The sequence below is a fragment of the Lissotriton vulgaris genome, unplaced genomic scaffold (genome assembly GCF_964263255.1).
Source record: "Lissotriton vulgaris unplaced genomic scaffold, aLisVul1.2 SCAFFOLD_235, whole genome shotgun sequence".
Lineage (NCBI taxonomy): Eukaryota > Metazoa > Chordata > Amphibia > Caudata > Salamandridae > Lissotriton > Lissotriton vulgaris.
The window spans coordinates 1,694,339-1,838,517 of record NW_028253230.1 but is presented as its reverse complement, the minus strand read 5'-3'; the positions used below and the strand labels follow the sequence as shown (position 1 = coordinate 1,838,517).

The following is a 144,179-nucleotide window of genomic DNA, read 5'->3' as shown; positions in this document are numbered from 1 at the left end:
CCTTGCACTGGCTCCCTGTGCGCCAAAGGGTGGAATTCAAAGCCATGTGCACGACACACAAACTGATCAACGGATCTGGCCCTGCGATCCTTAGCAGCTTGGTCACCCCCTACAAAGCATCCAGATCCCTCCGTTCGGAGAATGAGCACTTAGCCAACATCCCCAAATTCAAAAGGACACGCACAGGAGGACGACGATTCTCGGTTCAAGCGGCCACGGGATGGAACTCCCTCCCACGCACCCTCAGCCTGGAATCCAGTTACCTGGTTTTTCGCAAAAAACTGAAAACGCACCTATTCCCGAAATAAATGTCCCTCCCCCTTCCCTTCCCTCAATGGATAACAACCTTCTTACAGCGCGGGGATGCCCTTGGGTCACCAGGCGCTATACAAATCACTAAATAAATAAAATAAATAAATAAAATAAATTACACAGACACAAAGTGTGAAGTGAGAGTTACATATGATCTGAGCATTATACACTAACAATGCGCTCCAACTCCTTTCGCTTTGTGATTACACTGTCGCGGCTCAGGAGGAAGAGCGGGGGGGGGCTATTTCCTGCCCTCTCCTTGATTTGAGTCTGCAGTCTGGCATTGCGTAATGTCATTGCTATCTTAGGCCTAATAAAAAACACTGTAGCTGTGGTAGGACCCTGGCTTCACCTCCTGGTACAGAGAGGCCTGTGCTTTAGGGCAGGCATGGACAGAGGGATGGTCTTGGCTGCAGCTCCGGTGTCGTACAGTGCCCCTGCTGTTACTACTGAGCAAGAGGCGCTGAGGTGGTGCTATTGGTGAAGGTGGTATTAGTGGTGGTGGTATTAGTGGTGGTGGTATTGAGGGGGTGGTGGTATTGGTCATGGGATTGGTGGTATTGGTGGTGGTGGAGGTATTTGTGGTGGTATTGCTGGTGGTGAATATATTGGTGGTGGCAGTGTTGGTGGTGGTATTAGTGGTGGTATTGGTGGTGGAGGTGGACATGGTGGTATTGATACTGATGGTGGTGGTATTAGTGGTGGTGGTATTCGTGGAGGTATTGGGGTGGCGGTATTGGTGGTGGTGGTGGTATTGGTGGTGGTGGTAGTGGTATTGGTGGTATTGGTGGTGTTGATGGTGGTGGTGGTATTGATGGTGGTGATATTGGCGGCGGTTGTATTGGCGGTGGTGGTATTGGTGGGGGTGGTATTGATGGTGGTGGTATCGGTGGAGATAATGGTGGTACTGGTAGTGTTGGTGGTGGTGGTGGTATTGGTGGTGATAGTGGTATTGAAGATGGTGGTGATAGTGGTATTGGTGGCGGTGGTATAGGTGTATTAGTGGTATAGGCGGTGGTAGTGACATTGGTGGGGGTATTGGCAGTTGTGGTGGTATTGATGGTGGTTTTGATAATGGTGGAATTGGTGGTGATGGTATTGGTGGTGGTGGTATTGGTGGGGGTGGTATTGGTGGAGGTGGTGGTAGTGTTGTTGGTGTTGGCATTGGTAGTGGTGGTGGCGGTATTGGTGGTGGTGGTGGTTTTGGTGGTATTGGTGCAATTAGTGGTGGTATTGTTGGTGGTGTTGGTATTGGTGGTCGGGGTTGTGGTATTGGTGGTGGTATTGGCGGTATTGGCTCTGGTATCGATGGTGGTTAAGGTGTTGGTATTGATGTTGGTGTTGGTGGTGGTATTGGTGGTGGTGGTGGTATTGGTGGTGGTGGTGGTATTGGTGGTAGTGGTGGTATTGGTGGTGGTGGTATTCTTGGTGGTATTGGTGTTGCTGGTATTGGTGGTGGTGTTATTGGTGCAGCTGGTGGTGGTTATGGTATCGGTGGGGGTATTGGCGGTGGTGGTGGTATTGTTGGTGGTGGTATTGGTTGTGGTATTGGTGGTGGTGGATGTGGTGTTAGTGGTGGTGGTGGTATTGGTGGCAGTGGTGGTACTAGGGGTGGTGGTGGTAGTGTTGGTGGTGGTATTGGTGGTGCTGGTAGTAGTATTGGTGGTGGTGATGGTACTGGTGGCGGTACCTGTGGTAGTATTGGTGGTTGTGGTATTGGTGGTGGTGGTGGTATTGGTGGTGGAGGTGGTATTAGTGGTGGTGGTGTTGGTAATTTTGGTGGTGGTGGAATTGGTGGTGGTGGTATTGGAAATGGTAACTATTTGGAGTCTCATCCCAATCCATCATTATTTTGCACACTATACCAGCTGAGTTTGGACCCAGACATGTGCAACTCCTTCTTCATCCTTTTCTAAAACTTAGGTAGTGTGGGCTCAGCAACGAGGCACGCTGGTTTATTATCGCAACAGTTCAATTGGCACACCACAACATTTGACCTTATGTGGACCCACAGCCTATGATCCACGTTAATGCAAAATCCCAATCTTAGAAGAAAAGGAGTGTCTAAAAGTCCATCTGTAATTTTTCTTTCCGCAAATCAAAGAATAGTGATGTTCATTCCAAAACTCTTCTGAGTCCCCATTTAAAATAATCCCTTGAGAGTCTTTTATTTCTAGTTGTGAGTCCGAAAAATGTTTTATTCAATCAATAATTTGCATCAGAATCAGTCAGCGCAGCCCAGCCAACGTGTTTCGTCCATAAGGACATCATTAGGGCTGTAAATTTAAAACACAAACTTCTCTCACCCGGAAAAGGCTTTGCAATATCTCAATCGATTCCTAGACAGAATTATGCTAATTGTTACAGTGATCCACCCAGTGTCCCCAGGCCTCCACAAGACTCCCTACTTATTTACAATCTATCATCGCCATTCCGTCAAATAACACCATCATTACAGAACTTAATGTTTCGCATCGCCAATTTTATAGCAACATCTGCATAAAACATTCAAATTCATTTCCATCATTATTATCCCACTGGTAATTATATCTTGCTGTCCCCATCATAATATTGCTTCATTTGCTACCACAACCACCTGTGTCTTCATACCATCCGTCAACCAATGAGTACTAGTGATCCTTGTTTTTAATAATCGTGTGCCACTTCCCCATCCACGTTCTAATATCCTATTTCCAAATAAAAGGAATTCAAATGATTATTAACTCCAAAATACAATTCAATCAGAAGATTTTAATATAGCTTTGCTATGTAAGTTAGGGTGTAGTGCAAATCCCATTGATGGATTGACTCTTGTTCACATTGCTCTCTATAAGGAAGACAAATTGGTTCAGTCCACAAATGCATTTCAAAGTTTATCATTCGATCATACCCCTGCCATATCAATCTCAGACGATTGAGTAAAAATACATTGTTAATCCATTCCCTCTCTAAACATAGTCAGTTGTTCCTCTAGCTAACTTTGTGAACTACATGGGTTCTAGAAAATCATCATATCACAGCTCATCCCCTTCCATTTGTTTTAATTTTCAAGAGTAATTAAATCCTACATCCTTCTCCTTACATTTCAATGCAACTATTCAGGTCCTGCACATCCTCACTTCTTCATTGCAACAGTCCTGTTTGTTAACATTATACAAGCCTCCCCTCTAGACCACGTCTAACAATTCTTCAGTATCTGCCACACAAGCCATAAACTCCTCCTGTCCCCATACCGTAATGCACATCTCAGCTAGTAGTCCGTCAAGACCTCCTGACCCTTTGTTATCCAGTCTTTATCTGTTTGATGATTGTCTATTGGCTCCGAATCATCACTTATTTATACTGTATTTCAACCAATCAAGAAGTTTAAGTACATTTGTAGGCCTTTGACAGTCTGGTCAAATGTTTTGCTTGAGTTGAGGAAAGCAGAATAATATATATGAAGGTACTTGGACCTATATGAGATATATGAACAGGTGGTTTAGAGCACGGGACAGGGAGATACGGATAGGTGTCCAAGAGGACATACTGATAGTGACATTTGTAGAATTAAACCGCTTCAGTGACTTTTTGGGAAGTTCTATGAGAAACATGTAAATTTGACTGAAGCAGAGGGAGTTTACCTCCATAGGATAAGCAGGTTCAACACAGAATCAGGACGACAGATTATAGATGCTATATGCAAATCAGTCTTGACCCAGCTGCAAGGAAATCAGTGCATCCCGTACTGCCAGGCTAAGCCCTCCCTGAAGTGGAATACAAGCAGCCAAGGACTTGTTTCACTGTTATTAAGGCTCATCAGTGGGGTATAGCTTGGTTCTAGTGGTTCCGATAGATTGAAATATGGCCACAATGGCTTGGCTGTGGCTGAGATTAAATCAAGTATTCCATGCATTACCTTGTTCTTATTGTAGTTTACCTCCCAAGTGTGAAGGGATACCCAAGGTGGGTCCGATGCTCACTGTCTCAAAGGACTTAAACTATACCTCACTGATTAGACCTAATTAGGTTGAAAATGTTCTGGGTTTGCTTGCGTTATCTTCTGGAAGGGACCTTGCTTGGTGCATAAGAACTGGGATGTGGCCCTAACTGCCATTGGCTAAGATCAATTCAATCATGCATCTGTCATTTTGTTGAGTTTTTACTAATCCCAGCTACAACACTTGCCAAGCTGTGTGATAATTTGATCCTATGCCTGCCTTTCATTAGTGGGAATATCAGGAGAGCTAAGAAAGAGGCTGAACACCAAAATGAAGCACTAACTAAAATAACGGGGACCACATTTTTAGAACTGGCATTCTTGGCATGGTTTTCCCCCTTACTCTTTGCCTTCAGCCCTGCTGCTTTTTCTGATTTCACTTTTTCTGGCCATTGTACTCTAGGCACTTTACCACTGCTAACGAGTCCTAAAGTGCATGTGCTCTCTGCTTAAAACATGGTAACATTGGCTTATGCCCAATTGCCATATTTAATTGTCTTATATGTCCCTAGTAAAGTGCACTACATGTGCCCAGGGCCTTATATTAAATGCTACTAGTGGGCCTATGGCACTGATTGTGCCACCCACTTAAGTAGCCCTTTAAATATGTCTCAGACCCGCCATTGCAGAGCCTGTGTGTCCAGCTTAAACCACAATTTCAACCTGGCAAGATAAACCTGTTGCCAGGCCCAAACCTTCCCTTTTTATACATATAAGTCACCCCACAGGGTTGACCCTGTACAACTCAGGTGGCAGGATGCAGTGTATTTAAATGGTGGAAAATGTGCTTTTAAGGTGTATATGTCCAGGTAGTAAAAAATTCCTAGATTTGTTTTTCACTTCTGCAAGGCCTTTCTCTCTCATAGGTTAACATTGGACTTGCTTTATTGCATTTTTTAGGTGTCATTTCCAAATGGGAAGAGATAAGTGGTAAATGTTTGTTGTCTCTGGAATACTAATTTAAAATCCTAAAGTTATTGTTAAGTGGATTTTAAATTACAATTCTGAAAATGCCACTTTTAGAAAGTTGGCCTTTTCTTACCTTAGCCATTTGGTGCCTGAAGCCTGTGAAAATGTTAATCATGATAGATGTAAAAGGGAAAGCCACCAAAGAAAAAGAAGAGTAGTACATTTGTTGGTGGGTGAGTTTGTTCGTGTTAAAGAGCCTTAGCTGTTCCAAAAAGGGAAATCTAAATTTAGGGAATTCATTTGTACCATTGACATGAGGGGCTTGATTAGGTTGTAGAGCGGATAGTCACCGCCCGCATGGTGTGGCAATTCGCCCTACTTCCTTCCCCGCCCGCCACCCACTTCCCCCACCATATTAGTATGGTGGGGGGACCCCGATGGATGGAAAGACCGTCCGCCGGTTTTCCGCCGGTCGACCGGGCAGAAAAGGGGCTATATATGGTGGCGGTGTCTGCTTGACACCGCCATCCATATTAGCATGGGCAGCGGAGCAAGGCTTTCCATGGCGGAGACACTGCCATGGAAAGCCATGTGGAGTCTGCTTTCGGGGGCCCACTGTGTGCCCCCAGGGTACTGGGGGTTGGGGGTGCACATGAGGGGTACCTGTGGTACCCCCCTGAACTGTCATCAACATGGTAGCAGGCACCTCGCAGTTCCTATCACTTAGTGCATGACAATGCACACAATGCATTCCCAGCATTGTGGTGGGCGGTGCTGTGAGCACCGCCTAACACAATGCTGGGAATGGAGGATGCCACTTCTCCGGTGGCGGTGGCATCCTAATTGCAGGTGCAGGACCACTGTACCACTGAAAGCCAGTCCCAGCACCTCTAGGGTGGCGGACGGACGAAAGTCCGCCCGCCATCCTAATTGGCCCCTAAGGGTCAAGCAGTGAAACTGAGTAATGGCCACTGGTGGGAAGTGTCTCAATTAGCTTAAGTCGAGTAGCGCAATACTGTTTTGGTAAAACAAAGAGAAAATTCAGGTACACAAGCTTTACAGAAAAGTACAAGAATAAGAAAATTTCTCAGGAAATTGTATGATTGAATTGTGTTTCCTGTACACTATATTACTTCTAAGTGTTTCTCAGCATATTGTTTTTTCGTTATCTTTTTTTTTACTTCCTCTATTTTTTTCGTAGTATTCAAAAGAGGGGAGAAATGCAGCCTTTTGTAGTGGTGTTAAGTAATATTTAGGGGCTTATTTATCATCCCTTGCGTCACTTTTGCACAGCCGATGCAACACTTTCTGTGACGGACCAGCGGCTTTAAATATGTGCCATGTTGAGTCATATTTACAAAGTGACGCATCTGGGTAGATGCGTCACTTTGTAAACCCCTGCGCCACATTATACCTGCGCCAAGTATAATGTATGCAGGGTGGGCATTCCGACACAAGCCTTGTAGAAGTGACGCAGTGAAATCTATGAGATTTCACTGCACCACTTCTAGGATGCAAAAGTGTCAATATCTTATGCCTGCCTCACAGCAGGCATAAGACGGAAGCAGACACATTTGAAATGGGACTGGCCCCATGAAATGACCCATTGCTCTATTTGCTTCACTTTTGTGACACACTCCAGCAATGCGTCATTTTTGCGCCTACAGATATGCCAGAAATAATACGTATTTGTTACTCCTTGCGACATGATGCATCGTACTGTAAATACGACGCATCCAGCATGTCACAAGGACGGCGCAATGAAGAGTGATGCAGCGATGCATCACTTTTCATAAATGGGGCCCTTAGTACGTAACTTATATTATATAATGCTGTATAGAATGTGAACTGTTCTAGTTACATAGAAGCTTGTATTATCTGTTATGTAGTGCTTGGAATATAGTGGACAGTGGATTAGAACACCAGAGATACTCTGGGCCCTCATTTCTTATAGGCTACTTTGTCTTTTCAATCACAATAAATCTACTGAGAATCTACAATGGCTTCTGGATATTACTTAACACTACATCATAATCATTCAAGTGAGAATGTTTCCAATTTATATTTTGGTGGACAGAGGTATTACAGTCAGGCTGATGGAGTGATTTACTCTGTCCCCTTGACTGCACCTCGGCCCGCCAGATTATAAATAAATAACACGCTGGTGTTCATTACTTAAAGCATTGCCCGGAACCCTCATCATGGAGGTTCCCGGCAATGTTTTTGGGAGTTGGGTTTTCAGCTCCATCAACATGACAGAGCCCTGCACCAAATTATTATCTTATTTATTTTCAAAAAGAAAAGCCTGAAGTGTGATTTTCTTATTAAATATTAAAAATATAGTGCCGTCCCTCAACACAGCATTCCTCAGCCTCCCCAGAACCACCACTGTGCATCGCATCATTGACACAGGCCTTCTATCACAAGCCCCATAATTTCTTCAGAACCAGTATCTTCGAGCTTTTAGGCCTAATCACTGGCAGAACATACCATTTCTATTGGCACACATGTTCCACTCTTAAATATTATGGATACTACCTTGCGGGCAGCAAGGTGTGCTTAGAGGAGACCTATTTAATATTTGAACTTTGATTTTCCAACCTGTCAAAAGGGTGATGTTGACAGGTATTTGTTGCAATGTTGAAACTGCTGCTTTCAGGCTACACTGGTAGTCCAGAATTCATGTTCTCCATGTCATACAAGTGGATGGCACGATAAGTGCTACATTCAACAGGTTATATTTGGCTTTCTATGCCATAGAAAGTGAAACAAGCTAATTAGGAGTTATGTCAGAGAAACTGCACTGAGACTTGAACAGAAGTGTTCCAGTGCCCATAGAAAAACAGCAACATCAGTCCACAAAATAATGTGGGAGACCTTGCAAAAACAGGCACTTTCTCACAAGTCTGAAGACCAGCCGCGAAAGCTAGTGGGAGTACCGGCCGGCCGGTGACATGGGGAGGGGGAGGGGTAGGGTGGGGGGTAGGAATGTATGGATTGCGGACTTTAACTGGTAAGTAAACATAAAAATAAATACAACGAATTTCGTTGCGCGCACTGCATCACATTTGGTGATGCAATCTATAAAATAACAAACGAAATTATAGCAGTGCACCATAAACAAAGTGATTCTGATAGACAAGGGACCAAATTTATGGCATTTTAGAGTTGAGCAGAGCAGGAAGGCACCTTGCTGTGCTGCCTATCACCAAAGTGGAAGGACAGCAATGCACCGTATGTGCGCAATATGATGCATTTGTGTCCTTTCTACCTGTGCTGGTGTAGTTTTGGCAGCCTAGTTCTAGCGTAGGCCCCCTTGCACCATGGAGAATGCACCGTTGTAGAATACAGCACACATGGAAAGAGCAAAAACTAGGAGAAATTAACATATTTTCCCTCATTACGCCTCACCTCGGAGGCGTTCAGATTTGATCCTTCTTCAGGTTTTCATCACTTTGTGAATCTGGGGCATCATCAAAGTCCATGGGTGTTTCATGCAAAACCCACAGCAACCCTCATGAAACACCCTTTGGGAGCAGAGTGAGGCGATGCAGCAATTTGCACTACGTCATCTTAGTCATGATTCGAGGCCACTCAAAACCACTCAGGGTGGGTTTGCACAGCTTCATACATTTTTTATGAGAGCCCTGAGTCATGCATTTACCAGTTTATGTGGTGCAAAAGTGAAGTATGGCTCTCATAAATAGGCAAAAAACTGCATCTACTTACCATGCTATTATGTATACACTAGGGACAGTATCATGACGTGCTTTGACGGCTTTGTGTAGAGCCCAGCACTTGCTTTTATGCTACTGCAGTGTGTAAAGTGAATTTATGTATTCCAATATTGTTCAGAGTGCATTATTTTAGAGACACAGAAAAAAGCTAATCGTGAGTATCTTTTAAGAGCAGTAATGTTTGAATACCAAACCTTAACTCAGGGAAATAATGGGTTATATGCATTGGAGCTTCCCCTGTGAAAGCACTGCGGCATTGTCCCACTATATTTCTGTCCCCCTTGGCCCCTATTTGCGGCCCCCCAATCCCCAGTATTAATTTTAATAAAAAAGCAAATATTTTGTTTTCTGACTGCACTGGTCAGCTTTTTTTTTTAGCCATGGGCCATTTCAGTTGTTTTTTTAGTTCGCACATGCTCAGTTAGTGAGCCTGGGATAGTCACAGCTTCATCACCCTGGTCTCCTAACTTCACCTGCTGAGGTCCTGGTACTTGTCTCATGATGTGACTGTAACATGCCAGCAAGAGAGCAGTGTCTGGATTGGCTCTGAGATGTAGTTGGCAGGCCTTGCTTAGCACGTAGGGATCTTCCATCGCCGTCAACATTGGCTCTCATGACCAATCTCTGTATGGCTTTTTTATAGAGCCATGCAGTGGTTGGCCCTTTCTGTCATTCCCATGCTGTCCGTCTCTTTTGTCTCTATGGCTCTACTGGCAGCAGTGAGGCAGCACAGGAGAGATTTCTGTGAGTGTGACACCTGTGACTCTGCATGAAGAGAGAAGTTAAGCGGGGGGGGGGGTGAGAAACGAGAGACCCAGAGGAGGTATTATTAATATATTCCTCTTTCTAATCTGGTCCCCACCTCATCCCCTCTCTCAGCCCTGTTCCAATCTGGCCAATGCCACAAGTCAGTCCACAACTCTGAAATCCAGCACTTGGAGTGAATTGGAGAGTTGGACTCGGTGGTGCTGCAATGTAAAAAAAAAAAAAGGTAACATATTTTGAATTGGAAAATAACATTTGTTTGGTCTCGGTCTGTGAGGTAAAAGTAACATTTTAGATGTGCAGGGCGGGCTGCAGAGGCCTGCTGCTACCCGCCATCACGCCCATCTCCAGAAGTCACAGCACCGAAAACTCAAAAAACTCTACTGCTTTGTGCTACGGCAAATCTTTAAATGCTTTGGCACATATTACCAAGAACGGCGTTAAACTTATCGCCATGTTCTGGTGTGAACATGGGCTTCTATGGGAATTCACAAGGGCATATTACAAAGCCCCTTATCACCGCTTTAGCGGCAGTTTCCTGCTGCTAAAGCGATGATGATTTTAACGCTGTTCTTGATAATATGCCCCTAAGTTGTTATTGAACCTTGTTCCAGCTAGACTTAATTGTGTGCAATATTCAGAGCAGACATTGTTAGAGAAGAGGCCTTCTGCTTTAAAGAGTCCTTGTGCTATTTATTATGACTCAGGTAACAGGTGTGGGGCAGGAAACTTGCAACCAAAAAGAGGCCGACAATAGAAATTATACAGAGAGCTAAAGAACCACTTAAGCGTGTGTATGCTTTTCGGTGTAGAGACATATAGGTTTATTGTCTCTGTGTCTCGCGCTGTTACCTTGTTTCCACCAAGCGCAGGCAAGCGCCTTCATTTTGTTTACCCTTCCAGTATCAGAGAGATGAACTCTGCTTCATCTGCACACTAATGCTCTGAGTGGTAGCAATTCTGATGAGCACATTGAGATCTTCAGGACTCTTTATCCTCTAACCCTGGCAATTGTATTAAATTATAATAACCTTCCGAAAATTATTAGCCTGATTATGAACAGTGCTAAATAATGTTCATTTGCAGTATTTTGCACGTGCTATATGCCAGTGTTTTACTGTTTGCAGAGTAAACAATCAAGCATTGGAAATGCAATAGGTCTCACTCACATTTGTTTGAGTTAAAGCTTTTGGTGTTGTAAATGGCAATGTATTTTGCACATGTGTAATGGAGTTTATGTATGTGATGTGTAGTGAAATTATGTGGTTTGGATTGTAATTGTTGGTTATGGAGCAGCATGAAGCATAAGTAAGGAGAGTGAGGAGAAGAGCAGCGTGAAGAAAAAGGAAGGAGGAAGGAGCTGAGCAGCGTGAAAAAGAACGAAGGAGTGAGGAGAAGAACAGCACGAGGCATGAGGATGGAGAGTGAGGAGAAGAGCAGCAGCACAAGGACGGATGGTGCGGAGGATAAGAGCGCCATAAAGATGGAGACTAAGAAGGAGAAGAGCAACGGGAAGCAAAAGAAAGAAGAGTGAGGAGAATAGGAGCATCATGAGGCACAAGGATGGAGAGTGAGGAGAAGAGGAGCTGCGTGAGGCACAAGGAAGGAGAGTCAGGAGGAGAGCAGCATGAGGCACAAGGACGGAGAGTGGGGAGAAGAGGAGAAGCGTGAGGCACAAGGACGGAGAGTGGGGAGAAGAAGAGCAGCGTGAGGCACAAGGAAGGAGAGTGAGGAGGAGAGCAGCATGAGGCACAAGGATGGAGAGTGAGGAGAAGAGCAGTATGAGGCACAAGGACGGAGAGTGGGGAGAAGAGGAGAAGCGTGAGGCACAAGGACGGAGAGTGAGGAGGAGAGGAGCAGCATGAGGCACAAGGATGGAGAGTGAGGAGAAGAGCAGTATGAGGCACAAGGACGGAGAGTGGGGAGAAGAAGAGCAGCATGAGGCACAAGGATGGAGAGTGAGGAGAAGAGGAGCTGCGTGAGGCACAAGGAAGGAGAGTAAGGAGGAGAGCAGCATGAGGCACAAGGACGGAGAGTGGGGAGAAGAGGAGAAGCGTGAGGTACAAGGACGGAGAGTGAGGAGGAGAGGAGCAGCGTGAGGCACAAGGAAGGAGAGTCAGGAGGAGAGCAGCATGAGGCACAAGGACGGAGAGTGGGGAGAGGAGGAGAAGCGTGAGGCACAAGGACGGAGAGTGGGGAGAAGAAGAGCAGCGTGAGGCACAAGGAAGGAGAGTGAGGAGGAGAGCAGCATGAGGCACAAGGATGGAGAGTGAGGAGAAGAGCAGTATGAGGCACAAGGACGGAGAGTGGGGAGAAGAGGAGAAGCGTGAGGCACAAGGACGGAGAGTGAGGAGGAGAGGAGCAGCATGAGGCACAAGGATGGAGAGTGAGGAGAAGAGCAGTATGAGGCACAAGGACGGAGAGTGGGGAGAAGAGGAGAAGCGTGAGGCACAAGGACGGAGAGTGGGGAGAAGAAGAGCAGCGTGAGGCACAAGGAAGGAGAGTGAGGAGGAGAGCAGCATGAGGCACAAGGATGGAGAGTGAGGAGAAGAGCAGTATGAGGCACAAGGACGGAGAGTGGGGAGAAGAGGAGAAGCGTGAGGCACAAGGACGGAGAGTGAGGAGGAGAGGAGCAGCATGAGGCACAAGGATGGAGAGTGAGGAGAAGAGCAGTATGAGGCACAAGGACGGAGAGTGGGGAGAAGAAGAGCAGCATGAGGCACAAGGATGGAGAGTGAGGAGAAGAGGAGCTGCGTGAGGCACAAGGAAGGAGAGTCGGGAGGAGAGCAGCATGAGGCACAAGGACGGAGAGTGGGGAGAAGAGGAGAAGCGTGAGGTACAAGGACGGAGAGTGAGGAGGAGAGGAGCAGCGTGAGGCACAAGGAAGGAGAGTCAGGAGGAGAGCAGCATGAGGCACAAGGACGGAGAGTGGGGAGAAGAGGAGAAGCGTGAGGCACAAGGACGGAGAGTGGGGAGAAGAAGAGCAGCGTGAGGCACAAGGAAGGAGAGTGAGGAGGAGAGCAGCATGAGGCACAAGGATGGAGAGTGAGGAGAAGAGCAGTATGAGGCACAAGGACGGAGAGTGGGGAGAAGAGGAGAAGCGTGATGCACAAGGACGGAGAGTGAGGAGGAGAGGAGCAGCATGAGGCACAAGGATGGAGAGTGAGGAGAAGAGCAGCATGAGGCACAAGGATGGAGAGTGAGGAGAAGAGCAGTATGAGGCACAAGGACGGAGAGTGGGGAGAAGAAGAGCAGCATGAGGCACAAGGATGGAGAGTGAGGAGAAGAGCAGCATGAGGCACAAGGATGGAGAGTGAGGAGAAGAGCAGTATGAGGCACAAGGACGGAGAGTGGGGAGAAGAGGAGAAGCGTGAGGCACAAGGACGGAGAGTGAGGAGGAGAGGAGCAGCATGAGGCACAAGGAAGGAGAGTCAGGAGGAGAGCAGCATGAGGCACAAGGACGGAGAGTGGGGAGAAGAGGAGAAGCGTGAGGCACAAGGACGGAGAGTGGGGAGAAGAAGAGCAGCGTGAGGCACAAGGAAGGAGAGTGAGGAGGAGAGCAGCATGAGGCACAAGGATGGAGAGTGAGGAGAAGAGCAGTATGAGGCACAAGGACGGAGAGTGGGGAGAAGAGGAGAAGCGTGATGCACAAGGACGGAGAGTGAGGAGGAGAGGAGCAGCATGAGGCACAAGGATGGAGAGTGAGGAGAAGAGCAGTATGAGGCACAAGGACGGAGAGTGGGGAGAAGAAGAGCAGCATGAGGCACAAGGATGGAGAGTGAGGAGAAGAGCAGTATGAGGCACAAGGACGGAGAGTGGGGAGAAGAGGAGAAGCGTGAGGCACAAGGACGGAGAGTGAGGAGGAGAGGAGCAGCATGAGGCACAAGGAAGGAGAGTCAGGAGGAGAGCAGCATGAGGCACAAGGACGGAGAGTGGGGAGAAGAGGAGAAGCGTGAGGCACAAGGACGGAGAGTGAGGAGGAGAGGAGCAGCATGAGGCACAAGGAAGGAGAGTGAGGAGAAGAGCAGTATGAGGCACAAGGACGGAGAGTGGGGAGAAGAGGAGAAGCGTGAGGCACAAGGACGGAGAGTGAGGAGGAGAGGAGCAGCATGAGGCACAAGGAAGGAGAGTCAGGAGGAGAGCAGCATGAGGCACAAGGACGGAGAGTGGGGAGAAGAGGAGAAGCGTGAGGCACAAGGACGGAGAGTGAGGAGAAGAGCAGTATGAGGCACAAGGACGGAGAGTGGGGAGAAGAGGAGCAGCGTTAGGCACAAGGAAGGAGAGTGAGGAGGAGAGCAGCATGAGGCACTAGGATGGAGAGTGGGGAGAAGAGGAGCAGCGTGAGGCACAAGGAAGGAGAGTGAGGAGGAGAGCAGCATGAGGCACAAGGACGGAGAGTGTAGAGAAGAGGAGCAGCGTGAGGCACAAGGATGGAGAGTGAGGAGGAGAGGAGCAGCATGAGGCACAAGGACGGAGAGTGGGGAGAAGAGGAGCAGCGTGAGGCACAAGGAAGGAGAGTGAGGAGGAGAGCAGCATGAGGCACAAGGACGGAGAGTGGGGAGAAGAGGAGAAGCGTGAGGCACAAGGACGGAGAGTGGGGAGAAGAGGAGCAGCTTGAGGCACAAGGAAGGAGAGTCAGGAGGAGAGCAGCATGAGGCACAAGGACGGAGAGTGGGGAGAAGAGGAGAAGCGTGAGGCACAAGGACGGAGAGTGAGGAGGAGAGGAGCAGCATGAGGCACAAGGACGGAGAGTGGGGAGAAGAGGAGCAGCGTGAGGCACAAGGAAGGAGAGTGAGGAGGAGAGCAGCATGAGGCACAAGGACGGAGAGTGGGGAGAAGAGGAGCAGCGTGAGGCACAAGGAAGGAGAGTGAGGAGGAGAGCAGCATGAGGCACAAGGACGGAGAGTGTAGAGAAGAGGAGCAGCGTGAGGCACAAGGATGGAGAGTGAGGAGAAGAGCAGCGTGAGGCACAAGGACAGAGAGTGAGGAGGAGAGCAGCGTGAGGCATAAGGACGGAGAGTGAGGAGAAGAGCAGCAGTGTGAGGCACAAGGTTAGAGAGTGAGGAGAAGAGCAGCAGCATGAGGCATAAGGACGAAGAGTGAGGAGAAGAGGAGCATGAGGCACAAGGAATGAGAGTGAGGAGAAGAGGAGCAGCGTGAGGCACAAGGATGGAGAGTGAGGAGAAGAGCAGTAGCGTGAGGTACAAGGATGGAGAGTGAGAAGGAGAGCAGCAGCGTGACGCACAAGGAAGGAGTGTGAGAAGGAGAGCAGCATAAGGCACAAGGATGGAGAGTGAGGAGAAGAGGAGCCACATTTTGAGATTACCATCCCCTATGTAAATACTTACCTTTGGCACTAATTGTGTATAAATATATCCTATGCGGCTAGCTTTATAATCTGGTATGGATCCAGGCCATGGGCGTATGAGGGAATGGAAGGCCCTAATATATGCAAGTCAATCTCGTTCTCTTGCCCACTCGGTTTGTATCAAAAAACACGATTGCAGTGCCGGTGCACGTTACAGCTACCAACCCTGGTGCAAATGTGACTGCTGCACTAATTATAGCTACGGCACCTATCTAGGCTCCCTGCAGCATGTTTTGGTGACCTGCCCTTTGTATTATTAATTTTAGCATTGGTACTTTGCAGACACAGTTAAGAAACCTGGCAGCGCTGAAACAAAAGCTGCTGGTGCCCGACCTGCCCTTATATCACAGATGATAAGAAATATGATGCAATGATCAATTGCTACTGTAAAGCCCTACCGCGTGCAAATGCATATCACAGCAAGAAACCACTGCAAGGTGATTTCCAACAAGCAGATAAATTGAGCAAGCACTTATGCTACAAGCACATAAGACACTACTCCTACATCATAGAACTTTGAGAGGACGTGCAAAGGACGAAATATTTAGATGGTTTAACAAATTAGTAGTTGAAAAACAACAAAATCTGAACACTGGTAAAAGTGTGTTTTGGGCAATGCTGGCAAGTTCCCTCGTGACGTGTATTACACGCCCTGCACTAATCCAGGTTGGGCAAACAGTGCTCTGCATTTTGGGAGTATTGCTCTTCCCCATGAGCTCTCAAGTTTCAGAATGCTAAGCAATATTAGCTAAAAAATACAGAGTATGAAGTGGTTATATGTTACGTTTCATCTAATCTTAAAGCGACCTATTAGCATGGCTTGATTGTGTTGGTCATTGTTATAGAATAGCCCTCAAACTCTGCTGGTGCAGCCTATGTGATAGAAACTCGGAGTTGTCTGACCATGGATTAATGTACTTTAATGCACTGAAGGCAAGAATTAGTTATTTATTCTTTATTTATATTGGTTAATAGGTGTGTTAAAATACCTATAATACCTAGATGCTACAGGTGTCTTTGTCAATGACAGGTCTCTGATTCAGAAATGAGTGCTCTTTGTGTAAATTCTTCTCCCAATTTCAATAATTCTTTTTTTTATTGAGTCATGAACGTGCAAATGTTTTGGTAATTGCAGAACGTATTGTCTCAATAACTATGATGAGGCTGCTAGGATTGTCATCAACAATTCGATTAGAATGTTGTGCATATCACCTATAGTGCACCATCATCACTATGTAGTATAATTTCTCCAATTTATGATGTAATTATTCATGTAAAATGATTGGGTTTCATTAAAATATTCACAGATCTGAAAATTGTAAGTGAGTGTTAGACTTGGCATCTTTGGCGTGGTTTCCCCTGACGTTTTGCCTCTATCTTCTGTATTTTTGATGCTGTGCTGGATTTCGTTTTTGCTGGCTTAGATGCTTTGGGCACTTTCCCACTGCTGGTCAGTGTCAAAGTGCAAGTTCTCCCTGTGTAAATTGTTATTGTGATTGCTTCTCCCCGATTGGCATGTTTGATGTACTGGTCAGTGCCTATTAAAGTGCACTGAGTGTCCCGGGCTGGTAAACAAATACTACTAGTGGGCCTGCAGCACTGATTGTGCCACACACATGAGTAGTTCTGAAACGGTATCTCAGATTTTCCACTGCAGTGTCTGTGCGCAGTTGTCAACTGCCATGTTAACTTAACAAGTGCACCCACTTGCCAGACCCTAACCTTCCCTTTTCTTACATGTCAGTTGCCTCTAAGGTAGGCCCAAGATACCCTTGTGGACAGGGTACAGTGTATGGTATAGTTAGGAATTGCCCTGATGTGTGTGGTATGTCCTGATAGTGACTTACTGTCAATGTATTTTTCACTAGTTCAAGACTACCTGCTCTCATAAGACTGGATGGGGAGTCTGTTTATAGCATCTTATAAACATAACTGCCCCTGGGAACAAGGTAGTAAAATAAAGTTTAGTATGCCTGAACTGAGAATGTTAAAATACATATTTTAGTTTGGGTGATTTTTACATTGTGTGTTTGAAAATACCACATTTAGAAAGTAGGTATTTTCTTATTTAGTCATCCAGTCTGCCTTTACTAGGATATGGATTGACTGTCTGGGTTTGAATTGTCAGGGGCTTGGGAGGAGCAGTGGCTACAGAGAGCCTGATGAGTCAAGGCTCAGCTGAATCGACCTGGGCTGCATTTAGGAGATTTCCTTTCACCTGAATGGCCTGGTCTGCTTTCCACAATGCTGTCTCCACCTCCTGCCAGGAGGCTGCACAAGAGTGGACAGTACTGGTTTTGACTGGGCACAGGGCTTCTCTGCACAAGGAGAACAAATAAAGTTTGAGGTATAGTTACTAGACCTAAAACCTCTAAACTTTAGAATACTTCTGGAATCAAGAGAAACCTTTGACAAGGAGAAGAGCTGGAAAAACTCAGTAGAACTACTGCCCTTGCTGTGTGTCTGGGGTTGCCCTGCAGTTGCTGTTTCTGCCAAGGAAAGGAGCTATGTGCTGTGTCCCCTTCTTGAGGAAAGTCTCCAAGCGCTTGCGTAGAGGTTTCCTCCTGTTTTGAAGTCTGAGGAACACAAATACTTCACCCGCAGCTCCCCTAAACTTCCTTGCTGGGAGTTCTGACTTGCCAGGAGTGCCTGTGACTGTGTGGGGACTTTGGAGGTTGTTTCTGCTGCTGGGAGCTGGAAAGCAACGCAACAACAAGAAAATCAACCCATCGCTTTTCTTGCATCAGTTTTTCTGACACAAGTTCGTGATGCGAGAAGAATCTCCCCGCACCTCTGCACCACTGCTGAAGCAGACGTAGCACTTGTCACCTCAGCAAGAATCAACACATCAAGGGATCGTGGCTGAAGTAACCAACGCAGCTCCACTCGACGCCGTCCCATCATTCGCTGATGGATCCCGGATTTCCATGTATCATCCCTGTCCAGCAAGTTTTCCCCGATACATCACCTGCGGATCGGAGTTGTATCAAAATTGACGCATTGCTTCCCCCTACAGACCGGACCCAACACACTGCTCCGCTGTGTCCAGCGGAACTGTCGCATCGCATCCACGAAGGTCTCAGGAATTGACGCATCTCTTTGTTTTTCGTCACTTCCTATTGCTGCAGCTGTTTGGCTTGGTGAATTTTGTCACAACGACAGGTACTTTGCAAGAAGTCACGCATCCATAGTTTTCTATGGACTCAGTTTCTTAAGTCTTTTGAAAGTCATTTTTCTTCATACTTGTATGTTGGATTTTTGTCGTTTTGGCCTTGCTAAGTTTAGCTAAAGATACTTTACTTTTCTAAACCCGTGTGGTGTCCATTTGTGGTGATATCACTGTGTTACTGTGAGTGTTGGTACAAATACTTTACACATTATTTTTGGGATAAGCCAGCATGCTTGTGCCAAGCTACTAAAGGGGTAAGCAGATGTTATCTAAAGTGTGTATCCCCCTTACCCTGACAAGAAGCAAGGGTCCCTATTTGGACCAATGTATCTACCTCTGCTAACTAGAGACCCTCATTTCTAACAGGAAGGAAGATGCAAAAGCCAGTTTTACTACTTCATTGGTTCGGCAGAGTGATAAGGTTTAGTGGGATGTAATATTTTGCATGTTTATTTTGCTCAGAAATAACATGAACAGGTGTGCAGAGGGACTCTCTAACTGAAGACTCAAATAAAAACAACCACATTACATGTGATTAAATAGAATATAAGGTTAATGCAATACGTCCTGTTTCCTTCATATTTGTGAAGAAAAACTGTATGATTTGAAAATCAATAAAAATATATAACAAAAAAGCAGGTTCTTTTTGAAAAACAACTTTCTTTTATTGACCTACTCATTATAGGATGAGCTTTAATTGAAGGAAGTTTACATAAAGGCACGGAAAAGCCACTGAGGGCATAATTGCATACTTTTACAGCTTCATGCTCATTAACGTATTTGTTAGCACTCTTTTTAACAGATAGAGTCATTGGCCGAGGATCACACAAGTCGGATGTCTGAGGAACAATGGAATAGAGCTCAAGTCCCTTGTTTCTACTCCTGATGAGTAAAGATGCGAGATCACATGTCCTCTACTTGGAACCACAAAGTAGCACAGAATTAAGTTGAGCTCTGAAGAAATGAATGCCTTGCGATGAAGGAAAAAAAAAAAGTTAAATGTTCATAAATGTTGGCAAATAAATGTAAAGAAAAAGCGCTTATCCTGTAGGCCACTATTGGAAGTGCAGCTCTCAGGTATGCCTGATGCACTTTTCAATATTCGCTCACTGCTTCGATTTTCCTCAGCCCCAACCATTGTTCCAGATTCTGGCTTGGCGGGTTCCGTGAATGTCAGCATTGATGTCACATTCAGATTTGTCGCATTCTTTTCACTTCTGCAGGAAAGAGGAGCAGGGAAGCTGGAGCAGAGTCCTGCAGCCCAGAACCCCAGAGACTCTGAGCGCTGTCTCTGGCGCTCAAGTTTCAGAGTCACCCCTACTGCGCAGTGCATTCACACTGCAACGCCGAAATCAAGCTGCCTAGCAAGGCTGCCATTATTCAAGGCGCTGTGGCGGCACACCGCAGTTGAAGGCCGACGCTATGCGTGTAAGGAGTGCTAACTTTCTTCAAGGTGAAAACTGAACACATTTTAAAAGACACGCAAGTAGAGACCAAAGAGCATGAGAATAATAAGTATTGGTATATCCAAAAAAATGTGCTACAGCAATAGAACTGGACGGAAAGTAAGTGGCCCGCACAGGAATCAATAAAAAGCCAAAAAGAGGGGGCTGGATGGAAACCCTTTGCAGGCCATACATAAAAAACAAGCCCAATTTCCCTTAAAAGGAAGCCCAAACAAAGCAAAAGTCCTACTAGAAAAAGCCCAAATGATGGTGGAGATCGAAAACTGCAAAATGATAAATCAAATAAATACAAGCAATGAAGTAGAAGCAATGGTGGGGAAGGCAGCAGTAACAAAACTGTGGCATTAAGAGGAGGTGGTAGGAAGAATGCAATATTTGAATGTAAGAAGCTAAGGTGCTGATGCTGAACACAAACAGTAACAGATCAGGAAACCGAGAAAAAATATAGTTCTCTATAGCAGTATGAGACAGTAATAAGTCCCTGCTCTATGGGAGGAACAGAAGAGAGAAAGGAAGGACAAAGAGGCAGGACTGACCACTAGCAAACAAGGATTTGTAAAGGACACTGACATAGACAAATGAAAAGCAATTGCAAAAAATGGGATGGATTTGAAGTCCACTGACTGATTACAGAAGGTCTCAAGGGGACAGTGCATGCACTGTCTAGCTCGACCTAAAAAGGTAAAGCTGAGCATTGCCAGAGGGGCCTTATGTTAATTTTTCCAGTGAGAAGAGGCTCCTGATTTAATAATGACTCGGTTAGTATGCATTATTTATTTTGCGTATTGAAAGGATAACGACGTGTGTACAAAATGGAGGTGGTGAAGAGGCCTGGGCTCCTAGTGTAAAGAGCCCTCGTGCTGCATGCCTCTTTATGACTCAAGTAATAGGCCTGCATTACCCTGGTATTCATGGCTATTGTCGGTCGTAGTCTTAAAGAATAAATGAGAGGTGGGTGAAGGACTGGGTTCTTTAAGACCCAGCGGTGCCAGGGGACAACACCTGAAACCTTCGTGGTTAACCTGCTCCGGCGTACGAATGACAGAGACACCGGACACTTCCTTCGGCGTCAAATATTCAAGGTTTATTTACTGCAGGGAAACACAGAAGTCACAGGAAGTACAACGAGTGTAGTTCGGGGAGACTGCTTCAAATTGGTTCTGTGGATCGCTCCTTTTATACAGAATTCTCCCATAGGTTTGCATAGCACACAAAAGTTTATGACCCGGTTCCCACAATTATCCCCCAGAGGGGTCGCTTTGGTCACTTTGATACACACAAGGTCCGGAACATAAGTGCGGAAACATTTGGCGGTTCCCAACTGTAAAAACCCATCTTCCCACCATTAGTACATTCCAATCAGCAGTAAAACAGATCGAAGAAGGAACAAGGACAGGTGCAGAGGAAGATGGAAACAGTGGGGAGATTGGAAAGGGTGTAAAAGGGGAGGTATCGGGAAACACGAGCTACAGGCATCAAAGGGACGTGCCTAATGAGATGCACGGCTGAGACAATAAACCGGCACGGCGAGATGAGCCTCGAGCGGGGCCATCTGCCTTACAGTATCATCCCCCTCATCATAAAGACACTTACAAAGGACATGTGTCTTCCGCAAATATCTTGGGAGCCCCAGGGTCGCGAAGCGGACAACGTCCGTTCGCTGGCTACTTGAGGGCAAGAGACAAAATGGATGCCGTATCTAAGATGGAACCCGTGGGTACAGATAAAAAGACCCACGTAACAAACAAACGGTTTAAGTTAGCACAGCGACACTGCGCACACATACTAAACTCGTCATTTGCGGTTCGTAGATACCAGACTCGACCATATTCGTGCGAGTCGAAAACACCACTTACAATTGTCACGGAACCTCAGACGCTCCTTTTGCCCTCATGTAGGCAAGCACTAGTCAGAATCATACTCTATATTCATCAGACCATCTAGATGTTGCTGTAGCATAGCTCTGTCCAACCGAGTTCCATTGGTAACAGGCGGCTGTCTCATACACGTTGTAGCACAGAGGCCACATAAGGCAGGACCGCACTGCACACAAAGGCAACACGTGAACAGGAACGCCACAACGACTCCGATAATCATCAGAATCTTCCAACCCCAAGTCGACATCAGGCCCCAAAACCACCCAAGTAGCGTCCAATCCCCTACATCCACGTGTATGGATTCAGAGATTTTATGCAACTTCGAGATGGCTTGATAGACAGTCGGAGCGTTATCAGGAATGAAAATACAGCAGCTCGAATGGATCACCTTACATACCCCACCTCGATCTGCTAAGATCACGTCTAAAACCATGCGGTTTTGTAACGTCATAAGTCTATCTGCCTGAAGTTCTGTGGTGATATTACCAAGGGCACTGGCGGTAATATTAGCTGTCGATTCTACCACTCGAGTCAACTGTCTCAGGTTCCTACTATTAACCATAGGTCCCCAAAACGGGAGGAAACCCTTGAAAAAGTCTCCTGCCTCTTGACCGGCAGTATCCTCTTCGCTAATTACGCCTCTCACAACTCTAGTCTTGTGATAATCTGCATCTACAGTGACTGTCGGAGGCAACAAGTTTGCGATAAAACATGAGCCCATGAAGTCAGAGGGCAACCATGCATACGCACGATCATGACAGACAAAGTAGGTGCCCTTGGCAGCCAGAAACACAGGGGACGAGATCATCGGCAGCATGTAATTTTCGGTGCAAGCACTCTCTCCAAGTCGGGCTTTCGATCTTCGGCCACGACCCATTAGACAAAAATTACCAATGTGGGGTACGACCCATATCGGAGGCGAGCTTTTAAGCTGTTTATCACTCGTGAGCGCACTATACTCAACCTTACTCAGGACCCTATAGGCTTGTACCTCTTCCACTGGAATGAGCGACGGCTCATAGACATCTTTATCTAAGTCTTCTATCGCTATAGACAAAGGCTTATAGTACGAGCCAGGGCCAAGGTAGGGAGAACGTGGCTCTCGATTGGGGTGAGAATCTAATGCACTTCGAAACATTGTTTGAAATGCTCGAGCGGACCTTTGGGAACTATACGGTAACACCAGATATGGAATTCCCTTATCCGTAGTATGTGGCATCAACCCACACACCCAACAATTAGTAGTATTAACCACTAACTGGTGCTGGTGAAGGAGCTGAATAAAGGAATTGTTGCGGAATTCTGCACGTCTAGCCTGCTCGTGTTCGGGTAAGATGTGAAAGGAATGGGGAGATGCAACGGTGGTAAGTTTAGGATCAGAGGTAGGAGTAGGTATGGCAGGAGATAAGAAACAAGACATCATGTAATACACCCCACCCGCCAATAATGCAGAAACAGTCAAAAGCAATACGAAAATTTGAAACATAAAACATTTGGTACGACTAAGTTGTTGCAACTTGAACCTTTGCGCCTGAGCTTCTTCCAAGTCCATCAGCTTCAAAAATGCCATCCCCTACGTTTCTTGACGCACTTTGTTCTGTGTAGCAGTAGTCAATCCCTAGGAGTTCCCAGGAGCCGACGGTCTTTAACCTAGTGTCAAGACCTACTAACCAGAAGGAAGTACATGCGCGGCCCTACGGCCTTTATTCACAATTATGTGTATGCAAAGTGTCTCTCAGCTGTGGAAGCAAAAATATGAGGAACGAAACTCAATGTATATAAACAAGAATAATTACAATGGTACGAGTGTTCAAACTGATCGTGGAAAACGGGATAATGCAATTGTCAAGGGACAAAACAGGATCTTTTATTAGTCTTTAGTGCTGGATCACAAAAAGTATCGGGTTTTCCCAGGACGTGTCTGTTCGTCAAACAAAGGATCCGTTGAAGAGACAGCGTTCTGTTGATCAGTGTCTTTCTGCTGCACTGAGGATTCTCCAACAGGTTGTGCGTCGCTGAAAGGTACAAACGCCGGCAATCCTTCGGTTTCAGTTGATGCAATGCCTCTCCTCACCCACGAGTCTGCCGGCAACGGAATAGGGACTTTCTTTGTATGGGTGGCGTGCACCCAGTTTTTCCGACCCTCTAGACGAACAGCAGTTCTCGTGGCAAGGAGGACCTGGAAGGGTCCAGTGAATCTGGGCTCCAAATTCTTCTTGCGCGTAAAATTGCGCGTCACCACCCAGTCTCCAGGCTGGAGCTGGTGGCCTGGACCCTCCGTCTGCGTCGGCAATGCTTCGTAAACCTGTTGGTGAATTAACCTCAGTTTAGCAGTCAAGTCATGAAGATAATCGATCAACATTGGATACTCAAGATCACAGAACACACCCGGTCTAGGGACCCCCCAAACATTTGCAGGACGACCGAACACTATTTCATAGGGACTAAGCCCTACTCGGGAGTGTACGGTTGCCCTTGTTGACAGTAATGCTAAGGGTAAAGCGTCAGGCCACGAGAGACCAGTCGTAGCCTGAATCTTTGCTAGCTTCAGTTTAAGGGTGCCATTGTACCCTTCAACCAAACCAGCTGACTGGGGATGATTGGCGCTGTGGAATTTTTGATTAATTCCAAGGCCCTTATACACACTCTTCATCACACTCCCCACAAACTCACTTCCGTTATCCGACCATACAATCCGAGGCATTCCATACCGAGGAAAGTATTCCTTCAGTAGGATTTTCGCAGTGGACAAAGCAGTGTTGTCCTTAAGAGGGTAGGCTTCAATCCATCGGGAGAATGCGCAAACCACAACTAAAACATACTTCAAGTTATTGCATCTCTCCATATGGATGAAGTCTAATTGGATCACCTCAAAGGGACATGAAGGGGGAGCAAAACTACCAGGAGGAGTTGGGGTTCCCTTACCAGGATTGTACAACATACATACCATACAGTTCTTAACCAAGCGCTCAGCACATTTCGCGATACCATCATTCTTCCACACAGGAGACAGCAACTTACAGATACCTTTCGCGCTAATATGTGCTAACCCATGTGCCATTGTCACAACAGCTAGCACATACGCATCCGGCAACATCCATCTTTTCTGTTCCGACAAATCAATCCAACAACCATTCGCATCCAACTTTCCCGTACTTTCTTTCCACTTCGTCTTTTCAGTCTCGGTGGCCTCATTCTGAATTGCTTTCACACTCTCGATAGTGTCCTCACACATACTCGATTCGGTAGGCCACCTAACCGAACTCGTCACATACATTCGAGTGCTGAGGTTCCGGGCAGTCTCCTTAGCAGTCTCATCCGCAAACGCATTACCACGACCAACATCATCCGTCACCTTACGATGCGCACTACATTTAACAATCGCTACCTGCTTAGGCAACGTAAGTGCATCCAAAAGATCATTCACAAGCTGGCCATGCTGAATCTTCGTACCATGCGATGTCAGAAAACCTCTCTCTCTCCACAACCGTCCAAAGCTATGGGCGACGCCAAAAGCGTATTGGCTGTCGGTAAACACATTCACACGTTTCCCTTTCGCTAACACACACGCTCTGGTGAGAGCGATCAGTTCTGCAGCTTGGGCAGAATTCTGATTTAATCTTGCAGTCTCAACAACAGTATTCAATGTTACAACAGCATATGCAGTAGTCACATCGCCATTCGGTAATTTAAAACATGAACCATCCACATACAACGTTCCATCTGGATCTTCCAAAGGAGTGTTTTTAAGGTCCACTCGACCTTTTGTTTCCTCTTCTGTCCTCAAATAACAGTCGTGTTCTGTTATTTCATCTGACTCTGAACTAATTGGTAACAAAGTCGCCGGATTCAGAACATTGCAACGTTTTATCTGAATATGACTTGCCAGCAGCGTCAGCTCGTACCCAGACAATCTCGCACTCGTCAAGTGCTGGGTTTTCGTACGATTCAAAAGAGTATCGACTGCATGCGGAACCATCACCGTAAGCATATTATCCATGACCAATCCTGCTGATTGTCGGATGGACACCGCAGCTGCCGCCGTTGCTCTCAAACAACTCGGCAATGCTCTAGCTACCGGGTCCAAGGTCGAGGAAAAATATGCACATGGACGTTGCTTACCACCAAAAGGTTGCGTTAAGACACTCAAAGCACAACCTTCCCTCTCGTGAACATATAACGTGAACGGCTTACTGTAGTCAGGAGTACCAAACACAGGAGCCGAACACAATGAATCACGCAATTCAGAAAAACTTCTCTGACATTCTTCCGTCCATGGTAAAGGAGTTGAAACATCCTTGCACGTAAGAGCCACCAATGGTTTCGCTATCAATGAAAAAATTGGAATCCATTGCCTGCAATACGACGTGATACCTAGAAAGGCACGCACATCTCTTTGGGTTGTTGGCACAGTCATTCGCGCAATCGCTGCAATTCTCTCTGGGGTCAACCGCCTTCCCTCCTTTGACAATAAGTGACCTAAATAGGTTACTTCTTGACAACAATATTGGAGTTTAGAAGGTGACACCTTGTGATTTAACTCGCAGAGATGTTGCAGCAGCGACACCGTAGCAATTTTGCAAATGTCCTGAGTATCTGCGGCTACCAATAAGTCATCGACGTATTGGATTAAGGCCGCACCAGCCGGCAACCTAAACGCATCCAGTTGACCCATCAAGGCTTGACTGTAAATCGATGGACTTTCACAGTAGCCCTGAGGAGCGCGTTTGAACCGGAAACTGCGTCCACCAAGAGAGAAACCGAAAAGGTCTCTGCTCTCTTCTGCGATCGGGATGCTGAAGAACGCATTCTTCAAATCAATCACCGAAAAACAAGATGCAGAAGCTGGAATCAGAGTCAGTAGCGCCGTGATGTCAGGCACAACGGGGAACTGAGGAATCACAATTTTATTTACCTCCCGTAAATCGATAACAAAACGATAAACAGGTGGTTTAGAAGGATCAGTACGTTTAAGAATTGGCAGCACAGGGCTGTTGCACACGTTTCCCCGTGTTTCTTCAATTACGTCTTTCTCGATCAAATCATAGATGATCGCTAACAATGCTCGTTCACCATCAAGGAAGATACGATACTGGGGAATACGTGGCAACCGCACATTAGATTTCAACTGAACAACATACGGGGAGATGTCAAGCAGGCCCACGTCATTGGGACCTGTTGCCCACAGAGATGCAGGAAGAGAACTCAATTCCGGTGGAAGCTTATCGAGAGACAAGTACATAGGAGAGACAACCCTCTCTCCTGAAGTAAGCTTTACACCCGCAGGAGAACAATACAGAGTTGCATACAAGCGTTTTAGCAAATCCAGGCCCAAAAGATTTTCACCACAACCCGTAGTCAAAATCAACGGAGCTTCTAGTTCACGAGGCCCAATTGTAAGGGGCAAAGGGCGCGAAACTGGATTGCTAACGGGGGCGCCAGAGAATCCAACGGAAACATTTGTTAAGCCAGACAAAGGTGCGCCAGGGAGTTTCGAATGCTTTATGGAACTTTTCGCTGCACCAGTGTCCAACAGAAAAGGCTCAACGACGCCCGATGTAGCAACTGCGACGTAAGGCCCTCTCTGATCAACCGGAACTGATATCACTCCCTCTCCTTGTCCATGGCTGTCCTAGTAATTACTGTCGTCAGTTCCCTGATCGACGTAATAATCATCTACATTGTACTGCGCAGATCGTCCCTGCGACGATCCACGTTGATCAAAGCAATTATCGGAATGTGATGAGTTATCTGGACGGTCATTTTGAGCACCACGATCCCTACCGCGTGATGTCTGCTGTGAACCACCACGACCTCCTCTAGATGAATTACCGCTATTACGATCGTTTAGAACAGGACAATTGAATTTGATATGACCCTCCTGTCTACAATAGGCACATTGGTTGTACCCTAACGAAGATCTTTGGGAAGAGGAGTCATTTCGGGATTGTGATCGATTCGATTGTGGTTGCGATCTATTTTGTTGCGAAGCATTCTGATTCAAACGCGGGGGATAGGCCTGCTGTAACAACACTTTAGTTTTGAGTTCTTTCGTCTTTTTATCAGCACGGTCGTTCTCTTCTTTCTCTCTATTCTCATAATATTGTGCTGTGGCCAATATCTGAGCTGAGGTAGAAACGGCCCACGCACTTTCTGAATTCTTCAATTTATTGCTCAAATCGGGCAATAAGTTTGAAACAAATTTGTCTACGAACAACCGCTGACCACCCTCAGTACCCATATCCTGACCACTATGGTCGATGAATGCCTCCTCGAATCTCGTAAAGAAGTCGGAGACACTCTCGTCCTTCTTCTGTCTACATGCTGACAATTTGTCCCAATTCACCCTCATAGCTGGCATTAGAGTTTTCATTAGCGTGATTATTCTCTGAGGAAGAGCAGCAATCAACTGCTCGGGTTTAGCACCACCAGTTTGTCGACCATCCGCCGCTATAATGGCAGCCCAATCACCGCCTAATTCATTCGGATGATTTTCCTGCCGAATCTTAGCCCATACCGGTTGCGGTACAACATTGCCAAACAGCATGTCAATATCAGCAAGATTCATTACCGTAGCATCTACGAGCTGCGATAATTCCTTGTAATACCCTGCAGGATTTTTGCGAGGGTCAGGCAAAGATTGCTTCACCTGCAACACTTCTGAGCGTTTCCATGGGAGGTGTATCCACACTCTCTGAAAGAACGGCAAGATCGGAGGTTGAGCTGCAGGATTACCTGGCATCCACACTGGTGGAACTTCCCGCATAGGAAATTGACCAGACTCATCTGGCTGTCTTTCAACATCTTCAACAAACAAGGCTTGAGGTATAGGAGTGGGACGGAAAGATAGCAACCGCTCAACAGCACGTCGAACGTTGGTATCTACTATCAGTCCAGTCGAGAACTGAAGCTGTAGATCAGACAAAGCGGTCAGCACCTCGTCAGGTGCATCGGCCGATATCTGATCGCGAAGGACCTTACACATTTCTTCGAACACGAATCTTTGGGTTGGTATATTGAATTGACAAAACGTATCGAGTACAACACGTGGCGGATTTCTAAGAGGATGTGTCATCCAACCCATCGCCATATTATATAGCGAAGCACGTTCCCTGTTACCAGGAAGCTGACTATGTCTCTGAGGACCATCTGAACCAGCGGACCCAAGGACAGGTCCGAGAGAATGAAAGAAGCTAGCTGCAAGAGGAGAAGTACGACTACGAGTAGAGGGAGAAGTATAGGACACAGGACTAACAAGCGAAGGAGTAGAGACAGAAGCAACAGCAGGAGTTAACAGAGCAGGAGCAGTAGCGGGAGCAGGAGTATGTGGAAGCGGAGGAGCAGTAGGGATAGCAACAGGCAAAGGAGCAGGAACAGTCGGAAGAGCGGGTGCAGGTTGAGGAACAGGCGGAGGAAGAATAGGCGGAAGAATAGGCACAGGGGGAACCACAGGAGCTGCGGTACCCTGTACATACGGAGGTGGCGACTTCATAAGATAGGACATTAAAGGATCCTCAACTGCTTCTTCCTTCTTTTCCGACTCCGTAGGCAAAGCAGGATAGCATTTATCTATAGTCATGCGCTGTAGCCTATCAAACACTTCCTTTTCCTTAACCTCCTTATCACGCTGAAATTGCTCTGCTTTCTTTACAATGGTAGCAACACCATCTCTCTGATTTCGTTTAGTCTGTCTGATTTCTTTCTGTCGGGCTTCTTTACGCCACAACCGAAAGGCATCAAACATGGCTGGCCTTGACTTTTTCTCGAACAATTTAGCCTCTAGGTTATCTAAGATTGGGGTCTCAAAGCTACCATGAGGTGGCCAACTAAGGACACCGTCCTTCTTAGTATAGCGAATCCAATAATCATTAAAGGTAATCGGGCCTAGCCCATGTTTACTGTACAGTTCATAAGTCGGAGTTCCAACTGGAGGTATCGGACACGAGTCCTCCAGTCGGGAATCCGCACCACAACGTCTGAAACAACTAAACAAAGTACTGCGACCAGGCATCTTGCACACTAGCCGAGTTTCACAAACTTCAAGGGTTACGGGATTTACCAAGTCCCAGCAAGAAGCAAAAACCCTCGGTTTTTGGCGACTGCAGACGTCAAATATCACAACAAAGTACCAAGAACTACAAATGCAATGGAACCATGCAACCACTAAGCAACCACAACCAAGAACTCTGGGAGCGACCCACAAATACTTAACTCAAAGATCGATGGCGTCACCAGGAAGGCCCGTCAGTCGTCTCGCTCTACCAAGGTCTACGCCAGGCGCCAAAACAGGTCTACAGTCAGGGCAGCAGTCCGTCGCAGCCGTCAGGAGGCGGGAATCTTCGCGGGAAAAGTCTTCGGGCCACTTGTTTCGACAACAGGATCGATGAAGCGGAGTGCACCTTCCCTCGGAGATTTCACACGAAGTTCCTCACGATCGTCGGGCTTGGACCGGTACCACTGATGCAGCCCCACGTTGGGCGCCAACTGAAGGACTGGGTTCTTTAAGACCCAGCGGTGCCAGGGGACAACACCTGAAACCTTCGTGGGTAACCTGCTCCGGCGTACGAATGACAGAGACACGGGACACTTCCTTCGGCGTCAAAGATTCAAGGTTTATTTACTGCAGGGAAACACAGAAGTCACAGGAAGTACAACGAGTGTAGTTCGGGGAGACTGCTTCAAATTGGTTCTGTGGATCGCTCCTTTTATACAGAATTCTCCCATAGGTTTGCATAGCACACAAAAGTTTATGACCCGGTTCCCACAATTATCCCCCAGAGGGGTCGCTTTGGTCACTTTGATACACACAAGGTCCGGAACATAAGTGCGGAAACATTTGGCGGTTCCCAACTGTAAAAACCCATCTTCCCACCATTAGTACATTCCAATCAGCAGTAAAACAGATCGAAGAAGGAACAAGGACAGGTGCAGAGGAAGATGGAAACAGTGGGGAGATTGGAAAGGGTGTAAAAGGGGAGGTATCGGGAAACACGAGCTACAGGCATCAAAGGGACGTGCCTAATGAGATGCACGGCTGAGACAATAAACCGGCACGGCGAGATGAGCCTCGAGCGGGGCCATCTGCCTTACAGTATCATCCCCCTCATCATAAAGACACTTACAAAGGACATGTGTCTTCCGCAAATATCTTGGGAGCCCCAGGGTCGCGAAGCGGACAACGTCCGTTCGCTGGCTACTTGAGGGCAAGAGACAAAATGGATGCCGTATCTAAGATGGAACCCGTGGGTACAGATAAAAAGACCCACGTAACAAACGAACGGTTTAAGTTAGCACAGCGAAACTGCGCACACTTACTAAACTCGTCATTTGCGGTTCGTAGATACCAGACTCGACCATATTCGTGCGAGTCGAAAACACCACTTACAATTGTCACGGAACCTCAGAGGGGCGGGTGACTTTCATAGACAATGGCTTATGACTTGGTGGGGGTATAGGTAGGATGACAGGCTGACATGGCTTTAAACACTCAGGAGACATTGGACTGCTGGAATACAGAAGGAGAAAAAAGCAAACAGGAGAGGGTGGTGTGTGGACAAAGAAAGTGAAGACAGCTGGGAAACAGCCTTCATTTCAAAAGGGAATCCAGTAGTTGGGCCACAAGTCTCGGCAGCATCCATATGCCATCAAACACTGTCACATCTTGCAATTGTATCAAAAGTGTTTGTTAATGTTTGTGACTGCGCTTGTATGTATGCAATGCATGCTCAAGTTTATAGTGCATGTGAGACAGGCAGATCGCATGTTTGCTTGAAAATGCACCATTTGACCAGTCCTTTTTTTTCAAAATTCTTTCAGGGGGAACTCCCTGAACCCGCATTATGACAGTTGGGCTTGGTCACTATGCTCACTCGCCACAGGGCACTCAAAATGCTCCACTTTCAAATGTCACCAGCTGCCATTGGTTATATGAATTCAATGTACGCATTGCAGAAGCCTAAAAACAGGCGCCTGGCTCTGGGCTTTTCCAACAAAGCCCATCATGATACAGCCCTTAAAGCTAATAAAAAGAGGCGAAGGAGGCAAAAAAGACCGAGTGGATATTCTCTTCTACAAAATAATGATTTGTCTTCATACTCTGTTACCACACATCTCTGTGGACAGAATTTGAGTTCCACAGTTAAATATGGTCATATTTTAATTTATTTATTTTGAAAGTTTTATATAGCGCGAACAAGATCTTTGCAGATATCAGAGCGCTTTACAGAGGGGGGAGCATGTATACGCAGATACATCAATCAAGTAAAAGGTACATTGAGGTGATAACATAAAACAATCAATAAGTCAATTTCAGAATCGAAATAACAATACAAAGGGTTCGACAAGTAGTACAGATGAGTATCAAGTCTTTGTAGTTTATCTCCAGTAGTGGTTCAAGTGTATTTAGCCATGAGGATCGCTTTTACTTCTTTCTTGAAAAGTATGGTAGAGGTGATGAGCCTGGTTTCAGGGGGGAGCGAGTTCCAAATCCTGGGAGCCATTCCTGAGAAGGAGCGTTTATAGGTTTTTTCCTTGCGGAATCTTTTAGGCTTTAGCAAAAGATTATTTGTACCTCTAGTGTTTCTGGAGCCTCCAGAAATCGTCAGCTTCTGAGCGAGGTATGTAGGTGTGCTCAGGTGGACAGCCTTGTGCGTCAGACAAGCGATTTTCAGGTGTATTCTGGCTTCAAACGGCAGCCAATTCAGGGATTTGAAGTCAGGGGAAATGTGTGAGTGTTTTTTTGATCCAGTGATAAGTCTCGCTGCGGCGTTTAGAGAGGCCCTGATGGGTGCCGTAGTGGCTAGGGGGAGACCGCAGAGGGCGGTGCTGCCGTATTCTATTTGAGGTATGACTAGCGATTGTACCGCAGTTTGGAAGTCTTTGGTTGGAAGGAAAGGTTTAAGTTTCCTAAGGGTGTTGATTTGGTAGTTCGCTCCCTTAGTTGCTTTGTTTATGTGTTCCTGCATGCTGAGATTGGTGTCAAGTGTTATGCCCAAAGATTTCGCTGAGTCCACGATGGTGGGTTGGACATTGAGTGCCGTTAGGTCTTTAAGCCACATTTGTGCGGTAGTGCTCTTCGCGGGTGGTGAGATCAGAAGGAACTCTGTTTTAAGGGCATTGAGTTTCAGATGATTGGCGGCCAACCACGATTGGGTGCTTCTGATCGTTGAGTTCAAGAGCGTGATGTCTTTTGGGTGATTGTAGTTTGAGATAGAGTTGAGTGTCGTCAGCATACATGTGGAAGTGTATATTGGATTCTTGCAGCAAGGTGGTGAGAGGTTCCATAACTAGGTTGAACAAAGTTGGGGATAGGGAGCATCCTTGTGGTACGCCTAGCGATACAGGTCTTGGTGCAGACATCAAGTTGTTGCTCTTGAATTTCTGCGACCTGTTATGCAAAAAGGACGTGAACCATTTGAGCACAGTTCCAGATAGGCCCATTCTCGTGTTTAGTAGTTCGATGAAGCTCTCATGTTTGACAGTGTCAAATGCAGAGGAGAGATCAAGGAGGAAGAGGAGGCAAGTATCGTTATGATCTAGGATTTGGAGGGCGTCGTTGATTATGTGAGTCATAGCAGTTTCAGTACTGTGATTTGCTCGGAAGCCTGATTGATGAGAGTTGAGGAGATCAAACTGAGTAATGTGTTTAGTTAATTGTGTTTGTGCGCATTTTTCCAGCAGTTTGGCAAGAGTCGGAATGTTGGTAATGGGACGGTAGTTGTTTAGGTCAGAGGGGTCAGCTGTAGGTTTCTTTAGCAAAGGTGTGACTTGACCAACTTTGAGGGAGTCGGGAATGATCCCTTGTTGAAGTGAGCTGTTAATGATTTTGGTCCAGAGTGGAAGGAGCAACGGGGTAAGGACTTTGACAGCGTTAGCAGGAAGGGGGTCCGTGAGGTGATTGGAAGGTTTCAGAGTGCTGAGCAGTTTGCCAATTTCTTCCTCCGTGTAGGTGAGAAAGGTTGACCAGGTGGCATTGTTTTTTGGTGTAGTGGGTGCTATGCGGTGGGGTTTCGGATACAGGCTTGCGTCTATGAGGAGGTCATTCTTTATGTTGTCAGTTTTTTGGTTAAAGAAGGAGGCGAAGTCCTCGCAGGAGGGAGCTTCGCACATAGTGTTGAGATGTTGGGGTTGTTCTTTGGATTGTGTTCGGATAAGCTCAAACAGCTTTCTCGGACGATTTTTGGCTTGGTCAAGCTGACGGCTGAAGAAGTCTGATTTTGATCGTTTTATTTTCCTGAAGTAGGCGTTTCTCCTTTTCTTCAGGTTTTTTAGGTTCAGTGCGGAGGGAGCTGATCTCCAGGTGCGCTCTGCCATTCGCATGGCGCGTCTATCGTCATTGAGACTCCCGTCGTACCAGGGATTGGACATTTTTGTGGTGGCTTTTTTTAGTTGCAAGGGTGCGACTTCATTAATTATTGAGGTCATAGTGTTAAGATAGTGATCAGTCAAGGATTGGACATCTTTAACGCCAGCAGGAGGAAGTAGTAAGTTGCAGCTTTTGGGGGGCAGAGAGTTTGAGATTAGTTTTTTCATGTCTCTTTTCCAGACTTTGGGCCTGGCGGGTTGAACGGGGTTAAGTTTAACTTTTTCATTGATGAAGAATGTGATGGTATGATGGTCCGACCAATCACAGGGTTGGATCGATTCGAGTTTGATAGTGGCCTCTTTGGAGATGATGAGGTCGAGGATAGAGCCTTTCTTGTGTGTTGGACTGTTGCAAATTTGAGTGAGGTCAAGGGCGTTAAGGAAGTTCTTCAGACCTTTTACCACCGCATCATTATGATCGTTCCAGTGGAGGTTGAAGTCACCAAGGTATATTTGTGTGAGTTGTCGCCCGGAGTTGGCTGAGATCATGTCCATGATTTGTTGGGAGAAGGTAAGGTTGTCACCGGGTGGGTGGTAAATGCCGTGCAGAGTGCAGATCGGTTTGTCCTCACTGTGAATATCAAGGCAGATATATTCACAGGAAGTTGGGGAGGGTAGGGAAGGGGAAGTTACTTTCAAGACAGAGAGGTTGCTCCTGTATATACATGCGATTCCGCCACCTTTTTTATTGCCAGACCTGTCAAGTCTAGTGATGTGGTAGTTGGGGGGGACCAAAATGTCCATTATAGGTGTAGAAGATTCTGTTAGCCATGTTTCAGTCATGATGATTAAGTCAAGATCCCATTTTAGGATGAGATCGGCGATAGCGGCGGAGTGTCTAACGGCTGATCTGCAGTTGAGGAGAGTGCATTTGAGACGGGGTGTGTCGAGGGTGGAGGGGTGTTCTAGAGCGAGGGGGACTTTACTCAGGTTACTATGGATAGCGATTCTGTTGTTCAGCGTGGGGGGTCTAAGGGGATTAGATTGAATCGTGGGAATGGCAGTGAGAGTGTCGGGTGTGTTGCTATGGGGAGCTGAGTCATAGGAGCGGAGGAGGGTGATTGTGTCTAGGTCCGAGAGAGGGTTGCAGGAGCGATGGGGGCGGTTTTCACGATTGTGAACAGGGATTGAGGTCCAGTGCGGTGGTGGTCGAGTGCGAGAGTTCGCCGCCCGAATGGAGGACCAGTTGGGAGCGGAGATGATGGAGGAGGCGCGTGAGTGGTGTCTGGGATGTGTGCTGAGTATTTGTTTGATGATGTGGATGTCCTGTTTGATCTGGTGGAGGGTGACTGGAGGTGAAGGGTGACTGGAGCGTGATAGACAGAGTAGTTGTTGTTTGATGATGTCCATGTCTTCTTTGAGCTGGAGGAGAGAGGCCGTAATGTGGTCCCCTGTGGGAGATGTGTTGGAGGTGAGGATGGGAGGCTCGGTCGTGGGTGACAAAGGGGAGAGGTGGGTAGTGTGGATGAGAGTATTGGTGGTAGGCGTGGAGTGTAGGGTGGAGGATGGGCGTTTATTAGTGGTGAAGGGGGTGGAGGTTGGGTAGTGGGGGGTGAGACTGGGGGGCGTAGAGGGATTGTAGATGGTACTTTTTTGAAAGGGTGGAGTTGAGTTGATGGAGGTGGTGTGTTCTGTGTGATTGGTTAATGGGTGGAAGTGGGGGCTGAGAATGGGGGGGGATAAAGGGTGGGGTTTGCATTTGTGTGTGTCAGTTCGATGTTGATCGAGGTTAGACGGGTTGCAGGTGGGAGCTGTGGTATCAGGGGTGTGAGGAATGAGGATGAGAGGAACGGGGATGAGGGCTGGTGTGTGGGGGGAAGGGGTGGGGTAGTTGTTGTGAGCGGGGGAGAGATCTATGTCTGTGCTTGAGGGATGTGAGGTAGCTACGGTAGGTGGGTGAGTGACAAAGGTACCGTGAGTAGATGGTTGGTGCATGTCGTTTTGGGTGGGAGCTGTGGTGTCAAGGGTGGGAAAGGGGATGAGGGCTGGTGTGTGAGGGGAAGGGGTGGGGAGGTTGGTGTAAGAGGGGGAGTGTACTATATCTGTGCTCGACGGGAGTGAGGTAGTTACAGTAGGTGGATGAGTGACTAGGGTGTCGGGCGTAGAGGAGAGGTGCAAGTCGTTTTGGGGCTGGGCTAGGTTAGAATGAATGTGGTTTGAGGCTGTGGTGTCAGGGGTGACAGGAATGGGTGAGGTATGAGAGGCTGACCAGGTGAGGTTATAGGGGGGGGTGCCGCTGGAATGTGTGGGTGAGGGATCTATGTCTGTAAATGTGGAGTGAGAGGTAGCTACATTAGGTGGGTGAATGTCTAGAGTGCCGGGGGTGGAGGGAAGGTGCGTGTCGTTTTGGGGTTGAGCTAGGTTAGGAGGGTTGTGATTGGGGGCTCTGGATTCAGGGGTGATTGGCCTGCGGGTGCTATGAGTGGGGGGCTGATGACTGGCGAGGTATTGTTTGAACGTGGGGAACAGGTTGTCTAGTAGTTCCAGGTTCTTGTCTGTGGATTGAATTAGGATAATCCCGTTGTTGTAAATAGTGATGGTTGTTCTGCCCGGGAAGAGTTGGGATGGAGTGATGGTGAGTTTTTGGCCATGCGCGAAATTCCTGGAGGTGGAGACGGTGAGTAAGGTGCGGAACGTGTTTCTCCATTGGGCTCTGCGTGTGGTGTGGAAGATAATATCAATGTTCAGTGAACCATTGACTGGTGAGAAGTAGGTGTCTGCACAAGGAGTTTCAGGGTGGGACCTCAGGAAGTTGTGTTTAAAGCGTTTAGCGGCTTTTTTAGTGAGTGAGGGTGGGTAGTTAATTCTATATGTGTGTTTGCCGACGGGTTCCATGATGGGAGGACAGACTAGGATGGTGTAGTGTAGGGGGGAAGGGTGCACTGTCCTAGACAGTTGCGTGGGCCTAAAGTGACACTAGTGAGTGCACAGTAATGCTATACGCAGTATACAAAGTATTCCTAAGTGCATTTTCGCAATTTCCATTGATTCCTATGGGCCAAAAGGCCCATAGGAGTCAATGGGAAGGCATTTCCAAATTCGCAATTTGTTGATGCATTCCAAGGGTGCAGGGGGGGGGTCCAAAGGACCCCCCCTGCACCCCTGAAATGCATTTGAAAGTGCATGTTTCACACACACATGTCCTAAGGACATGTGTGTCTGTAACATGACAGTGTAAAAAATGATTTTTTTTTCTTTTGTAAACATTTTCGCAAATTACCACGAGGGTCAACCTCGTGTTAATTTGCACTTCCAATTTCAGAATTCGCATTTTTTAAAAAAATGATGCATTGCATTTAAGGAATCGCACAAATGCGATTCCTTAAATGCATTCGCATTTTTTGGAAATGCAAAAAAATGCGAATTCTGAAAAATACTTTGATGCATCCCAAAAACGTATTTAGGAAGTGCAAACGGCCGAATTTACCGATTCGCACCGTTTGCACTTCCTAAATAGGTTGATGCATGTGCCCAATAGTTTAAAACCTTTCAGACATCGTAAATTTGCTATACTGTGGATTATGTATGCATAGTCTGTAGAAATAAAAACACGTCTTGAACTTACCCCATCCTCAAAGAGGCACTATTTTGAGCTGCAAAGCCCGGTCTAAAAAATGTTAGTAGCTAGTGCTTTGTATTAAATACTTTGTGTGGTTGCATGGGAAAGCCCATGTGTCACACATGGAATGGCCCCGTTGATGCAAAGTAATGGTAAGCCAATAGTGTTAATTTGTGTTACTTTGGGGATACCTTCTAACAGAAAACAACTTTTGTGCTGGAAAGTGATTCCAAATTCCACATTTTGTGCTGAAAAACGCAGCCCAAAGTGTTACTAAATGTTCCCCTACACTTTACCCTCTTCCTAGGACACGGTGATAAAATAGAAGATAATCTTGGCCTGAAGTTCATTCACATCACAGGGATCAAGGAAGCCAGCCTAAGAGTTCAGACCTGCAGCAATCACAAACAATGAAGCATTTCCTCTCTAGTGAAGCCAAGAGCTGCTGAGCCACATGTACCCATGCCAAGGACTGCCTGCTGCTGCTGAGTGACTGGAGTTCTGTATCCAGAATTAGATATTTCCAACCTTCCATCCATGTCCCAGCAGACTCCCTGCTGCTTGGAATGTCTCGCTAAATATTTCTCTCGGGAACAACACCTGCGTTGTGCACAGCTAATTCTGGAAAGAGGGGAATGTATGTGAAAACCGAGAAAGGAAATCTGCAAGGAACTTTCAACATGGAACCCTAGAAACATCCTGGATCTGACTGTCCTAATCAGCAGGGGCATGGAACCAGCAGGGGCATGGAACCAGCAGGGGCATGGTACCAGCAGGACGATAGAACCATCATGGGCATCTAACCAGAAGGAGCATGGAACTAGCCGGAGCATGGAACCAACAGGTGCATGGAGCCATGCGGGTGCATGGATCAATCAGGAACATCTAACCAGCAGGGGCATGGAACCAGCAGGGGCATCTAACCAGCAGGGGTGCAGAACCTGTAGGAGCATGGAACCAGCTGGGGCATGAAACAAGAAGGGGCATCTAACCAGCAGGAGCATAGAGCCAGCAGGGGCATAGAACCAGCAGGAGTAATGAACTAGCAGACATATGGAAGAAGCAGGAGCATAGACCTGGCAGGGGAATTTACCAAGCAGGGGTGTTGTCCCAGCAAGAGCATGCAGCTAGCAGGAGCAGGGAACCAGCATGAGTATGGAACCAGCAGGGCCATGGAACCAGCAGGAGCATGGAACCAGCAGGGCCATGGAACCAGCAGGAGCATGGAACCAGCAGGGACATGGAACCAGCAGGAGCATGGAACCATCAGGGGCATCTAACCAGCAGGGGTGCAGAACCTGTAGGAGCATGGAACCAGCAGGGGCATGAAACAAGAAGGAGCATGGAACCAGCAGGGGCATGAAACAAGAAGGAGCATGGAACTAACATGGGCATAGAACCAGCAAGAGCATAGAGCCAGCTGGAGCATGGAACCAGCAGGGGTAAGGACCCAGCTGGAGCTTGGAAACAGCAGGGGTGGAAGCAGCAGAGGCAAACAACCATCAGGAGCATGGAACCAGCAGAACATGAAACCAGGAGAACATGGAACCAGCAGTGGCATGGAACCAGCAGGGGCATGGAACCAGTAGAACATTGAACCAGCAGGGGCATGGAACCAGTAGAACATTGAACCAGCAGGGGCATGGAACCAGCAAGAGTCATGGAACCTGCAGGGCCATGGAACCAGCAGGGGCATCTAGCCAGCAGGAGCATAGAGCCAGCAGGGGCATAGAACCAGCAGGAGTAATGAACTAGCAGACATATGGAAGAAGCAGGAGCATAGACCTGGCAGGGGCATTTACCAAGAAGGGGTGTTGTCCCAGCAAGAGCATGCAGCTAGCAGGAGCAGGGAACCAGCATGAGTATGGAACCAGCAGGGCCATGGAACCAGCAGGAGCATGGAACCAGCAGGGCCATGGAACCAGCAGGAGCATGGAACCAGCAGGGACATGGAACCAGCAGGAGCATGGAACCAACAGGGACATGGAACACGCAGGGAAATGAAACCAGCAGGGACATGGAACCAACAGGAACATGGAACCAGCAGGGAAATGGAACCAGCGGGGGCATGGATGTAGCAAGGGTATCTACTGAGCAGGAGCATTGAACCAGCAGGGATATCTAACTAGCAGGAGCATGGAACCAGCAGGAAAATGCAACCAGCAGGGGCATGGATTCAGCAGGGGCATCTAGTGAGCAGGAGCATGAAACCAGCAGGGGCATCTAGTGAGCAGGAGCATGAAACCAGCAGGGGCATCTAACCAGCAGATGCATGGAACCAGCAGGTGCATCTAAGAAACAGGGCATGGAAACAGCAGTGTCATGGAACCAGCAGGAGCATGGAACCAGCAGGGACATGGAACACGCAGGGAAATGGAACCAGCAGGGACATGGAACCAACAGGAACATGGAAATGGAACCAGCGGGGGCATGGCTGTAGCAAGGGTATCTACTAAGCAGGAGCATTGAACCAGCAGGGATATCTAACTAGCAGGAGCATGGAACCAGCAGGAAAATGCAACCAGCAGGGGCATGGATTCAGCAGGGGCATCTAGTGAGCAGGAGCATGAAACCAGCAGGGGCATCTAACCAGCAGATGCATGGAACCAGCAGGTGCATCTAAGAAACAGGGCATGGAAACAGCAGCGTCATGGAACCAGCAGAGTAATGGAACCAGCAGAGTCATGGAATCAGCAGGGGGGTGGAGCAAGCAGGGGCATGGAACCAGTAGCATCATGGAATCAGAAGAGTAATGGAACCAGCAGCGTCATGGAACCAGCAGAGTCATGGAACCCTCAGGGGGATGGACCAAGCAGAGGCATGGAAAAAACAGGTGAATTAAACCAGCAAGAGCATGGAAACAGCAGGGGCAAGGGCATGCAACCAGCAGGAGCATGAAACCAGCAGGGGGATAGAAACAGTAGGGCATAGAACTAGTAGGTGCATGGAACTAGCAGAATACTGATACCAGCAGGAACATGGAACCAGCAGGGGCATCAAACAAGCCGGGGCATTGAATCAGCAGGGGTATGGAACCAGCAGGAGCACGGAACCAGCAGGGGTATGGAACCAGCAGGGGCACGGAACCAGCAGCGGCATGGAACCAGCAGGAGCATGGAATAAGGCGGGGCATCTAACAAGCAGGGGCATGGAACCAGCAGGAGTATGTCACCAGCAGGGACATGCAAGCAGCAGGAGCATGGAACCAGCAGGAAAATGGAACCAGCAGGGGCATGGATTCAGCAGGAGCATCTAGTGAGGTGGACCATGGAACCAGCAGGGGCATCTATGAAGCAGGGCATGGAACCAGCAGCATCATGGATCCAGCAGCGTCATGGAACCAGCAGGGGCATAGATTCAGCAGGGGCATCTAGTGAGCAGGAGCATGGAACCAGCAGGAGCATGGAACCAGCAGGGGCATCTAACCAGCAGGAGCATGGAACCAGCAGGGGCATCTAAATAGTGTGGGCATGGAACCAGCTGGGGGATGGAACCAGCAGGGGCAGGGGCATGCAACCAGCAGGAGCATCGAACGAGCAGGGCATGGAAACAGCAGGGCATGGAACCAGTAGGGGCATGGAACTAGCAGAAGCCTGGAACCAACAGGGGCATGGAACTAGCAGGAGTGTGGAAGCAGCAGGGGCATGGAACCAGCAGGAGCATGGAACCAGCAGGGCCATGGAACCAGCAGGAGCATGGAACCAGCAGGGACATGGAACCAGCAGGAGCATGGAACCAACAGGGACATGGAGCACGCAGGGAAATGAAACCAGCAGGGACATGGAACTAACAGGAACATGGAACCAGCAGGGAAATAGAACCAGCGGGGGCATGGATGTAGCAAGGGTATCTACTGAGCAGGAGCATTGAACCAGCAGGGATATCTAACTAGCAGGAGCATGGAACCAGCAGGAAAATGCAACCAGCAGGGGCATGGATTCAGCAGGGGCATCTAGTGAGCAGGAGCATGAAACCAGCAGGGGCATCTAACCAGCAGATGCATGGAACCAGCAGGTGCATCTAAGAAACAGGGCATGGAAACAGCAGTGTCATGGAACCAGCAGGAGCATGGAACCAGCAGGGACATGGAACACGCAGGGAAATGGAACCAGCAGGGACATGGAACCAACAGGAACATGGAAATGGAACCAGCGGGGGCATGGATGTAGCAAGGGTATCTACTAAGCAGGAGCATTGAACCAGCAGGGATATCTAACTAGCAGGAGCATGGAACCAGCAGGAAAATGCAACCAGCAGGGGCATGGATTCAGCAGGGGCATCTAGTGAGCAGGAGCATGAAACCAGCAGGGGCATCTAACCAGCAGATGCATGGAACCAGCAGGTGCATCTAAGAAACAGGGCATGGAAACAGCAGCGTCATGGAACCAGCAGAGTAATGGAACCAGCAGAGTCATGGAATCAGCAGGGGGGTGGAGCAAGCAGGGGCATGGAACCAGTAGCATCATGGAATCAGAAGAGTAATGGAACCAGCAGCGTCATGGAACCAGCAGAGTCATGGAACCCTCAGGGGGATGGACCAAGCAGAGGCATGGAAAAAACAGGTGAATTAAACCAGCAAGAGCATGGAAACAGCAGGGGCAAGGGCATGCAACCTGCAGGACCCTGAAACCAGCAGGGGGATAGAAACAGTAGGGCATAGAACTAGTAGGTGCATGGAACTAGCAGAATACTGATACCAGCAGGAACATGGAACCAGCAGGGGCATCAAACAAGCCGGGGCATTGAATCAGCAGGGGTATGGAACCAGCAGGAGCACGGAACCAGCAGGGGTATGGAACCAGCAGGGGCACGGAACCAGCAGCGGCATGGAACCAGCAGGAGCATGGAATAAGGCGGGGCATCTAACAAGCAGGGGCATGGAACCAGCAGGAGTATGTCACCAGCAGGGACATGCAAGCAGCAGGAGCATGGAACCAGCAGGAAAATGGAACCAGCAGGGGCATGGATTCAGCAGGAGCATCTAGTGAGGTGGACCATGGAACCAGCAGGGGCATCTATGAAGCAGGGCATGGAACCAGCAGCATCATGGATCCAGCAGCGTCATGGAACCAGCAGGGGCATAGATTCAGCAGGGGCATCTAGTGAGCAGGAGCATGGAACCAGCAGGAGCATGGAACCAGCAGGGGCATCTAACCAGCAGGAGCATGGAACCAGCAGGGGCATCTAAATAGTGTTGGCATGGAACCAGCAGGGTCATGGAACCAGCTGGGGGATGGAACCAGCAGGGGCAGGGGCATGCAACCAGCAGGAGCATCGAACCAGCAGGGGCATGGAAACTGCAGAGCATAGAGCCAGTAGGGGCATGGAAGTAGCAGGAGCGTGGAAGCAGCAGGGCATGGAACCAGCAAGGGCATGGAACTAGCAGGAGCGTGGAAGCAGCAGGGGCATGGAAGCAGCAGGGCATGGAACCAGCAGGGGCATGGAACCAGCATGGGCATGGAACCAGCAGAAGCATGGAATCAGCAGGGGCATGGAACCAGCAGGAGCATATAATGGGCAGGAGAATGGAACCCCCAGGTTAAGCTCAAAAGCGGGGGGATGGAACCACCAGGGTCATGGAACCAGCACAGTTGTGGAACCAGCAGGGGCATCTAATCAGCAGGAGCATGGTTCCAGCAGGAGCATCTAAAAAACGGGGGCATGGAACCAGCAGGCCATGAAACCAGCAGGGGCATGGTACCACCAGGCGCCTCTAACCAGCAGGAGTGTGGAATAAGCAGAGGCATCTAAAAAGCTGGGGCATGGAACCAGCTGGTTCATGAAACCAGCAGGGGTATGGAACTAGCAGGGGCATGGAACCAGCAGGAGCATGGAACCAGCAGGGGCAGGGGCATGCAACCAGCAGGCGCATGAACCAGCAGAGACATGGAACTAGCCGGGCATGGAAGCAGCAGGAGCATGGAACTAGCAGGAACATGGAACCAGGAGGGGCAAGGAACCAGAAGAAGCATGGAAGCAGTAGAACTTGGAACTAGCAGTGGCATGGAATCAGCAGGAGCATGGATACAGTGGGGGCATGGAACCAGTAGGGACATCGAACCAGCAGGAGTATGGAACCAGCAGGGGCATCTAACAAGAGGGGGCATGGAACCAGTAGCTTCTTGGAACCAGCAGGGGCATGAAACCAGTAGAGGCATGGACGCAGCAGGGGCATGGAACCAGCAGGGGCATCTAACAAGCAGGTGCAAGGAACCAGCAGCTTCTTGGAACCAGCAGGGGCCTGGAACCAGCAGGGTCATGGATATAGCAAGGGCATTTGGTGAGCAGGAGCATGGAACCAGCAGGGACATCTAACAAGCGGGGGCATGGAACCAGGAGCTTCATGGAACCAGCAAGGGCATGGAACCAGCAGGATCATCTAACGAGCAGGAGCATGGATCCTGCTGAGGCATCTAAAAAGTGGGGGCATGAAACCAGCAGGGTCATGGAACGAGCAGGGGCATGGAACCAGCAGGGTCATGGAACGAGCAGGGGCATGGAACCAGCAGGGTCATCTAACAAGCGGGGGCATGGAACCAGCAGGGTCATGGAACGAGCAAGGGAATGGAACCAGCAGAACATGGAAGCAGCAGGGCAAAGAACCAGCAGGGGCATGGAACCAGCAGGGGCACGGTGTTGTACCAGGTACGAAAGCTACACAAGCTGCTCCTTTGCTCCAACACTGTAAATTCACATGAGAGCTCTCCACCAATCCCCATCACTCCACCGTTCACATCTTCACTCATATCTATATTGTTGTTTTCTTTGAGATTGCTTTTGCTATATATGATATATATGTATGATCCATTCTTTAGGACAATGCTAACTACAATAAAAGTTTTACATTATCAAGTGGGTGGCCAGCACAGGACTAGCAATAGCAGGTATTTAGCAATCCTTGAGGATTCCGATAGCCACAGGCTGGATTTTGGGACTGACCTAGATGAAGATTGAAGAGGTATGTTTTCGAAAGACATCTCGTCTAGCATACCAAACCTTGCAGTGAGTTTTGGGTCAGGCAGTAACTTATTGTCGGCTGCCTTTCTTATTAATTTTATTTGATTGTTTCTTATTTTAATGTCTTCTTTCCTCTTCTCGCATTTGTCTCTGAGCCATGAAGCTGGATCTGACAACACTAAGCAGTGAAGCTGGATCTGACAACACTAAGCAGTGAAGCTGGATCTGACAACACTAAGCAGTGAAGATGGATCTGACAACACAGAGCAGTGAAGCTGGATCTGACAACACAGAGCAGTGAAGCTGGATCTGACAACACAGAGCAGTGAAGCTGGATCTGACAACACAGAGCAGTGAAGCTGGATCTGACAACACAGAGCAGTGAAGCTGGATCTGACAACTCTGAGCCATGAAGCTGGATCTGACAACACTGAGCAGTGAAGCAGGATCTGACAACACTAAGCCACAAAGCTGGATCTGACAACACTGAGCAGTAAAGCTAGATCTGAAAACACTGAGGGCCTGATTCTGATGCGGGTTGGAAATCTTCCCGACCAAATCGGTTAGGAAATGTTTTCAGACCCACTCGGATCGGGAGAGTCTGACCGATGGAGTGGGATGCATCTTGATGCTTCCAGGTACGATTTGGTTGGACTTCAATGGGAGCAGATGTTCCTAACTACATCATAATTGGGCCCTGGGTCGGGAAGACATGTTCCGGACCAATTTGGAAGGAGAAAATGCCATTAGGAGACCTCCCTAACTGCATCAGAATCAGGCCCTGAGCCGTGAAGCTGAATCTGACAACACTAAGCCATGAAGCTGGATCTGAAAACACTGAGCCACGAAGCTGGATCTGCCAACACTGAGCAGTGAAGCTGTATCTGACAACACTGAGTACTGAAGATGGATCTGACGACACTGAGAGGAGAAGCTGGATCTGACAACACTGAGCCGCGAAGCTGGATCTGACAACACTGAGCCATGAAGCCGGATTTGACAACACTGAGCCGTGAAGCTGGATCTGACAACACTGAGCACTAAAGCTGGATCTGACAATACTGAGGAATTAAGCCAGATCTGACAACACTGAGCCGTGAATCTGGATCTAACAACACTGAGCAGTGAAGCTGGATCTGACAACACTGAGCAGTGAAGCTGGATCTGACAACACTGAGCAGTGAAGCTGGATTTGACAACACTGAGCCGTGAAGCTGGATCTGACAACACTGAGCACTGAAGCTGGATCTGACAATACTGAGGAATTAAGCCAGATCTGACAACACTGAGCCGTGAAGCTGGATCTGACAACACTGAGCACTGAAGATGGATCTGACGACCCTGAGAGGTGAAGCTGGATCTGACAACCCTGAGCAGTGAAGCTGGATCTGACAACACTGAGCACTGAAGATGGATCTGACGACACTGAGAGGTGAAGCTGGATCTGAAAACACTGAGCCGTGAAGCTGGATCTGACAACACTGAGCCATGAAGCCGGATTTGACAACACTGAGCCATGAAGCTGGATCTGACAACACTGAGCACTGAAGCTGGATCTGACAATACTGAGGAATTAAGCCACATCTGACAACACTGAGCCGTGAAGCTGGATCTAACAAAACTGAGCAGTGAAGCTGGATCTGACAACACTGAGCAGTGAAGCTGGATCTGACAACACTGAGTACTGAAGATGGATCTGACAACACTGAGAGGAGAAGCTGGATCTGACAACACTGAGACGCGAAGCTGGATCTGACAACACTGAGCCATGAAGCCGGATTTGACAACACTGAGCCGTGAAGCTGGATCTGACAACACTGAGCACTAAAGCTGGATCTGACAATACTGAGGAATTAAGCCAGATCTGACAACACTGAGCCGTGAAGCTGGATCTAACAACACTGAGCAGTGAAGCTGGATCTGACAACACTGAGCAGTGAAGCTGGATCTGACAACACTGAGCAGTGAAGCTGGATTTGACAACACTGAGCCGTGAAGCTGGATCTGACAACACTGAGCACTGAAGCTGGATCTGACAATACTGAGGAATTAAGCCAGATCTGACAACACTGAGCCGTGAAGCTGGATCTGACAACACTGAGCACTGAAGATGGATCTGACGACCCTGAGAGGTGAAGCTGGATCTGACAACACTGAGCAGTGAAGCTGGATCTGACAACACTGAGCACTGAAGATGGATCTGACGACAGTGAGAGGTGAAGCTGGATCTGAAAACACTGAGCCGTGAAGCTGGATCTGACAACACTGAGCCATGAAGCCGGATTTGACAACACTGAGCCATGAAGCTGGATCTGACAACACTGAGCACTGAAGCTGGATCTGACAATACTGAGAATTGAAGCCAGATCTGACAACACTGAGCCGTGAAGCTGGATCTAACAACACTGAGCAGTGAAGCTGGATCTGACAACAGCGAACAGTGAAGCTGGATCTGGCAACACAGAGCCATGAAGCTGGATCTGACAACACTGAGCAGTGAAGCTGGAACTGACAACAGCGAGCAGTGAAGCTGGATCCGGCAAAACTGAGCCGTGAAGCTGGATCTGACAACACTGAGCAGTGAAGCTGGATCTGACAACACTGAGCTGTGAAGCCAGATCCGACAACACTGAGCACTGAAACTGGATCTGACAACACTGAGCCATGAAGCTGGATCTGACAACACTGAGCAGTGAAGCTGGATCTGAGAACACTGAGCCATGAAGCTGGATCTGAAAACACTGAGCAGTGAAGCTGGATCCGACAACACTGAGCACTGAAACTGGATCTAACAACACTGAGCCATGAAGCTGGATCTGATATCACTGAGCCATGAAGCTGGATCTGACGACACTGAGCCATGAAGCAGGATCTGATATCACTGAGCCATGAAGCTGGATCTGACAACACTGAGCAGTGAAGCTGGATCCGACAACACTGAGGAGTGAAGCTGGATCTGACAACACTAAGCAGTGAAGCTGGATCTGACAACACTAAGCAGTGAAGCTGGATCTGACAACACTGAGCAGTGAAGCTGGATCCGACAACACTGAGCAGTGAAGCTGGATCTGACAACACTAAGCAGTGAAGATGGATCTGACAACACTAAGCAGTGGAGCCGGATCTGACAACACTGAGCTGTGAAGCCAGATCCAACAACACTGAGCACTGAAACTGGATCTGACAACACTGAGCAGTGAAGCTGGATCTGACAACACTGAGCAGTGAAGCAGGATCCGACAACACTGAGCAGTGAAGCTGGATCTGACAACACCGAGCAGTGAAGCTGGATCTGACAACACAGAGCCATGAAGCTAGATCTGACAACGCTGAGCAGTGAAGCTGGATCTGGCAACACTGAGCCGTGAAGCTGGATCTGTCAACACAGAGCCATGAAGCTAGATCTGACAACGATGAGCAGTGAAGCTGGATCTGAGAATGCTGAGCAGTAAAGTTGGATCCGCTGCCTTGGAGTGCCTTACACCTTGGCTGTTACTTGGCGCCAGTCCCCATCCTCCTGGTGCTGTCCTCTTAAATAAAGCCCACTCAGTCTAGGCAGAGTACTATCATCATAAGAGTTTCCTGTTGACACCGGAGCTGTATATACATACTTTATGTTGTGGTGATCAATGCATTGTACTCTCACCACTTTACCTGGGGCTCACGTATACTCTTCCACCCAGCCTGAATATTTCCTTTCTAACATCTTCAATTTTGTTTGAGGAACATTTTGCCATAGGAAATAAAGTTCTGCTCTACCTGCATGGACAATCCCATGCAGTCTTAATGTGAAAGGGGCAAAGCGAGAGACGGAGTAGAAATGGTTATGTCCAAAGTCTTGGTGTCCTGCATGGAAAGAGCTTTCTTTGAAAGGGAAATGCCCCCGAAAGAAAATGTAAACCCTTCCCTGCCTGTACCTTTGCATGTCCCACTGATCCACCTTGAGAGTTGTCCGATGCTTCACACATAAATAACGGATGAACAAATGTTATTGCAAGTATTACCTCACTGAAGTCCATCCTGTTGAATTTACCAATGTTAATTGTTAATGCCACCTTCGCTTTTGCTTTTAGGTATTAATTGACTTGATGGGCTGTGGTGGCCCCGATAGAGGTTCCTGCCACAATAAGGTAGCCAGTGTAGCCATTATTTATTGCTCCAATTTACTGTGTTTGGAACAGAAGGTAGTGTGGAGGATCCATGGTACCAGGAAGTCTTGCATTTTTATTTTATAACTGTGTCTGTGCTGCATGAATGCTTTACACATTGCCCCTAAGTTAAGCCTGACTGGTTTGTGCCAAGCTACAAGAGGGTTATGCACAGCTTAATTTAAAGACTTTAGTGGTTCACCCTGAGAGGGATTGTGCCTGCTGCTTGAGCAGGGTTAACCCCCCTCTCAAAAACAACCCAATTTCACACAATTAAATTTTCAAAGTGCCATAGCCGTCAACTATCTCTCTGATCACTTGTTGAATGTATTGTTGCCTTTGATACTGCCTTTTAGCTATGTTCGTACTAGACTAGCTATGCGTGTTTCAATTTCCCACCACCTCAAACACATTTGGTAGCTCACCATTGCTAAGCACTCAGGGCCCGATTCACAGAATGAACTTAAGACTCAATCCTAAACTTACTACTATTTTGGTATTCACAGAATGCACTTACTACTTTTGGCATTCACAGAATGAACTTACTACTTTTGCTATTCACAGAAGTTAGGATTTTGTCTTAAGTCTGTCTTAAGTCTGTCTTAAGTTTGTCTTAAGTTTGTCTTAAGACAAACTTAAGACAAAATCCTAACTTCTGTGAATACCAAAAGTAGTAAGTTCATTCTGTGAATGCCAAAAGTAGTAAGTGCATTTTGTGAATACCAAAATAGTAGTAAGTTTAGAACTGAGTCTTAAGTTCATTCTGTGAATCGGGCCCACAGGACCTGATGTACGACCCTTCCAGTTTGCAAGTCGCAAATTGCAACGATTTGCAACTCGCAATTTGCGACCCACAAAACGGAATGTACAACTGTGTCTCAGTTACTGTTTATGATTCCCAATAGGGTCACCAATGACCACCCGCATTAATTTTCATGAGACAGGTCGCAATTTGCAACCACATTGGGAATGGCCAACACTTACAGCAATTGTGGCCTGCTTGGGTCAGCAGACCACCATGTCTATGACTGCTTTTTAAATAAAGTATATTTGGTAAAATGCAGCCCTTTTTCATTAAAGGAAAAGGGGCTGCATTTAAAAAAGAAAAATTTAACATTTCTGTTTCATCTTTTAAGTGTAAGCAATAGTCCGTGGGACCACTTCCTGCTCTTAAGAAGTATGTTCGCTGCCAATCACAAAGGGAAAGGGGTCTGCAGCTTCCTCTTTGCGAGTGGCTTACTACGTACTTGCAGTAAGAGGTACACTGCAAGTGTTTTGCGACTGCACATGCAGTCGCAAAACAGTGGTGCATACTATTCTGACTCGCTATTGGGAAGGGACGCCCTTGGCACTCCCCTTCCTAAAAGCAAATTGCAAAAACTATTTTGCAAGTCACAGACTCGCAAACTAGTGTTTGTACATACCACCACCCTTTTTGCAGTCGCAAACGGGCCGATTTCCTTTTTGCAACTGCAAAAAACGGTCGCACATCTGCCCCTCAGACTCAGGGGCAATAGCTCTTAACTCACTAAAAGTGTAGTAATCCCTTTTAAACCTACTCATGCACTCAGATCTACACATATTCGTTGCCCCTAAAATTAAAAGACTTTTCGAGGGTGGACACTCATTTGCTAATATGGTGTCCAAAACATGGAACTTTCTTCAGCCGAATATTTGGTCCATGCAAATTATCTTTCTTCTTCTAAAACGTAGTTGTTCAGTCAATAACATTGCCCTACTCAATATCCAGTTATTAGCACTACAACAGGTTATCACGTGCTGTGCAAAACCAATAAAACAATGTGTAGAGTATATTATCAGGAGTTAATGCCCTGCACTCATGTTATGCTCCCTAACCTTCGACCTTGGAAGCAGCAGAGGGCCCTTATCTCATGACAATGTGTAATGTTAAGTAGAATTTTGTTATATTACAATACTGAGGCTTCTAGGGATTGCTTGCTGCATACTCCACCTTGCACTATCTGGGCTCTTACATATACAATCACCTTGTTAGGGGTGTGGGAGGGACACTCGTGGCCCAGACAGGTCACTGACAGGATATTATCATTTAAATTTCAAGAAGGTACCGACCTTCTCCCACTTCAATAAGTCTCAAATCATCATCTTTTTATGCCCGGTGTCATGAAAAATTGAGCGCCTAGAAGCAGTCACCCACCACCTTGCAAATGATTTTGGTAAAATATATCTCTTTACATACAAGAGGAAATGTTTAACTGCTTTGTCTCATTCTTGATTTTATTGTTCTTCGCATTTTCTTGCTTTTCTCCCTGTCACTTTTCTTCACCAAGATACTGGATCAGGTGAAGGTCTGTGCTTTGCTAGTTCATTTTCTTTCCACTTCATTTCGAAAGATGACTTTCATTATACCCAAATAAGACCTGTGCCCGGGGTCTGCCAATAAAAGTTCGTTGTGTCCTTGTGTAACGTAACTGGTGCTGATGTAAAGCGCTCCCATACATTCGGATCCAGCTCGCGCTATATAAACCTGGCAAAAAAAAGAAAATATTGACGCGCAGGGTAGGAAAGTACAACTCTTACTTAAAAATAATGTTTTCTCTCTCCAGGAGGCCAAAGGACACTACCTTGCTTATAACCTTTGCGAGGGCCAGCTGCAGCTTTATTTATATCCCAAAAGCAGATGTTTCCATTCATAGAGCCAAGTCTGGGCCAGTGCCCCGGTGAGATGAATGTCTGGGTGAGGTTTTCTCTGTGAAGACCGCATCAGTCAATACTGACTAAAAGCATGAGAAAATGGAGGGGGGGCGGGGGGGGGGGAGGAAATTACAATAAGTTCAACATCCTCCAGACACTGCCAACAGGAAGCCATGGCATGACCTTGGAGTGACAGTCCTTGCAAGCAAAAGAAACATGAGTTATTTATTCTCCCTGGTCTGAATTCTCTGCAAGCGTCCCTTTAAGAAATACTTCGCATAGCCCACTTGATGCATCCCAAGTTACGATGTCATTCTTTCTCCAATATTCTCACATATGGCGGAGAATGTGGCCAGGCAGGCTTTTGTGATGACTTTCGATTTGATCGTCAGGTTTATTTAATTTAAGTGAATGCTTTTTGTCCATATTTCTTTTTTAGGATAAATTATCTCAAAGCAAAGTATATGAACGGTGCAATTAGTGTATGTTTTAATTCTGTTGTATTTTTCTTTAGTTAATCCAATCCAATCCAATCCAAAAATTCTTTATTTCGGCCACATGGGCCATAAAAGATGCAATAAAATACAGTACATATATTACACAATAAAATGCAGTACATATAATACACAGTATTTACATATAAAAAGTCTGGAGGGTAGGCATGGGGTAAGGAATGCACGGTTGTACCAGTTCAGGGGGACAATTTCTTCCTTATTATCCAAGCTGCCATTAGGAATTTTGAGACAGCAAAGACAATATGTCCCAGGGTATTGGTTTTCATGACCCTGTATGCTTGTAGGTACTCCCGAAAACCCAGGTTTCGGCACATCGGTGCTATCCAGCGCTTCCTGGGGCTCTGGTATGCGTGGCAAACAAACATTATGTGCAAATCATCTTCATCCTTGGTTTTACAACAAGGACAGAGTTTATCACCCCCTAAGGTCCATTTATGGGTGAATACTTTAGTGGGGAGTGTGCCAAACCTCCATTGCAGGAACAGTTTCCTCGCCAAAAGTGGAAAGATAAAATCCATAAAAGGTTCAAAAAGGTAAGAATTTTTGGATTCCATAAAATGTCCCGTCAAGGTGCCGCTGCTATGAGTATTATCCATGTCAGCCAGATTTTTGTTTTTGTAGAGCTGGGCAAGAGTTTTACGCGTGATCCTTTGGCAACCCTGAGCTGGATCGTTCCATAGGTCTGGCAAGTTCAAACTGAACAGTTCTGACTTAATATGGGCCAGCCAGGGGATTTTGTTGCTACCATTCAGCCTCAGTACATGGATAAGGTCCTGCCTATAGTGGTACAGTTCCTCGGTAGTCCATATCCGGTGCCAAAACTTCACGTGTTTCGATAGGAGATCTTCAGCGATGGAGTGTAACCCCAAATCCAATCTTAGGGGGAGGAGTGGCGTACCTTGCGGGAGAGCAAGTAGGCGTCTCAAAAAACTATTTTCCACCGCTGCCAGTGCCTTCCCTGCTTTGTGACCCCACAACTCGCTGCCATACATGGCTGCTGCCTTCGCTTGGGATCTATATGTTTCAAGGGCCGGGCTTTAGTTAATCTGTTTTAGTGATCCAGAATGAAATTAAAATAAAAAATAAAGACATATTAGAGACAGTTCTTAAAATTGATTATGCTCGCCTGGAATTTACAATGGATTACTGGCACCTATAGGCGCTTTCACACTCATGACATCTGTGCCACAAGTGTGGAGAAATTTGTACTTTTAAACCTGTTGAAGGGGCGGGAAGAGGGCTTCCAAGTCATGATTTTCCCCATAAAGTTTGGGACCGTATATGTTTATGGGCATTCCCATTCTCCTCTCCTTCTTTTGTCCACCCTTGGCTTTGAGATTTACTTGAATGCAGGACTGGCATAACTCCCCTTTGAGGATGGAGACAAGAATGGATTAATCTTTACAATATTAACATCTTACGTTTTTGCTGATTTCTGAAGCACTAGTGTTGAAATTTTGAGGGCCACCTGAGTCCTATCCTGTCCAGCACTGTGAGAAGCCGTAGAACGTGGGACGAAATTTTCTCTTGTATATACATGGCCAGCCCCCGAATGCACCCAACCCCATGGGGGGGTTGGTCACAGATTCTGGCCCTGGGTAAACCATTCAGCCTGGGTCTTTATTTTTTTTTTTGAAGGGGAGGGGGCCACGTGGCCCCCCTCCTCAAACCTCTTTAGGTCCCGAGAACTCCACTCTCCAGGCCTGTACATACAAGTTAAAAGGGAAGAGGGGGCCACTTGGCCCCTCCTCCCCGAGCCTCTTTAGGCCTGGGTTTCCAAAGCCCCAATGGTTGTGTATTTTTTAAGGGTTGAATGGCTGTGCAGTCCTCCTCTCAGAGCCATTATCCACCCTGAGAACCCCATTTCCTGAGGCTATTAGTTTAAGTAACAGGGTAGGGGCACCACATGGCCAACCTTCCCTGAACTTTGCTAGGACCTTGGAACCCCAGGGCCACTCTTTCGAAAAAAGGGAAGGGAGCACATGGCACTCACCGGGCTGATTTCAGCCCGGGGGACCCCATCTCTTTGCGCCTGATGTTGTTTTGAGGGAAAGGGAGATGCGTGGCATCACTTCTCAGGCAGATTTCGACCCCATCCATGGGGCCTGGTGTTATTTTTGTGGGGAGGAAGCACGTCACCCTTGATTTCGGCCCCAGGGACCCCATGCCATGGGGCCTGGCACAATCCCCTCTCCCTTGGCTGATTTAAGCCTTGGGCACCCCATACCCTGGGACCCAATGTTATTTTGAGGGGGGCACGTGTGGCCCCCGCACAGGTGAATTTTGTCCCTAGGGACCCCATCCCCTGGGGCCTGGCACTATGCTTAGGGGGGAAGATGTGCCGTCCCATTCAAAAGGCTGGTTGTGGCCCCAGGGCCCTATTCCCGGGGTGCCAGCAATATTTTGAGGTGTTGGAGGTGCATGTGGCCCCCTCACCATGCCAATTTGGATCCAGCAGGCCCAGTCCCTAGGGTACAGCATTTGTTTTAGGAGGAGGGAATTCTCGCCCTGGTGTTATTTTCAGGAGGAGGGTGGTGCGCAGTCCCTCTTCTTGGGTCAATTCCTGCCCCAAGAACCCCATCTTACAGGGCCCAGGTGTTATTTTGAGGGGGGAGGGGTGTCACATTGCCCCCGTCCCTGGGCTGATTTTGGACCAGGGGACCAGTTGTCCACCCAGGACACCCACCATACTTTCATTGAGGGAATGGAGCAGCCTCAAGACCCCTGTGGGCCCAGCCGGCTCCCCACAAACAACCGGAGCTGGCATTGGCAGCAAAAACACATCAGAGCAGGTAGGGAAACAAATGAAAAGTTCACTCCCAGTGGGCAGGAGCATTTTTGAATCTCCCGTCCACTGTAGGCAGACTTGGTGTTTGCTTACAGTTTGCGGGAGTTTTGAAAATATTCCACCCATGAGAGAGCAACACAGGTTTCCCTGACTGTGCTGCTGCGGGCAGTGAAACCACTATGTCCCAGGGGTGAGCACCCCAAGACATGGCATTTTAATCAGCCACAGTGGATGGGTTCCCTAAGGTAATAACTGGCTCCGGGAGGGGGGCCTGTGGCCCCCCTCCCTTATTGTAATTGACCCTGGGGGTGGGCTACATTGCCCCCTCCCTATTTTAAGGTCTTGCCTATTTTAAGGTCTCACCTACGTAACGCATGCGCTGCATAGGAGGAGACCTTTAGAAATTGATTCGGTTTTATGCCAAAAACGTGCACGCATTGCACTGCTTTCAATGGCAACGTGTGCACGGTTGGTGATTCCCTTGCGGGAGTGAGCTTTGGCAACATCTGTTTGTAATTAACTTCCAAACAGATGGTGCCCAAGGCTCGCTCCTGCAAGGGAATCGCTGTGTGTTCTCTCAGCCGTACTCCCCCCACCCTTCCCACTTGTTAACCCGTTTGTTTGCTGTTTTTTTAACAACGTGCGCAAGTTTGTACTTGTTTCATTTAATTTTAGGAGGCGAATGGACGTTCTTGCTTATTGTGGTCAGTAGACATGGACTTCTAGCCTAAGGTTTTATGTACACTTTCTTCGGTTTATTTTGTTTATATGAACATCATTTGTATAACATATTTTGGACTTCAGTATGACTCAAAACTGCAGACCGTGCAGAACTCTGCTGCAAGGCTGCTTACGGGAACCCAGAAACGAAGCTCTGCAAAACCGGCACTATGCATGCTCCATTGGTTACTGGTGCAAGAAAGAATCCACTTCAAGGCCCTGTGCGTTGTCAATAAGTCCCTAGGGGGTAATGGGCCTCCCATTATCAAATCCTTGATCCGCCCTAACAAGGCCTCTAGAAGCCTCCTCTCGGGTGAAATGCACCTCGCAGTGGTACCAGGATAAGGAAGACGAGAAGTGGAGGCCGCTGTTTCTCCTATAACGCCTCCAAGTTGTGGAACAGCCTTCCGTTGCAGCTGCGGAACCAACCCAACCATCTAGCTTTTTGTAAACAACTCAAAACCTGGCTATTTCTTTAGAAGGCAGTTCCGACTCTAGTGTTCATACAGTGCTGGGATGCTTCTGGATAGCTATGCGCTATATAAAACCCCTTCTATTCTGTTCGTAGCAATCTGAACTTTCTGAATGCGTGTATTCACATGGTTTTGAGGTTTCTTGTCACACCAGATTGAATCATCATATTTCTTTGTATTGCGGGTTTTATGTCTTATGTCTGTTTCACACATAATACATTACCTCTGCATTTTGTTGTTGTTCGTTGCCATTTGGTGTCCCAGCTCATCTCTCCTCCCCGCCGCTGCTCCCACGCGGCCCCACCCCCGCTCCCTACAACATCTACAAGCGATCCCTTCCCCACGCGCCACCCCGCTCTCCCGCCTCCCAGCTGCTCCTCCCTCCCACTGGAACTTAAGGACTGACCAGAGCGGTGAAGAGCTGTGACCGTCCTGACCCAGTCAGATCCGGTCGCTCCACCCGCTCCTGGCCGTCCTCGCACCGCATCCACACTCTGTGCCCTGCCAGCCTGTGCCGCTTCGTTGGTATCGTACTTGCTGCCTTGTGCCCCGATCTAGCTCTGCATTGCTTTCTGTTTGCTGAGATCGTATTTGCTGCCTGTATTGAGTAACTGTGCCAGCCTGTGCCCCGATCTAGCTCTGCATTGCTTTCTGTTTGCTGAGATCGTATTTGCTGCCTGTATTGAGTAACTGTGCCAGCCTGTGCCCCGATCTAGCTCTGCATTGCTTTCTGTTTGCTGAGATCGTATTTGCTGCCTGTATTGAGTAACTGTGCCAGCCTGTGCCCCGATCTAGCTCTGCATTGCTTTCTGTTTGCTGAGATCGTATTTGCTGCCTGTATTGAGTAACTGTGCCAGCCTGTGCCCCGATCTTGCCCTGCATTGCCTTTTGTTGTTGTTCGTTGCCATTTGGTGTCCCAGCCCATCTCTCCTCCCCGCCGCTGCTCCCCCACGGCCCCACCCCCGCTCCCTACAACATCTACAAGCGATCCCTTCCCCACGTGCCACCCGCTCCCGCCTCCCAGCTGCTCCTCCTCTCGCTCCGCCCCCCTCCACTCTCTACTTATGATAGAGCCGCAAACGTGTAGCGTTCACGCGCAGGGGACGCGCCCCAAAGGCGCGCCAAAGGTAAGCCCGTCTACGCCTGTCCGCGCCTGCACCGCGCCCAGCGCCAAACCCCCTGGACCACGCAAAACCCACTCCACCCGCCTAACGTACAACGCCACAACCCTCTCAGCACTCAACACCGGCCGTCTCCTCAACTGCCACCAAGCCGCCCCAGGACGCACCCATGGACTCTTCACCTGCCAATCCTGCAAGTTCGGCTGCATCAAAACCCACACTACATCCACAAACGCCAAAGAGAGCTGCGACAACAACCACCTACAGTGCATCCTGCTCAACACCCGTTCGGTCCACAGACACGCCATTGAACTATGGAACCTAATAAACAACACTACGCCGGACGTCGCCTTTCTTATGGAAACCTGGATGAACGCCTCATCAGCGCCCGACATCGCCACAGCCATCCCAGACGGCTACAAGATCATCCGAAAGGACCGCATCAACCAGACAGGAGGAGGGATCGCCATTGTCCACAAAAACACCATCCGCATCACGACCAGCTCCGACGACACCCTCACTACTGCCGAACACCTCCACTTCCAGATACACATCGACCCCAAGACCACACTTAGAGGCACCCTCATCTACAGACCCCCAGGACCCCACACATAATTCAGCGAAGACATCACCGACTTCATCAGCCCACACGCCCTCCCCTCCGAGGACTACATTCTCCTAGGGGACCTCAACTTCAACCTGGAGAACAACAACGACAGCAACACCACCACCCTTCTGGACAACCTCGCCAATCTCGGACTCAAACAACTGGTAAACACCCCCACCCACTACGACGGACACACACTCGACCCAATCTTCTCCTCCAGCAAGCACGTCTCCTTCAATCACGTCACAGGACTCCACTGGACGGACCACAGCTGCGTCCACTTCAACTTCAGAAAGACCACGAACCACCACCACCCACAACAAATCCCCCGCAGAAACTGGAACAACCTTACCGGCGACCAGATCACCATATCGCTAAACCAAAACCCTCCCGCCAAACCCTCGGACCCAAATCAAGCAGCCATCGATCTCGCACAATGGATCACCCACTGCGCTGACGAATTAGCACCCTTGAAAAAGCAACACAAGAAGCCAGATAACAAAAAAGCCTCCTGGTTCAATGACGACCTCAAGAACTCCAAAAAGAACTGCCGCACCCTCGAGAAAGCTTGGCGAAGAAACCCAACCACAGACAACATGACTGCCCTCAAGGACGCCACCCGCAAACACCATCAGCTGATCCGATCCACCAAGAAATCAGCATTCAAGGATCGACTCGACAACAACGCCCACAACAGCAAAGAACTCTTCAGCATCGTCAAAGTGCTCTCCAATCCAAACGCCGGCACCAACGACATCACTCCCTCTCAAGACCTCTGCGACTCTCTAGCCTCATTCTTCCACAGAAAAGTCGCTGACATACATCACAGCTTCGGCGACCAGTCCACCCCCCTTAACACCGAACTGAAGCACCCCACCACCACCCTTTGTGCCTGGAACCCGATCAGCACCGAAGACACCATCCGCTTGATGAACTCCATTCACTCCGTATCACCAACCAACCCATGCCCCCACCACATCTTCAACAAGGCCGACTCCATTATCGCACCCCATCTCCGAGATATCATCAACTGCTCCCTCAACACTGCTACCTTCCCGGAAAGCTGGAAACATGCCGAACTCAGTGCCCTCCTGAAGAAACCTACAGCAGACCCTACTGAACTTAAGAACTACCGCCCCATCTCGCTCCTCCCTTTCCCTACCAAAGTCATAGAGAAGGCCGTCAACAGTCAGCTCGCCGCCTTCCTCGAATCTAATGGCTCCCTCGACCTGTCACAGTCCGGATTCTGAGCCAAACACAGCACCGAGACCGCCCTCATCGCAGCCACAGACGACATCCGAACACTACTCGACAACGGGGAAACAGCCGCCGTCATCCTTCTGGACCTCTCCACAGCGTTTGACACGGTCTGCCATAGCACCCTTGTACAACGCCTCAGCAACGTCGGGATACAAGGAAAAGCATTGGATTGGATCATATCGTTCCTCGCCGGAAGAACACAGAGAGTCCGCCTCTCCCCTTTCAGATCAGAGGCCACCAAAGTCATCTGCGGCGTACCACAAGGATCATCGCTCAGCCCCACCCTCTTTAACGTCTACATGAGCCCCCTTGCATCCATCACACGCCAACACAACCTCAACATCATCTCCTACGCTGACGACACACAACTGATCCTCTCCCTCACCAAAGACCCAAACACCGCCAAAACCAACCTACACGAAGGGATGAAGGACGTAGCCGATTGGATGAAGAACAGCCGCTTAAAACTGAATTCAGACAAGACGGAAGTCCTCATCCTTGGGTCATCCCCCTCTGCATGGGACGACTCATGGTGGCCACCGGCTCTAGGCAGCGCGCCCAAACCAACGGACCATGCTCGCAACCTGGGATTCATTCTAGACTCCTCTCTCTCGATGACCAGACAAGTCAACGCCATCTCATCATCATGCGTTAACATCTTACGCATGCTCAAAAAGATCTTCCGATGGATCCCCACCGAAACAAGAAAGACGGTCACCTAAGCACTTGTCACAAGCCGTCTGGACTACGGAAACACCCTCTACGCCTGAACCACAACCAAATTGCAGAAAAAACTCCAACACATTCAGAACGCCTCTGCCAGACTCATCCTAGACATACCCCACCACAATCACATATCCGGTCACCTGAGAGACCTTCATTGGCTCTCCGTCAACAAGAGAATAACATTCCAACTCCTCACCCATGCACACAAAGCCCTCTACAACCTAGGACCTAAATACCTCAACACGCGTTTGACCTTCTACACCACCACCCGCCAACTACGATCGTCCAATCAAGCCCTCGCCGTGATTCCACGCATCCGAAGAACCACCATGGGAGGAAGATCTTTCTCCTACTTAGCGGCCAAAACTAGGAACTCTCTCCCCACCCACCTCCGCCTTACACAGAACCACCTCTCCTTCAGAAAACAACTCAAAACTTAGCTATTTGATAAGTAACGAACCACCCCCCGTCAAGCGCCTTGAGACCCTCCGGGTGAGTAGTGCGCTATACAAATTTCTGACTTGACTTGACATTATAGCCACAATCAAACTCACAAAGCTGGATTTCTGCCAAATTTCCATTCCTGTGGGTCGAGATTGAAGCAGTGCTCATGCACAAAGAACTTCATGTGTGCGTTCCTGACGTATTTCTAAATTAAACGGTTCATCCCGTGCCTTTTTCTCTTTGTGTAGAGCTGCAAGAGGGTGGAAGGGCTGACCCGAGCACACAGGTGGTCCATGAAGTGCTGGGCTGAGGACAAGTTTGCAGGGAAGCTCAGCAGGTTTTCACCGAGCGACCACTGGCCTGTTTCAGAGCCTATCTCATGCCAGTTGTGTGCCCCCTCCGGGGCCAGGGGGTGCCATGGCAACCTTTTGTTGACTGTGAACAAGGGGACAGATGTGTGTGAAAGCGGGCATCAACAGGGAGGAAATGAGGCGAGTTCATTCATTCTGTTTGATGCAATGGGCGTGCAGTCCCCATTCCCTCCAGATGTTCATCGTGCTGACTCGCCTCTGCTCTTGTGCGAAATATTGTTTTTTCGATAGTGACCGTATCTATGTGGCTCAAGGACTGTGTAAGTCGTTGTCTACGTTCTAAATGAGCGTGTGCGTTCCAGCATTACCATTCACCAAATAGTGAGTCACCCAAGCTGGGGATGTGAACCTGTGACAAGTAGATCGATCAGCTTCCCAGATCGCGCCATGTGGCTACCGCATCACGTTTCAGGGCATTATTTATTTTTTAGCAATTCAATATTTTTAGCTGGTTGGTTCAGTTGAGGTGAACCAAGACAACCACTCTCATAGCTGACTCTCTTGTAAAAGGAAAACATAGGGCTGGTAACAGGGTGTCCTACTGACATTAGCACACCTTACCTGTATGTTGCCAGTGAATATGTGTTGTTTTCGCTAATTTGAATCATCAGAGCACTTAACCTGGGTCCCATTAGCTGCTTCCCCCTTGACCCCAATGTGTGGGATCCTGGGAAAGACACCATGTTGTTCTGTTCCTAATTTCCTTGTTCTTCCACAATTAGAAGCCAGTCTGTTTGATCTCTGTGCTATATTATGACTCCCTATTCAATGGTTTCCACATCAGGTGCATAAACCCACCAAGCTTTCATAGTGTAGACTCTTTGCTGTAACAGAGCTTCTTGGAACACTACGACCACAAGACACAGACTGACCATTGTGCACTAACAACTTGAAGACCATGTTTTATCATGCTGCCTAAAAGCACTCCACCTGCTTCCAGTAAAAGCCAGAATTAAATTCAAGATTCTTTGCACTATTAACAAATCCTTGTTCCTTTTTTTTTTCTTTTTTTTTGTGTCCTCATATTCGCCCTTGGTGACCATATAGTAACAAATAGTTATAGGAGATGACTGGGACACTGACCCAGATTAACTGGGGGGGGATTTTAATGTTTCCTACCGGATTATCCCACAGTGCCAAGCATCCACACCTCAATCATCGTCAGGTGGTACCATCTGGACGAGCATACTGCTCAATACAACCCAAATTGTAACCGACGTCGCCCTTGTTGGGTATGTATAACAAAAGAAGATCGAGTATAACGACCCAGCAAGCAGCAGAATCATAGGACATGGGGGAAAAAAAAAAAAAACCCTTAGTATTCTGGTCTATGATTACCAGTTCAAAAGTAGCCAAAATCTTCTCTTGTGTTGGTTACCTACTCTAGCCATGTCTAGTTTGGACATCTGTAGCATTGCTGCACGCCAATCAGTAAAGGGAGGAGGTGTCTTATCTTTCCACCGTCTGCATATTTCTCTTCTAGCCAACAAACAGCTACAGAAGACCAATTTTTTACACAAACCGTCAAGCTATGGTATAATACCAAAGAAAACTAACATGGGACTAGGACTGACTTGCGAACCTATTGCTGTCGAGAGGGAAGAACAAATTTCGTTCCAAAATGATGATATAAACGGACACTCAAAAAACATATGAACATCTGATGCTGCTACCAAGCCACATCTAGGGCATGCCACCTGATCATTATTGGGGAACTTTGATAGACGCAATGGAGAGTAATACACTCTGTGCAGTGTAAACAAGTGATTACGGCGGAGCCAAGACGGTTTAACAGTCTCTCCCAGAATCTTAAATGATTTTAGCCACAGACCCGCCACATCGGTGTTGGTGATATATGTTTCCCAGAGCGAGAGGGGAAGCAGAAAATCTCCATCAGTCTCATCCAGAATAAGATTGTACCAAAATGTAATCTCTTTTTTGAAAGGTGGTTTATCCATCAGATGGGTTACTATATTACTATCGATGCCTATTTTAAACCTACCCCTGCCTTGACTATAGGCCTGTGACCAACTATGAATTTGGAGGTATTTAAAATCGTGAGAAACGGGTTCCTATTATTGAGCTCAGGGTCTCCCATGAGAGTAAAGTTCCTTCAACAAACAATTCCCCCATGATGTGAGTCCGGCCTCTCTGACTGGGAGAGCTAAGCTATCCAAAAGCCAAGACGGCGCTCCTGGGGAGTCCCATAGCTGGGCCCTCCCAAGATGGTAATCCAATTTGAGTGTTCGTCTTAGACTAGCCCATGTTCTGGCAAGGTCTCTCAAAACCTTTAGCTTTACCTTTTTGAAATACTTAGGGTCGCCAAATTTTAACAAAAAGTTCGTCGGCCTGATTTTTTCCCCCTTAAGAAGTGCTGAAAATAATTTCCCGCACCCAGCATTGTTAGGGGTCTTTAAGAGCATCCTAATATGAGAAAGTTGAAAGGCCCATCCATAGAATTGCAAATCTGGTGCTGCGAGGCCCCCTTTTTCTCAACGGCGTCTTATCTTCTTCCAAGATAATCTAGGCGTATGACTATTCCATATGAATCTATTTATTTTGGTTTGGAGTTTGGCGATCAAAGATGGGTAAAAATAAAGAGGGATAGTATTAAGCAAAAACATAATCTTGGGTAAAATAGTCATTTTAACCAAGTTAGACCTGCCTATCAGGGAAATAGGGAGAGCAGACCATAATCTCATCGATCTTCGAGCCTTCTTAGCCACTTGAGCAAAATTTAAGGGGGCAATCTTATTGATGTCAGTATAGATGTTTAACCCAAGATACCTGAGGGTAGAACTAGGCTGTACCCCGGCAAACGGTACGGGATGATTCCAGACCATAATGTCGGTTTTGGATGCATTCACTTCATATCCGGATATTGCACCAAATTCTTCCGCAATAGATATAACAGTAGGAAAGGACGAGCACAACTCGGATGAAAAAATAAGAACATCATCCGCATACAATGCAACCTTCTTCTCCCATCCTTCGAAAATAAAAGGTTTCATATTAATGTTATCCCGAATTAATTGAGCAAAAGGTTCAATATATAAATCGAACAGAAGTGGTGAGAGTGGACACCCTTGACGGGTTCCTCGAGTGATGTTAAATGGCTCAGTAAGTTCACCATTAACCAATAATGAGGCAGAAGGATTTTTGTATAATAGTTTAACAGCTCGCATCAAGAGTAAAAACTACTAAGGGAATAGATGCTAATGTGGCCATGTCTATTGCACCGATAAGATCATAAGTCAATTCGTACAGTTGCCTTCCCTTTACGAATTCCTTCTGGTCCTCATGCAAAATGTTATTTGCGACTCCACCCAATCTATTTGCAAGCACAGATGTAAAGATTTTGTAATCTGTGCTAAGAATTGAGATTGGCCTGTATGACCCACAACTAGTTGCAGGTTTACCCGGTTTTAAAATCAAAGTTATGGAGGCCCTATCCCAAGATGCGGGAGGTAAGGCACCATCCAATAGGATACTGTTAAACAAGTCTGTTAAGTGAGAAAGAGTTGTTGGGCAAATTAGTTTATATATTTCGGAGGGTAGCCCATCGGGTCCTGCAGCCTTGCCTTTTTTACTTTTAGAAATGGCAGAGCTTACTTCCTCCTGTGTAATAGGGCGATCTAAGGCATTCCTTTGTTCTAAATTTAAGGTCGGAAGAGAGATACCAGATAACCAGTCCCTTGCTTGGCTCGGTTGTACCCTCTTATCCTCTTGATATATTTCAGAGAAGAAGCTTCTAAAAGCTCGACTGATTTCCTCATCTGTAGAGTATAATACTCCATCCTTACAGTTGGAACTAACATTGTTTCGGACCCTATCTGTCTTAGACTTCCAGGCCAGGAGCTTCCCGGCACCTTCCCCATATTCAAAATGGGCCAACTTGCTAGCCTCCCATCTCTCTAAGACCCGAGCATTCAGAACTGAGGAGAGATCTCCTTTTAAGACCGTTAATCTGTCTTATAACTCCACTAAGGGGGACCCTGATGCTACCGGGTTTAAATCAATCTCTTCTTGAAGCCCTGCGATCTCTAATTCAAGAGAGGCTACTGCATCCCTGTAGGTCTTGCTTTTATATGCCGATAGATTGGTTAAATAACCCCTTAGTGTAGCTTTGAAAGCGTCCCAGGTAATCCCAGGTAAGGCAGACCCCTGATTAATCTCCCAGAAGGACTTAATTTCCTGATTTAATGCTTCTATGATATTGGGTGAAGCGAGAATTGATCTATCAAAAGACCAATTTCTTATAGAGGGCCTAGAAGCAGCCTCAAGCTCAAGAAGGATGGCTGTGTGGTCAGAAAGATGAAAAGGTAAATGAGAGATTGATTTTACTTGTTTAACCAAAATATGACTAACCAAAATGAAGTCTATCCGAGACTGGTGATGAAATTTATAGTTCTTAAATGTGACCCCCCTTTGAGACCCATGAAGTGCCCTTAAGATGTCAATATAATTCAATGCTTTCATATTATTTAACAAAAACATCCTAGTTTTAGATAGAGTTTTAGCCCTATTGGAGGATGACTTATCCAATACTGGATCCAGAACTATGTTATAATCGCCTGCTAGGAAAACGGGCTCTGGGAATAGATATAGTTGCGAAAATAATGTGGTCAAAACTGATGGATCGTCCTGGTTTGGGCCATAATATCCTACTATCGTAAAAGGTGTACCCAGGATAATAACTGAAGCTATTGCCCATCGACCATTAGGGTCTATCTGTTTAGAGATTAGCCTTGCCCTAATAGATTTTTTAAAAAGAATGGCCACCCCCCTAATATGCGAGGTTTGTGATGTAATGACCCCAAAATCTATCCATTTGTTCTTACTCAACAGATTTTGCATTTCGTTTTCTGCCAAATGTGTCTCCTGGAGCACTAGTACTTGCGCAGCAGAATCTCGAAGATATTACATGATAATGTTTCTTCTTGGCGTAGTCCGAAGACCATTAGTGTTCCAGGATAAAATGCGTAAGTTATGCATTATATTGGAAGAAAATTACCAGGATTGAGGGCCAATACTGCCAAACAATGGTAGATGAGCTAAATAGATTCATGTCTTTCCCCTCCAAGAAATACTTTAAAGGACGTTTAAGAGGACAATTTTTACTTTCCCCCCCCCCTAGTCCCCCTCCCCCCCAAACCCCCCACCCACGGGAAACCCCCACTCTATCTATCTGGACTCACCAGAGAGATAGCACACCGCTATGGACCCCTGCCACCACCAACCACGTACCAAAATTTGGAGGAAAGACCTAAGTGGAATAAAGTGAGAAATTGAGCCCTAAGTGAATGTAAATCTTATTACCCACTTTATCAGAAAAGTGTTAACCGATACTAAAGTGTACCACCTATTTTTTTTAATTTTTTTTCCTCTTTCCCCGTTCTCCTTTTTTTTCCCTTTTTCCCCCCCTTCCCCCCCCCTTTTTTTTCTCTTCTCCTTTTTCTTTCTTCTCGGCCTGCCCAAGATCATTTCACTGTGTACTATGTATATCATAGATGTTCTATTTAGAGTATTTTGATCTCTTTATGTCAGTATAGATGGAGATTCTGAACCTTTTAATAGATATTTAACAGAGTCAAAGTTGGCTTTAGCAAGCCAAAAGTAAACTCTCCAGAAACCAGGCAAGGGAAGAAGAGAAATAACTAGTATAAACCCAAAAACAGATAGTATAGGAGATAGAGCCAAATTACTTAGGAGACTCCGACCTCCTTCCCATACTTAGGAGGAACTCGTCTGCGGCTTGTACTGTTCTTATGTTATGCATAGTATTCTTATACATAACTCTTAGTGCCGCAGGGAAGACCAACTGGGCAACGGCCCCCTGACTCCTGAAGGCTTCCAACCTCTTACCAAGCTCCCACTGTCTATCGAGCGTAATCCTGGACAGGTCTGATCTAATCTGGAAGTTGAACCCCTTAGCATTTACCACCTTCTGTTTCAGCGCGATATTCAGGATTGTTTCTTTAAGGGAGTAGGTAAGAAAATTAACCAAAACTTTTCTGGGTTTTGTTCTCTGAGGGTTCTTTCGGAAAGGCTCTCTATGAATGCGCTGGATATCCATAGCTATTTCTTGCTCAGACATGTCTAATCTTAACGCTTCCTTTAACAGGGAGACCACGAATTGTTTAATATCTGAACCCTCTTTCTCCTCCGGTATATTCAAAATTCGTAGATTGTTCCTCCGTGCATGGTTTTCCAAATTCTCCATCCAATCGGACAAGCTCTGATTTTCTTGTCTAAGATTTATTAGTTCGGCTTTTGTGGCACTTAGATTAATGCTCACTTCTGTGACGGAATCTTCAAGAGTTTCTGTCCTGGTAGTAAGAGCACCTAACTTACTATCGAGAGATTGACAATAACCTCGAATATCAGCTTGGTTTGATGCAGAGGTCTCAAAGCCCTTTTTGATGTCTGCCGCCAAGGTTACAAACATTGCCTGAAAAGAAGCCTGAAATGTGGATACCAGATCAGTATTCAAGGCTTGAGTGGTGTCGTAGGCAAAGCTGGATTCTTCCCGACCCCTAGTAGCAGCTGTTGAGCCTGCTTCTTGAAGAACCGACTGCAAACTCAGCCCTAACGCTATACTCGAAGGAGCGAGAGGTAATGGTGGAGCTAAAGGGTTGAACAGGACCAAAGAAGGCACAGACTGATCTAGATTAATGAAGATATGACAGTCCACTATGTCTCCTTGACCAGCTTTTCCTAACGTAGAGGAGAACAGTTGGTCGAAATTGCTGTCGTTAACTCCCTTGCCCTTATCACTCTTATTGTAGGTCACCACATTACCGACTTCGTTGGGTTTGGCCGTGGTAGACGTACTGATTTTATTTTGCCGTTCCGGACCTTCTAGATTGAGGTCCGGAGAGAGATCAGGAGTGGGGACGTTTGTGCTTGCCGTAACCTCCATATCCTCCGTAGGCGATCCTACCACCTCTATAGAAGCCTTCCGTACTTCAGGAACAATATCTCCTTCTTCCGTCCCCGCAGGGGGGAGGAGGGGGCTATTACCTAACAGTACCACTTGAGGGACCACTTTAAAGTAGGAGCACAATGAGGGAGTTATTTTTGAGGTAGTGACCAAGTTCTTTAGTTTGTTTTTTGCTGTCTTGGGAGTATATGATCGCTGTGCCTTAACCTGACCCGTTAAATAAGTCGACAGTTTTTTATTGTCAATTCCAACGGTAGTATCAGTATCAGCAATAGTGTTATTAATGGCGCTAGTGTAAGATTTTAATCCCTTTAAACCTGAGTCCCTCTCTCCATTGCTTAAGTTATTTAACTCCCCCCAATCGGTTATATTGGTAGCTGTGTCTGCTTTAGAAGCGGGGGGATTGCTTTTTGATTCAGGTTTTTGAAAAAAGAGTACTTTATTTAATTATTTTAATTCTTTTCTTACTTTAGAAGCACATTTCTTTCTCAAGCGTCCTTTCACCTTCGCCTTCCCTCTTCCTCCTCTGGTGGTTTCCCCAGTACTGGCTGATGCCCCTTCAGAGTACAAACACTCTGACTCACCCCCACTGCCCCCTTCCCCACTGTTACCGCTGAGACGATTTTTGCTCTGCCGACGACTGTGCTGACATCGATGCTTGGCTTGGGGCAGCTTCTCTTCCAGTATCTCCTCCTCACGCCGGTCTGCCTGCGCCTGAGATGCTACATTGAATTCATACCGCCCCGGCAGAACATCGCGTAATCGGCGGCCTCTCCTGAGCTCCAGGGCGGCTCGGAACCAAATCAAACCCCCTGCAGGAAAAACGCGGGGGTTCCTGCACCGGCTGTTAGAATCTCCGGGAGCCTGCTCACCCGCCGGTAATGAGAGCGCTGCTGAGAACCCTGTGAGCTCCGCGATCTCCGCGAACTCCGCTGCAGCTGCTGACGCTGCGATGATCTCCTCCCCCCAACACATGGGAGGCAGCGATATGGCGGAGAGACGCCGCTGTTTGTCGAAGGCGAGCTGTGAGACCCAAACAATCGGTAACCCCCGTGAGTAGATCAGCAGAAGAGCTACAGGTTGACTCTCAGAAAAAGTATAGTGGGTAATTCATTACAAAAGCAAAGTCTAGACCTCCATTTCCGAAGTATTGCAGGAGTCCATAAGCGGAGTACTGCCGCGGCTCAACCTGCCGCCGCCATGTTTCCCATTACCAATCTGACTATTAACAAATCCTTATCTGGTAAAATGCCTAACTACTTGCCAAACCAAACTCTGTGCTACTCCTTGACAGAAACATCATGAGCTGCCAACATGGTACAGCAACAGCCTTTTAGCGGACATCGCCCATAGGCAGATACCAGGTGGTTCAAGGCCTCTTACTGTAGAACGGCTTCAACACCTTTGCGAGGTCCAACCCCAATTTACACGTGTTTAGTTGACACTCCTAATGGAAACTGAATTGTTCAGACTTGCTTCTAAAGTGGATGCCCCATATTGTCTTGTGCCCTGATCTCAGAATATTAGCTGAGGGCTACACCCTCCCTGACTGGGATGTGTTTTTACCATCACGTCCCTCTTTTATGAGAATAGATAATGTTCTTGTACATATTGCACGTTGAATTAAGCCAAGTTTACACAACGTGCCCAGTAAAGATAGAGGTAAGCGAACCACTGGAATTTTCAACCAGGCTTGAGTCAACTATGACAAAAGTTCTTCCGAGCACAGTCCTCCACTTCAGTTTTCAGTTGTCTGTATCCAAGTTTTATTTTCTCCAATAGATTCAAAGGGTGATGTAAGCGTGTATCCCTTAATATTCTGTGAAATTGAGATTAAATACTACATTACGCTGTAGTATCCCAATGATGGTTATTATTTGTCTTACATATTGTTGTTTGGGTTGCAGCCCTGAAGAAGTCTAAAGTCAATTACTGACTAGACAAAACACGCGTTGGCTGCACTGTCCTATTTGAATGGGCTTTGAATCTATTGGAGAAAATAAAACTTGGATACAGACAACTGAAAACTGAAGTGGAGGACTGTTGTTCTTATTTCACTACAAGTGCTCGGAAGAACTTTTGTCATAGTTTAAATCACCAGATGGTGGTTGAATCTGGGGTTGTGGTAACCGACCCCCTTCTCTCCTGGAGCACTATATTAAGACTTGTGACATTATAATTCACCTATATTTGCTGTGCCCTCTTGTCTAACTGTTACCCCGTTCTTTTGCAGGCTTGAGTCAACTGACTGGCTCTGCTCGAGGTCCTCCAGGAACTTTCACAGCACGCAATGTTACCTGGTGGCTACATCTGCCGACCATGCATGATCGGGAGATTAGGGCTTAAGCTCAGCCCAGCAAATCTTCCTGTGCCAAATAAAAGAGCATATAACACAGTCTATACCTATTGTGAAGTGCTGTTATGTCCTTGGTCAAGGTTCTTGCTGTGAAAAACTGCCCAAATAAAATGTGGATTCTGCCCATTGCATCGCCCAAACTATGATCTCCCACTCCAAGAATTAAACACAAAGCATCAACCTTTGATGGCAGAAAAAGATACCAATCTAGTGACTGAATTGCTCAGGGTGAAACTGGAAAATCTGGAATCAATCCTAGCTTCCCTGCTTGACCAAACTTTGTGTAGGTAAATACTTTATTTCAGCAAGCACTGTTTTTGTTCATTATCACTTATGAAACCACCTTCAAATACTCGAATTCAGGATGTGCTTTGTACCAAAAATAGTCTTGTGCTTAATTTAATAGCCTATATATAGTAGTAATCTTGGCCACCTATACTGTATACATAACTGACTTGCCTCTTAGTTTACTATTTGCATTGTCATTACTGCTGGTGAAGGGGTCGTTGCCAGTTCCTGCTTAAAAACGGCAGTTTTTAAGAAATGCTTTTCAATTAATCTAATGTACTAAGGTGAAACGCTTTCATGTGTTAAAGAAATACAAGTTCTTTATTATTTTTTTTATACCAATTTTATTGATTTTTTTAATTTAAGCATAAATCAGTACAGTGGAAACAGGATCACACAATCTAAGAGAATTGAGTCGTATGCAATGCATTTCCACAGTCATTCCAATACGTATTAGGCACACCACTTGCTCCATCACCAACTATTACTTAACTCAATATTGAATTGGGAGAAATATTTTTTTATTTACATATATTGTGAGCTTTTACATTTTACAGTGATCATGAGGGATCTCTCTTGTGACTTCTTAAATATGATGGTGAGGATATCTGTGAGTAAATGTGTTTACTGTGTTGGTGGCGATGTGTGTGTTGGTGTTTTGTGACACCCCCAACTCCTGGCTGAAGTGTAGTATTTGTGCTCAGTTGAGCTATTAAAAGTGAATTAGAGTGTTAAACTAGCCATGCATTAGGGGAGGCCCATTGATCTCTGCAGAAATGCATTTATGCACTGGGTTCAGAATGACAATTTAAGTAATAATTACTGAATCCTCTCAATTTTTCCCCAGGTGAATTTCAGAAGGTCAGACCTGTCGAAGTTACAAGGGAACATGTCCAGTAAATACCAGTCTTTGTGATTTTGGTGCAGAAAGCACCTAAATCTGCATGTTATTTCTCATGTGGCTTTGGAAAACTTGTGATACCAGTGGAAGGCAGGGTTTTTCCTTTACCTCCATGGGCCCCCGGATTGTGTGATTGTGAAGCTCAGTCACCACTCAGTCAGAGCTTACATCAGGAAACTTGTGACTCCACACTCTATCCTGCCTCATGTATTTCTTGCACTCATTGCGCTCATTGCTAAACATGCGCTGTTGTTTAATTGTCCCTGTTCTTGGGTCAGGAAAGTTCTGAACAACCTGCAGATTGCCATTTCGGTGGAATACAATCCAAGAGACGAATAGCTCTACCCAAAAGAATTAAGCATAATGTGCCATTGAATTCATAAGGGCTACAAATCAGATAATAACCGTCCTCAGTAATTTTCTATCCCTTCTATTATTAACTAATAATCACCATGGTTGCTGTTATTAACTAATAATCACCATGGTTGTAGTTATTAACACATAATCACCATAGTTGTAGTTTGGGATTACATTAGGATAACAATAGAAAAGTACTGAGGTTTATTAGTATCTGTTTTGTAGTCCTGATGAAGTCAATGGTTGATTTGACATAAGGCGAAACACGTGATCTTGATGAATTTCTCTTGAATACGTGTGAAGTTTTGAAAATAAAGTGGAAGAACAACTTCTACTTTTGGTGAATATGTGAGTTTTGGACACCTCTCTGGTGCTCAGGATATTATTATATGTTATTTGGAGGCAATTTGTCTTCATCCTGAGAAGTGTTGAGGGTCCGCTTCCTATCCTTGGAGCATCCTTTGGAAGTCAATAGTCAGAAATACTGGGATACACAATTGTGCACAGACTCTACTAAGCCACATCATTTTCATGTATAATAAGCATAATGTACACTCAATGCAGAAATACACAAATCAGATCCTTCTGACATATAGCATTAAATACATTCACCTGGCATGTGTATTCATTCACACATCCAACCTGGTTACCAAGTTACACTGAGGTCTTTTCAGGGAGGAGAGGGTAACATTTTGTTGTCTCCGAAACAAGAGTCTCCACCGACATTTCTACATGAAGCTTCTTACTTAAAAGTTCCATTTGGGATTCAGAAAGACTTCTTATAAATAATCCTGGATTATAGCCTTCTCATCGAGGAGCAATTTGAGTACAAGTGGCAAAACTCATGCCCAGCCATATTCAAGGATATACAGCATCATTGGAAAAAGAACTCACTCTGTCCTTGTGGTGCTTTGCTAACTTCTGACAAGGCAAAATCTTCAGGATTTGATGCACCTTAGAAGTATTCATGGAGAGTCCAAAGAAAGGAGAGAACCATTATCATTGCATTCCATTCAAAAATCTGATTTTGTATATTTAGGTACAAGGTTTTTCTTAAAATGACACCACACTATTTTATTTCGATAAAAATATTGAATGAAATCTCACTGAGGACAATATCAGGGACGTCCAAGAAAGTGGAAGGAAGCACACATGTTGGTCCCAGTTATCCACCCCTGTCTTTGCTTGTTGAATTTAACTTAACTTTCACTTTTCACTGAACGCCTTTAGGATTATCTTCAAATAAAAGTGAGTATTTATAATATTTTGGCAATATGAATTAGAGATTTCTAAACTATCAAGCTTTGTCTTCCTTTTAATTTTTTTTGAGCTTGTTCTTAAAGGCAGCACGATCTAGAAGCACCCCCAAAACATCTTCTCATATCAGATATTGTGATTTCAGATACACAAGATTAACTTGTATTTGGAATGCTAAGCTAACCAGCTCAGGTGGGTATTTCTTCCTAATGGGTTTAAATCAGCATTATTATTCCCTTTTCTCCCTACACTCCGTTTGACTCCTTTCCCTGTTTCTCTTTGGTTAGCTCTAATTTAATAACATTGAAATACAGGCACTGACGAGGCCAATAGGTTTGGATTTATTGTTCTAATACATGCAAAGACTTACATAAGTGTGCATGCTCTCTATGTTGTGTCTTTGTGTACCATGCCTTCCCCTCCACCTCCTAAGTCTGCACATTGAGGGCCATATTATCAAGCAAGGGCGATACATTATAGCCGCCTTTATTGGCAGGAACCTGCAGCTAAAAGGGTGATAATGAGCTTGATAATATGCCCTTGTGAATTCCCACAAAAACCCAGGTTCTGGTGTTAACCTGGGCTGCTATGGCAATTAGTTTAGAAAAAGATTTGCACTGGGCATTGCGCACAATAAACAACTGTGTAGCAATTGTACCATTAAACTTTGATTGAATTATATAACCAATGCTGATAGAGTACAAAAATATATCTTACTTTATTTGTTTTTTTTTATTCTTATATATTGTCGCAAATATTATAAAAAGACATACAAATATACAGTCAATAATCATTTCGACAAAATATACATTTTAGATCTTTCTCTATCAATTCATACACCACAAATTGCTTTTTGGCGCGATATACCTATGAGGCACAGATGTCATTAGTTTGTACACAAAAGCAGTCACAGTTGTTGCAATCTGTCCCAATGATGTTCAATTAGATCTACAAATCATATATATTTCAGACAGACTGATCTTAATTACTAACAACCAGATATTATATCTGTCCTGTTTTTGAAAAAACATTAGTTTCAGATCTTTGTTACCACTCAGATCTTTGTTTCCACCAACGCGTTTCGGCTACAAGCCTTCCTTAGGGTGTTCACACCAGTGGTTGACTAAAATAGAAAAAGATTGTACTTCAATTTGTTTCCATGGTACACCTGCAAACTACATTGATTCCATTACATGTCTCTGAAGAGACTATCCACCCCCCATTCTTTTACAAGGTAGAAGTAATATGAGAGAAGTGTAGTAAAGAGCGATATGTATGTGGTGCTAATCTTTTGTCTAAATAATATCACTTTTGTGGTGCTATATGAGTTTACATGTTGTGTGTACACTGTTTTTCTTTATTAATGAACATGGATGCAGGATATAGTTGGAACTGGAACCTTTGAACCTTGTTTACCTTGTAAAAGAATGGGGGGTGGATAGTCTCTTCGGAGACATGTAATGGAATCAATGTAGTTTGCAGTTGTACCATGGAAACAAATTGAAGTACAAACTTTTTCTATTTTAGTCAACCACTGGTGTGAACACCCTGAGGAAGGCTTTTAACCGAAACGTGTTGGTGGCAACAAAGATCTGAGTGGCAACAAAGGTCTGTAACTAATGTCTTTTCGAAAGCAGGGCAGATATAATATCTGGTTGCTAGTAATTAAGATCAGTCTGTCTGAAATGGATATGAATTGTAGATCTAATTGAACATCATTAAGACTGATTGCAACAACTGTGACTGTTTTTGTGTACAAACTAAAGACATCTGTGCCTCAAAGGTATATCGCGCCAAAAAGCAATTTGTGGTGTATGAATTGATAGAGGAAGATTTAAAATGTATATTTTATGGAAATTATTATTAACTGTATGTTTGTATGTCTTTTTAATATATTTGCAACAATATATAAGAATCAAAAGAAGAAAACAAATAAAATTAGATATATTTTTGTACTCTAGCAGCATTGGTTGTATAATTCAATCAAAGTTTAATGGTACAATTGTTCCACAGTTGTTTATTGTGCACTATGCCCGGTGCAAATCTTTTTCCAAACAAGTTGTTTCCCTGTTAAGGTTTTATCCATTTTTACAGGGGGCCCTGTGTGTTTTTTCAGACTGCTATGGGAATTCACAAGGGCATGTTATCAAGCCCATTATTGCCGCTTTAGTGCCAGTTTCCTGCTGATAAAAGCGGCGATAATGTATCACCCTTGCTTTGATAATATGGCCCTCTGTTTTTTCATTCCCCCAAGGATGTGGTGCTGCTGTATTTTAAACTCCTAGCCTGAGGTGCTGCTTCTGTATTGCACTGGTAGCGTGAGGAGTAAAATTATTGCACACGTGGTGCATCAAGATAAACAATAAAAGATCACTTTCGGCAAAGACATGCATTTTATTGACATATATCTATTTGCAAATTCAGAGTGCAGCAGTCAAACATGGGTTAAGCAAGATGCCTGCTATCATAGCCAATGTGTTGACATTACAAAATGTTGTAAAACTTAATAGATATTCACCTGATGTGCCTAGACATAGATATTAAATCACCAGAATGTGACAATTGACTCTGGAATCAAATCTACCCTCAAATTCATGACATGGTTATTTCTTGTCCCATCATAAGACCATCTATTAATAGTTTGTGTCTGCAAAAAGCAAATGAAGGATCAAGGAGGCACTCCCTCGGAGAGATCAATGGTACAAGAGCGGAGAGGACCCAATTAACAGTCTGTGTGCATTTGCTTAAAAAACTCAAAAACTGTTGCAGGGCTCGTCTGCAAATCCCTATATCCTTCATTCTTCGGAGTAGTTTATGATGTCACACTGTATCAAAGGCTGCCAACAGATCCAGCTGCACCAGTAGCACAACCTGATTGTTGTCAAGTGATTGCCTAATGCAATCTGTTACCACTATCAAAGCTCATTGCGTACTCTGCAACAGTCTAAAACCCGGCTGTGAAGAATCCAGGCAGCCTCTGGACTCTATATGTTTCATAAGTATTCTATTTATATGCCCTTCTAGAAGTTTACTCATCAGCGGGAGAAGATATATGGGTTGATAGTTCGACAGATCAGATGTCGGAAGGCTCACGTTCTTGCAAATCGGAAGTCCCTTTGCAGCCTTCCACTCACGTGGAAGTTGACCTTCATTCAATGATTGGTTTAATATTGCATAGATAGGGGGAGCTAGCTGCATGGCTAACTGCACAAAGATCTTTGCTGGCATAATATCCTGGAGTGACACAGATTTAGCCTATTTCAACATTTTCGCAATGGTTTTCTCCTGTAGGGAGGTAAAACTTTCCAGAAGAAAGGCATTTTTCATGGAACATTGAGTGAGAGTAGATGTTGCTTTCAGGATGTTAGTGGCTCTAGAAAATTTTTCATATATCTAGTAAATTTTTTCTTCTACAAAGTGATCAGCAATATCACGTAAGGTTTGGGAAAAGGGGATAGTATTGGCACAGTCAATAGGGTTAGTGAAGGATTCAGAGACTTTATGAAGTTCTTTGGCAGAGTTGCCTGCCAGGCTTAGTTGGGAAACAATGTAAGTTTTCTGTTTTTTATTATATTCCTATGATAAAGTGCCTGAGAATTTTTGAAAGTATCCTTCTCATCCAAACTGTTGGAGTGTTGTCAACGTTTCTCTAGATTTTTACATTTTGCCTTCTCCTTTCACAACACAGATGAGTACCAGGCTGCATGTTGTCTCTGAGTATCTTTGTATTGTTTCTTTAGGGGGCAAGAATGTCAATAGCTGATTTTATATTACTGTGGAGGTCATCTGAACTTAAATTAATTTCTCCTAATTCCGCCAATCGTTGGGGCCTTAATGAAGGTATCCTGAGTAATTTTATGCCAGTGTCTCCTAAAGCTGTGGGAGCACTTGTTGGGGATAGGAGCCGACTGCATGACCATGATGTGAAAATCGATCAGGGAGTGGTCAGGCCACTGGGCGAGGGGAATCAGTATGTATGTGGGGAGAGTTAGTCAGAATAAGATCCTTTGTATGGCCCGCAGAATGAGAAGGTCCAAAGTTTATCTTTTCCAATCCAAAAAAGTCCAAATCTTAATGGAATTGGACAGAATCTATTTTTGCTATGAATATTAAAATCATCTATTAAGATAAAATGTTTGGAAGGAATAATATGAGTAGCAATACGTTCCTTTAATTTGAAGGTAAAGTCCAAGAGAGGCCCTGCGGGGCGATACACTAGGGTGCCTTCCCAGCAATCCTTGGGCGCAAGCTCAATTTTAAAAATACAAATCTATATCTTTTCTTCCAGGCTCTCATCAATTTAAGATACTTTCAAGAACTCTTTGTAAACAATAGCAATGCCTTCACCTTCTTTCTCTTCCCAGTCTAGCTCTAAAATATGGTAGTTCTCAGGGAGAGCCAAGGTAATCGATGGCGTGGAGACAGGCTTGAGCCAGGTCTCGGTAAGATGTTGTGGGCTAAGTAAGCAGTCCTCAGGTACACAACCAACAGCACTTAAAATATAATTTTCCAGCCAATACTTTGACTTATAAAAAAGGAAAAGCACTTTTCAACACAAAGCAATAATTTACAAACATATGCCTTTTAGCAGGTGAAAATACCTATAGTGATTAACCCTGGGCGTAGTTCGTGTAGTAGCGCTACGCATAGCTATGCGAAGTGCACTGCGCACTACGTGACCTACGCGTAGCTAAGTGAACTGCGTAGTGCACTGTGCAAAATGCTGTTTGCAGTGATTACACAGTGCTGGATGCTTGTCCGCACTGTGCAATCAGTGCAACCCGCTTCTTGCACAGTGCAAGCGGTCGTTTTCTGCGCGTTGAGAAAACTACTGCTCGAGTAGAAATCTACTCGAGCGGCAGTTTTCTCAACGCGGACTGGTAGTTTCTCACCTCGAGCGGCTGCGAGCATATGCGACCACTCGCAATGAGAAACCTGACCTCCCTGCATTGAGATACTCGCCGGGAGGTTTATTTTTCACGCTTGCGATGGGCAAATTGATGTTGCTGTTCGCGTACGAGCAAAAAGTCTCGCCGAGATGTAATTTTGCTCGCTCTTGGTCGCCAACTTGACGTTGAGGACCGCGAGCAAGCAAAAAAGTGTTTGCACTGTGCTACGTGCAATTCACTTAGTGCGAAGTAGCGCAAACTTCGCAAACTACGCAAGCGTAGCGTAGAGCTTTGCCCAGGGTTAATAGTGATACAATCTTCAGTAAGCCTTGAACCCTAAAACCACAATAACCTCACAATTTTTAAACACAATATAATGGGGTTAAGTCATTGAAAGTCAAGTCTACTGGCTTTTGTCAGGGTGTCACCACTACAGTAGACACAGAAATATGCCATTATGACTGAATGCCAACAACCAAACTTCTCAATATGGTACCACTTTATGATGTTCATTAATCTACATAACTCTTTACTGCTAAACGTGTCATTGTCATTGAGATTACAATATTCAATGTGGTGTGTGCATAACTCTTTTTTTCTCCTCTTAAACTTCTGTAAAGCAAACTAAGTAAGTACCACCATGAATGCCACTCACATTAAAAGGCCTGCACAGATCATTGCCAATTCAGGAAGGATCCCTCTGTGACAGGCTACCTGTGGAACAAGTCCAGAGCCTCTTATTCCATTTGTGCAGCAGCAGACCTTGTTTAAAATTGCAGAGACTGGAGGCTAGCGCTCATTTTAACAGAGCTTACAAAGAGTGCCACACACTCACAGCAAAGGCCCTAAAACGCAGCAGTCTAAAAAAACATGAAATAAGGGTGCTAAATGGGTTGTAACTCATTTCCTACAGGCAGTCTTACATCAATTAAGAGATCATCATTACTTTGCCAATTATACCAGAGGGTGTTCATAAAAATGAATAGAAGGTTTCCCCAATTGTTCAATGGGCTGCAAGCACCACAATCAAGGCATTTTAACGTTTTTTAGATTTTGACAATTTCTATAGTAGGATAATTTCTTAGTTTTTAGAAATCATTAGACCCATTACTAAGTTACTACATAAGGAAGAATAAGGAAGAAGATTTGTATTGCCCAAACAAGCAGGCCAGGCTTTTGTTTCAATGTGATGTTGCCCCTATTTTAATACCCCTATACAGAATGCCTCTTTCATTGTGGAGACAGTTCTCATAATATTCCGAATATTGAACAGATTTGCACTGTTGTTTATTTCTCTAAAAAAAAGTTTACTAGTGGAGCTAAACCACACTATCAGTGGTAGAGAACTTTTATTAATCAGGTCTTTTGAAACGTGAAAACCCTGTTTGTATGGAGAAAAATACACTGAAGAAGTATTTACGGATCAAAGGACTTTAAAGTTTGTAAAATCAGCTTCATCACTTAGTTCTTGACAACTCACATAGACATTGTTCTTTCTAGTTATGAATCTGCTATTGATCAGGTTCTAAAATTGGTAAAGCTGATTCTTTATCTTAACAGAATTCACCAGAACTTGAGAGTCAGTTTTTTTACTCTTGTCCACGAGAAGTTTCATTTATACATTCTATTGCCATGTTTAATGTAGAAACATTTGTGCTAAAAGTACATAAAGAAACTCTATCTAATGATAGAAAAAACTGAGTGAAGGAAGAAGACCACAGAATATGGGGGCATTTCAGCAACAGCCAGCGATAATTATCGCTAAGTGTGCTTAGCACGAGGAAAATTATCGCCGGCTATCTCTGGATTATATCGCCGAGATAGTGTGCTACCAGCATCGCTTATCGCCAATGTGATATATAATCTAGCGATATTTGCAAAAAGTGCGATTATCGCTGGAAATCCAGTGATGATCGCACATCGATAGGCGATGCGTTGAGGATAGGGCAGGGTGGATTCATCCGCACAACCCACCTCACATAGGCTATCAAGGAAAACCAAAAAGAAAGCAGGCGTAAGGAAAGGAGCGATAAGCGCTGTTAGCACTACTTTTCTTATCGCTACGATAGCGAGCAGCTTGCTGATAGGAGAAATATCTGTTAGCGACATTTCTCACGTTATTTTGGTGAGGAACACCCACTTTGCATATCATTAGAGATGCAAAGCTGGGTGTTAAGGGAAAGGGTGCAGAGGCATAGAAACACGCGCTAAAGTGTTCTTGCTGATAGTGCGATAAAATTATCGCTGCTTTTCGCCCAAAAATGGACGCTAAAGCAGCAATAATTTTATCGCTTCCCCTTGATGTAATGCTTCATGGTTTCTTGTATCAAGAAAAAACTGTGCATTTGTTACCAGTTCAGATAAGACAGCAGCTATGAACAGGCGTTATGACTCCAGAGGTGCTGGACATCTAGAAATGGCCAAAACTCTAGCTGATGTCAAAACGGACTTTTTGGTGGTCAAACTTATTTACTGACGGTAAATATTATATACAAGAATGTTTAACCTAGGAACAGATTAAAAGTACCCATAATTTACCTCTGGGGTATTAATAATGTTGAGAGTCCCTCTTAGGTCCTGGACTACACTCTCAGTTACTGTCATTGCGGGATTATATAACGGTCAAGATTGTTCTTCAAATCATTTGTCAAAAATGGGTCATTTATTACCTTTGTCAGGGATACCCACGTCCAAAAAGTTGGCATAATGAGATGCATAACACTTTAGATGCAACAGAAGTTGTTGACAGTTTTTGGTTGTTCCAAAAGGGTTTCGTCCTGATGTTCCTTGTATGATACATGAATTTTATGCAAGATACCCTGACTCTACTACTGAGATACTGGTCTTTGGGGGGGCACTGTCAGAAGCAGATCAGGAGGCAAGTCATTGAGGTTATGATGAGCGTGGGGCTCATGAATCAAAACCTGCCCGTGCTGAGGTTACTGCACTTAAGGAAGGGCTGGTGGTGTGCGCAGGGTGTTGTCACTATCAGAAGGCTTCACGCTTGCAAAAAGCATGTTTTGCAATGACTTTCTTGCAGATTAAGAACATGACAATCTCCAAGATATCTTTTCTTGCTCAAAACTTAATGAGACAGGCAGCTGTGTTTGCAACTGGGACCTGAATATCTCAGTCCATAGAACATGAGGGTCTTAACCTCAAGGTCATGGGTTTTGAAATTGATGGTGGACAGAAACAATACCTTTTTGTAAATATTGCACTTGTCCCCACATAATACGGCCTGAAATCCTCATTTTGGAAAAAGAAAATGTATATCCCTTTATTACAGAGAAGGGCCTGAACGTGAACTTGTTTGGAAAAATACACTTTGAACTAAGCTAGTATAGTGAACCGAACTTTTGAACTGTTTTTGATTAAACATTTAAAGCTAATGTCCTTAGGAGCTAGTACAGTCTTTTCATACTATTGATATTGTTCTGTATATATTAAAGTAGAAGTGATGTTTAGTAAATTATATATGTTGTAAATATTAAGGTAATTATCGAGCATTAGCAAATGTTTAATTACTTTCTAGTTGCACAAGTGCTTATAATGAAGGAACCAAATAATTCCAAAAGTAGCACTTTTATGGAATCAGGTTATCTGACTGATATAGAGGACGTTTAATCAGCATTACATTGGTCATTTACAACTTCTAAACAGTTTCAGGAAAAGTCTGCTACATAACAAGAGACTGAGAGTTGGTTACACAGAGATAGTCTAAAGGTATATCCTCTCCGCAGGAGGTTAAAGATCAAATACTAAACATTTCTTTATTTGCCTTTAGATAACCGTTCCAATCTGCAGCTGTCTGTGCCCAACAGAATGAAGATGCAGCGAGATATCCCGCAACTCAGATTTATCTTTTATCCATTTCTCTTTCCCCATTCTATTAATTGTCCCACATGCAATATAATGTGTAGTGAGTAATGGTTGTGGTGAGGAGTGTAAGATTGCCTCACTCCAGTTGGATCCAAGGTTAAAGGATAGTGATTTCTGTAAGCTGTCAGGTTAATGTATGATCAGCCTGGATATATCTGTCAGGGCAGGAGGCATGTGCATGTATGCAAGAAACTGGTTTGTTAGTTGAGGCAGTGTAAGTCTCATTCAGGCAACAACCACAATCCTTGTCAGGGTGAACCACAAAAGTCACTAAATTATCCTGTAGCTAAACCTCTGATAGCCTGGCACAAAATAGTGAGGCTTAACTTAAAGGCAAAAAAACAAAAAGTGTAAAATATCACACAAAACATAATTAAGTAAAATGGCAAAACATAGTCCCAGAAAATTGAGTACATTATAACCTCTTCCGTGCTCATGACGAGCTCATCTCGTCATGAGCACGGTGCTTGTGTGCTCATGCCGAGCTGAGCTCGTCATGAGCCGCGCAACGCTCGCACGGGGGGCTAATTTCCCCGCTGTGCTGAGCGTTCTAAGAAACAGGCGCGGTCAAGATGAGGACAGCTTGTCATGAGCACAGCGCCACCGTGCTGCGGGACGAGCTGCGCTCCTCACGAGCACCGGGGTGCTGTGCGCATCCCACCCCCCAGCACAGCGGGGGAATTACCCCCGCTGCGAAGGGGTTAATAAATAAAATTTGACCAAAAGGACAACATTCCAATCAGTAGAGCAAGCGATACTGAACTTCAAAGTTTTAGGTATAAATAGATCCTGAAAACACAAAGCACCACTCGCGGACAACTGGTTGTCATAGAGCGCAGCCCAGATACAGGTACCAGGTTAGTCCTGCTGAAAAAGTTATCTCCTCAAAGTCCAGCACCAAGGGTCCAATTCACAGTGGAGGAGGCCAAGCAGAGCTGGGAGAGCGTCTCTGATGGTCATCTCTATGGTGCAAAAAGCAGGCCGAGTAGCACAGGCTGTCGTTGCTCAATCTTGATGTGCCAGTCAGGTGTCACAGACAGTTGACCACCACAGAGAGCAGTTGTTGCCGTAGTGCGAAGTGCAGATATTGCTCTGCTAGTGTTGCAAAGTCATCCTGTACCCTGGGCACCCCCATTTCTATTGCTGACTGGTACAGGTGGTAACTGACTCTGAGTGTCCCTGGGTCAGTGCTGTGCTGAAAACACACGTATAATTCAGTGAAAACAGCTACACACACTAAGGCAAACAGTGGGTTAGGGTACGCCTATGATTGGCCTGACCTCCCCTATAAGGCCTTAGTACATAATAGGGCAGGGGGGTTAAAACTACCTTTAAGTCCCTAGTATATAATAGGGCATGGCAGTTTAGAGGCCAGCAGCCCTTTCTGCATTTGCTTGTGTGCACTGCTGAGAGCCTGTGGTCCGTTTCAAAGCAGCCCTGTGTTGCATGACTGCTTTTAACATGTCCTTTTGCCCAAACTCGACTTTGGTGTTTGGGGCACTTAAAATTGATAAAGTGTAATATTTTAGCATATTAGTTACCCCGGGTCTCCCTTAGGTGTCCCAGGAGTGGGAGTTCAGGTACGTATAACGGAGGCCCTTATAAAAAAGGTTTTTTGTGCCCTGGGGATAGAGAAATTGCACATTTCACTGCCCTCATTGTAGTAAAGTGCTTCCCAAAGTCAACTTCTGTACTAGGAGCAGTGCGGAGAGAGGATGTACAATATGTTTACATATTCAGACCCATTAAAGTCTCCCCTACATGTTCCAGGGGCGGGGGTCCTGTAAATATAGGCAGGGTCCTTATAAAAAGATGTTTTATAAGCCTTAGTGTTGGAAAATTGGCCAGTTTATTTTCCCTACTGTAGATCCCAGCCATATGTATTAGCACGTTAATAAGTCATTAATTAATAACTGATGCTAGAGATTGCCATGAAAAATATCATTCAAGGACTTAGGATAATGGTATTGATAAATCCAACCATATGCTATAGTGGAATTTATCATAAATGTACAGAACAGAAGTTAGAAGACTTTTTTGTCTGCAAACCAAAATTCAGCCTTCTGATGGTCTGCCCTGATTGGTCAGAGTTAATGTTGATTAACCAGGCTGCTTTAATGAAGTGATAAGTGGCACCAGGGGTGAGGAGCCATCTGGGAGGAGATGGTTCTGCTACACTGTAATGCCAAGGCAAGGGGTATTGGTCATAGACCATGAGTATCTACACACATGCCCTCTGAACCCAGCCAGATGGCAGTTTTAAGGCAGGAATTTGCAAATGCCAGGGGGAGGGAGAGTATGGAAATGAGCTATCCTGGAGGTTGGTTTAGCTACCTCTCGCTTCTCTGCTGAGACTTCAGCCATATTGAATGTTGGAGAAATAGTGCTTCCTGGCAAACCATTGTGCCACAGTTTGGAGGAAAGGGTCATTGTGAAGGGTTGATCCCTACCTCGGGGAAACGACGGAGCACTATGGACTCTTGTCCCTCCGGAACTACTCCTCTCTCTGTCTTCCCGCAGGCTCCACCGATAACACCGATACAAGACGGATTGGAAACGTCCCTCCATGACCCCGGAAGTTGGGTCGATAGTGAAGGACCGGAAGTGAACTCACCTCACCCCGGAAGTCATTCGCCCGGATATCGTCAGGAAAGTAGAAAAGCCAACGACTCAAACGACTCAGGGTTCCCAACAGCGAACTCGTGGCAGGAGTTGGCAGACCTCGGAGAACCAGCAGCGGAAGTACCGAAGGACCGGAAAGAAGAAGCAGACGAGGAAGACGTCTGGTGTGAGGACTGGTGGCGTCCTCAGGAGGTGGCTGGAGAGCGGCCGTAACTCACAGGAGAGTTACGGCGGGGCATGTGAGTACCTCGTTACCATTTTCCCCTGTTTCCACTGGTAGATGTGTACATAGTGTAAATAGCGCTCTGAACCACTTTCACTGTAAAAACGTGCACCGACACTGTATAGAATTGCGCACTATTTTCTTCATCCCGTCCCCGCCCGTGTTCACCCTCTACCCGTCTCTACCTCCTCCCGCAACCCAACCCCGTCACGTCCTACCCTAACCCTCCACACACAGCCCCAGGTGTTGGTGACAGTATTGAGACAAGTTTTGTTACCCCTGAACTAATCGCCCTGTTTTCGTTCTCTTTTCCTCCGAGTGACTCACCGTTCCTACACCACGGAAAGACGACCGCAGCCCAGCAGCGAACATCCCCACGGAACCACCCCGGACACCTCACCTCTACAACCCACCTGGATTTTCACCGGAACCTTTTCATCCCCTGACCCGTGTTTCTTTTGTATGAACAATAAAGTTTTCGCTAATCATAGCGCACTTTATACGGCCTCCTCGCCTGTTATTCCGGCCCGCCCTAAATCCCGCTCCACAGGTGGTGTTAGAAGTGGGATCGCCCGGAAGCATGGAGGCCGCAGTCAAACAACTAGCGGAAGGTCAGGAACACCTAGGAAAATTGATGGAACAATTCCTTAAAACTGCAGAAGACGACCGGGGACAACTGTATGATGTCTTAAAAGGTCAGGGCACAGCTCAGGATAAGACACTTGAGAAACTTGCAACAGTCATGGGACAACAAAAACCGATGGCCTCTCTTCCCTCGGTTGTACTGCAGAAATACGTAGCAGGAGAGGATCCCGATTTCTTCTTTACGAACTTTGAACGGTTGGCTCAGGCCGCAGCCTGGCCCGCTGACCGTTGGGGTCATTACCTTGGACCCCTACTAACCGGGGAACTACAGGCAGCGTATCAACAGGCAAACATACAAGGGGCAACACCATACGAGGATATTAAGGCTTGTATTCTGGAACGGCTCGGAATTGACGACGAGACGTATAGGCTTCGTCTTCGTCAGGCTAAGGAGGGTCCACAAGAGAATCCCCGGGTGTTGTTCTTTCGGATAAAAGATTTGGCTAACCGTTGGCTAAAACCAGCCACGTCCAGTAAAGACGAGATACTGGCCAAGATTTATCTAGAGCAATTTCTTACCTCACTACATCCTGCCACACAAAAGTGGGTGCGGCAACACGCACGACTTACTCTTGACAGTGCAGTTGAAATTGCTAGCGCGTACAACCGAGCACAAGACTCCCAACGAGCAAAAGAAGAACATCCTCCACGATCGAGTCATGGCAGTCATGTACGGCCACCAAGACCTCCACCTGTGCTTCGCAAACCGGAGCCGATACCTCCAATGCCGTATCCAGTAATGCCGAGAGCGCCACAACCCGGTCCACAGTGTTATCATTGTGGAGGGTACGGACATATAGCCCGTGTATGCCCCCAGAAAGAAGAGCCGATGGAAATAGGTGTAGCTAAAAACTACGTGTGTTTCAATGCTGACTCCGCTCCCCCACCCTTTCACTGTCCTATACAGATCAATGGACACCAAATGATGGCGCTTGCTGATACAGGCTGCAGACACAGCGTGTTACGACCCCAAGATCTCCCTCACTCTCCGGAACCTGTCACAGGAACTGTAGCCATCAAGTGTGTCCACGGAGACACGAAATGTTATCCAACGGCCAAAGTGTATGTACAACACCCCAGTAGTAGTGGTAGTTCCTTGACTGTTGGACTGGTTCTGAATCTTCCGGAAGAGGCTATATTAGGTAGCGATTACAGTGGTCTTCCTCACCTCCTACAGGATACCACAGACTCGCTAAAGAAATGGTGGGCTGAAGCGCCTTTCTCAAGAGATTCCCCTGCTACAGAACATTCACCAAAACCCTTGAAGTCCAAAACCCAAAAGAAAAAAGAGAAAAGGGACTATTCCTTGGCCTGTCCTGCACAAACGGAAACCCATCCCCGGGAGACCGACAGAGAGTTTCAAGCCGCCCAACAGGAAGATCCGGTTCTCCAAGACGCATGGGGTCGGGCTCTTCCCAACGAGGATCCATTACAAGTAGGTCCTTATTTCTTCATAAAAAATGGACTCCTCTATAGAAAAGGGGGACTTCAGAAAAATGCACAGTTAGTCATTCCTGGACTATTTCGGGAGAAAGTACTCTTTTTGGCCCATAGTCATTTACTGGGAGGGCACTTCAGTGACGAGAAAACGGGGGAAGCCATTTTGGAGAAGTTTTATTGGCCAGGAGTATATGCAGAGATTAAACGTTACTGTAGGGAGTGCCCGGTGTGCCAAAAAAATAGTCGGTATAGACCCCCAAGGGTTCCCCTCCAACCTCTACCATTAATTGACGTTCCTTTTTCTAGAGTAGGAATGGACCTTATAGGCCCCCTCTTACCATCCAGGAGTGGATGCAGGTACGCCCTAGTACTAGTGGATTATGCCACTCGCTTCCCCGAAGCAGTCCCCCTCCGGCAACCAACAACACAGAACATAGCTAAAGCCCTTATTGCCATCTTTTCTAGAGTGGGTTTTCCCAGAGAGATTTTAACCGATCAGGGTACCCCCTTTGTTTCCTCGCTAATGCGTCAGGTCTGTTCTACACTGGGAATCAAGCAAATAAGAACTTCTGCTTACCATCCCCAAACCGACGGTTTAGTCGAGCGCTATAATGCAACCCTAAAAACCACTCTAAAAAAACTGTTGGGACTAGAGAGTAAACGCTGGGAGGAAATGCTGCCCCTCGCTCTTTTTGCCATCCGCTGTAAAGTACAAAGCAGTACCGGCTACTCGCCATATGAATTATTATATGGCAGGGCACCCAGAACCCTGTTGGATATGGCTCGTGAGGCTTGGGAGGCAGAGCCCGACCGGACTCGTCCTCTTCCAGAGTACATTGAAAATTTAAAAACCCACTTAGGTGAGGTCCGTGAAATTGTCAAGCAGAACCTTGTCGCAGCACAATCCACTCAGAAAAACCAGTACGACAAGGGAACCAAACCCAGAACCTTTGTTCCAGGAGACCAGGTACTCCTCCTAATTCCCTCTTCGGACCATAAGCTATTGGGTCAGTGGCAGGGTCCGTTTACGATAGTAAGGCAAGTGACTCCAGTCACATACGAGGTGGAAACAGATGCCAATAGGGGAAACAACCAAATCTATCACATCAACCTCCTCAAGAAATGGGAGGGCCCGCGCCCTGTTCTATCGGGTCGCGAAACCTTCCTGTTTGAAGGTTGTTTCGACACCGGTTTGCTGGAACGTCAAAAACAAGAACTTTGTCGTTCACTGGTACCACTACAAGCAGTCTTTTCAACTCTGCCTGGGCATACCACTGTAGTCGAACACGCCATCCACACTGAGCCAGGGAAAACGGTAAGGCAACGACCGTACCGTATTCCGGAAGCCCGTCGAGCTGTAATTAAAGAAGAAACGAACCAAATGCTAAAAATGGGTATCATCGAACCATCGAGCAGTAGCTGGAATTCGCCCATTGTTTTAGTCCCTAAACCCGATGGTTCTACACGGTTTTGTATTGACTTCAGGGAGGTGAATAAGATCTCCGCCTTTGATTCATATCCACTTCCCCGTGTGGACGAGATGGTAGAACGAATAGGCAAAGCAAGGTACATTAGCACTCTTGATCTGTGCAAGGGCTATTGGCAGATTCCGCTGAAAGCTGAGGACAAACATAAGACCGCCTTCTCCACCCCCGAAGGCCTGTTTCAGTTTAAGGTAATGCCCTTCGGCTTACACGGAGCCCCGGCGACCTTTCAGAGGGCCATGAATCAAGTCCTACGCCCTCATGCCCCGTATGCAGGTGCTTATCCCGATGACATCGTCATTTACAGTGACACTTGGGGACAACACCTGTCCCATTTATATTCAGTAGTCTCCTCTCTGGGCAAATACGGGTTTACCATTAACCCAGCTAAAACCACATTAGCGGCACAGAGTGTTAAATATCTCGGCTATTTGTTGGGTGAAGGACACATTCGCCCCCAAGAGAGCAAAGTAAAAACAATACAGGCGATACCGTTCCCAAAAACACGAAAAGACCTCCGTGCCTTCTTGGGCATGTTGGGTTATTACAGGAGATTTATCCCCAACTTTTCACAAGTGGCAGCTCCCCTAACGGATCTCCTCAAAAAGACAGCAAAAACAGAGGAGACCCTCCAACAACCATCTCCTGTACTTCTGCGAGCCTTCAATGTCCTGAAGAACGCCTTGACCTCTGAACCTGTGTTGATGAGTCCGGATTATAGTCAGCCTTTTATTTTGCAAACTGACGCATCAGATCAAGGTTTAGGGGCTGTTCTGTCTCAAAAAGACTCGGAAGGAGCAGAGAAACCCATTCTGTATCTTAGCAGAAAACTGTTTCCCAGGGAAATCAACTATTCGGTTGTAGAAAAAGAAGCACTCGCTATCAAGTGGGCAGTGGAGAGTCTTCGCTACTACCTTGACGGTAGGGAGTTCATTTTGTATACAGACCACGCTCCACTTGAATGGATGGCTCGCAACAGGGGACACAATGATCGAGTGCTTCGTTGGTTTCTTTCCCTCCAGCCTTTTCGTTTTCGAACATTGCATCGAAAAGGCCTAGAACAGGGCAACGCAGACTATCTCTCCCGATATCCGCCACCCTCCAGCCCTACAAGAAACACTCCTAGGGGAAGGGAATGTGAAGGGTTGATCCCTACCTCGGGGAAACGACGGAGCACTATGGACTCTTGTCCCTCCGGAACTACTCCTCTCTCTGTCTTCCCGCAGGCTCCACCGATAACACCGATACAAGACGGATTGGAAACGTCCCTCCATGACCCCGGAAGTTGGGTCGATAGTGAAGGACCGGAAGTGAACTCACCTCACCCCGGAAGTCATTCGCCCGGATATCGGCAGGAAAGTAGAAAAGCCGACGACTCAAACGACTCAGGGTTCCCAACAGCGAACTCGTGGCAGGAGTTGGCAGACCTCGGAGAACCAGCAGCGGAAGTACCGAAGGACCGGAAAGAAGAAGCAGACGAGGAAGACGTCTGGTGTGAGGACTGGTGGCGTCCTCAGGAGGTGGCTGGAGAGCGGCCGTAACTCACAGGAGAGTTACGGCGGGGCATGTGAGTACCTCGTTACCATTTTCCCCTGTTTCCACTGGTAGATGTGTACATAGTGTAAATAGCGCTCTGAACCACTTTCACTGTAAAAACGTGCACCGACACTGTATAGAATTGCGCACTATTTTCTTCATCCCGTCCCCGCCCGTGTTCACCCTCTACCCGTCTCTACCTCCTCCCGCAACCCAACCCCGTCACGTCCTACCCTAACCCTCCACACACAGCCCCAGGTGTTGGTGACAGTATTGAGACAAGTTTTGTTACCCCTGAACTAATCGCCCTGTTTTCGTTCTCTTTTCCTCCGAGTGACTCACCGTTCCTACACCACGGAAAGATGACCGCAGCCCAGCAGCGAACATCCCCACGGAACCACCCCGGACACCTCACCTCTACAACCCACCTGGATTTTCACCTAAACCTTTTCATCCCCTGACCCGTGTTTCTTTTGTATGAACAATAAAGTTTTCGCTAATCATAGCGCACTTTATACGGCCTCCACGCCTGTTATTCCGGCCCGCCCTAAATCCCGCTCCACAGTCATGCTCTGTGGTTTTGCACTGCACCTCATTGGACAGGAGTGCCCTCCTACTTGACTCCAGAGAACACTGAATGAGCATCTGAGAGGGGCAGAGTTTCTCGGATCCGCTGCTTGAAACACGAGAAGTAGAAAGGTCTATGCAAGAAGTTTGATTTGCTGCAACCAGGCCCTGTACTGTAAATGTGTAAATGTATGTATAGGCATTTATATAGCGCACTACTTACCCGTAGGGTCCCAAGGCGCTTCGACCGCTGCGAAACCCTTCCTGGCTTCCCTGAGAGATGGTCCCTTAATGGGTATCTCCAGGGTGAGACCAGGCATCCCCGGCGGTCTGGTGGGGCCGTTAGTGAAGATGAGGCAAGCTAATGCCCAGAGTTGCCGAGTGTGATCGCTGATCAGAGTGGGCACCGAGGCGAGAGAATTATCGAGTCCGCTGACCCTGGTCCAGAAACCTGCCGCGCCGGGAATCGAACCCTGGTCCCGGGCTGTCCTCTGCTCTCGGGTCTGCCGCCTCTAACCAGTGAGCCACACTACTTCACTTACTGTGACTAACTGTGTCTGCTGCACAATCTGGAACTACCGCCCTGTGGACCTCACTAGCTTCAGGAGGAATAAAGAGTGTACTCCCTGCAAGCTACAAGTAAACAGAGCTCACCTGGACCGTCACCACCAAGAATCCCCAGCCCTGAGTGCATCCAGTGGATTTGTAAGTGTTTTGTCCAAGTGGATTGGTTGAACTGAAGTTCCAAGCTTTCAAGGACCATCTTGGAGTTTCCAGACCCTTGGAGTAAGTGTTTGACAAGTTGGGACCCTGAGAGGAAAGTCAGGAAGAGTTCCAGAAGTTTGGAGCAAGTTTGGAAAAAAGCTCCATAAGTGGACCGACTTGACCTGGCCAGCCAAGCCGGTGACCCTCAATGGCAAGCCGGCCTGCCCTCCAGGTTTTTACCCTGCTGAAAATGTCCAGCGGTCCGACTTCCAGAGTTTGACCAGGAGCTAGTCGAAATGCAAGCCAGCAAACCCTAACTGAATCCAGACTGGTAGAGAGCTTTGAGGGACCCGGGCAGAAAAAGCTCCAGTGACGTTTCGAAATCAGAAGTTAACGCTTTGACAGAGGCATACCGGGATGGGTAGCAGTGCAGGGCTCCATCGCAGCCAGCTTGAAACTTTGATTTTCTCCCAGTCTAGCGCAACCTGCTGTCCCAATCAGCGCTAAAGGTTTCTATGTGCTATATAGGGCTAAATGTTAAAAAATTAAAATCTCTGGTTCCCTACATTGGATTATTTTCATTGTGGTGTCATTTTAACAACAAAATATTTCCTGTATGATTTTTATTGTGTGTTGTGTCTTAAATTGTTACTGAATTGGTGTTTATAAATGCTTTACATACCTGTCTCTGAAGTTAGGCCTGCATGCTCGCAGCCAAGCTACCAAGGGTTGAGCATGGAACTAATTTCTTGAGACCTCACAGATATAAAAACAAGCATTTGCAATGCAATAGGTCTCGCATTAGGAAAGTTTGTGCTATTGGTTTTGGAAATTACAATTTTTTTTATTTATGTGTTGGTTTTGAAAATAGCTAAATTAATAGCTTTGTCATTTACAATGCCAATAGTTATAACTTTCGCAAATGTGACACCTATAGCATTTGTAATGCAACATGTTTTGTATTTACATGACTTAGATGTATTGATATTACATATTACAATGGCTTTTAATTTTTTTAAATAATTAATACTTAAATAAAAGTGATTTTTTTTTTTTATTTGTATTTTTGTTGCAAAATACAAATAGTAGCATCATCATCATCAGTCACATAAAAGCTTACATTCGTAGGGCCTATTTCATAACATAAGGTATATGTGAAACGGTATGCATTGTGATAGTTCCCACTGGTCGTGTAGCGAAGTCATTATTTAAGGTGATCTGATGAGCCGGGAGTATAAGTACATCGTAAAAATTACAATTTGCGTTTTATGTTTTTCTTTAAATAACATCAAACATAAACCAGAGAAACTGCACACGTAAATGGGCATGTCATTGAGGTAGCTTCGATAGCATCTAGCATCATAGTCGTCATAAAAAGGGACCAAGCAGACTTTCCTATACCCCAAGCCCCACCCTGTCCCCCCCCTGCAAACTTACAGCACAAAACCATCCCTCTCCCATATGTGCTGCCCATCAGTCAACCCCAGATCCAATCAGTGTTCTTCTTCACTCTCAGAACCCTCAAGATCTTCCTCATCCAGTGGCTCACATATGTCCCCCCTATAGGAGTTCCAAGGCTGCCAAACCCCGTTCCATTTACGCGGATTATCCCGTAATTTGTATACTGCTCTTTCAGTCAGCATGAGCATGTCCATGTTTCGGATCCATTGAGCCAGTGTGGGGAGATCAGCCGACCCCCATTTCTGTGCTATGTCTCGTTTGGCCGTGACCAGCCCTATTGTGGTCCACGCTCTAGCATAAAAGGTAAGGTCAGTAGGCCCCCAGACATTCAGCAGGCACAACCGCGGTTCCAAGGTGAGTGTGGTGTTTAGCGCCTGGGCTATGGTACGTAGAACCCGCTGCCAATAACTAACAATCAACGGGCATTCCCATAACATGTGTATAAACGTGCCCTCTACCCCGCAGCCCCTGAGACAATAGGGATGATCCGCCCTGTGCAGTCTATGTAGTGTCGTGCGAGTGTAGTAGATCCTATGCAGAATCTTTAACTGTACCAGGCGGAATTTGGAGGATATGCCTGCCTCGCGAGGGGACGCCATGGCTGCGTTCCAGTCGGTTTCATCTAAGTCCCCGACATCCGTCATCCATCTGTCTTTCAGCTTCTCTAGTGGGTCGGGCATGTTATTAAGCAATTTACGGTAAGTCATCGAGGTCGCCCCTTCCTGCAGGAATTCCAAATAAAAGTGATTTTAATTTATAATGGCAATAGCTTAAACTTTTGTAAATAACATTTGTGAAGATTATGTTCAGTGTATTTTATTGTGACAAAAATCCAAGAACAGAAGTGAAATATTAACATCTTTATATGACATTTGTAATAAAGCTTGAATCATTGAGAAAACATATTTGAACCAGTTGTTGTTGAATGGTTGCGCAGGTTGATGCTGGGGTGGCACTGAGTGGTGCTGTGGCGGTGCTGAGTGGTGCTGTGGTGATGCTGAGTGGTGCTGTTGTGGTGCTGAGTGATACTGGGATGGTGCTGAGTGATGCTGGGGTGGTGCTGAGTGGTGCTGTGGTGGTGCTAAGTGATGCTGTGGTGGTGCTGAATGATGCTGTGGTGGTGCTGAGTGGTTCTGTGGTGGTGCTGAGTGATAATGTGGTGATGCTGAGTGATGCTGTGGTGGTGCTGAGTGAAGCTGTGGTGGCATTGAGTGGTGCTGTTGTGGTGCTGAGTGGTGTTGTGGTGGTGCTGAGTGATAATGTGGTGGCACTGAGTGATGCTGTGGTGGCGCTGAGTGGTGCTGTGGTGGTGCCGAGTGGTGCTGTGGTGGTGCTGAGTGGTGCTGTAGGGTGCTGAGTGGTGCTGTGGTGGTGCTGAATGATGCTGTGGAGGTGCTGAGTGATGCTGTGGTGGTGCTGAGTGGTGCTGTGGTAGTGCTGAGTGATAATGTGGTGGTGCTGAGTGATGCAGTGGTGGTGCTGAGTGGTGCTGTGGTGGTGCTGAGTGATAATGTGGTGGTGCTGAGTGATAATGTGGTGGTGCTGAGTGATGCTCGGGTAGCGCTGAGTGATGATGTGGTGATGCAGAGGGCAGAAAGGCACAAAAAGCAGTCTAACAAAGGGCAGAAGGGCAGAAAAACAAGGGAAAAACGAGTGTAACAGAGGGCAGAAGGGCACAAAAAACCAGTCTAACAGAGGACAGAAGGGCCGAAAAACAAGGGAAAAACGAGTCTCACAGAGGGCAGAAGGGCACAAAAAACCAGTCTAACAGGGGGCAGAAAGGCACAAAAACGAGTCTAACAGAGGGCAAAAGGGCACAAAAAACGAGTCTAACAGAGGGCAGAAGGGCAGAAAAACAAGGTAATAACAGAGGGCAGAAGAGCACAAAAAACGAGTCTAACAGTGGGCAGAAAGGCACAAAATCAAGGGAAAAACGAGTCTAACAGAGGGCAGAAGGGCACAAAAAACGAGTCTAACAGGGGGCAGAATGAATCCCGCCCTGCGTGTTTGTCCACGAAGATGCCATCGTTTTGTGCAATACCTCTACTCAACTGGAGTACTTTCTACTGACTAATCAGTAAGTGCTCCCTGGTTGGCTAAATGTATAGGGGCAGATTTAGAATAACTGGTGCATCCCCAGGGATGCGCCGGTTATTGTGCACCGCAGCTCCGCCACCCATGGTCCGCCGCATTTACAATGCGGTACAAAAGGGGGTGGTAATGGACGGAGCATCTGAACCAATCAAACACTCACACCCAGTCAAAAGATCTGGGTATAATCCATCACCGTTCTTTAGCCCACTCTGCCACCGCAGTTCAGACATGGCTATATGCAAATCAGTCTGACCCTGTACCTCATGGGAACAGTCCACCCCGAACTGCCAAGCCATGCCTTCTCTGGACCGGAAACAAGCTTCCGAGGACCGGTTTCTGGCCTTCCAGCGTGTGGCAGGGTATGCTCAGACGTGAGTCCCTTGCTCGGAAGCTTGCCATGTCTGAACTGGGGTGGCAGAGTGGACTAAAGAACGGTGATGGATTAAACCCAGATCTTTTTTTTTTGTAAAATTTTATTTATTCCAGGGTAAACAGAAAAGGAGGAAACAGAGAGGGAGAGAAAGATAGAGGAAAAACAGGCGGCTAGTCTGCAGCATTACAAACGCAGAGCGGTAAGGATCACTGCGAAAAGCACTTGCAGCGTTACTCTACAGGAATCTGGGCAGTTCTAAAGGCGAGGAGTGCCATCGAAAGTCAGGGGAATCAAAGTCATTCATTTCCCAGTGTCTCAGTCGCCTCCTCCGAAGGAGAGGTCAATGCAGCAGAACCCGAGTGCCGCGGGGGCCCCGGGCCAGCAATATCTTCCAGTGGCCATGCAGTGCCGCAACAAGTACAAAACAACCCCCCAACTTACCCCCACCCCATCCCCCATTATCCCCCCTCCCCTCTAGGTGGTGGCGCCAACACACACTCTCGCTCTCAGTCCACAATCACGCAGCCTGATTAAATCTGGAAAAGGTTAAGGGCTCCAGGGCTGACGGGCACACCGCAGAAGGCAAACATCTCGACAGAAATCGGACCAATGGACCCCACCGGAACACAAAATTCTTAAAGTTGCCCAGGAAGATGTCCGCAACTCTCTCCATGCTCATCAACCTCCATAGCTTCGCGTGCCATAATGACATAGCCGGGGCCGTCGGTTTCTTCCAGGCCACGGCTAGCGTAAGCTTAGCCGCTCCCAAGCACAGCCATAAGATCTGTTTGTCCGCCTTAGTCTGGTGTTCCAATAATGGATCTCGAAGACCCAATATGACAAAGGACAATGAGTCCGGGATCGGATATCCCAGTATGTCTTTGATATGAGACAACATTTCTGCCCAGAACGGCCGGATGACCGGACAGTCCCACCAAATGTGGCGGAAATCTCCCAGCAGGCCACAACCTCTCCAACATCGGTCCGAAGACGCCGGGAAGATGCGGTGTAGTTTTGAGGGGTAGAGGTACCAATCTAGCATGGTTTTAAGATGGGCTTCTCGCAAGTCCACAGAGTGATTGTGAGTTCTAATATCTCGCCAGAGACCCTTCCATTCCCCTTCAGCTATGTCCCGATCTAGGAGAGCCTCCCAGTGGTCCATGTAACAGGGGCGAGGAGAGATCGCCGTGGTTAGCAAAAGTTTATACAGAAAGGAGATCATCCCCTTCATCGTGGAGGTTCGCAGAAGAAAGGCCTCGAAGAGCGAGAATGGTCTAGTAGCCGAATCTCTCAGTTCTGCCGAGGTCGCCCAGTGGATCAGCTGGGCATAACGGAAGTGTTCCGTGGGTGGAAGGCCATAGTCACGCATGCAATTATGAAACGTGAGGGGTTCCGTGCCATGGAATAAATGCGTAAGGGCTCTACAACCACCCTCCCTCCAAAGTCGAAATGGTCCCTCCTGCAGCGCCGGTGGAAAAGCCGGGTTAAAATGTAAAGGGGTGAAGTGGGAGGGGAACAATGTACAGCGCTCATCTCCCGCGACCGTGTCCCACACCTTCAAAGCAGTGCCAGTGGGCGTGCTGATGTAGGCGTTCTTAGGCCTGTCCACTTTGGGTTTCCAGGCCAGGTCCCAGATCGATCTCCCAGCCACACTTCTATCCATGTGCAGCCAGTGTTTCTCAGACTCTTGCTGCGACCATTCCACCAACACCCGCAGTTGTGCGGCTTTATAGTACAAGTGCATATCAGGGAGACCTACTCCTCCCTCCTCCCGCGGCCGCCGCAGAGTCGCAAAGGAGAGGCGCGCTCGGCCTCCCTGCCAGATGAACTTCAATAATAAAGTTTTAAGGCGCCGGAAGAAGTCCATCTCCAAAGGGATGGGGAGGGCCTGGAAGAGGTACAAAAACCTAGGGAGGAGAACCATCTTATTGGCATGGATCCTACCCAGCCAAGAGATATACTTCGGTTTCCATCGGTCCAACTCTCTGCGCACAGCCGTCAGCATAGGTGGGAAGTTTGCCGTGAATAAAGATCCTATAGTTGGCGTTAGGCGGACACCCAGATATAGCAAGAAGGCAGGCGCCCACACCAAGGGCGTGAGTGGGCGTAGTCACTCCATCTCGGCCGGCGGGAGTGTCAGATTTAAGATATATGATTTGCCAAAATTAACCCTAAATCCGGCCACTTCTTCATAGTTGGACAGCAGAGTTTGAATGTGTGGCAGAGATTGAGCCGGGTCCCCCACCAAAAGCAACACGTCGTCTGCAAAAAGGGAGATTTTATGCTGTTCACCCGAAAAGGGGAGTCCCATTATCTGCTCTCTCTCGCGCACCGCAAGGGCCAAGGGTTCAATGCTTAAGGCAAAGAGGAGAGGGGAAAGGGGGCAGCCCTGTCTCGTTCCCCGGGAGTGAGCGAAGCTGGCGGAGCGATGTCCATTAATCACCACTCTGGAGGTGGGGTTGTTATAGTTTGCACGGATCATGGTGATAAAGTGTTGCGAGAAGCCAAAGGCCTCCAGGGTTCGAAACATGAACCCCCAATCCTCCCGGTCAAAGGCCTATTCCGCATCTAACCCCACCAGTACCGCTAGGATGCGGAATCGGGTGGCCTTCTCTATAAGGTGTATAACCCTCCTCAAATTGTCATGCGTCTGACGCCCTTTAATAAACCCTGATTGATCTGGGTGTATGATGGCCGGCATCAGGTCCTGGAGTCTGCGAGTAATGATAGTGGAGTATAGTTTAGCATCAACATTAAGAAGAGCTATTGGGCGGTATGACGAGCAATGAGACAGATCCTTATCCGGTTTGGGAATCACGGTGATCACAGCTTCAGCCATGGTGCCCGTGGTTCGCTCTGTGGTCGCCATTTCGTTGAAGAGGGACACCAAAAAGTCACAGAGCTCCGCCGCAAACGTTTTGTAAAACAACGCCGTGTAGCCGTCTGGGCCCGGGGCCTTGTGGAGCTTCAGATCTCTAATAGCATCCAACACCTCTGATCTGGAGATGGGGCCAGCGAGGAGTTCATTCCACTCTTTCGACACCCGCGGGATGGGGAGGTCAGCCAGGAAGCGGTCCTGAGCCGCTCGATCAAGGGAGTCACCCTTATAGAGTGCGCCATAAAAATGGCCAAAGATATTTGCCTTATCTATATCACTGTGGTGCAACGAACCAGAGGGGTCCAGAATGCCTCCAATATAATCCCTCTCCCTCTTGTCCCGAAGTTGACGAGCCAAGTTCCTGCCTATTTTATTCCCCTGTGAGTAGGAGACTCGCCGGAGCCGTAGGAGGGTAAACTCTGCGCGGTTGTTAAAGGGGGCCTTCAATTTGCCCCGCACGGCAGTCAATGGTCTACGAGTCAGTCTATATGGGTTAGTTTTGTGGGCCTGCTCCAAAACAGCCAATTCCGCCTCCAAGTCTTCCCGTTCGTTCCTCCTCAATCTATTAAGATTGGCGTTGAGGCTTAGGCAGGTGCCCCGCAGAGAGGCCTTGTATGCATCCCAAGTATTAAAGAGGGAGGTATCCGAAGCTGGGTTAAGGGTCAGAAACTCCCCTATTGCTTTAAGCAATTCCTTGCAGGAGGTATCATCCCGGACAAGCGCTGGGGGAATGTACCATTTCCTCACCCCGTCCCCTCCGACCGACCAGTGGAGCCCTAGGACCAGCAAGCTATGGTCTGAGACAGAGAGAGGGAAGACACTAGAATCCCGGACTTCTCCCCTGAGGGCCTGGCTCACAAAGACATGATCTAGTCAGGAATAGGTATGATGAACGTGGGAGAAAAAGGTGTAATCTCGTGTCTGTGGGTGCAAGAATCGCCAGCTGTCAATCAATCCAAGTTCACCGACCATACTCTGCGTTCCGGTAGAAAAAAAAACAGTGTCCGCTCTATGAGCTCGGGAGCTGTCCAAGTCCCTGTCCCATACCATGTTGAAATCCCCCATCAACACCACATGCCCCTCAGCAAAGTCCCCCGCTTTGTCCAACAGATCTCGGAGAAAAGCATTCTGCCCAGAGTTGGGAACATACACCACCACAAACGTACAAGCCTTGCCATAAAGCACCCCTTTGACCATCAGCCATCGCCCCTCCTTGTCACAGCTAATTCCCATGGGTTGGAAGTGCAGGGACGCTCGCAACAAGAGTGCCACCCCTCTATGCTTAGTAGATGCGGAAGATCTATAGATGAGCGGGAAATGCCTATGACGCAATCGAAGTTCGTCTTTACCCGCCAGATGGGTCTCCTGGATCCCCACTATATCTAAGTGGTGGTCGGACAAATATTTCCAGATTTTCTGGCGCTTCTGAGGGGAGTTGAGGCCCTTTACATTCCATGTCCCAATACTAAGCGGCATGGGAGACAAGTAAAACCCATCCCTGCATGTAAGGCTCCACAATCCACAAGCCCCCCCACCTCAGCAAAGGCCGCCCAATAGCCCCCCCAGCCCCATCCACCACCAAGCCTCCACCGATCACTTCATTCCCCCTGGAGTCCGGGTGCCCATGCCCAGTAACAGCCCCCGTCCAGTAAGCAGTCCCCCCTGAAACCAAGCAGGTAAAATCACAATCGACTCATGTGTAAGGAGAAAAAAGCATACCACACATTCACTCCAGAGGCCACCACCTCCCCATCCAGCCTCCACCCTCACCCCAACAACCCCCCTCCGCAAAGGCCCCCAAGGACCTCCCAGCCTCCCCCCCCGAAACCAAAAGCAAAACCCAACCCAAAAACAAAACAAAACCAGTGTACTTAGCAGTCCCAGTGGATGATAGTTCGTGGAGATCCTCCTGGGTCGGGGCCGGGTCGCCAGTGTTGGGACCCCAATGGACCATGGACCGGGGTGTCTTCTCCAAAAGTACCATCAAACCCACGGTACCAGATCACACGTGCCCCTCCGGCACTTACCAGCCAGCAGCCGGAAGATCAAGCAGCTCCTGAGCTTTGCTGAGAAGATGCCAAAGTCGCGAGGCCACCAAAGCCACAGCATCCCCTCTCTCCAGTAAGCTAGCCGACGATCAGGCCGCCTATGGTCCCAGTCCGGGCCCACTCTCTGCCATGAAGAGGAACGCCTACGCATCCGCGGCGGCGAGCCGCCAGCTCCCTGTGAGGGGGTCACATCGTCCAGACCCAGAAGTTCCTTCGCCACCTGGAGAGAGCGAATCTGTGCCAGCCTGTTCTCCCATCTAAAGATGATGCGGAAGGGATGACCCCACAAACAGGATATGCCGCGTTCCCGGAGGAAGGCGGTCGCTGGACAGAACTCCCGCCATTTCTGAAGGGTCGAAGCCGTCAGGTCTTGATAAAGTTGCGGACAGTGCTCTCTGAACTGTAGTGACGGGATGGTCCGTGCCTTCCGTAAGATGCGTTCTTTAAGCTGGAAATCGTGTACACAGACTAAGATGTCCGGGAGCGCCCCCCCCCCTGTCCTAGGAAGACCAACCCTATGCACCCTGTCCATTCTAATTTCCTGAACATCCTCATCATCCAACACCTGCAGGAAAAGGGCCTGGACGTATCCCCGCAGATCACCTGCTTCTCCTTCCCATGGTACAGCGCGAATGCGGATGTTGTTCTGGCGGGAACAGTTCTCCAGGTCCTCCGTGTGAGTCTGGAGGTCCAAGTTTTGCTCTGTGAGCCGAATGATATCTTGCTGTAGCTGGTGGACATCGTTCGCCATACTCAAGTCGTGGTCCTCCAAGGTAGCCACCCTCTCTCCAATACCATCCACATCTCTCCACACTTCACGGAGGTCTGATGTGAGCTGGGCGCGAAGGGCCGAGATATCTTCTTTTATAGAAGCAAAGAGCTCCGTCTTAAAGGCCTTGGTTGCTGGGGCCTCTTCATCCGATTTCTTGGGTGATGCGCTGGGTCCAGGGGACGCCGGCTGCTGAGAGGATTTTGCTGCACCATCTTTCCCGGGCTTCCCTTTGTGTGCCGTGGCGGACATCGTGGCACCTCCTAGACCAGATGCAGTGTTCCCCTACCGTCAGGCCGGCCCTCCACCTGACAATGCCAAATGCAGGAGCTCCCCACGATGCAGAGCCACCTGGTCGTATGCACTAGTCCTCTCAGGGTGGGCCCACCGTCGTGGCAGCGCGACACCCCAGTCCCTCAAATGCAGCTACGGTGGGTGAGCGCGGCTGACCCCTCGCCTCGTAGTGCAGGAGCTCCCCACAGTGCAGCGCCACAGATGCCCTCCTAATGGCCCTCTCAGGGTGGGCCCCCCGTCGTGGCAGAGCCACTCCACAGTCCTCCAGATGCAGCCACGGCAGGAGAGCACAGCGGGCCCCCCGGGCGACCCTCCTGGGTACCAGGCAGCCAAAGCAGGGCAGGGGGGAGAGTCTATGCGGCCGCTTGGTCCGTCCTGCACCCAGAACCGGGCCCGTGAAGCTCACTCCCCAGCCTCAGTAGGCCTCGTGTTAGTGCAGCCTCCTCGCACAATCCAACGGGGTACAGCCCCCCCTCGGCAGTTAGCAAGCCTGGGCCCAGAGTCCGGCACCCCCCGCCTCCACCTCGTAGCCGCCACTGTCCTTCTCCTTCTCCTCCGCCGCTTAGGAGGTCGGGCCCTCTCGATACTCAAGGCCGGGGATCACAGGCCTGTGGACCCCAGGGTCCCACGGGCCAAGCTCCAGCCGCCGCCGGGACCAGTTGTAGTGCGGGATCCCACCTCACCGCCACAGGGGCACTGCAGCAGGGGGGTAGCCTCCCGGACCAACAGCCTCGCCCGGCTAGTCGTGGAAGAGTGGGAGAGGGGGGGAGGCAAGGCGCTGCCACTCTGCCGGATCTCACCGGCCCGCACCGCCTGAAGACACGCGGCGGCAGCGGCACCAGCTCCAAGCGAGGGCTCACCTCCAAATCGCCCCCACAGCAGTCCCGGTAGGCACCAAAGCCGGAGCCGCAATCGCCGAATCCGCCTCCGCAACTCCTCGGGGTCCGCGCCATGAAGCCGCCTCCGAGACCAGGAAGTCCAGCCCCTCTGATACGCAAGGCCGGGGACCCCAGGCCGCTCGTCGTCTCCACTCCGGAGGTCACAACCAGCCCTCCTCAGCTCTCGTTCACGGCACCGGAGCTGCCCCCCACTCTCCAGGGAGCCGAAGCCGGTCTCGTAGGGTCGAGGAGCCTGCCGCTTTACGTGCTAAGCAAGGCTAAGCTGGGCTCGGCGCCGGAGGGACACAGAAAGGCGACTCACTCCATCGCCATCTTGGCCACGCCCCCAAACCCAGATCTTTTGACTGGGTGTGAGTGTTTGATTGATTCAGATGCTCCGTCCATCACCACCCCCTTTTGTACCACATTTACAATTCGGCACACCATGTGGCAAAAAGGGCACAGATGCGTCACGCATCTGTGCCGTAAAAGCAGCGCATTGCTGGAGCTGCGTCGCAAGCACTACGCAGCTCCAGCAATGCTCTGGGGGGCCCTATCTCCCCAATGCTGCATCAAGCCTTGCGCCTGCTTCAAGCAGGCGCAGGGTTTTGACGCAGCATTGGCCTAAAAGTGACTGAGTGAAATCTTGTAGATTTCACTCAGCCACTTTTAGGAGGCGTTCCAGCGCAGGAACGCCCTCCCCTGGGCCGGAACGCCTCCTGATGGCGCAGGGCTTTACAACGTGACGCATCTCTCAGATGCGTCACGTTGTTAATACTCAGAACCATGGCGCATCTTTTGTGCTGCCGCTGCGTCACAAAAGTGATGCAACTGCGGAGCAAAAGAGGCGCAAGCGGCTTGTAAATCTGCTCCATAGTGCTTTTACTACACTGTAGCTGCGTAAAGGGCCAGAAGATGTGTCTCCAGTGACCATGTGTGCCTGTGCCTGTGTTACAGGTACACATGGTCACTGGAGACACATCTTCTGGCCCTTTACACAGCTGCAGTGTAGTAAAAGCACTATACATTTACCCAATGAGGGAGCACTTACTGGATTAGCCAGTAGAAAGTACTCCAGGGCAAATCGCAAAAAAATCTGCGATTTCGCAGGAAGATTCCTGAATTCGCAGATTTTTTTGCGATTTCGCAGGGAAATCTGCGAATTATCGGAACGAGAATTTGCAAATTTCGCCCATGCTTAGTGCCAAGGTCCTATGTGTGCGCAGGAGGTAAGCCCTTTGAAGTATAAGTGAGGCAGGGAAATGTTCGGCCCCCACCCATCCTAGCAGGATGGCCCATCCTGCCCTCTAGTCCCCTTCTGTCTCACTGTCTGATATGCTCATATGAACAACTACATATCAACAATTCGAGTCATGGTACCATTACTTGAATTCTTGACATGTAAATGTTCATATGAGCATAGGTACTTAAGAATACATGTGACATTACCATTATATTTTCTTTTTAGTTACATAGTCCCAGAGTTTGGAAGTTTTATAACTTCTCTTGTGTCTGTTCTGCCACTTTATTAATGTGCTGATCATTTCTAACTAAATAAACATCTTGATTTTCCATTTGGACACCCTACATTGACCTCAATGTACCTCTATGTATCTATTGTGTGTTATTTTGCGAGTAAGGAACCTTTGTTCCTTTAGAAAGAAAAAGTTTTAATAGTGGAATTTTCTGAATTTTTACTTAAAATCCAACTTTATCATTAAAGAGGTTTTCAAATGACAATTCCTATGAGTCCCAAATCAAAATTAGTACTCATTAAATGCAATAAGGTACCCAAATGTTATCAAATACAAGAGGTAGACATTGCAATAGTGAAAAAAAGCATTCAGGAGTTTTTCACTGCCAAGACAAGTAGAACTTAAACCCACATTGAATACTTTTAAATACAATGTACCCTCCCCTTTAGGCGTTTAGGGCCTATCTTAGGAGTGACGTATATATATTAAGCCCTTCGCTGCGGCGGCTATTCCGCCGCAGCGCTAAGGGGGAGGCGGGGCTGCGCGGCGTTCCCGTGCTAGTGACGGAACCGCTCCGTCACGAGCCTCGGGTGGGCTGTGCTTGTGACGGAACGGTTCCGTCACGGCCCCACCCGCTCTTTAGAACGCCCAGCGCAGGCGAGGCGAGCGGGTTGTGACGGAACTGTTCGGTCACCAGCACAGCCCACCCGAGGCTCGTGACGGAACTGTTCCGTCACGAGCATGGGAGGGGTTAAAGGGCTGGTAAAAGGGTATTTTGCCAGGTCGAAATGGCCATTTAAGACTGCCACACGGGTTGCAGTGACACACCTCAGATATGTTGTAAAGCATACCTTAGTGGGTGGCACAATGAGTGCTGCTGCCCACTAGTAACATTTATTACAGACCCAGTTTAGGAAGTTGCAGGTAAATTAAATTTACCAATCAGTTGTAGGCCAATTTTACCAGATTTTAAGGAGAGAGTACAAGCACCTCAGCACTGGTTAGCAGTGGTAAAGTGCACCGAGTCCTAAAAGTCAACACAAACAGGTTCAGCAAAAGGAAGGGGATGAAGGCAAAAAGTTTGGGGTGACCCTGCAGAGAGAGTTAGGTCCAACAATGTATGTACTTTGCATGTTGCTTGCTCCATATTCTTCAGCTACGTAGCATCCATGCTGTGTGGACAGTGGTTTGATGCCCACAGTAGGCCAAGTAATCTGGAAGCATTACTATCATTCTAAAGTTGGTGGAGATCTTTGTTTGGACCCTTAGGACTTAACTTCTTTACTTTGAACCTTATGACAAGTATTTAGTACATTTGCAAAAAAATCATGATTCCGAGCTGTGGAGTAATTACCACAGAGGTAACAACCCATGGGCAAAATACCTAAGGGGTAAATACAGCACAAAGGCAATATTCCCCCTGACAAATTTCTTAAGGAAATTAAAAACTGGTGAACGAAATAGGCAGGCGAAAGTGGCAAGAAAAAGGTTAAACATGCCGTAATCAGTGTAGTAAACACTGATTCCACAAGTTATGCCTCATTCTGATATGCTAAACTTGGAGTAGGGGGTATTTACAACACCTAGTCAAGGTCCCCCTTTTCTGGATTTCTAGAACTCAAGGCCTTTCTTGTCACTAAGGTCCTGATTACACAGTCCCCGATAACTCGGCAGGGAGATGCTAGGGCTGAAATCAATAGTACAGAGGGAATCTCCCAATGAATTAACAGGGAATATGAGTTGAACTCCCCAGAATGAGGAATAGCCTGCTAGACTTGGAATAACTGGGTCCTTTACCACAGTTTTTCTCCCAATTCTGGGGGGTTTAATGCAGATATCTATATCTTCTCAGGATGTGGTAAGTGTCTGAGGCGGTATGGGGGTGTTGTGCTGGATTCAAGGAGGGCATTTTAGGAATCAGTTCAGTTCGAAAGGCTTTATTTTGATCAGTATAGATCAAAAAAGTACAACATAGAACAAAGACTTACAGACACAATAAAAACAAAGACAATTATAATGCGCATTCATAGTCCGTTACAAATAGCAGCACAATGAAAAAACTGTAAAAGTTAAATTTTGCAAAAGACCAAAATCTCATCATGAAAATACTTTAAAATCAGCCTAAAAATATGTGAATGTCTTAAATAGTCAAGTCAAGTCAAGTCAAAAAGGCTTTATTTCGATAAAAATTATCATAAAAGCTTCATAATAAAAAATATACATAAGTTCATTAGAAAAAAGTACAACAAGTTAATTACATTAGAATTTAAAAACCTTGCTTTTCCATTAAAAGAAGCATTTCATAAAAGTTTGGGTTAAAAACAAGATTAAACTTTTTCTTTTAGCCTTTTGCTCCTAATGCGCCATGCCCACGATAGAAATTTTGATAAAGTGCAAACATAGAGTGAACGTGAGTCTGACCTTAAAATGCGGAGTGCCTCAACATGGTACCTAGTCCCCAACATACGACACAAATTCTTAAGCCATTTTCTTCTTGGTTTGGTATATTCTTGACACTCAAACATAAAGTGTGCCACTGACTCCTGTTTGTGTGGGCACGCAGGGCAGAGATCTGTGGTCAGAGTTGGCTGTTTCCACCGACATGTAAAGAAATGCAGGGGTAATGTTCCAGTTCTAAATTTAAAGTATAAGGACCTATCAAATGGTTTCTCAATAATTTCTAAATAGAGTTCCCGAATTGGTAAGTCCTTAAAGCTCAAAAAGTCCTCTGTCAATCTGCCCAATGTGTGATCAGTGCTCCTTTTATTCAGAATCCAACTCCAATACAAGTTCTTAAGTACTGCCTTTGGCGGAGATGATTTGTTAGTCCAGGCTTCGCTTATGCCCAGGTCGCACAAAAGGGATTTCATGTCATTTGGCCATTTAATTTTATGCCATCCTGGCAGAGACATTATTTCAGAAAGCCCTTTCGCATAGGTCGCGAGCTCCGGGACTCGCCACAACCGGGCCCATAGAAGTAGAGGTCTGAACCTTGCTAGGTCTTCAATAGGTCGACAACCTAGGTCAAGCATTAGTGGAGTTGTGAGAGTACCTTGTGGGAGTGACATGATTACCCTGCAGAACTTCCTTTCAGAGCTTGCCAGTTCGTTGATTTTGCATGAACTCCATAATTCTGCCCCATACAGAGCAGAGCTAACTCCCTTTGCTACATATATGTTAATGACAGGAGCTATGGGTCTTATGGCACAAGAGCGTTGTTCCTTCAGAAGGGCCACAGTTACCCTCTTGTGGGCTAACAACGTTTTGTCTAAGTGAGGGGCCCACTGCATGTTGTGTGACAGGCGGATTCCTAAGTAATCAAATACGTCTACCCTCCCCAAAGGTACGCCATTCAGCTTAGGAGGGCGTACAGATTTTTTGGGGGGATTCATTACAAGGTATTTTGTTTTGTCGGTATTGATTACCAGGCCCCGTTCCACACAAAAGGTCTGGAAGTTGTTGAGGAGTTTTTGGAGGCCCATTGGGGATTTAAACAAGAGGAGCGTATCATCAGCAAAGAGAAGAGTAGGGATACGCGCCCCCGCCAGGGATGGTTCATCTGAAGGGTCTTTAAGCAGGTGCTCAACCACTCCGTTGATGTACAAAGAGAAAAGAGTGGGAGCCAGAACACATCCCTGGCGAACTCCTCTCTCTACTGGAATGCTGGTAGTTTTTTCTCCCCCTGAGCCCCATCTAATCTGGGCAAAGCTGTTATCATGGAGCCTTCCAAGTAGTGATAAAATATAATTTGGTATTCCCATGTCACTAAGGACTCTCCAGAGGGTCTCCCTACGTACAAGGTCAAAGGCAGTCTTTAAATCGATAAATGCGAGATAAAGACTGCCTTTGCCTATGACCACCACCTTCCAGTACACTAGCATCAGTCTAAAGGCTTGTTCTATTGTGCCAGTGCCTGTTCTAAACCCTGCCCGGAAGTCAGAGAGGACATTGTTTTCGTTGATCCAATCCAGTATTCTGGTCAATAATACCTTACCGACTACCTTTTGGTTTATATCTAGCAGGCCTGTAATTAGACGGGTCATCCCTGGCGCCTTTTTTAAAAATTGGGACGACCTCTGCCCCTTTCCAGGATGTAGGGACAGGGGCGCCCCTACACATGGCAGTCAGTAGACTGTGGATAAATTTCCCCCATGTTGTGATGTCAGAGCGCAACATGTCCCCAGGGATGCCATCAGGCCCCAGTGCCTTTTGGGGCATGATGGTACTAATGGCATATTCAACCTCTTTTATAGAGAAGTCTAGATCTATTGGGTCTGCTTCACAGTCCTTTTGTATCGTAATTGGAACCACTTCCCGTACCTGATCTTTCTTGGCTGTATCTAGGGTATTATGAACAGATTGGCGAGTGTATAGCTTGGAGAAGTGGTTAACCCACTCTTGGCTAGTAATGTTGCAAGTTATGAGGTCACTATCTGGTCTGTTTCTTGTTCTAATGGTGTCCCAGAAACACCTTGAATCTTTCCTTGCACGTGCCTCTTTCCAAGTGCACAGAAGTCCTCATCCCACTCCTTTTTAGCTATTGCCAGTATACGTCTTTACCTTTTCCTAGCTTCTTGTATCTGGGATTGTATTTTGCCCTTAACACTTTCAATTAGGAGGGATTTAGCACATCGGCATACAGGAGTGTACCAATCATGCTTACCCATAGGCAGCCGTGATGCCATGTTTCTTTTCACACACCCCTTTTTCAAAAATGTTTCACCAATGGACCTAAGAGTGTCTTTAAAGATTGCTGTCACCCCATCTATTGCCAAGACTGCGTTAGTGGTATCTAGTTCCAATTGTGAGGACACAAGTAGTTCTCTTATATTTTTGAGTTTGGCCTCATCAGTGAAAATTTGGTTCCATTTTAGGCGTTTCCCACAAGTGGATACAGAAATTTTGTGGGCATGGTTGGGAGGTTTCTCAATTGATTTGTTAGGCCAGGGATTTGATAAAGAGAGAGAGAGCGGATTGTGATCGCTTTCCACAGTAGACAGGACTACCATGTCCTTGACTAGTCCCCATAGCATGACGTCTATCAAAATATAATCGATCCTGGAAGTATGATTGGCTCTATTATATGTGGCGGCGCCCGTGGGGTCAGATGGTGTTCGGCCGTTCACAGCTCTTAGGCCAAACCCCACTGTCAGAGCATTTAGTTGGATCGCACTATGCGACCATATTTTAATCGGGGGAATATTTAGGAGCAGAATGCCCCTTCTAGTGTCGTCCTCACACAGGTCCAAGATATCATCAGAGGAGAGTGGCTCATAAGTACAGTTAAAATCACCCGCAGCTATAATTTTAGCACCCTCAGTTTTTTCTCTTAATTCCACTTCAAGGGTGGTTACGATGGGGGACATAGACCCATGTTTGGTACCTCTGACGTAAATGTTATACAGGTCCAACGTGAACCCCCTGCGAGGACCATTTAGAGAGAGACCTAGAATGTCTGGGCTATTAATCTGCTTGATTTTTATACGACAATTAAGAGAGATGCTAATCCAAGTAAGCAAGCCACCTGAAGGGCGTCCCTTCCCATTTATATGTCTCTCTGCAGGCACAAAATATGTTACATAGCCAACTCTATGGAGTGGTTCTAAGCTCCAGGTCTCCTGGAACAGGCAGATTTTGTGCGCCTCCACTAGAGAGTTCCATTCAGGCGATGCCAGTTTGCTATGGATACCCGCTAAATTACAGCTAAGGATTGTTAAAGCGCCCTTTGGGTCGTGAGCATTGCTCTTTTCAGGATCCAAAACTTTATTTAAAGGCATAGACGCTGATATTGGTGTTAACACAGCGTGGCTAGCCATTCGTGCAGGGATGGGGCTGGGACTAGAGTTCATAATTTCCACTAGAATATTCCCTTCCTCATTTGGACACAAGTCTAATGGTAAAGTATTGATTTCCTCAATATCGAGTCAATCCACCTCATCCAATGCGCAAAACCCGTTCCAGTGTGAGTATTGTGATAGGAATGGGTCAAAATTAGGGGTACCTTGCCAGGAGGATTGTCTTTGCAGAAATCTTAGCTGGGGAACTTGTTGAAATGCCCTGTTCGTAGGAATTCTATTTCTTGAGATTTGCCTTGGGTGCATTAACGGATAAAAGTATGAAAGAACTAGGGGATAGATCTGTGTGTTAGAGGCACATGGTGGAGTGCTACATATGTAATCAACCGCAGCCATGTCTCTGAAATTACACAGTAAAGTTTATCGAGACCCTTCAATGAGGTAACAGCCTAAGTATTATCAAGGCAACACTTGGCAAGTCTGATCCACATTGCCATTAGAAACTTGGACTTGCAGAATACAGTAATGCAGGATGTATCTGACGCATTATTCTGTACGCCTCCTTGTACTTTTTTACTCCCAAGTTTCTACAAAGTGGGGCTATCCATTTAATTCGAGACTGAGTATACAAGGGGCAGAAAAATTAGGGGTGCTCATTTGGCTCTGATCGCCCTTGGCAACAGGTACAGTTTTCCTCCACTCTGTCTCTTAATTTACACCATTTCCTTTTAAAGGATTTTACAGGTAGGCAGCCATAAATAAACTTTAGGTATAGTTTTATTGCTAGAGGAGGTACAATTTCATCTATAGTATCCACAAAAGACGGTTTCGGTTTAAAATCGATAAAAGCAGCTGAAAGCGAACCTTTGCTATTTATTATGAGTTCAGTCTCAGCAAGACGCCAGTAAGCTACTTTAAGGCTGGTTTTGTTAATCTGACACAAAGTTTCTGGTTGGTCTCAATATGCACCAAGACTTAACCTCTGTAACTTATTCTTGAGGGTACGCACCTACAGGATATTACTCACACATGTTGGTGTCATCAATTCACAGAGGCCACTCTATAAAACACAAGTGCTGCAGTGGACCATAGCCGATGCCAGAGCGTAGGCAATCTCAGCTCTATTTTGTAAGTAATTACTTTTGGGCCAGATCTAGGTAGATTGGAGTCAACGGGGTACTTGCAAGAAGATTTAACAGAGATCTAAAACATTTAATTACTGACAAGTAACTAACTGTTTCACTGCCCCACAGCTCCGCACCATACAAAACTGCTCCTAAAGATTTAACGTTATACATCTCTAACACCGGTGCCACCATTCTAGATATAGTTTTCCTGTGGATTTGTGCTATATTCACCGTATAATGTATCCGGGATAAATGCTCCCTTTCCTTTCTGGGGGACCCAACTTAAATTCTTTGTGAGTTGTAAGCCAAGGTAATCAAACTCAGCCTCTATCTCTAAAGGGGCACCACCCACATACAGCTACAAGTTGTTCATCTGGAAGAAAAGAACATGCATTTAGTTTTGGAGCTATTTAGCTTCAGACCCTGTCCTGGGCAAAATGACAGGAAATCGTTCAACAACTATTGGTGCCCCTGAGGCGACTTACTAATAAGCAGTGTGTCATCTGAAAAAAGGAGAGCCGGGGCCCTCCTTCCTACTATTTTTCATGCAACATACCCATCCCTGCCCAAAGACTTTACAATATTGTTTATATACATGGTAAACAAAGTGGGCGCTAATACACACCTCTGCCTTACTCCTTTGTCAATGTGGATAGCCTCTGTTAATGCCCCTTTCTCCCCCCACTTCACTTGAGCCAAGGTGTCCACATGCAACCATTTCAAAATATTCAGTAGGGGAACCAGAACACCAATTCCTTTTATATATAACTTCCCATAATTTTGCTCTGTGGACCATATCAACAGCGGCTCGAAGATCAACAAAGGCAACATACAAGTTGCCATTGTTGATAATCACACCCCTCCAACAAATAGAAGTGAAACGAAAGATTTGATCTATAATGCTCACTTGGGGTCTGAAACCTGCCTGCCACTCTGAAAGGATATTCTCCTCACAAATCCAATCCTGGAGATGGGCAAGCAGCTGTTTTCAGAACATTTTCTGCAGGGAGTCTATGAGGCTAATAGGCCTGTAGTTCACTGGGGGTGCATGGTCCCCCTTCTTAAAAATGGTAACTATTTCTGCTAGCTTCCATGAATGTGGGACTTTCAGGCCTGAGAGGATACTATTAGAGAGCAGATTAATATAAGGGCCAGAAATAGGAATCAGGAGGCTGTGCATTTTCTGAGAAAGAATTGTTTGCTCCCTCCAGAGTTTTGGAGAGGGGGGTTGAGTGCCGTCTTTGCCTCTGTCCATAGCACATGACTGTCTGTCAAAGAAATGTTTCCATGGCGTGAACCCAGAAATTTCAAGTCCGAAAAAAGTGGCACTGAGCAGATATCTAGTGGTGAAACTGCTCGGTGCAACATGTAGAGAGGGCCTAAGTGACTTTCTTGTTAGGGTAGCTCAGTAATTTACACTCCCAGCTCTCATCAGAGATTATTTACTATTTCATTCTTTCAAGCAGTATCCTAATAGAAACACCAACTCTTTTAAGTGCTTTAAAAATCCATGGTAAACTAGTCATAAAAGGAATGGGGTTCACTTAGGAAATCTTTTGTTTTGTTTGTTAAAAAGAAAAGTTTGTTGGAGAATAGGCAGTGGTCTACAGTACCACTGCCATATCTCAAATAAACAAACAAGAAAAGGCTTTTCATTTGATGGAAAACTGGCTGCATTGAAAAAATGCTTGTTTTATTTAAAAGCTATCACAGACGTGATGGTCTGCTGTCACTATGAGTTGCAATTTGCAATCTATCATAATAATATTCATGAGGTAGGTTGGAATTTGACCCACTATGATTCAAAATGTTGCAAACCGACTGACTAGTATATAGGTTGGTTCAAAAAATTCTTAACTGCTCTCAAATTACTGCAGTCTAAGCTCAGGGTGACCAAAGTCTGACAGGAGATATTTCAGGATGGCATGAGTAGCAGGCTGACAGTGACTGAAGGGCTCTGTTATGGAGGAACATCAGAGACTGGCCATACCTGAAGAGTCAAGCTGATAGTAACTAAAGACAGGACCCAAAAAAATATTTATGTGCATACTCAGGCGGCTGACAGGTCAACCAAGAGGTGAAGTGACACTGACTGCAGACTGCTAGGGGGAAATCTTTTGGTGTTGCACAGTCTGCAAAGTAATACCATAACTATCACCCTCAGATATCCTGCCTGTGTCATTCTGCTGTGATATGTCAAGGTAACCTGATATCTGACAATGATCTGATACCTGAATGTGATCTGATATCTGAAGGTGATCTGATATCTGAAGGTGATCTGATATCTGACAATGAACTGATATCTGAAGGTAACTTGATATCTGAAGGTGATCTGATATCTCGAGAAGTAGAGGAGTGTGGCTCAATGGTTAGAGCGGCAGACCCTGATGCAATAGTCTGGCTGGGATCAGGGTTCAATTCCCGCCTCGGTGGGTCTTGGGCTCAATTTCCTCGGACCTGATAATTCTCGCTTCAGTGCCTATTCTAATCATGAGTCCACCTCTGGGCAATAGCTTACTTAATCTCCACAATGGCTCCAACAACACTGAGGTTGCCTGACTTCACCTTGGGGGTGCCCAGGAGTGGGCTCCTCACAGGGAAAGGTCAGGAAGGGTTTCCTCTGCAGTATTCGTACAAACACCGAGATGCCTATGGGTAGTCGTGCGCTATACAAGTGCGTAATCATTTCATTTCATCATCTAAAGGTGATCTGATATCTGAAGCTGATCGCTACTGTACTTACGTACATATGAAGTATTGTAATATTTCATAGGTTTCTTAAGAACTGCTTGAAACAACAATGTTCTTTAGCTCATTTTAGAATGTTATTTTTCTGTGAACTGTGTAATTTGGTACCATTGTTATCAAAACTTTCTTGGAAGGGCCTTCAAAGCCCCTTTAGACATACACGCTTCATTGGCGTACCAGAAACTATTTGAAATATTTACGGGGTGTCCCTTCAGATGGCTAACTTCATAAGGAGATTAACCTTCGAGACGCATCATATAAAAAAATCATTGGGGGCTCCCCTTCACCCAGGACCCAGCCAACAAATAGCCATGCTTTGGGGTTTATGCTCTCAGATCGCACCTAGGTCCGTATTATAGAAGGGCCCACTTTGGGCCAGTTTGCACGCCTGGGCAGTTTGGTATTACAGATGGGACCACAGACGCTTGTGCGTCCCCTTCTATAGTACAGAACGCACTGGCACACATACAGCGCCAGCGCTTCCTCAGGTGGGCGCTGTATTACAGACGCAGGTGCTGAGGCAAAGAAGCTGTTAGGAGTCGCACGGACATTGTGCCACCTAAAAGGTCCCCTGATTGCAGCCCTCGTGTGGAAGGCAAGAGGGTCTCATGAACTTCCCAGACATCCCCTTGCAGGCCGGTGCAGTCACTCATTGCACCCGCTGCAAGGGTATCTCTAATTCCCTTTAAAAGTGCATGTGGGTGCCGCCTGCACTGCGAAAACACGGCACAGCTTCAAAGCAGCAGCTCCGTTTTTCACATGAGTGCTGCTGCCCGCAGGGCAGTGAGAGTTCGCGGCTGCCCTGGGGCACCACGCTAACCCATATACGGCAAATTTGAAAAAGGTGCGCCCGGCAGGGGCAGCTCCAGGCTCATGGTGGCCCTGGGCAGGGAGCGTAGGTAGGGGGCCCGGAACATGGGTCAGTGCGGGGCGCAGTGCGGAGGCCAGTGAAGAGGGGGGGAGGGTCAGGGTGTTTGGAAGTAGAACATAGCAGGAGGCCGTCAAATCCCTGCCAGGGGCCGCCACGCAAATATGTATCCATCCTCAAAGGATTATTACATTAAGGCTATATATTGGCGTGGCGGCCTCTGGGGTTTGGTGGCCCTGTGCAGGTGCACAGCTTGCACATGCCTAAGGCCGCCCCTGCGCCCGGCGCAATCAAGGAAAATGCGCCTTATGTATAATATAGCCTCAGGTGGTTTGTTGAACCGTAATGACCTAGCAAGTAATCCACTTATTACAAGGTAGTTTCTTGCAGTATTTTTCCTTTTCCTTCTTATGTTTCATTACTTCCCAGTTCTCACTTGTTGTATTTCTGTGAGAAAGACTGGACAACAGCAGATTTTGATGGAACACGCAAGAGGAGGCTCAAGACAGAAAATAAACATAAACCCAATAAACACCGCAGAGTAGCACCAGCTGCAACAGGCACAGCACCCGCTCGCATAAAGGATGCTCTGAACTCCAGGTGTGTCTATTCATGGGCCCTCACCGCCGGTCTCGAGGCGGGGCCCTTTAAGACACTGCAGAGAGTTAAGGGTTCTGATTTCTGAACTCAGGTCGTCAGCTGTGATGCTCACTTGAAGCTTCTCTCTAAGTGGTCCCGGTGGGATTTACAAACTCATTATAAATGATCCCGGACGGTCAATCTCATCCGCCTCCGCGCTGCTGGCTTCCTTTTAGTTTGTAAATGCCGGTTCCGCTGCTCGCTTCGGCCGGATTTGGGCGTCACAGCCCGGTTTTGCTTCTGAGAACATTGTGTTCAGAGTTTGAAGCAGGTCAGGGAGGGCGCAGCAAACACTGCGTGGCGGGGGGCACTTTCAGCGCCATCTTCCACGCGAGCTGACCCGTCCAGAGGGCGCGCGCGGCCCTTACGATTTGAACGAGAAAGTCTGAACGACCCAACTGGACTTTCCAAAGTACGAAGAAATGGCATCTTTTTCTGCGGTAGGAGACGAAACAGCTCTATTTATAAAAAAAAAAGTAAGTCCTCAGATGAGACTAGAGAAACTGGGCTTGATCTTGTCAGACGAACTTGGAAAGCTATTTTCTAGATTTCTGTAATTTTTTATTGTATAAAAAAATATATATTTACATGGAGCATGGGATTCTACCAACCTTGAAATGCCTGCACTTATTTTTTATTTCTCTTTTATTCAGTATCTCGTTTCATAAATATTTTTTGGGTTTCTACCTTTGATTTCTGTCAATTTTAATCGAAATTTTACTGTGGTACAGGATACTAAGATGCTGTCGCTACTGCATGTCTTTATAGATTTCTACTAGTTTCCACCAACACAGATTAATCGTTTGGGACTGAGACCCAAATGTATGATATGAAATAATTATTTGATAATGGTTTAATAATTACCATTGTTTGATGCAATCCATTTGGTTCTTGCTCATTCTCTTCCATCCGCCTCATATTCTAGTGTCTCCTGCATATGTTTTCTTTACAAGCTTCACAACTCGAGCATTTATTAAAGCCCCTGTTTCCCACTTGGCCAGTTACTGTTAGTATCGTCGACAGGGCTGTGCGGCAGCACACCTGTAATTAAAGAGAATACCTTGCCCACGGTATAGAATGATGTGGGTACAAAACAAAAAGCGGGAAGACTAACAGGTAGATTCATCAAAGACCCGTTTTGCGAGTCTTTAATAGCAATTCATAAGGAATCGCTATTACAGACTCGCAAAACGGGATTCATGTAGGAATCGCAAAATAAATTGCGATTCCTACACATTCCTTATTTGCGATTAGCAAATTGCTAATCACAAATAAGGAATAACTCCCCATTCAATCCTATGGGCCTAAGGCCCATAGGAATGAATGGGGAGTATTCCTTATTTGCGATTAGCAATTAGCTAATCGCAAATAAGATAGCGATTTCAAGGGTGCCATGCGAGGGGTGTCCAAAGGACACCCTGTAGCACCCCTGAAATGCAAATTTAAACAGGTGCACACACACATGTCCAAAGGACATGTGTGTGTGTAACATTCCAAAGAGAAAAATGCACTAAAGTGCTTTTTGCTATTTTTTTGCTATTTACCACGAAGTCAGACTTCGTGGTAAATAGCGACCAAATATTGCGAATTCGCAATTTCCAATTGGTTAATGAATTGCACTTAAGGAATCTCTAATAGAGATTCCTTAAATCCAATTCCTCGCAAATATGCGATTTCGCTAATAGCGATTTTTGCATTTGGGATGATGAATCCCAAATGCAAAAATCGCACTCGCAAAGGGCCAGATTCTCAGAATCTGGCCTTTTGCGAGCGCAATTTCGCTTCATGAATCTGGCTGTAAATGGCTTTGGGGGAAAAAAATCATGATTCAGTCCCTTCCTACAGTTGCTGACTACACGCAAGAAATACAATAGACCTGCTCCCTGAAGAGGTGGAGGTTAAAAATGAGGGTTTTCAATGTAACTGCAAAGAATTCTCGCCACTATAGTCAAAACTCTCGAACAAACTCCAAACTTGGACAGAAACTCCAACTTTATTCAGAAGTGTAGATTTGCTTGAATTGGTCTAAATTCACTAGCACTCAACAAAGGCAGCGAGGAAGCTTCAAACAATAATTATAGAGAAAGCTTTAATATATTAATTTGTGAATCTGCTGAGAATCTTCCAATTCATTAAAAATATAAACACATGCCATTGAACAAGGGATTCCTTGGTACAAGTGTACAATGTAGATAGACAGACCCATAGCCAGGTCCACAAATCCATGCACTATGACAATCACAGAAAAAGAATGATGTTTCAGCTGCCAATACCCACTGTGGTACACGATGTTCAGCAATACAATATATAAATACATAAATACACAGATAAATAAACCATAAAGGGCAGGGTCAACATGTCCTGACCACCAGAGCCATGTGTGAGGCCACAATGGGCCACCCCTGAGCATTACATTTTTTTTTTTAAGTTGATCTTGTCATAAAACAGAGGGCTCCTGTGCTGGATTCACAGATCCTGGACTTTTCTTGGGTCCTGTGATTGTCCTGGGCATCTCAGTTCTTCAAATCTACTCCAGTATCCACACATCCTTTGAAAATTTGGAAAAATATTAAAGTGGCCACCTCAGCTGCATACATTCAATTTACTTTGGCCAGATTGAGCCGAGTTTGGGTGGTTACTCTGTGAATGTCTTGGAGACGCGTTTTGCTTGATCGGAGATTGTATAAACCTTCTCCTGTTGGCCTTACATGGGATATTCCATTTATAGAGTAGTCCGAATGGGTGGCCTTGTTATCACAGATGTAAGCAGGAGATTACATGTACCATTGTTATGAACTTCTCAGTTGCATAATAGTTAACCGAGGAGTTAGGCTCATTCCTAGTGTGTGTGTGAGAGTGAATGCATTACCTTTGGGGATGTGTTAGGCTAGGGGGAACTGTGCAATGAAGACAGATTTGCAGATATGCTCTGATCTCTCAGAGGAGTCACCTGGGGTAACACTGGCGAACGAGGGAGGATCCTGCAGCACATCCTGAGAAATGTGCAATGGGTGTTGTTGACATAAGAGAGTACGGATGCGTTGGTAGTAGCAGCTTTTCAACCGTAGACATGCTGCGGCTCCAGGCAAGGATGATTATGGGAAGGAAGCCTGGCAAAGAGAGGTGTGAGAGGAGAGGGGTTGCTGGCTCCATCGTTGCTCTCATATTCTTTCTCCCCATTTGTCCATGGCATGCATGCGTCATGCCTGTTCTTGTGCTTACCCTCCCCCTCAAGAGCATAGAGTGCTAGTCTCCATCCACTGCACCTATTTTAGGACCATTTTAGGACCTCTGTTGTTCTTTGTTTTTGAGCACTTCACACGAGCATTTGTGTTTTCATTCACTTTGTTCTCCGTTTGCTGTTGTCTCTTTCAGTATGCGCGAGAGCTCCTTGTCTGTCAATCTTTTTCTTATCTCCTTACATTTTCTGTGCATTTAAAGACCGAGGTCAAATTTGACGAGGGTGCTTATTTACTTTTCTTTCTCCGACTTGTAAGTGAAAGGATTTCTTTTGTTAATATCAGTTGTTGCTTGCTCATTCCACAACCCCTCCCACTTCACTGCTTGACTCTCCTCCCCACACCCCCCCTCATTGTTGCTTGCCCCCTCCTTGCTTGTTTTTTCTGCCATTGTTGCTTCGCTTGTCTATCTTTTACTGACTCCCAAGATTTCCCCGTGGGTTTTTAGTTGGTTAATAGGAAATTGATAAATGAGAGTCTAGAAGCTGTGATTTTGGGGGCGTCAACGAGTATAAGTGGAATAAACTACCACAGAAGGCTGCTTAATCCAGCAAGTGGAAAGATGGTGTGGATAAGAGCAAACAGCAAAACTTTGGTCCCACAGTGTTGTCCATAGCTTCCTTCTATAGGCCTATATGGCCCCGCCTGTGAAACAACTGGTCACCACTTAGCAATTGTGCTGAACTGTATGGCTAAGAAATAATACTGCACCCCTGTATTTTGGACTTTTAATTTAAGTGGCGAATAGAGTATGTGTTTTGTTTTCCTAATTTATTTTTACTGCCTGTCATTAGCACTATGATCATGCAGCATATCTCTGCAAAAATAAAAAATATATAAACGAAACATTTTATTAATAAGATTTATTTCTCCAAAGCCTATGCAACCCTTTTTTTCCTAATGGCTCTGCTTGATTCATACATAGCAATGAGTCTGTGTTCTTTTAGTGATCTCTTGGCTTAGTTGCGTCAGGATGTGGTACAATGTGTCTATCATTTGCTAATTGAATGCACCTTATTAACTGTCAGTGACAAAAAACTTGATTAAAATCTGTAAGAATTTAACATTTATGTATCACTTTTTACATGTAGATCTTTCCAGAGGAAGCAATTCTCACATAATTATTTTCTTAACTGTTTGTAACTTGTATGATGCAGTTTGAATAAGGATCTCTGCAACAGAAGCATTAATCCACTGAGCTATGTGATATAAACTAGATCTCAGAAACCGTCACATGCAATTCTCTGAAACAGATGCATCATCCCACTGAACTATTGGCTCAACCCTGTGACTAGAGATGACACACACTGCACTCGAGCAATTACATTACTTAGCTGAATTACACTTCCTGGGGTATATTTATGAGCCCCTTGCCCAGATGGAGTTTTACTTTTTGCGATGCTCCGGCAGCAAAGACCTTGAAATAATATCTAATGGGCCCATGCAAAGCCACTTTGCATCAATTCCAATGGCCTCATAGATCACAAATCACTGCATTGCCTTACTTTGCATTTGGGAGGCATTCCATAGGCTTGGAGTCAGCAATTCCCCCTACATGGAAACACGCCATGATTCACCCATTACTAAAAAAGCTTAATGCAGACCCTACTGATACTAAAAACTATTGTCCCATATCACTGCTGCCAATTCTATCCAAAATCTTAGAAAAACACATTCACATACACCTGACGCAATATGTAACTATGCATCACTTACCCCATCCCTCACAGTCAGGTTTCAGAGCTGGCTTCTCGACGGAAACCACCCTCTTAGGTGTTACAGAAGCTATCCGCCAGAATTTAGATAGAGGAGAAACAGTGGTGCTCATTCTGTTAGATTTGGGCGCCGCTTTTGACACCATCTCACACACTGTGCTCATGAAGACACTGAGCAAAATTGGAATAGGCGGAGCTGCTCTCAAATGGATCCAGGCATTCCTCTCAAACAGAAATTTTCAAGTTTTCTCCCCTAAAGCTTGCTCCAAAACGTACTCTTTTGCACATGGTGTACCACAAGGCTCCATCTTAAGTCCATTATCATTCAATCTCTACGTAAAACCTTTAGCGGAGCTGGCTGAAAAATCCGGCCTGTCAATATATTCCTACACAGATGATTCCCATACCATGTTCTCACTATCTGCACAAAATTCTAATGATACGTCTACACTCAAGACAGGAGTAACTAACATAGCAGCCTGGATGCAAACCAACTACCTTCAATTAAATGGAGAAAAAACAGAGGTACTAATACTGGGTAAGCAGAAAAACCTTTGGAGTCTACAACACTGGCCAGACAAAATGGGGACCCTCCCTACCCCCTCATCACAAGTACGTAACCTAGGCGTACTCCTTGATGACACTTTGAGCATGCCTGCTTAATCAGTAAAAGTCGCAGCCACTTGTTTTCCCATCATCAAGTGGCTGAGAAAAATCTGTTGGATGTTACCAGAAACAACAAAAAAAACTGTAGTCAACGCCTTAATCACCTCCTGGCTTGACTACGGAAACGTTCTCTATGTTGGCTCAAACAATCAGATCATCCACAGACTACAGATGGCCCAAAATGCGGCAGTCAGACTTTTATACAAAGTGCCAAAAAGAGAATCGATCTCCGCTTTCTGACGAAAACTGCACTGGATAAACATAGAAAATCGAGGAAAATTTAAAGCACTCACTTACATGCACACAATAAAATCTGGGACAGCCCCCAGCTACCTCTGCACCTTCGCCTCACCCTATATTCCATCCGTAAACCTAAGGTCAGCCTCCCATGGTCGTTTTGTGGTCCCCAAATACAAACTAACACGAATTGGAGGGAAATCCTTCACATATCTAGGGCCATCCTACTGGAATTCCCTCCCAGTTTTGCTTAGAAATGAAACAAGCTATTCCAGTTTCCGTAAGTTGCTAAAAACCTGGCTGATTGATAAATGCACCGGCAAACCCTTTTGGGTAGCTGTTGCATAATATAAATTAAAAAAAAAGAAAATAAAAAAAAAATTGTGAAGGGTGTTCCCATGCAACGCCCATGGATTTCAACTTTTTAGTAGATTTGCAAGAGAATGTACACATGAGAAAGTGTCATAAACGTATACCTCCGGAGATGAGGTGTAACAAGAAGAAATATCTTTATATCTCCCTGTGTATTCCTCTGCATTCCACAGCACTTATAGAAAGAGGAAAACACATCTAAGCTGCTCCTTCCTGCACATAAATAACCCTGCCAACAACACAGGCACCCTTGAACTATGGTGCAAGGGTGCCTGCATTGGCGCTAGGCTGCCGAAGGGGCACCAGCACTGGGAGAAGGATAGGAATGCACCATATTAGATACATACTGTGCATTCCTGTTCTTTCATTATGACACTGGGCAGCACAGCAAGGTAACTTGCTGCGCTGCCCTACATCAAAACATCTTAAATGAGTCCCCTAGTTTTCTGACCTTAGCTTGCTCAAAAAGGTAGTCTATTGTACCAAATTTAGGTAGAATAGCTATTACTTTTTTCCATATTGCCAATTTCTTTGGGACAGAGTTTCTACTCTATGCCACTGCACTTTACTATGCACCACTTTATGCCACTCTTCCACAATCTATGCCAATGTACTCTATGCCAGTATGATATACTGTGCACTACTGTACTCTGACACTGCACTCTACGCCGCTTCACTCTATGCCTCTATAATGTACAAAGTACCACTGTACTCTATGCCAGTGCACTCTACCCCACTTTACTATTCGCCACTACACTCTACACCACTTCACACCACTTCACTCTGCAACACTGGACTGGATGCCAATGCACTCTACGCCACTACTCTCTACCATGTCATTCTACCCTGCACAGCTCCACTCTACACCACTTCACTCTACTCTGAAACAATCTACCCTACACCACCAATCCTATGCCACTGCACTTTATGCCAATGCACTCTACACCACTTTATTCAAAACCACTGCACCCTATGCCACTGCGCCTACACCAACTACTTTGCACCATTGCACTTTATGCCACTGTACACTACTACAGTCTACCCTATGTCACTGCTCGCTACGCCTCTGCACTCTATTTCATGCACGCTATGCCACTTTCTTCTGCTTTGCACCATTGTACACTGAGTCACTGATTTCTGAACCACTTTATTCTGCAACACTCTTTGACCCTGCACTCTGACTGCACTTTATGCCACTGCACTCTATGCCACTGTACTGTACTCTGCACCTCTTAACTTTGTCACTCTACTGCACTCTACACCACTACACTCTACACAACTCTACTCTACACCACTGCACTCTACACTGCACTGCTCCACTCTATATCACTTCCCTCTGTGCCTCTCTACTTCACTCTGCACCACTCTGCACCACTCTGCATCACTCTGCGACACTCTAACCACTCTCCGCCACTCCGCTCTACATTTATGTACTCTACACTACTGCAATCTACTCTGCACTGCTCTACTCTATGTTACTGCACTCTATGCTACTCTACAGGACTGCACTCTATGCCAATGCAGTATACATCACTCTACTCTGCACTACTGTACTTTATGCCACTTCAATCTACCAAACTCTGCAACACCGCACTCCACGATACTCCACGATACTCCACTCTATGATGCTCTACTGCACTAAACTCTGCTTCACTGACACTGTACGCCATTCTAGGACACTACTTTACTCTATAACATTCTATGCAACTCACTTTATGACACCCCACACCACTTTATTCCATGCTGTTCAATTACACACTCCTCCACTCTGTTTCACTCCACTCTATGCCATTTCACTATATGCTGATGCTTGTTGAAACATAGCAGGGCTCTAATTCTAATCCTTAATTCTACAGAGATGGATCAAATGAATATAATCAAAATTCCTATTCTTTATGCAGACAAACGAGAGTCCAGCTTTATAAAAGTTTTGTTTTCGGCTCATCTTCAAAGACAATATTATACAATTCTGTGATAACCCACAGACCTGCAAAAACATGTGTCTAAGCAGGACATGGCCCCAAGGTTTACAGAACTTCCACTGCCTCATTAAAATAATTATATTATTGTTCATTTAACAAGTGCAGCATTCACTGTCCCTTCATAAAATATGAAGTTGTTTTCAGGCAGAGTCCTGCAAAGCTTCCATATATTGGAAACCAGCCAGCCTCAGGGGGTGTGCATTCTCCCACTTTGGGTCCCATATTCCCTTTTCAACATACAGCTTCCAACTTTGAATGATTACCGACTGTGTAGTATCATCGGTAAGCAATTGAAACTTTGTAGGTGCCGTCTATGTGAGTCATATGACCAGGGTCACTCCTGCTTTTCACTCTGTTTAACAGTAGACTTGCGAGTAGACTTGAAATGTGGACATTGAGTTTGTGACTGACACGTGAGACTCTGTGCTTCTTCTTACATTGCATTGTATTTGTATTGCAATAAAAGGAATACATTTTAAAACATTTCATTTTGTATTTTAACCCCTTCACTGCGGCGGCAATTCCGCCGCAGTGCTAGGGGGTGGGGGGGTCGCACGGCTCACCTGCGCTTGTGACGGAACCGCTCCGTCACGCGCCCCAGGTGAGCTGTGCTAGTGACAGAACGGTTCCGTCACGAACGCGCCCGCTCAATAGAACGCTCCACACAGGCGCAAAATCAGCGCCGCGCAGGGGCGTCGAGGGGGCCGTGACGGAACTGTTCCGTCACTAGCACAGCTCACCCGAGGCGCGTGACGGAACGGTTCCGTCATAAGCTCCGAACGGGTTAAAGGGAAGCTGCACTGATTAGCTTGGACTTTACAAATGCGCAACTGGACGTCTTTTAGGGATCTTCAGCAATATGTGGCCACACAATGATAACAACCTCTATTCACTGTGAGTGAAACACTTCGTCAGTTTAATCCATTAATGAAGTAAAACACCTTTCGAAGTGACTTCATCGTTCTTCGTCTATTTCAAGTTGAATCATCCAATATCTCTCCTTACACAAGACCAGAAAGGTCAGCTATGTAGAGCATTTCTCAGGACCAAGCACTTCGATGTGATTTGTGTTTGGATTTCTGTTTTCAGTGATTATCTGGGGGTTCTGTTGGCGTTTTGCAATTGTTCTCTAGCTTTTTAATTTTTTTTTATTTATCTTCCTTCAAGAAGAGACACAAATCTGGAGGAGCTGCCAGTGTGTACCAAACCAGCACTTTTTATTGCAGTGCATATGAGGGTCACATGTCACTTAAAGTAGTAATTTTGCAGACCATCGCTTGGGCTGTTCTAGGCATAGTCTGTGTTTAGCACTGATCTTCCTGTATCAGCCATACTGCACGTGGCCGCTTTCATGCACTCTGCTTCTGATCCACTCTCACACATGCTTTCTGCCAGTCCAACTCTCATGTTCTCGGTCTACATGGCTTAAATATGATAAAATGTGTAGAGCTTGTCAACTTACTCTCAACCGGGAACACTGTTGCTCCTTTAATCTTGTGAGTTGCACCAGATGAATTAGATGAATCCACAGTTTCCATTACTTTCTGGTGTCTGAACTGCACTAGGTTAATTTGTCTACCAAATCTTACTAAAGACCTCAAAACTGATTTCCAGCATGATCCCTAATGCATTTCTAGACACTCTGCTTTCCAATATGAAGGCAATGCTTATATTGTTTAGATATTTCTCATCAACAAATGCCCCCTGTATGAGGCTGGCTCTGTAAATACTATACCAAAATAATATTGTGTGTGCACAAAGTCCAGTGGATCCCCAGAGGTTGTCCAGAAGCTACAGTAGATAACGCTAATGCTCTCTTTTGTGGTAGCGTGGTCGAGCAGTTAGGCTCATCGGAGGGCTGTGTTAAGCATTTGTTGAATACACACATGCAAGAAATGATTACACACACTCAAGGACTAATTTCGAGACCAATTCCTTGTAAAAATATTACTTTTGTTTTTTTATTTTCTAGAGCCAAAGATACTTTGTTGCAGTAAAATACGTTTTGCAATATTATCCTTTTTCAATATCAAACGTGAACACTGAATTTTCTAATCAGTACAATGTTATATTATGGGAGGAAACACAAGCAGCAATTTGCAGGTAAGTATACAATTTACAGTATTAGGCATTTGGATAAAGAATCAGTACCATGCAAGGTTCAGGTAAGTAACAAAACTGCACCACCAGCGGCATTGAGGCAGGTGGGTGCAGAAGTCAAGCTCGGGGCCTGGTGCCAATGTTATCCAATAGAGAAAGGGGGCAATCAAAGTGGTATTACTTGGAGGGAAGTGCATGGTTTTAGAACCCAAACTCTGGAGTTTAAGCATGAAACCATAAGGCAGCAGCAAACTTAGACCTACAGTGGCACTAGCGGCCGGGTGCAAAGTACTGGCACAGAGTCTGGCGCACAATGCAAAGCAATGGGGAATCTCAAACTTGGGAAAAGGCTGACGGCTCATGCCAGGAGACTGATCGATGGAAACCTACAGCTGCACATGTAAGCTGGGATCAACTGGGGCATTGGGATACCATTGATAGATCTCCCCAAGGCCCAGGGGCTCCAGGTGGAAGGGTGTCCTTTGGTGTTGGAAGTCAGCTTATCGCTGCAGTCACCGTTGGAGTCCAGCAGGGGTCAACCCACAAAAGACTCTTGCTCCAAATCATTGGGGACCTTTTCTGGACCGGGGGGCCATTTGGACTCAGGCCATGGGTGCAGAGGTGGTCGACTTTTAGTTTCACCGGCGGAGCATTTGGTCTTTAAAGTTGATTTCCTTCTGAATTGGCCCACTGTCTATGGGAGATTAGGAGTCTTTTTAGAAGGCAATCAGTCCTACCAGGGTACTGGAGGTCACTGGGCTGTGTGATGAATCACTCTTCTGTAGCAGGGTCTTTGAGGACGTCACAGGTTGGGAAGGCTGAGGCCAAGTCAGTTGGTGTCATCAGGTTTTTATGCTGCACGACCCTTCTTTGTCCTCTTTTTCATAGGTCTTTGGTAAACTCAGATTAAAGGGTCAGGGGTGCCCTAAGATTGGGGCATTACAGGGCTCAGAAGGTAGTAGCCAATGGGCTACTTTCCTTTAGGGTGACTACACCCTTTGTATGCACACTCCCTCTGAGGAGGGAGTATACCCCTAACCCTATTGGCTTAAAGCCTCTAGATCAATATGGAGTATTTTCAAAAGAAGGGGTCACTTCAGCTCAGGACACCTTAGGGGTGGTCCTTGTTGAGAGTGAATACACCTCTCGGGTGTAAACATTTTCCTGCCAATCTTGCATTTACACTAGCTGGAGAGGTTCTGGCCAGCATAACAAAGGACAGGAAGCCTTTGAGGCTCGAAAACAAAGGTTGAGGAGGGTCAAGGGGACTATGTTTATAGACCTACCAAACTCTATACCCCTAGTCAAACTATAACAAACATAAAGAGTTGGAGGGTCTGTTAACCTACGTAGCTGAGTCTATAAGGTCCTTTCAATGTGACCCTTTTGGATTGCACTGAACCAGACCAAGTGGTCACACGACACAAGAATATGTTAGATATCCTATCAGCCCACCCATTTGGCGGAGCCTCGTCATGTAGGACATCCAACCAGGGTGGTGAGTCCAAGCCCAGATAAAATGGCCAGACAACACACACTACTGGTTTATGTTGTAAAGGTGTCCGTGCCACAGAGTGGTGCTGAAAAAGTGCAGTGCAAAACAGGGAGTGCAGAATAAGTGGTATTAAAATGACTGTCGAGGCAAAGAAAAATGTTTTTATTAAAGATATTCACCAAGACGCCAGGTTAAAAAGAAGTGTAAAACAGTGTGAAAAAAATCACTGTGATGCTTTGCTGTGTGGTGGATTAGGCCAACATGTTTCTGCCAAAGGTGAAACTACACCGGCATTCTTCAGGGCCAGATACAAGAAGGTGTTGCTACTAATACACTCAAACATTTTATGCAAGGTGAAACCAAAAAGAAAAAGAAACGGACAGACCAAATTATTTGTTAAAGAACTGTCCAAACTACTGGTGTGGTCTTGTGGACCATCCTACCATATCCTCCTGACCAGTAGTTGATAGAGGAAGAAATCCTGTGAAAGGAAAACAAAAAGAAACAACGATTGTTGTTCATTCTAAATCATAATAGATTTATCACATTATCAGGACCATAATATAGACTCTGCTGGGCTAGTCCCTATTAGGACGGCCATACATTATCAAGGTTTCATATTAAAGTAAACCACCAGTCATTGCTGAACGTTAATTTCAAACAAAGTGTAAAGGACTTACCCAGCATTATGTGGGAGTCGAGCCTCACCTCACCCGGCAACGGCTCGGAGATTGAGGCCCCGCTCTGTGCACAGAATATAAAAATATAATGTGTCATCCTGAGTTGACTCAGAGGTCTGTAGTCAATATCAGGTTGTACAAACTGTGCTATAAAAACTGATTGTATGACTGCCCTCACAGACCACTGTCCCATGGAGATCAAGGAGAGATTGAATGACTGATGGACAGAACTAATGTCTAGTTGCTGATTAACATAATCTAACTAGAGGGCGCATCCTTATTTAACTCGTGCCTGTTACCTCCCACCCTAACTAAGTCAATACATAGATGTAAATTGTATGGCTCAGGGATGGCTGAGGGCAAAGGGCCTGAGTCCAAGGAAACCAGTGCTATGCTCATTTGATGGAGTGCATAACATAAACAGAGCCTGAACCTATACCCCTGATCTGTTGGTATAGAAGGAGTTTAAAAAGAGCTCAATTTTAGAGTTCAGCTAGAAAATAGCATCTGCCTAGATGAAATTAGGCCTCAAAATAAGCAGTGCATACAAAGGGAGCCCCAGCAAGCCTGCAAGACTGCAAGACCCAGCGGTGCGCGCCATGATTCAGCTCCTCACCTCTCCGTCGGTACCTCTTGGCTGACACCTAAGCCGAAGGGGAGGCAACGAGGAGAGGCGAGGCTCGTGCATTTATACCCCGTCTGATTGGAGAATCGGTAACAGCTGCGATCCTATCGCTTCAGCCAGTGATGCAATGTCCTTCACTGAGCACATGCGCGGCGAGATGCCACTTCACATCGCGCATGCGCAGCGAGATGACACTTCACCTCGCTGTGTACTCGTTGACAGGCATGCGCGATGATAAACAGCCAGTTAATGCATGCAGGCGCTGGAAATATAACAGCGCTCGCGTAGGAAAAACGGACATGTCTACAGTGTAATGCGCAAACATTCTTAGGTGTGCTGGCTGAGTTTTAAAGAAACAATATAGCCGGCCAAACCATATATATATATGTCCCTTTAATATACAAGGCTTCGCCAACAGGACTTTAGCACATTTGGCCACGCTTAAATGAGAGCTAGTATTTACCGTATCATCAGTATGACCTCCATCTGATAATCCCTCTGTTGACAGACGCGGGCGGGTCAATGTAAGGGAGTTGCACTATTCCCTCTGTTGGCTCAGCGTCTATGTCTATATATATATATATGGTTTGGCCGGCTATATTGTTTCTTTAAAACTCAGCCAGCACACCTAAGAATGTTTGCGCATTACACTGTAGACATGTCCGTTTTTCCTACGCGAGCGCTGTTATATTTCCAGCGCCTGCATGCATTAACTGGCTGTTTATCATCGCGCATGCCTGTCAACGAGTACACAGCGAGGTGAAGTGTCATCGCGCTGCGCATGCGCGATGTGAAGTGGCATCTCGCCGCGCATGCGCTCAGTGAAGGACATTGCATCACTGGCTGAAGCGATAGGATCGCAGCTGTTACCGATTCTCCAATCAGACGGGGTATAAATACACGAGCCTCGCCTCTCCTCGTTGCCTCCCCTTCGGCTTAGGTGTCAGCCAAGAGGTACCGACGGAGAGGTGAGGAGCTGAATCATGGCGCGCACCGCTGGGTCTTGCAGTCTTGCAGGCTTGCTGGGGCTCCCTTTGTATGCACTGCTTATTTTGAGGCCTAATTTCATCTAGGCAGATGCTATTTTCTAGCTGAACTCTAAAATTGAGCTCTTTTTAAACTCCTTCTATACCAACAGATCAGGGGTATAGGTTCAGGCTCTGTTTATGTTATGCACTCCATCAAATGAGCATAGCACTGGTTTCCTTGGACTCAGGCCCTTTGCCCTCAGCCATCCCTGAGCCATACAATTTACATCTATGTATTGACTTAGTTAGGGTGGGAGGTAACAGGCACGAGTTAAATAAGGATGCGCACTCTAGTTAGATTATGTTAATCAGCAACTAGACATTAGTTCTGTCCATCAGTCATTCAATCTCTCCTTGATCTCCATGGGACAGTGGTCTGTGAGGGCAGTCATACAATCAGTTTTTATAGCACAGTTTGTACAACCTGATATTGACTACAGACCTCTGAGTCAACTCAGGATGACACATTATATTTTTATATTCTGTGCACAGAGCGGGGCCTCAATCTCCGAGCCGTTGCCGGGTGAGGTGAGGCTCGACTCCCACATAATGCTGGGTAAGTCCTTTACACTTTGTTTGAAATTAACGTTCAGCAATGACTGGTGGTTTACTTTAATATGAAACCTTGATAATGTATGGCCGTCCTAATAGGGACTAGCCCAGCAGAGTCTATATTATGGTCCTGATAATGTGATAAATCTATTATGATTTAGAATGAACAACAATCGTTGTTTCTTTTTGTTTTCCTTTCACAGGATTTCTTCCTCTATCAACTACTGGTCAGGAGGATATGGTAGGATGGTCCACAAGACCACACCAGTAGTTTGGACAGTTCTTTAACAAATAATTTGGTCTGTCCGTTTCTTTTTCTTTTTGGTTTCACCTTGCATAAAATGTTTGAGTGTATCTTTGCAGTAGCAACACCTTCTTGTATCTGGCCCTGAAGAATGCCGGTGTAGTTTCACCTTTGGCAGAAACATGTTGGCCTAATCCACCACACAGCAAAGCATCACAGTGATTTTTTTCACACTGTTTTACACTTCTTTTTAACCTGGCGTCTTGGTGAATATCTTTAATAAAAACATTTTTCTTTGCCTCGACAGTCATTTTAATACCACTTATTCTGCACTCCCTGTTTTGCACTGCACTTTTTCAGCACCACTCTGTGGCACGGACACCTTTACAACATAAACCAGTAGTGTGTGTTGTCTGGCCATTTTATCTGGGCTTGGACTCACCACCCTGGTTGGATGTCCTACATGACGAGGCTCCGCCAAATGGGTGGGCTGATAGGATATCTAACATATTCTTGTGTCGTGTGACCACTTGGTCTGGTTCAGTGCAATCCAAAAGGGTCACATTGAAAGGACCTTTTAGACTCAGCTACGTAGGTTAACAGACCCTCCAACTCTTTATGTTTGTTATAGCCTTTGAGGCTCACCATCCTTCAATGCTGTTCCTGCTTATGGGTAGGTGTGAAGCACCTCCACCCAGAGCAGGCTTTGTCCCTGACCTAGGAGATCAAAAGGCTCCCACCTCAGGGGGTCAGAAACATATCTAGACGTGGCAGGCTGGTGCACCCCAGTATGGCACACACTAGTGGTTTGGTAGGTTGTCAGGGGGTACCTCTGAGGTGTCCTCTGAGTGCATTTATTAATGACTCCAGCACTGGCATTAGTGTGGGTTCATTAATATGAGATGTTTGGTACCAAACATCTGGAAATTTGGTGAAGCCCTCATGGAGCTGTGAAACTCGTGTTGATGAGCTCCCAGCTCATGTGCTCAGTATGACAGCACCTTGCACTTATAATGTCCATGAATGGACCTGGACACCAGAGGGCAATATCTGCTCATGCACTTATACCCTCACAAAAGCTACAGTGCTCCCTGCTTTAGGACTGTAAGGCCTGCTGTAGAGGTGACTTACCTATGCCTCTTGCACTGCTTGTAGGCCCAGCACTCGAGGATGTGTGCCAGTTTGAATGTTATCCACACCACAACACGCTGACTGCAGTGGTAGTGTGCATTTCTTTGATGAGGGGTCTCTTAGGGTGGCACAATATATGCTGCAGCCATTAGAGACCCAATCTGGTCACAAAGAACTTGATACCACTGGTACATTTTACAAGGGACTTATATGTAGGCAGAGGTGTGCCAATTGTGGAAACAAAGGTACCGTTTTGGAGAAAAAAACACAGGCATTTGTAACCTGGTTAGCAGGAGCCCAGTGCACATTCAAAGATGCATTGGAGTCAGGCAGAAAATAGGGGGTACCATGCCAAGAGGAGTCCTTTCCTGCACCCCCCAGCAAGTGTAAAACCTTCTGATAAATCTGACCTTTTAAACAACACCACAATGCATTGAAGCACTTGTCGTTGTCTTATACCATTGTAACTAGAGACTGAAAATATGCAGCATATAAGCTGCTGTTGGTTAAAAGCAATAAACCATCTGGAGATGTAACCCTTGCCACAGGGTCACCTGACAGCTATGAACATCTGCAAAATATTTCTAAGGAGTATAGGCAGCTTGTGTAAAGTGTTTGCCATCCTCCACAGTGGCACTGATTTCAGAGTGGGTATGGTCCATCAATGGCACATCGCTGAAGTAGTGGAGGTTGGGAACATCAAAGAATTCAACAAAGAACAAGTCTAGCAAATGCGACATGCCATTTAGCATAAATAATGTGGATGAGTAGTGTGTGTCAAGTGGTGCATTTTACTGCACAATCTCCCAAATGTATGACTAAAGCATGGTATGGTGGCGTATTGTAATTTACAGAGAATGTATTGTTATAGGAGTAGCCTCTGTAAACTGTCATTACATTTTCATCAGGCATTCAGTTTTATTGCCTAATGTATAGTTGGTGTAAAAACTATAATGAGTAAAATTGGATTTCTTCATATATTAAAGTTATCTGCACATCACAAAGTAAAATCAGATGGTTTGTTTTGATCCTATTCAAATTTGTATTTCCTTCACTACAGAATTACAAATATACAAGGTGCCTCATTTTAAATTTATCTGCTGTCGATACATTGTAAAATATTTTGTAATGGTCATTAGGGTGTATTTAAATCTTTCAATGCTGTTGTGTGTTTACCTCCTGTACTATTTTTATGTGGATCGTGCACTGTCGTGTTTCAATCTCCAAAAATGTAATTGTGGACCGTGCTCCGGTGAAACACTCCCCACTCAGGAGTGTGTGTACAAAACGCTATAGATGCAGTACCAATTAAGATCCTGGCCTGTCTGACTGGGCATAGGTTTAATTCTTGCTGGGACTCTAGCCAGATTCAAAGAATGATTTCCAAAACGTTTCTGTTGGTTTATTATTTTGCTAGTTCAATAGTTCCAATGTGTTCACGTCACACCATATGTTCCTCTTATGTTGTTTAACATTTATACTTCAATTCCCATAATGCATTGTTTTCCATTGTTCAATACATGTAGTTTCTTCCCTCCCAATGCATTTCGGCACCTGTGTGCCTACGTCAGGGGTTATCTATAAAAATGAATAACTTATATCAACATTCATGCTTATCGAGCATCATCGTTTTTTTACCACCACCATGTGTTTTTAGTTGGTTTGTGAAATAAATAAAGTAACAATTGTGACTATCCTGAGCGTTTTCTAAAAATATCAAGTTGTGAGTCTAGTTCATAACAGCGTGGGCAATTTAGTGTCATTAGAGTCTGAATTGCTGTGTTGTACTCTCATGCGTGTGCTTTATATCTAGCTCGCCGTGTGCGTGTTATTCATGATGGTTTCTAGAGCGTATTATTAACATTAAAAGCTGGGTTGCGGTATTGTGAGTTCATGCATGTGATTGGTCCCTGGTTGCCGTTCGCATATGTGAATGTTACACCAAGTTACTGCCCTAGCGTTTAATATATTTAAACGTACCATGATTCTATCGTAACTACGCTCCAAACGCGCTTTTAAATTAAATGGGTATCTGTTAGACTTGGCATCATTGGCATGAGTCTCTCCTCTATTTTTTGTCTGTTTGCCTCCTCTGTTTACGATGTTTTGCTGGAATATTGCTTTGGGCACTGTGCCACTGCTGATCAGTGCCACAGTGCAAGTGCTCCCTATGTTAAATTGATACTTTAATTGGATTCCATGTTTGGCTTATTTGGTTTACTGTCAGTCCCTAGTAGAGTGCACCAGGAGTGCCAGGGCTTGTAAATACAAATTCTGCTGGTGGGCTTGCAGCACTGGTTGTGCCACCCACAGAAGCGGCCTAGCAAAAGTATGTCTACGGTCTGCCATTGCAGAACCTGCGTGCAGTCTGGTACTGCCATGCTGACTGCGCAAGTACACCTACTTGCCAGTCCCTAAAACCTTCCCTTAACTTCATGTTAGTCATCTCTATGGTAGGCCCAAGGGCAGGGTGCATTATAAACATAAGGTAGGACAAACCCTGATGTGTGTGGCATGTCCTAATAGTGAATTACAGCCCTTTTCGTTTTTCACTATTGCAAGGCTACCGGCTCTCCTTAGGCCAGACTGGGCTGCTGGAATTATTACACTATATAATCCTAACAGACTCAGAGAGCGTGGTGGAAAGTCGAGTTTAGTATCCCTGAACTCAGAATTTGATAACACATCCTTTAGGATGGATGGTTTTTAGATTCTGAGTTTGAAACTAGCACTTTTAGAAAGTGACTAGTTTCTTGTCTAACTATTTACCGGTCTCTTCTGGTTTGGTGTGTGTGTGACAGGAGCTGGGTGGCTCCAGAGGTCTGAATGAGTCGGAGTGGGGTGAATGAGGCATTTGCGTCTAGAGTGGGAGAAGAGTAGTTTCTGATAGCCTGCCCTGCCTGACACAATACTGGTTCCACCTCCTGCCGGGCGACTGATGGTCCTGCCCCTGCCAGTGACAAGGCTGGCTCCACCTCCTGCTGGGCGGCTGTGGACCCTGCCCTGCACAGTGAATAGGCCAGGTGCCTCGGCCTGGCAACAACCACAACAATCCCAGGATGGGGAGAATTCCCCTGCATGGACAAAGGGATCAAAGCAGAAAAGGGGTATAAGAGAAGGACCCCTGAACCAAGAATTTAGATCACTTCTGACAAGGAAACCTATACCAAGGACAAGAAGCCTGCTGATCCAAGGACTTGCCTACCCCTTCTGCCAGAGTGCTGTTTGCTGGGGGGAATCCTGCAGTTGCTTCTTTATTTTTGCCAAGGAACAAGGAGAGAGGAACTGAGTGTGTACTCTCAAGCTTTGCCAAGAAAATCTCCAAGGACTGGAAGAGTGCCAGTCTCCTGCTGAAGTCACAGGGCTAAAGGACTTTGTCATCTACTTGAACTGGAGCGTGGTGTTTCCAGTATTCTAAAGAAATCAGCAATCTCAACGTCGACGGACGCTGCCGAATCCAGCTCGACATCGTGAGTAACGGCTCCAGTGTCCCGCACCTTCAACGCCGACCGCCGGCCGCCGGGCCCGATCGACGCCAGTAGCAACGCCAGTGAGTAGCAAGTTCAGCTCCAGCTCCAAGTGACCCTGTGTCGACGCCGCCGCTGATCGCATCGAAGTCCCAACCCTTCTCGACGCCCTGAGTGCTGCTCACTCTTGCAACGACGACATCGACGCCGTATCCTGCTTTGCCACCGTGAGTGCTGCTCCAGCCTGACACCTGTCGACGCCGCTGCAGATCGCTCCGACTCCGAGGCCCGATCGACGCCGGAGACTTGACGCCGATAAATCTCGACGCCGTCGATCATCGTTTCTTCATTCTCAAAGGTACTGTATTTTTTGGGGTCTGTTTCGACTCCGGGCTCGACGTAGCGCTCCTCGCGGTCGATGCCAAACCTTTGTGATAACTTTGCCTCGACATCGTGTGACTCCTGTGGGGGTTACATTGTTGCCAAGAACTGTACTTTAAAGAAGAAGATTTACGTTTTTGCTAAAGAACCGTTTACTAAGAAGCGACTTTACCTGAACTATTATTTTTCCTTCCAAAGAGTATTTATTGAGATTGTGGTATATTTTTGTCGTTATTTGGTCTTGTGCTAAGCCTTATATAAACATCCTTATTTTCATAATACCTTCTGTGTTGTGTTCATTTGTGGTGTATTCACTTTATTACTGTATGTGGTCATAAATGCTTAACACATTTAACCTTGAGCGCAAAATCCGTTCCGCTCGCGGATTTTGCGAATTTTCTGTAAATTCGCGATCCGCGAACTCCCGCGAATTTACCGCGAATTCGCAAATCCGCGAGCAGCGGATTCCGGGGGCAAAAGTTGAAGCCTGGCTGGCCTGTCAACTTGTAACTATTTTACGATGGCGTCGGCAAGCTGCCAGCGCCATCCTAAAATAGTTACTAAGTTAGCTTCAACAGGAAGCTCTAATAGATAAAATAAAGCAGGTGCTCGCACCTGCTTTATTTTATCTATTAGAGCTTCCTGTTGAAGCTAATTTAGTAAGTATTTTAGGATGGCGCTGGCAGCTTGCCGGCGCCATCGTAAAATATTTACAACATGCCCTTCCTGTGAGCCCAAAAACAATCGTGAGCGTCGTCGAGGCAGGTGTGCCTTCTTCCCAAATCTACCGTGGAAAATCAGCTGTGATGCTGGATAGAGGCTTTTGCATCCTTGACTTTCACGAGCGCAATACCCGTGCTGTTCCTGTGACCCTGGAGCTTCTTTCTCTTCATCTGCTGAACTGATCTTTCTCTGACCTTTTATACACACAAGAAGCATGTGTGAACTCGCATGGAAGCCCTGCCCGTTTGGCCCCGCCCACACACTCGCGGTTTGCACCGTCTTCCCGCCATTCACCCACTATGATGGACAGCTCACTCAAGGGACCCCTGCGCCCTTCGGGGTGATTGCTTAGTAACACACACATGGTCGCTCGAACTAGTTGATGCTCAAATTCAGTGACTCATTCATTAGCCCAAAAACAATCATGAGCGTCATTGAGGCTGGACAGGTGTGCCTTCTTCCCAACTCTACTGTGGAAAATCAGCTGTGATGCTGGATAGAGGCCTTTCCATCCTTGACTTTCACGAGCACAATACCCGTGACACAAGAAGCATGTGTGAACTCGCATGAAAGCCCTGCCCGTTTGGCCCCGCCCACACACTCGCGGTTTGCACCGTCTTCCCGCCATTCACCCACTATGATGGACAGCTCACTCAAGGGACCCCTGCGCCCTTCGGGGCGATTGCATAGTAACACACACATGGTCGCTCGAACTAGTTGATGCTCAAATTCAGTGACTCATTCATTAGCCCAAAAACAATCATGAGTGTCGTCGAGGCTGGACAGGTGTGCCTTCTTCCCAACTCTACCGTGGAAAATCAGCTGTGATGCTGGATAGAGGCCTTTGCATCCTTGACTTTCACAAGCACAATACCCGTGCTGTTCTTGTGACCAGGGGCTTCTTTCTCTTCATCTGCTGAACTGATCTTTCTCAGACCTTTCAAACACACAAGAGGCATGTGCACTCGCATGGAATCCCCGCTCCAAATCCGCGGATCCGCAAATCCGCAAAATCCGCGGATTTTGCGGATCCACGATCCGCAAATCCGCAAAATCCGCGGATCGTGGATCCGCAAAATCCGCCCATGCTTAAACACATTGAATCTGAGATAAGCCTATCTGCTCTGCCAAGCTACCAAGGGGGTGAGCGGGGGTTATCTGAGTGTGTGAACCCCTTGCCCTGACTAGAGGAGGTGGGTCCCTATTTGTCAGAAGTGTATACCTCTGCCAACTAGAGACCAGCCGATTCTAACAGTATCTCACTTACCGAAGATTATATCTTGGCGGGCTCATCGCCCGTATGTTCACTCGCTTGAAACACGTTGTCATTCAGAGTGTTACGGGCGTTTGCGTGACGTATTACGTAAATATGTTTATGCTGAATTTCAGTTAAAGGGATAGTGTTGTTTGTCCTGAGTAAAGACAATCATACAGATTGATATAAAAATTCTATCGTGCATGGAATTCGTGTGTGCTCAATAAAGACAAATGTTCAGTTGGGTTAAAGAAGTGTGGCGCACGGCTGTATGTTAAATCAAACTGCTATGATGTGTGAGATGGAATGCAAATACCTCCTGTGGCTGTTCATTGTGTAGTGATACATGGATATGGATTCAGTGAGAAACAAATCATATAAATGTTCTTATCAACAGTCTGAATACTGTACCTAGATTATGTCATAAGTAACATAAAAATTTGACCCGTTCATTGAGTCCATGTGGTTTCAGGGTATTCAAATAGAAAATCCAATGGTTTTCTTTTCTCAATCGTGTGTTCTTATTGTCCTTTCCTTGTGTTTTTTCTATTATTTCCAGAATGCATTCTTTAACCCAACTGAACATTTGTCTTTATTGAGCACACACGAATTCGATGCACAATAGATTTTTTATGTCAATCCGTATGTTTGTCATTACTCAGGACAAATAACACTATCCCTTTAACTGTGGGAATTGAAGTATAAATGTTAAACGACATAAGAAGAACATGTGGTGTGAAGTGAACACATTGGAACTATTGAACTAGCAAAATAAAAAACCAACAGAAACATTTTGGAAATCACTCTTTGAATCTGGCTGGAGTCCCAGCAAGAATTAAACCTGTGCCCAGTGAGACAGGCCAGGATCTTACTTCCTACGGCAAGTATAGCATTTTAACCTCCTGTACCCCAAATTCACATTACAAAATTCCCTTAATTTCAAATCGGTAAAAGATAAAGTAAGCAGCAGTGCCCATGTGCCCATGGTATATACTCCAAGAAGGAAAACAGGGGAACCCTACTCACTATGGAACCAGTGCAATAGTTAAATAAGGAAAAACAACAGTTCTTGTGGATTGATAAATAAGATACCTTTGTAACTAAAGAGGGCAAAATTGCAATATTTTTGAGGGTACCTCAATGACAGAGGGCGAAAGAAACACTAATACAGGAGAATTCATATGAAATTTTTATACATTTTTAGACAAAAAGCAATATAAACTAGGGGTGGGCGTAGTTCGCAAAGTAGCGCTACGCGAAGCTACGCAAAGTGCACTTCGCACTATGCGAACTTCACGTAGCACAACGCGAGCTGCGTAGTAGCATGTTCGCACTGTGCAAGATGCATTTTCAATGATTGCACAGTGCGAACAAGCATCCGGCACTGTGCAATTATTAAAAATGGCATCTTGCACATTGCGAGCTGTAGTTTTCGAGCTGCAGCTTTCTCAACGCGAACTGGTAGTTTCTCATTGCGAGCGGTTGCGAGCATGCACGACCACTCGCAATGAGAAACCTGACCTCCCCGCGTTGAGAGTCTCGCCGGGATGTCATTTTGCTTGCTCGCGGTCGCCAACTTGACGCTGAGGACCGCGAACAAGCAAAAAATGACCGCTGCACTATGCTACGCTGCACTACGCGTGTTCGCACTGTGCTACGTGCAGCTCGCGTAGTGCGAAAATGCACAAAATTCGCAAACTACGCTTCGCCCAGGGTTAATATGAACATAATTTGAAAATCAAAAAACATTAGTGCATTGTGTCCCAAGTGAGAACGGGTACCCAAAGTTAAGTGACAGTGTGAATTTCAATATACAAGGTTTCCACAAGTCGACCATTAACAAGAATATTCTCTATGTAGACATCATCAATATGCAATGACATGCGCTGTGTAATGGTTCGCTTCTTCTGTGTGTCGACGGCGTTTTGATCCTATAGTCAGTGTAGGGTCTCTTCTGGACTAACAATGAAGGGACATCTGAGGATGTAACTGGGCAGTCTCATGAACTGTGTGCCACACGTGGAAAAATAGAAGAAAAGTAGTTACTCACATGAGAACCCTTCCAGCTACTCAATATGTGGAAAAACTGCCAGTAAAATGATAGGAATGCGGCAAGATGGGCTCAGGGCGTACTTCGCTACAGCCGTAGCGGGGGGAATCCCTTTGGTAAATGATAACCAGTGACAATGCACTGTAACCAGAATGTAAATAAATTTCCTGCGGAACAGCGCTCCGCCTTTTCGAGTAGCAAGGCTGCTTCTGTCAGCCTTGTGAGGTACAGTGGTATATAAGCAGAAAATATTCAGAATACATTGCCTTACACTTGACTTCTGTCTCTGAACTGATAGCAAATGTGAAAAGATAAACACACAATGTAAATTGCTTATGTTGAGGGCATTTGACACACACACCAACATGCCTGATTCAGTTGTGTAACACCCGATTTATAGATCCAAAATGTCTTTTTTTCCTGCTTTCTCCACTCCAAAAGTGCCCCATTTTCAATGTTGGTTAATGGGGAAAAAAAAATTCTCTCTATTTTTCCCACTATCTCCCTCTTTGCTGTTTTGAAATGTGGTCATGTATGGTACTGCACAGTTGCAGGGAATCTGCACACACACTCAATCAATCAATCAAAGACATTTATAGAGCGCACCACTTACCCGCAGGGTCTCAAGGCGCTTGGGGGGGGGGGGGTGCCGTTACTGCTCGAACAGCCAGGTCTTGAGCTTCTTCCTGAAGGAGAGGTGGTCTTGGGTCAGGCGCAGGTCGGTCGGGAGGGAGTTCCAGGTCTTGGCGGCCAGGTAGGAGAAGGACCTTCCTCCTGTAGTCGCTCTTCGGATGCGGGGGACGGCGGCGAGGCGTGGTTGGCTGATCGGAGGTGGCGTTTGGGAGCGTAGAAGTTGATTCGGTTGTTGAGGTAGCTCGGGCCTTGATCGTGTAGGGCTTTGAGTGCGTGGGTGAGGAGACGGAAGGTGATTCTTTTGTTGACGGGGAGCCAGTGCAGGTCTCTCAGATGTCCGGAGATGTGGCTGGTTCGTGGGATGTCGAGGATGAGTCTGGCTGAGGCGTTCTGGATCCGCTGGAGTCTCTTCTGGAGCTTGGCGGTGGTACCGGCGTAGAGGGCGTTGCGGTAGTCCAGTCGGCTGGTGACGAGGGCCTGGGTGACGGTCTTCCTGGTCTCGGTGGGGATCCACCAGAAGATCTTCGGTAGCATGCGTAGGATGTTGAAGCACGACGAGGAGACGGCGTTGACTTGCCTGGTCATGGAGAGGGAGGAGTCCAGGATGAAACCCAGGTTCCGTGCGTGGTCCGTCGGTTTGGGTGCGGTGCCCAGGGCGGGGGGCCACCAGGAATCGTCCCAGGCGGAGGGCGAGGAGCCCAGGATGAGGACCTCCGTCTTGTCTGAGTTCAGTTTCAGGCGGCTGGTTGTCATCCACTCGGCTACATCTTTCATCCCTTCGTGCAGGTTGGCTCTGGCGGCGGCGGGGTCGTTGGTCAGGGAGAGGATCAGCTGGGTGTCGTCGGCGTAGGAGATTATGTTGAGGTTGTGTTGGCGTGCAATGGCCGCGAGGGGGCTCATGTAGATGTTGAAGAGGGTGGGGCTCAGCGAGGATCCTTGAGGGACGCCGCAGATGACTTCGGTGGCCTCTGACTTGAATGGTGGTAGGCGGACTCTCTGTGTTCTTCCGTCGAGGAAGGAGATGATCCATTCCAGTGCCTTCTCCTGGATTCCGATGTTGCTGAGGCGCTGCACTAGGGTGCGGTGGCAGACATTGTCGAAGGCCGCGGAGAGGTCTAGGAGGATGAGGGCCGCTGTTTCTCCGTTGTCCATCAGGGCTCGGATGTCGTCGGTGGCGGCGATGAGGGCGGTCTCGGTGCTATGGTTGGCTCGGAACCCAGACTGTGAGTGGTCGAGGGATCCGTTCATCTCGAGGAAGGCGGCAAGCTGTCTGTTGACGGTCTTCTCGATGACTTTGGCTGGAAACGGGAGGAGCGAGATGGGGCGGTAATTCTTGAGTTTGGTGGGGTCCGCTGTGGGTTTCTTGAGTAGAGCGCTGAGTTCGGCGTGCTTCCAGCTCTCAGGGAAGGTGGCGGTGTCGAAGGAGGTGTTATGCGTAGGATTATGAGACCACGGTGTATAGGGGCTATGCCTTCCTACCACTTTACTACCCAAAAGCCCAGGACCTACTAACTACAGTGCCTCACTAGCTCTCCTACTCACGAACGGAGAAACCAATGATAGACACCCAAGATCACAACACTTCAGAATCTCACAGGGATCGCGGTAACAAAACACATCTTTTCTCACACTCTCGTACTTGTCCACAATAAGATCTGACAGAGACACGAAGATAGATTAAAACATTTATTTTAACTAAGGTGCTCTAAAATGCAGTATAAGGGCCACAACAAGCATAAAGATGCATAACATCAATATCATTAGCATTGCAGTAAGGCCATATATCATAAAGGGAGACGTCATTATACAAAGACTATGGAGAAAGGACTACAGTGCCTTTGCTCCCTCCCCTTGTTCAGAAGAAGTATTAATATATAATAGAAGATCTCTGGGCTTTGTCAGCAGACCCCATACCTCAGGCCACAGATCGTATTTCTACATCACAGGTGTGTGTTGCTCTTCTCCCTGGAAAGGCCCCTCTCCAAGTGTGTCTTACCTAAGCATGCATCTTCATAATATCAAGGTGTGAGTCTTCAGCAAAAACTGCTGCATTGGTATGTTTTGTCTAGGCACTAGGGCCTGACCCGAACAGAATAACAAGGGAAATTGTTTATCGACATTGCTCACAATGTTCAGACTAAACTCCAGGAACAGGCAGAGAATGAGCAAAGCAGAGAGTTCTCATGTGAAAGGCAGCAACAGAGTCTTGTAAAAATAAAGCCCCTACTTCCAGCGCCCCTGATTCCTCCATGCACATGGTACCAATACGTCGTGCAATTTCCTTCCATTCCACGAATGACTACAACATGTAATAGTTGCCATTTGTCATGCTGTGAATACTGACTTTTGAGCATCCATTGTACCAATTAGTGACAGAACACAGGCACTGCTAAAAGATCATACATGTTTTATTTCTTCCAAGATCTCTACATATGTACAAGCTGTAAATTAACTTCATGACAAAGTCATACTTTTACAATCTGCAATGTCTGGAAAAAATATGGGAAAAACAAAGGGGAAAAGACACATATGACCATTCCCAAACATTGACATACAAGTCTACTTTGGGCCTGATTAAGATATTGGTGATATACATACTCCGTTGCAACAGTGACAGAGTATGCTTACCTCCAATATGGTGGTCCATTCTCCGAATTTTTATGCAGATGGTCCATAGTTTGGCAGTAGTGGAGACTTCTCGAGCTGTCAGAGAAATGGCTTTAAGTACACACCCCCAGTTTAGAGATGCGGACATGTAGCTGTTTTTACTGTTTGTCACTGCCAAGCAAACATTAGTGGGACAGGGCAGTAAAAAATTAAAAACAGGCGGTGGGGGTGGGGGGAGGAAATGTTATTTCTTTTATTTTCAAAAACAAAAACTCATGTTGGGGTTTTGTTTTTGATAAAAAAAGATATTGAAACTTTACCATATGACTCCATCATGTTTGACGGAGCTGTAAAGCAAAGTTCCAACACAATCACAAAAACTGCCTTGACATGAATTCCTGTGAATGGCAGAAATGTCCGTTAGGCTGATGGACATTTCTAGATTTGGCAGGAGGATCATCGTCAGGGAGCCAAAATAATTTACTCAATCCCCCTGACATAGTACAATCTGTCCACAAATTATAAATCATTCCCTAAATCTCCTTATAGCTGCTAACTATAACAAAGCCTCATCTTGTTCACCCCTTCTCTAAGGAATAAAGAATGATACATTATCTCTTGGAACTAATTTTCTTTAGATGGCATTTTTATTGTGTCAGGGAATATGGAAATTCTTGTTTTATTGGCATTCATCATGTTAAAGGGATATGGGAGGTTTCATGTTCTGTGGGGTTTCATCAGTGTGGATGAGTTTATAGTAAAAACTGGCACATCTAAATATTTACCTGTATAGCCATATGCACCTTCAAAAATAGAATGTGCATGCATCTCAGCAAAAGTAATCTCATTACAAAGTATACATGTTTTTTTTTTTATTTGCAGGTCATTGGCTAGTACACCTGATTTCTTTATATTACTTAAGTGATGGCATCTATCAACACCAACAGCTCCAGTTTTCCATATTTCCTCCTAATGGGATTTTTTGAAGCTGAGGTTACCCACCTATGGATTTCTATTCCTCTGTGTTTTTTGTATCTTCTCTCTGTTCTTGGCAATTGCCTCATCATGTTCATTGTAAAGACAGATAAACATCTCCGTGAGCCCATGTACCTTTTCCTATCGATGCTTTCAGCCACTGATTTGGGCTTAACGCTGTCTACTCTTCCCACAGTGCTCAGTGTTCTCTGTTTTGACATTAGAAATATTAACTTCTTTGGGTGCCTGACACAGCTGTTTCTCATACACTCACTGTCCTCGACCGGATCTGCCATTTTGGTGGCCATGGCCTTTGATCGCTATGTTGCCATATGTAACCCACTGAGGTATGCGTCCATATTACATCCAATCATATCAAAGATAGGATTGGTAGCTATCACGAGAGGGGCTTGCATTCATTTTCCATTACCCTTTTTGCTCAAGAGACTTCCATATTGTGATAACAGCAAGCTCTACCATGCTTTCTGCTTCCACCCAGATGTGATGAAGCTTGCCTGTGCTGACACAACTATAAACAGCACATATGGGTTGGTTCTGGTCCTCTGCACTTTCTTGCTAGATTCACTCTTTATCCTCACCTCATATCTCATGATTCTAAAGACTGCCTTAAAGGTCACATCAAAAGAAGGATGCCTGAAAGCGTTCAGCACCTGTGTGTCCCACATCTGTGTTGTGCTCATATTTTACATCCCTCTGATTGGCTTGACCTTGGCACACAGGTATGGGAAGAATGCTTCTCCTGTTCTGCATGTGGTCATGGGACTTGCCTACTTGTGTGTACCACCAGCACTGAACCCCCTTATTTATAGCATAAAAACCAGGAAAATCAAGAATGCAATCTGGAAATTCTTGAGCATTGAAACAAGAAGAAATGAGCATGCCAGCAACCTTGATGCCAGGACAAAATCCATCTCTACAATACATTCACAAGCATTTAAAAATGAGCATTAATGTAGTGATGGATTTTACTAGGCTGGTAAATGTGTGAGGTATATGGACTGTATCATATTTCAGATGTGGGATGTGTAGGGCAACTGCACTAAGTCCAATTTATTAATGTGTGATATTGTATTGTTTTCATAATGTTACAAGATTTTGTCTTTGGATAGCAAACCTTGGGCCATGTCAATTAAGGTGTTTTTAAGGAAACTACATTTTATTTCTAGCATCCTACGCAACGATCTATTGAAGCCTTTGCAACTTTGCACATCTTGGGACATATTTTGCTTCTGGACGTCTATGAAAAAAACACGCTTTTGTGAAAATTGCTACTAATGTCCTTGTTTCACACATAGATTTGGGCTGTGGGACATAGAAATGGCTCAAAGCTTACTGGTAGTAGTTGACTCCTACATATCTCCTCAGTGTCTTGAAAAATTCTGAAAACTGTAAAAACCATATACATGCTCTAGTCTGGAATTATGGAATGATGCTATACCTTGGATGATGCCTTGCACTAAGTAGGTTCTTTAGAGTGAAAGAGATCTCACATCATAGAGTAAAGCCTCTACATGGGTGAGGGTAAAGAAAAAGTGTTAAACCTTCTCAAAGTGTGAAAATCAGGAACTTTATAAATCTTTGTGGGAGAAAAGCTTCTTTGCGCACTCCAGTGATATGAAACAAGAACAAGATGCACAAGATGATTATGCTGCAGTACAAAATTAGCTAACATTTTTGGTTAAAAGAATAAAAACTGTGATGTTTAAAATGTTCTTAAAATAAGCTTCAACATTTAGCAAATCTCAGTTAGGAATTTCTAATGCCAAATCAAGGATTCAATATCAGTGAATCGCAACAATTTGCAAAAATTGAATGGAATATTGATCTTATCTGATGCTCTCTCATTACTATTGCAGGCACACATACACAAAACAGAGAGAGATTAAAACTGGTTCTGTCTGAAATTCGGTTATTAGTTGCGATGGTGTGAGGCTACGCAAGAAATAGGTCCATAATTTCCACTTACTGGGAACCAATGCACCCCATTGTGACTCCTTCAGGGTAGTGAAGAGGGAGCAGTCAAATGCCTTCTCAGGGGAGGTGGCGTGGGCTAATATCTATCATTCACTGGCACGCAATAATAGCACTAAATAAATGATTGTCCAGCCAGTGCTTTTTCTTGGTAAAAAGGAAAAGTACAATTATTATGCAG

At 46.3% G+C, this 144,179-nt stretch overlaps 1 protein-coding gene across 1 annotated transcript; it reads left to right on the top strand.

Annotated features, from left to right (window-relative positions):
- The first annotated feature begins 141,919 nt into the window (after nt 1–141,919).
- On the top strand, nt 141,920–143,115 carry LOC147661107 (olfactory receptor 51G2-like). Its single transcript, XM_086951346.1, has one exon. The coding sequence runs from the start codon at nt 141,956–141,958 to the stop codon at nt 142,976–142,978; it is 1,023 nt and encodes a 340-aa protein (XP_086807472.1). The 5' UTR covers nt 141,920–141,955; the 3' UTR covers nt 142,979–143,115.
- The last annotated feature ends 1,064 nt before the right edge of the window (nt 143,116–144,179 follow it).

What these genes read in the sequence shown, in the direction of transcription:
- LOC147661107 (XM_086951346.1), top strand. Translation starts at nt 141,956, where the DNA reads ATGGCATCTATCAACACCAACAGCTCCAGTTTTCCATATTTCCTCCTA.